Genomic DNA, 113556 nt, shown 5'->3' on the forward strand with positions numbered 1-113556 from the left:
ATGATTTCCTTCCAGTCAGGGACAAGGAAGGAGACAGGCAATTCCTCATGACAGAGATTTCATGGGGGCAGGTCTGAATTCTTTTTATCTTAATTCTTCCGGCCAGAATGTGGTCAGGTGGCCATATCTGACCACAAGGGAGTCCCATTCCCTGAGAAGAACCGGAAATACGTTTTGGTGAACACATAGACATGTCTGCCACCTCGTATCCAAACGCACGGCTAAGCATGGGTCATCTTATTGAAGCCTCGTGATAGAAGCAGGTACCATTACAATCCCATTTTACAGATAAGGAAACTGAGGCTCAGCGAGGCGAAGTCACTGGCTCAGGTCACACAGCAGGCGGGGAAGCATCGCCAAGATTGGAGTCGGGTGCTGAAGCTATAACACCCAGACTTTTCCTATGAGGGATTCAATCATTGTTTTGAGACTTGATTGGGAGTTGCAGACATTGGAGAACCGCACGTACCCACCGGGTTTAGATGTGATTTCTTGGGATCTAGAGAGCCCAGTCAGGCTCTAGGAGGGGAACTTTGGGCAGAGGCAAAGGCTAGTATCACCCAGTGCCCAGGGCCCTGGCATCCTGCTCCCTTCCTCTGATCCTTTAGGGCACCAGCTAGGGGAAGGTGCAGAATTCCATTCAGTCCGTCAAGCACGTATGGGGTCCCCTCTCTGCCAGGCCTGACAAGCCGGGGTGGAGATCTTGGCCTAGGGGTGTTTGTCACCTCCCCCTGCTCTGGTACCGGGTATGCAGCCTCTGGAGAGGATTCCTGGAGGGTGTCTAGCGGTGAGAAGATGGGAGTCCCAGAGTTTCTCAGGACAGCTCTCAGCCCCTGGCCATGTTCACTTTTGCCTAAATTTGGCCTTGGTTGCCACGGCAACTCGGCACTTACGTTTTTGGCCCGGTGCACCGTGTTTCCTGGTTTTCCATTTGCAGAACAGATTTCCTTGTTGAGGGTGAGAGGTCCAGCCTGACGGATGTGCATTTATGCAGTACCTGCTGCATTCCTCTGTTTGACCTAGACACAGGGGTAGAGTCCTAAAGGGAAAATGCCTGGCCTTGGGGTGCCCATCGGGAGGCTGTCTGGCCCAAGGGGAATGAGCTTGGGGCTTCCCACTTCCCTGTGGTGGACCACTTTGAATAAGTAAGAGCCCTAAGCTCTCTAAGCCTTGGTTTTCTCATCCAGAAATGGGTTGAAGTGAAAATTTAATGAGATAATGCAAATATGACTCCTATGAGACAATGGCGCCTAGAGCAGAGGGCACCCTGAGGCCGAGGAGCCACAGGTAGCAGGAGTGATGCTCATGAAAATAGGAACCATAGCTGCCACCTCTTTGCTCGCTACAGGCCAATGTGGTTCTAACCTCCTTACTTCTACTTTTCGACCCACCTGATCCTCAGTGACTCTGTGTGGAAGGTCCATCAGTCCCATTTTAGAGATGAGGAAACTGAGGTTCAGAGAGGTACCCTGTCCAAGGTCATACTGGCAACAAGGGTCAGAGCTGGGACTCCCATGTGACCTCAGACCTGCCGCTCAGTCCGGAGTTTCGGGCCTACCTGCAGCCGGCAGCTTCCTTGCCACAGGGCAGGAACAGGTGCGGGAGGTGGTGGGTGGGCCTCTGGCCGTGGGGTGCAGGGATGGTACATTTTGGATTTGCAAATGAATGAAATCAATATGTATCAAATACTCACTATGGGCCTGGCGCTGAGTCACACGCTGTTTGTGCACTCCGCAGTTTTTTGTTTAAATTTCCAGACCACTCCATGCATTGGGTGCCAATATTGACTGCGTCTTACAAGAAGACAGTGAGGCTCAGAGAGGCAAAGTTGCTTTCCCAGAGGCACACAGCCTGTGTATGTGTGTGTGTGTGTGTGGGGGGGAAGCGGGGGCGAAGGGTGAGGGGATTCAGATCGCTTGGGGTGGGCAATTCCACAGCCTGCGATCTTTGCCCTGAACTTGATGTTGGGAAAACATCATCCCAGCACCTTAGCAAGTCACGTGACCCCCATCTGGGTCAGCAAAGGAGGCCTCCGGGACTAGCCTTTCCCGCCTCCTGTTGCTGACCCCACCCCCTAGGCCTGGAGGGCTCTAGGACCCAGCAGCTGGGGAAGGTGGACTATGTGTGTGTGTGTGGGGGGGGTCCCCTCATCTCCAAGTCCCTCCTCCTCCCTCTCTGCAGCCTTTCCCTTTCTTCCCCACCTCCCCCCCTTTCTGCCCCTCCCCCCTCTTCACCCCTCCTCTTCCCTCCCCTCCTCTCCCAGCCCCTCCCCCTCCCTCACCCCTCCCACCTCGGTGGTCACAGGGGCACCGCCGGATTTAAGCCTAATCTGCCCTGTGCTCAGCACAGCGGTCTGGCTGTGGGATGGGAGAGCTGAGCTAGGCTCTGGGGCCCCGGAGAAGGGCCTGGAAGGGGGTACCCACAGCTTCCCCCTCCATGAGCTTGGGGCTGGAGGAGTCCGTGGAGGCCCAGCTGGCCCTGGAGACGGTTATCCAGGTGGGTGCTGAGGACTGAGCCCCCGTGCCCAGGTCAGGGGAGCATGGGTCTAGCAGGAATGCAGTTGTAGGTGCATCTTGGGGTCACGGGGCAGGAGGGGTGGGGGTGGGGTGCACAGGGGCCCCAGCTGGCAGCGTCCAGCCAGACTGGGGGTAGGGAGGGGCTTGGAACAAAACTGCCATGGCTCCCTTATCCCAGCGCCCTGTGGAAAAGGGGGTCCCTGCGCCCAGATTTAAGGGTTGAGGTGACGTCTGCTAGCACAGTGCTATCTTCATCCACTGTAGGGTTGGAGCCGGACTGGGGTCCCCAATGCTGTGCTGTCCCGATGGGTCTTGTGAGTGGGCCATGCGGTTTGGTTCGCTTCTCCGTGCCTCCACGGGGCCTCCTTCCCGGGGCAGGAGGCACTCAAGCGGGCCCTCGCCCTGGGCTTTTCTCCGCTGTAGCTCCCAGGCTTCCTTCCGTGTGGGGATTTCCTGAGGGTTTCATGGGCACCCACATCTTGGGTGGCAGGACTTTGTTCCTGTCCCATCCAGGCCAGGGAGACCAGGGTGCCTGGTCCCCTTCCGACCGTCTCTCTTCTCCCCTACAGACACTGGAGAGCAGCGTCCTGAGGGCAGGCCGGGAGAAGGGCCTGAGTGCACAGGACCTAGCCCAGGACTCTCAGCTCACCCGCCTGCCCGCCCGCATCAGGGAGATCATCACCAGCAACCTCTCCCAGCCTGAGAGCCAAGGTGCCCCTCTTCATTCGCCCCCACAGACACTGCCCGCATCTCGCCCCTTCTTACACCCCCCTCTTCCACGGCCGTAATGACAATAATGACTGTGGGTTCCATTTCTCGAATACTCACTGTGAGGCTGGCACAACCCTGTGATGGAGGGACCCATTTTACAGATGAGGAAATGGAGGCCCAGAGGTATAGTTTGCCCAGACTTGTTCTCCGTGTGATGCTGCTATACAGTGGGGATGAGCACCCCCACCCGCAGCCCACAGCAGAGACTTAGGCCCAAACACCACGTCCTCTCCCAGGGAAGGTGTGAGCTTGGTTGAACCTGAGATTACAGGGGGAGGGCAGCTCAGTTCAGCTCAGGGCTTTGCAGAAGTCCCAGGGAGGGTCCTGTCCATTTCCCACCGGGGCAGAGAGGCTGACGGGCCCCTGTTCCTCCTGCTGGGCGCCATCCACCACCTCCTGTGTGGTTTGGAGTCCGGGAAGGGCACAGTCAGTTACAGGTGGCGTGTTGGCAGCTCTCCTTGGTGGCGATTCTAGGGCTCTGCGACAGTCCTTGTCCAGCCTCGGCCTCCTTGGGAGGACCAGGGATGTTGGGGCCCCTGGGGGCCCCAGGCAGGGAGAGACTTAGAGAACCCTCACCTCCGGCTGGAAGAGCCTTGAGACCTGTGGTGTGTGTCCAATTCTCCTGAGATGGAAGGGGGAGCCCACAGGGCGGGGGACACTTCTACTTCTCCCTTTTCCCCCTCTTCCTCTACCTCCGAACATGACCTATATGATCTTAAGCCTTGGCTTCAGGAGTTACATGAAGCCCTTCCCCTAAGTGAGGTCTTCCTGGTCTCCTAGTTACTGTTCCACTCCGTTTACAGTTCAGCAAAGACTGAGGCCCAGAGAAGAGTAGTACTTGGAGAAGGAAGGAGCTAGAACTCCTGGACTGAGCCTCCCTCCTGCCTGTTATGAGCCGGCCGGGGCCACCCTCCAGCGGGGGTTGAGTCCAGCCCTAGGCCCGTCTCTTTGCCCCCGTTCCTGTTCTTCAGCTCCGTGTGCTCCGGGGCTAAGGGCCCAGTCCCACTTCCTGCCTCCGGGGATGTTCCTGGAGCACCTGTAGTGGGAGGGTGTCCCCCTGGACCGGGGAGGAAGGAGGCCGACCATGTGCCTGCTGTCCCCCTCCAGCCCCGCTGCCGGCCGCAGAGATGGCGTCGGTGCTGTCCCTGCAGGAGGAGAACCAGCTGCTGCAGCAGGAGCTGTCCCGCGTGGAGGACCTGCTGGCCCAGAGCCGCGCCGAGCGTGACGAGCTGGCCATCAAGTACAACGCGGTCAGCGAGAGGGTGGGTGCTGCCTGGGGGCCGGTGCTCCCCTGACGTGAGGGCGGGGAGACAGCCAGGCCCCGGGCCAAAGGTGGGCCTGGGTAGAGACTGGCCCTGCCCACGTGAGTGACCTCGAGCAAGTCGCTTGCGCTCCGAGTCTGCTTTCTGTCTCGAGGATGCTAGTGTGATGTGGGCTTGGGAGGGGTCAACGAGAGGATGGAATAAAGTACCTGTCACCAAGGGTGATGCTGGGGGTGGCAGCACAGAGAGGAAGACCCCTAGAGACCCCTGCCACACCCCCCAAGTGTCTGGACCTCTCTCCGTGCTCCCACGTACGTGGGTCTTGGGGTCCACCCGGCGGCAGCCGAACACTGAGGCAGGCAGGTGGAGCGGGCCCAGGCAGCAGCCCGCGGGCCTTCTGGGGCCACCACAGACCTGCTGCCACCCGCCATGGGACTGAGGACCAGCCCAGGAAGGAAGGAAAAGCCAGGCCTGCGTCCAAGTCCAGGCAGGATTTGCATTCCCGGGACATGTGCTGCGGGCTTGTGGGGCCCCCAGGGCCTGGGGCAGGAAGTTGCTGCGGGCCAGAAGCGCACATTGTTTTTGACACATTGTCACCTTTGGGCCCCCAAGCTTGTGAGAGGTGACACAGGGGAGTTGGTGGCTGCAAGTTGGTGAGAGAGTTGCACAAGGGAGGGTCTATATGGGAGATGTGGGGGTGGTAAGAACAGTCCTAAGAGTAGCAACCGTTTACTGAGTGCTTACTATGTGCCCGCCACTTCCTGGGTGCTTTACGTTTGATGCACCAAGGTGGGGCCACGATGATGCTCGTGTAACGGAAGAGGTAACAGGCACCGAGCGAGAGAGGGCACCGTGCTCGGGGTCACACAGCCAGTGAGGGCTAGGTCTTGTATCCCCGGCCCCAGCCCAGAGACTGAGGCTGGCCCAGAGCCCCCCTCCATTCCCCGCCCCCCGTGTGGGAGGCAGAGCCAGCTTCTCTGAGGACCCCCCGGCTGGGCTTGTCCCCGCATGTACTCCTGCTGGGGAGAGGGATACACATTCATGCCTGTGGCTGTGAGGTGCTCCAGTGTCCTGGTATCTGCTCGCTTGGACCAGCCCCCGACATGTTGAGACATGTTGAGACATGCAGAGGAACAGGGTGGGGGGCTCGTTGTGGCCATGTCGCCGGGGACAGCGCCTAGTTCCTTCTCCCAGGGTTTGAGGGAGGTGAGCTGGCCCGGGTCTCACATTATTGGTGGTGGCGGGGCCTTGAGCCAGCCTTCTTCCAGTGTAGCATTCTTGTCTTTTGGCCACTGGCACAATGCCAGGCCCCGGGGGCTGTCTCTTAAATGCCAGCTTCTGACTCCCAGTGAAGCCAGCATGGCCCCCCGAGCGGGCAGAGGCAGAAAAGGAGAGGGGGGAGGCGGCAGCCTTCTTTTCTGCTAAGCCACGCTGCTGAGGCTGGGGCCGTGGGGGTTGTAATCACCTAGAAGATTCCCTCATGTGGCTATTCCCTGAATAGCCTGTAGGGGGAGCCTGGTGTTTCGCTTTTGTGTGTCTGAGATGGGGTGAGTGGGGCCCCTGCCAGGCAGGGCTTGGAGGTGAATGACCCAATGACCGCAAAGCCTGCCCTGGGGAGTGGGCGCACAGCCCATCCGAGCCTGGAGATCACCTTATTACAGACCGGGAAAGAGGCCCAGAGCAGGGGCACACCAGGCCAAGGTCAGTCGTAGAGCTGGGTGAAGACCCCCGTCCAGGGCTCTGCGGTCCTGTGTCCCGGGCGTGGGACGCGGCCCTGACCCTGTGGCCATAACTGTTACCTGTGGGCTCGTATGGAAGCCGGTCAATGAGGTTGTTCTGACTCGTGTAAACCCCACAGAATCCCTGGGAAAAAGAAGTGGAGGCAAGCAAGGTCAAGATCTGTGTCCTGTTGATTCATGTAGGGAAACTGAGGCAGAGGCTCCCGGGGCCACTTCCCAGGTCACAAGGAGGATCTCTGGTCCCTGTGGAGCAGGTGTTGGGTGAGGCAGCTGGGAACGGGAAGGAAGCCATGGCCCCATCCCCTGGGCTCCACAGGACAGACCCCCTGGACTCCGTGTCCATGGCAACCTGGACAGAGTGAATGAATGGCGGGTAGCAGGGCAGGGGTTGCCAAGGGAGACGGTAAACTCCTTTCATTCTCAGCTTGGTGACCGCCTCTTTCCCTTTTGAATTACAAGTAAAACTGAAAGGATGTTTTGTGGGGGGTAAAGTTTCTGGAAAGGGGTAAGGTGTGGTGGGAGTGGCCCTGGCCTGTCTGTGAGCAGGGGCAGGGGGAGGGGGAGTGGGCAGAGCACCCAACGGCTGCCTGAACCCCTCCACATCACAGCAGCAAAAAGCACCTGTGTGCAAAACACACAGCACAGGCCATGATCGGACCCCACACAAGACACGTCACACGGAAGGAGACGCAAGTCCACCTGTAGTGACATGCTCAGATTCGTGGACTGGACACAGCATAAGCCACACCCATGGCCAGACACCACACAATCCCCGCCCCCCCATTCACAGCCGGTAGCGCCCAGAAGCACAGCCACACGAGTGAGATACACCATCCTGCGGACAACATGGTACGCGGTCTCACACCCCACGGACACACATAGCCACACAGAGGTGTGTGTGCCTGCACACTGCGTAGAGTTGCTGCCCCACAGGCCCCAGCCCCACCCACTTACAGGCCTGCGTGCAGACATAAACACGTATGAACATGTGGGCACCCCATGCTTGCACCACGACATAGACCTGGGACCACAGAGGCCGCCTCATAGGCCCCCATGAAGGCCTAGACACAGAGGCACACAGGGTCCCACGTGGAGACACATGACAGAACACACTGAGCCGCAGCCAGATACCCAGAGTATCTCAGTGCTGCCATCACTACGCCCAGATGTAGGTGCCCTGCTCGTCACCTGCCCTAAGTAGGCTCCATGCAGACACTGGTCACACTGGTCACGGCCTGCAGCCCTCCTTCCTGGCAGAAACCCCCAAGCAGTCCCCACCAGCCCCTCTTTATGGGTGGCACCCCAGGGGGCACTGTCACCCTGCCCCAGCACTGACCTCAGCACGTGGGCTGGAGTGGGTGGCGCTGGCGGTGGCTCATTCAGTGGCTCCTGGGCATACTGGGTGAACGTAGGCGCGGAGGGCTAGCCGGGTCTGGCTATTAGCCAGGGTTATTTAGCCAGAGGAAGAGCAGAGGCCCTTGCCGTTGGCTTCCCTGGGGCCTCAAGTGGGAGGGCATGCCTGGGCTAGCAGGCCGGGCAGTGGGGAGGTGGATGGTGAGCGCGGGCTGGGGTTGGGGTCAGCTGGGCTCCTCTGTCTTCGCCTTCCTTCTCCCTGAGCAGTGTCACTCTTCTGTCAGTCCAGCTCACCCTCGGCAGCCTGTTCCCTCTCCCTTCCCCCACAGCTTGAGGAGGCCCATGGACCTTCCCCTCCTCCCCGCCCCCCCCAGGGGGCCAGCAGGTGCCTAAGGGGTTAGGAGGCTCTGCCCGAGTGGGTGCTGACAGCAGCTTCCTGTAAGGTGGGCGGGGGTGGGGAGGCAACCTAGGGCTGGGAGGAGAGGGTATTAATAAGCCGGCCTTATGTTAGAGACTTTGTGTCTTTTACAGAGCACTGTGTGTGTGAGTAGGAGTTGGGGTGGGGAACTTCATTTGTACCACCCTGGGGGTGTTTAAGACCGCCCGTGTGCCCTATGCGTGTGCATGCCTCTAAGCTCAGATACGCATGTGTATATTTTTGCTTCTGTTTGAATGCATTCACATTTGCTCATGCGACTAATGCATGATCTAAACAAACGCGCCACTGCCACTCTTCTGGGTCTAAGATACAATGGGGAGCAGAAATCTAGGTTTTCCTGAGCACACTTTGGGCGGTTGGGGGTGGGGTGCATAGGCATGGAGCTAATAACCGCAGCCGGGTTAGGTGTTTGGAGCAGAGGCTCACTGTGCTCCGTGTGCTCCGTGCGTGGAGGATGCAGTGTTCACCTCCAGGTGCAACTTTGTGTTTTGCTTGCACCTGTTCCCGAGCCCACCTGCATGCGTCCATCCATGCCTTGTATGCGTGTCAATGCATGCTCAGTCTGTGCCCGTGCACAGCTGCATTACCCCGTGCACTCGTGCATCACATCCTGGGCTTGCACATCTATGCCTGCAAGCTATTGCGGGTCTGGGCCCAGCCTGGCACCCTCTGCAGAGCTCTGCGCCTGCTTTCCCGAGAGGCCTGCGCCTCTCACCCAGGCACCTTCCCTGCAGCTGGAGCAGGCTGTGCGGCTGGAGTCTGGGGAGCCAGAAACGCAGGAGCCCACAGGGCTGGTACGGCAGAGCGTGGAGCTGCGGAGGCAGTTGCAGGAGGAGCAGGCCTCCTATCGGCGCAAGCTGCAGGCCTACCAGGAAGGCCAGCAGCGGCAGGCCCAGCTTGTGCAGCGGCTGCAGGCCAAGGTCAGGGCTACCCACTCCTGCCCCTGTCCCCCATGTGCTCGCTTTGCCCTGCCCCCAGCCCCTGGGGCTAACCTTCCACCGCTCCCCACCCATCCGCAGACCCTCCAGTACAAGAAGAAGTGCTCGGAGCTGGAGCAACAGCTGCTAGAGAGATCCACAGAGCTGGAGCGGCAGCGGCTGAGGGTGGGTGCCGGGGTGGTGGCGGGGAGGGGGAAGGTGGAGGATCAGTGCGGGGGGGGGAGGCAAGGCAGGCCCTTCCCTCTACTTGCCCAGGCTGATGCCCCACTTCTCCCACCCAGGACACGGAGCACAGCCATGACCTGGAGAGCGCCCTCGTCCGCCTGGAGGAGGAGCAGCAGAGGTGGGGGGTGGCAGGGAGGGGGCCTAGCTGGCGGGGCTGGCCTCTCCTGCCCTGTGCCCACCGGTCCCTTTCATGTCCCCCCATCTCCTCCAGGAGTGCCAGTCTGGTCCAGGTGAACTCCATGCTCCGAGAGCAGCTGGACCAGGCCAGCTCGGCCAACCAGGCCCTGAGTGAGGACATGCGCAAGGTGACTACGGACTGGACACGCAGCCGGAAGGAGCTGGAGCAGCGGGAGGCGGCGTGGAGGCGTGAAGAGGAGGTGGGCACGGGGGTGCCGGGAGGCCACCGAAGCCTCGGGATCCCAGCCTGGCTGGAGGGGAAGGGCCACGGTAGAGTGGTGAGGACTAAGGGGTCACGTGGAGAGGGAGAGGGATGACCGACTGGCCCACGAGCCCTTTAGGAGAGGTAAATAGTGTGTCATCGTAGCAGCTGGCGTTGCTTAGCGCACACTACATGCCTGGCATGCATTTTCTCTTCTGTTCAGCATAATAACTGTGTGGTAAGTGCTGTCATCCTCATTTTATTTTATTTTATTTTATTATCATTTTTTTTTACAAATAGTTTATTGTCAAATTAGTTTCCTCATAACACTCAGTGCTCATCCCCACAAGTGTCCTCCTCCATGCCCATCCCCCCCCCCCCCCCCCCCCCATCAGTCCTCAGTTTTTGTCAGCATTCAAGAGTCTCTCATGGTTTGCTTCTCTCCCTTTCCCCCACCATTTCCGCCCTTCTTCTCCCCCTTGTTCCTCCATCAAGTTCCTCCTAATCCTCCTATACGTGCAAACATATGATATTTGTCCTTCTCTGCCTGACTTATTTCGCTCAGCATAACACCCTCAAGGTCCATCCATGTTGCTACACGTGGCCAGATTTCATTGTTTCTCATTGCCATGTAGTATTCCATGGTATAGATAAACCACATCTTCTTGATCCATTCATCTGTTGATGGACACTCAGGCTCTTTCCATGTTTTAGCTATTGTGGAGAGTGCTGCTATGAACATTGGGGTACATGTGCTCCTATGGCTCAGCATTTCTGTATCCCTTGGGTAAATTCCTAGCAGTGCTATTGCTGGGTCATAGGGGAGTTCTAGTGTTAGTTTCCTGAGGAACCTCCACACTGTTTTCCAGAGGGGCTGTACCAGTTTACATTCCCACCAACAGTGGAGGAGGGTGCCCGTTTCTCCACATCCTCGCCAGCATCTAGAGTTCTCTGATTTGCTCATTTTAGCCACTCTGACTGGCGTGAGGTGGTATCTCAGTGTGGTTTTGATTTGTATTTCCCTGATGAGGAGGGATGCTGAGCATCGTTTCATGTGTCTGTTGGCCATCTGGATGTCATCCTCATTTTAAAGAGAAGTTAAGTAACCTGCCCACGGTCGTGCATCTGGCTGCTGGGACGCAAACCTAGGTCTAGGGGAAGCACCTTCTGCCCTTTGCGCTGCCTGTTGCAGCCACAGCCCTTGGAGGCATTGCAACCCAGGTCCCCGGGCGAGAGGGAGGCTCTCAAGCCCGAGCTGGGGTTGGGGTGGGGACAGCTCCACTCCTAGCCCAGTGCGCACCCACTTCCCGGACAACCTAGTCTTCTGGGTGGTCGGAGTTGGCGAAGGGGGCGGAGCTGTGGGGGCGGGGCCGGGAGGAGGGGGCGGAGCTGTGGGGGCGGGGCCGGGAGGAGGCGGGGCCGGCCCTCACTCCGCCCGCCTTCCCTGCAGTCCTTCAACACCTACATCAGCAACGAGCACAGCCGCCTTCTCCTCCTCTGGAGGCAGGTGGTGGGGGTCCGTCGGCTGGTCAGCGAGGTGAAGATGTCCACGGAGAGGTGAGGCCCGGCTGGCGGAGGGGCGGCCCGGGGAGAGCTGCAGCCGCAGGAGACAGCCCCGCTTTTTACACTGAATTCAGCCTCGCGCAGTTGAACTTTAATCCAACCTAACACACCTACTGTGTGCTCGGCCCTGTGGCGATGCAAAAGCAACTAGTAATAGTTAATTCCTACCACCATCATGGCGGTCAGCATTTACTAGGTGTTGACTCTGAGCTAGGCTCTTTGGCCGTTTCATTTCTTCCGATATGGACAGGGTCCCTGTGAGGTAGGAACTGTGATAATCCTCACCTCAGTGAGGGCACTGAGGCTCAGAGAGGCAGAGTGACCTTCCCAAGGTCACACAGCAGTAAGTAGTGGACTAGTCAGGAGTTACAGCTCCTGCTTTTAATCCACTGGAATATTCAGCTTCTGCTATGGGACCTCGCAAGCTCTAGTGATGAAATGAGTGGAGAGTAACCCCTAGAACAGAGAGAATATCCCAGATGCTCAGAAGGATGGGAGGGGTGGGGCGGTCAGAGAAACACTTTATAGAGGAGGTGGAATTTGCACTGGCCTCAAGAGCTGGGTAGGATTTTAACCAGCAGAGACAGGGGCACTCCAAGCAGAAGGAAGAGCGTGAGCAAAGGCTCGGAGGTAGGAGGAATGGCAGCCAGTGGGGTTGGAAAAAGACAGGTGAAGAGAGGTCAGGTTGGGAGAGCCTCAGAGGCCCCTGTCAGCAGAGGAGCTCGGTCCTGCTTCATCTTTGAGCAAGTGAGGCGGTGGGAGAGCTGAGGCGGCCAGGGCAATTCCTTCCTTTTGCATTAACATTTTATTTAATAATTTATTTAATGATCTTTTGTTAAAGCTTCTTTTTTGAAAAAAATGTTTAATATTTATTCATTTTTGAGAGAGAGAGAAAGAGAGTGTGGGGGAGGGGCAGAGAGAGAGGGAGACGCAGAATCTGAAGCAGCTCCAGGATCTGAGCCGTCAGCACAGAGCCCCACGGGGGCTGGAACCCACGAACTGCGAGATCATGACCTGAGCAGAAGTCGTCCGCTTAACCGACTGAACCACCCAGGTGCCTCAGATGATCTTTTTAAAAAGTCATCAGATATTTTTGTGTTTTATAATTTGTTTGAATCGGGACCCATCCTAGATGCCCACCAAACGTGATTGGCTGACTTGCCTCTTAAGTCTTTTCATTAAAAAAAAAAAAAATTGGGGGGGGCGCCTAGGTGGCTTAGTCGGTTAAGCGTCGGACTTTCGCTTAGGTCATGATCTCGCGGTTCGTGGGTTCGAGCCCCGCGTCGGGCTCTGTGCTGACTGCCAGCTCAGAGCCTGGAGCCTGTTTCGGTCTGTGATTCCCTCTCTCTCTGACCCTCCCCTGCTCACGCTGTCTCTCTCTCTCTCTCCTAGAAATAAATTAAAAAAAATATTTTAAAAAATATTAAAATATTTGGCTATTGTTGATAGTGCTGCTATAAACATTGGGGTGCATGTGCCCTTCAAATCAACAGGGTAGTTCTATTTTTAAGTTAGGTTTTTACTTCACACAAAGCAATATATATTTTTTAGATTTATTTTTGAGAGAGAGAGAGAGAGAGAAAGTATGAGCGGAGGAGGAGCAGAGAGAGAGGGAGACACAGAATCCGAGGCAGGCTCCAGGCTCTGAGCTGTCAGCACAGAGCCCGACGCGGGGCTCGAACCCATGAGCTATGAGATTATGACTTGAGCCAAAGTCAGACGCTTCACTGACTGAGCCACCCAGGTGCCCCACAATCTGTTTTTAAGTTATTTATTTTGAGAGGGAGAGAGCACAAGTGGTGGATGGGGTGGACAGAGAGAGGGAGGGAGAGAGAATCCAAGCACTGTCCGTGCAGAGCCCGATGTGGATCTCGAACCCACAAACCATGAGATCATGACCTGAGCTGGTCAGATGCTTAACTGACTGAGCAACCCAATAGTGGCCCTCTTTTGATGCACGTTTAGATTGTCACCAGTATTTCTTTTCCTTTTTTTTTTTTAGTGTTTTATTTATTTTTGAGAGAGAGAGAGAGAGAGACAGCGTGAGCAGGGGAGGGTTAGAGAGAGAGGGTGATACAGAATCTGAAGCAGTCTCCAGGCTCTGAGCTAGCTGTCAGCATAGAACCTGACACGGGGCTCAAACCCATGAACCATGAGATCATGACCTGAACCGAAGTCGGACGCTTAACCGACTGAGCCACCCAGGTGCCCCATAGTATTTCTTACATGAGCAGTACTGCAGTGAATCGCTTTATACATAGGTCACTTCCCTTGCACTGGGCCATGTCTACAGGATACATTCTAAGGGGTGTCATCAGTGGGTCAAAGAACCTACCCATTTATACTTCTCATTTAAAAAAAATTTTTTTTAATGTTTTATTTATTTTTGAGAGAGAGAGAGAGAGACAGCGTGAGCAGGGGAGAGTCAGAGAGAGGGAGTCACAGAATCCAAAGACAGGCTCCAGGCTCTGAGCTAGCGGTCAGCACAGAGCCCGACTGTGAGATCATGACTTGAGCCGAAGTCGGATGCTCAACCGACTGAGCCACCCAGGCGCCCCCCATTTATACTTTTCAGAGCACTTCCTAATTGCCCCGCATTGTGGTTACACCCATTTACCCTCCCGCCAGCAGTGTAGGAACAGCCAGTTAGTTTCTCCATAGTCTCACCTACACTGTGTGTTATGTGACTTTTTTTTTTTTTTTTTTTTTGCCATCCGATAGTGGCATCCCACTATTAGCATCCTGGGATAGTTTTAATTTGCTTTATACTTGGGAGCCTCCCCCGCTTCCCCAATCCCATCCCCCTCCATTGCTCTCCCCACCAGGGACCTGCTGCAGCTGGGAGGGGAGCTGGCCCGGACCTCAAGGGCCATCCAGGAGGCGGACGTGGGGCTGAGCGCGGGCCTGCGGCTGGCTGAGAGCCGGGCAGAGGCGGCCCTGGAGAAGCAGGCGCTGCTGCAGGTGCAGCTGGAGGAGCAGCTGCGGGACAAGGTGCTCCAGGAGAAGGACCTGGCCCAGCTGCAGGTGCAGAGCAACCTGGACAAAGCCCACCTCAGTGCCAGGTGAGGCAGGCACCACGTGGGGCAGGCTTCCCTGCGGACTGTGCGTCTGGGGCCGCGGGGAAGTGCGCGTGTCTGTTCACCGGGGATGGGTCCTTCCCCTGTGTGAGCTCAGCCGGTCTTCCCAGGCACCCCGTTTGGCAGAGGGGGAGACTGAGGTTCAGGGGGCTCTTGTCCAGGGCACATTATGAACAATTTAATCCCTGAGGCTAGAACTTACGCTCCCAGCTCCTGCGCCCTGGGTGAGTCCCAGAGGTAGAGTGAGTGGCAACCTCACTCTCCTTTTATTTATTTAAAAATTTTTTTTTAACATTTATTCATTTTTGAGAGAGAGAGAGAAAGAGAGGGGAAGGAGCAGAGAGAGAGGGAGACGGAATCTGAAGCAGGCTCCAGGCTCCGAGCTGTCGGCACAGAACCGGATGCAGGGCTCGAACTCACGGACTGTGAGATCATGACCTGAGCCGAAGTCGGACTCGAGCCACCCAGGCGCTCCTCTTCTTTTATTTATTTATTTATTTGTTTATTTTTGAGAGAGAAGTGGAGCTCACCTGAAGTGGGGTTCAAGCTTACCCGGTGTGGGACTCGAACTCATGAACCCGAGATCATGACCTGAGCCAAAGTCAGATGCTTAAAGACCGAGCCCCCCAGGTGCCCTCATTCTCCTTATACAGATGAGCAGTCTGAAGTCCAGAGAGAAGTGACTTGCTCAAGTCACTTAATCCTAGGGTCCCCACCCCCACCCCTGCACCAAGGTTTGGGAAAGCATGAAGGACACATTGCTGGTGGGTTTGGAGGACAGGCCGGGTGGGTCTCGCCTTCAACTCTGTCACTGCCCTTCTTCCAGAGTGACAGAGCTGGCCCTGACAGTGGAGCGCCTTCAGAACCAGAATCTGGAGAAGGATCGAGTCAACAAGGCCCTTACCGAGAAGCTTGAGGCCCTGGTGAGCTGCAGGTGCCCCCGAGATGAGGCAGGGCGGGATCGGGAGGGCCGTGTTTACTAGGGCCGCCCCTAGCATCCCATTCAGATTCGGTTTCACCCCTTGTTAATTGAGCACCTAGTATGTGCCAGGATGGGTGTGAGCACCTACTGTGTGCCAGGCTGAGTGGTAAGTACATTCACCTCCTTTATCCCATTTCATTCTTTCATTCTCTATGGTATGAACCCATTACACAGATGAGGAAACTGTCTAGAATCTCAGAGCCAATAAGCTGGGGCTTGAAAAGAAGCCTGTGCCGCTAGCACGGGGTCCTTCCCTAGGAACCGAGCTGCCTCCCCACCAGAGGGACACCCCCTCCAGGGTACTGCCTGGGTTGGTCATCCTTCTGTGTGGGGCCTGGCCTAGGTTCTATGTCAGGCTCTCCTCCAGTAGGCTGTGTGACCTATACAGTGACACTGCACTTCTCTGGGCCTGGTCGGTTCAGTGAGGACACTGGGAATGCCATGGGGTTTACCAAGAGGCTGGCCTCTGGGCAGGGCCTCAGAGGCCACCTGATGGGTGGGGGGGTGGGTAGGGAGGGAGATGAAGGTGGGGTTTCAGACTAGGGCAGAGACCCTGACCATCCCTTCTTTGTCTCCTCCTCACCACCCCCAGGAATCCCTGCGGCTCCAGGAGCAGGCGGCCCTGGAGGCAGAGGACGGAGAGGGGCTGCAGCAGACCCTGAGAGACCTGGCACAGGTGGGAGGTGGGAGGGAGCCCTGGGCAGGGAGGGGCCGGGCAGGGAGGGGCCGCCACGCCCCCTGGTGGCCTTGAGCTGAATTGCAAGCGGTTGGGGGCCCGGGGGACCCATGCTGCTGTTGGACGCCCTGCTAGCTGTTGGACGCGCGGCCCCTGCCACCCCACTGCCTCGCCTGGGGCTTCTTGGCCCAACTGGCCCGCGGCCCCCTTCTCACTGGCCTGGCCACCCCACCTCAGGCCGTCCTGTCGGACATGGAGAGCGGTGTCCAGCTCAGCGGCTCGGAGCGCACGGGGGACGCGTCGGACGGCAGCCTGCGGGGGCTCTCGGGCCCCCGGACCCCCTCCCCGCCGCGGCGCTCCTCGCCGGGCCGCGGCCGATCCCCGCGCCGAGGCCCATCCCCGGCCTGCTCCGACTCCACGCTCGCCCTCATCCACTCGGCCCTGCACAAGCGCCAGCTTCAGGTCCAGGTAGGAGGGGCACCAGCGCCCTGGGCGGAGCCGGAGTCCCTGGGGGAAGGGCTTGGGCCATCAGGGGCGGGGCCAGTGCTGTGGGGGTGGGGCCAGGGAGGGGGCGGAGCCTGGGCCTGAGCATTTTGGGTGGCGCCAAAACCCAGAGTTAGAGCTACTGAATCGGGTCCCATGGAGGTGGCGGAGAGCTCTGGGGCCGAGCTGAGCCCGGAGTGGGAGGAGCTTGGGCAGCTGGGGGCGGAGCCTGGGACGGGGCTAGAGTCCTGGTGTAGAAAGAAGAGGTTCCGGGACAGACGGAGCCAGGACCCTGGGAAAAGGCCTGCGGGGAGGAATCAGCCTAGGATGAGAGGAGCTGGGGGAGCTAGGGGCAAGGAGGGGTCTGGGGGAGAGTCAGAACCGGGATGCAGAGGGGAGGAGCCTGGGAGCCCTGGGGTCGTCAGAATCCGGAAGAGGCGCGAGTGTGCTCGGTGGTTTGGCGGGGGCTTAGGTCAGTGTGTCCGAGGAAATGGAGGTCGCAGCCCTGGCAGGGCGCTCAGAAGGCGGGTGGGGGCGCAGTGGACGGGAGTGGAAACCCGGTCTGCAGGGCTTAGCCCCACTCTCCTGCCTCAGGCTTAGGCCACAGAGGAGGCCGCGTGCGTTCCTGGAATGAGCAGAGAGTAGGGGACGCTCCGGGAGCTTCCCAGACTCAGGGGGTCGCACGCCACAGGACATGCGTGGGCGCTATGAGGCCAGCCAGGACCTCCTGGGCACCCTGCGGAAGCAGCTTAGTGACAGCGAGGGGGAGCGCCGCAGCCTAGAGGAACAGCTGCAGCGTCTTCGGGACAAGACCAGCGGGGCCACCCAGGCTCATGAGGATGCCCAGCGCGAGGCCCAGCGGCTGCGGGGCGCCATCGACCTTCTGAACAGGTGCCTGAGAGGGTCAGAGGCGGGGGCCTGGATCGAATGCCCCCCCGAGCCTGTAAGCGCCGGGATTGCGCTGACATGGTCATTCAGAACTGGCCTTGTGTGTCTGTTAAAATTCAAATGAATTAGGGGCGCCTGGGCGGCTCAGTCCATTAAGTGTCCGCCCCTGATTTCTGCTCAGGTCATGATCTCACAGGTCATGAGTTCGAGACCTGTGTCAGACTGCGCTGACAGCACAGAACCTGCTTGAGATTCTCTGTCTCTCTCTCCGCCTCTCCCCTGCTCCCTCTCTTATCTCTTTCTCTCTCTCAAAAATAAACTATTTTAAAAAATTAAATTAATCAAACATTTTAAAAAATAAAAGTTCAGTCCCTCAGTTGTCCTTGACACATTTTAAAAGCTCAGTAGCCACAAAAGGCAGTAGGATGTTTCTGTCATCTCAGAGAGTTCTGATGACAGTGTCATTTCGACGCTGTCATTGGAGATCTTTGAGACAAGAAACGATCCACTCTTATTTTTGTTGTTGTTGTTTGCTGTTGCTCTTCAGAAATGTAACTGCAAAACTGAAAGTTTGAAAAAGGAAGGGGAGGGGCGCCTGGGTGGCTCAGTCAGTTAAGCATCCGACTTTGGCTCAAGGCATGATCTCACCAGGGCATGATCTCACGGTATGAGAGTTCAAGCCCCATGTCGGGCTATGTGCTGACGGCTCAGAGCCTGGGGCCTGCTTGGGATTCAGTGTGTCCCTCTCTCTCTGCCCCTTCCCAGCTCACGTTCTGTCTGTCTGTCTCTCTCTCAAAAATAAACATTAAAAAAATTAATAAAAAAAGAAAAAAGAAGGGGAAATAAAAAGGCAGCCTCACCTGCCTGTCCTAACCCCTGTTAGGGAGCACTGTTAGGAAGCACTGGATCTGCTCACTGTTGTGTTTGTGTTGGCAGTGAGGTAGAAAAGGCTTCTAGTACACCTGCCACGTGCAAGGCTCATTGCCAAGCGCTTTAGGCAGATTGCTTAAATGAGTCACCTGCGGATCAGAGCTGTGACTATCCCGAGGTTGAGAGACTTGTGCAAGCTGACACAGCCGTGTGGCTGGGGTAGGCATTGGAATTCAGGTCCATCTGATAGCAAACCCCATGCTCCCCATGCCTTGGAAGGAGAGCGTTTACATAGCTGTGTTCACGGCAAACTCCTCATTTCGCAGTCTGCTGTTTTTACTTCATGTCATGCTATATGGTTTTCCCGCCCACTGCGGCCTTAGTGTCTGGTATGCGTACCGGTTGCCACTTCGAGTGAAGAGGCGGGGCAGTGGGGGCTGTGTCAGTGCTCAGCCCTAAGCTGATCCCCGAGCTAAGAACCCCCGGAGGGCTTGGAAGGAGGGGTTACAGACACACATCCCCCGCTCCGTTGCTGTGACTGCTGGTATCGGGGCAAGAGGCATCACTCTACACATCCGGAGTCCCCAGTTGCTGTCCCCCTCCACCCCCCACTGACTACTATGTCCAGCGGCCTGTGCAGCTGGGCACACCCAGCTCTGTGGGGCCTTCCAGAACTGAGGGGCCTTTCCTGGTCATACGGACTAGCCCGTGCGTCCCGAGAGCCCAGCATGGCCTTTTCAACCTGGTGGGGGTGGTTGGAGATCATGCCGGGGCCTCCATCCGTTCCCCTGGGTGGGCTGGGGGAGAAGTAGAGCCGGGTGTCCTGTGCCGGGAAGAGTCAGCTCCAGGGAGGCGCGGATGAAGTGAGTGGTGCTTGGACGGGGTCAGGGAAGGCTTCCTGGAGGCAGGTGCCTTAGAGGTCAGAGGACAGCAGCACCGGCACCCGCTTCAGCTCCCCATCCTCCCGTCCCGCAGGGAGAAGGACAGCCTGGCCTGCAGCCTGCAGGCGGCCCAGCAGCAGGCCGAGGAGCTGCTGCAGGAGCGAGAGAAGCTGCAGGCGGCTCAGGAGGATCTGCGGCGCCAGCGGGAGCGGCTGGAGGAGGAGCGGGAGGACTCGGCGCGGGACGGCGAGCGGACCCGCAGGGAGCTGGAGCGCACGTGAGTGGCTTCTGGCCTCCCCTGCCTGAAAGGGACCTTGGGGGTCCCGATGGTCCCCCTGGGCGCCAGGGAGGCCCTGCGGTGTCCCAGACGTCCTGCTGTCTTTTTTTCTGTTTTGCTTTTTGTTTTTTTTAATTTCTAGGAGAGAGAGAGAGAGACAGCGTGAGCAGGGGAGGGTCAGAGAGAGAGGGAGACACAGAATCCGAAGCAGGCTCCAGGCTCTGAGCTGTCAGCACAGAGCCTGACGCGGGGCTCGAACCCACAAACTGTGAGATCATGACCTGAGCTGAAGTCGGACGCCCAACTGACTGAACCACCCAGGCGCCCCTACATTTATTTATTTTTGAGAGACAGTGAGACAGAGTGTGAGTGGGGGAGGAGCAGAGAGCAAAGGAGACACAGAATCCAAAGCAGACTCCAGGCTCTGAGCCGTCAGCACTGAGCCCGACACAGGGCTCGAACCCACAAACTGTGAGCTCATGCCCTGAGCCGATGTCCGATGCTTAACCAACTGAGCCACCCAGGCGCCCCTCTCTCTTTCTCTCTCTCTCTTTTTTAATGTTTATTTCTTTTTCAGAGAAAGAGGAAGAGCAGGGGAAAGAGAGAGAGAGAGAGAGAGAGAGAGGATCCCAAGCAGGCTCTGCACTGTTAGCACAGGACCCAATGCAGGGCTCGAACTCTGGAACTATGAGTCATGACCTGAATCCAAGTCGGCCCCTCACCTGACTGAGCCACACCCGGGCGCCCCTTCACTGAGGTTCTCGTGTTCAGCCTTCATGGCAACCCTGTGCTGTAGGAGCTCCCATTCCGTTTTGTGGGTGGTGAAACTGAGGCATAGAAGGGCCGTGTAATTTGATCAAGGTCACACAGCTAGTTACTAGAAGAGCGAAGATTTGAACCCAAGCATTCTGCCTTCAGACTTAACCTCTTGACCGCTGCACTATTTACTCCTCGGAGGCATATGTAACAGTGGCGATTACGCTGCTTTGAGGTAGCGGACAGTGTCCTTGCTTCTGCAGGCTGCTGGGGAGATACGTCAGGCACTATCTTGAGCACTTCATGTTCAGTAGGTCGCGTATCCTTATAACAGCTTCATGAGGCAGCTGTTACCCCATTTTGCAGATGTGCAAACTGAGGCCCAGAGCCAAAAGTGGTGGGCTTGGCTGTCCTTATGAGTGAGGCTCTGGCCTCCAGGCCTCCCGTCTCAGGCCTGGCCCCTGGCCTGTGCCAGCGAGAGACAATGAGCAGGGAAGTGACGCGGGGCCCCCGCCCACCCGGTGTCCCACAGCCACCGACAGCTGGAGCAGCTGGAAGGCAAGCGCTCGGGGCTGGCGAAGGAGCTGCTGGAGGTGCGGGAGGCGCTGAGCTGTGCCACGCTGCAGCGGGACGTGCTGCAGGCGGAGAAGGCCGAGGTGGCCGAGGCGCTGACCAAGGTGGGTCCCTGAGGCCCCTGGGCCTTCTCACTCCGGCCACACGCTGGCCCCGGTTTCCGGCTGGCCTCTGCCCCTGTGCACAGGCCGGTCCCGTCCACCCGGACCGCAGGCTGCCCTCGGGCCCCAGTCATAAGCCAACTGACCTCTCTTAGTGGCTGCTTTTCCAGAGGCGTCTGGAGCGGTGCGTGGTGTTCAGGTCATCCCGTCCCACCTGGGGACACAGGTCCCGCGGTCCACGAGCGCTGGGGACACAGTCCTTGGCGGGTGCCTGCCCCACCCCTGTAGTCTGGGTCCTGAGCAGTGTCCCCTTAGTACCCGCTCTGCAGGGTCCTCTGAGCCCAGCCCTGCCCGCCGTGAGCTGGGGTTCGCCTCCTTCCAAGAGCTCTGCCGGGTGCGACTTCTTTTGAGTAGCTTCATAGGCAGCAGGCCTGTAGCGATTGTTTTCTGTGTCACGTTGTGTCTTCCCTCCCCCCACCCCCTCTCTGAGGGTCCCGTCCCTCTGCTTCTTGTTTCTCCGCACCCTCCTGCCTCCATCCCCCGCCCTCTCCTCTCTCTCCCATCCGACTGTGACTGTGTCGTCTCTGGCTCCCCCGCCCCACCCCTGCAGGCCGAGGCTGGCCGCGTGGAGCTGGAGCTCTCGATGACCAAGCTGAGGGTGGAGGACGCCTCTCTGCGGGACTCCTTGTCCAAGCTGAGCGCCCTCAACGAGAGCCTCGCCCAGGACAAGCTGGGTCTGAACCGCCTCGTCGCCCAGGTATGCCATGCGTCCGCGGGGCCCACCTGTCGGCCCGCTCAGAAACCTGCCCTCACCCCTGCCTCCGGGCGTATCTCCCTGTACATCTCTGGCCCCGTACCTGTCCTGGTCGGTCACTGTTGTTCTCTTCTGACTCTGTGTCTTCTCTCTCATGGTCTGCGAAAGAAGCAGCTCCACGGGGCGTCCTCTCTGCTGCCCCCACTCAGGGTCCCCACACCCTTCCCCCCAGGGAGCCTCCCCTGGGCTGGCTGTGATGGCTGGGTGGGTGGGCGGAGTGCAGGGGCCCTCGGTGCTCCTGGGCCGGACCCCGTTCCACTGGTGGTGGGGCTCAGCTGACCTGCTCATCCGCTTGCACCCGCTGCCGCTGCAGCTGGAGGAGGAGAAGGCGGCCCTAGTGGACCGGCAGCGGCAGGCAGAACAGGAGGCCTGCTTGGCACGGGGGGAGCAGGAGCGGCTGGAGCAGCTGCGGCGGGAGCAGGAGGTGGAGCAGCAGGGCCTGGAGGGCTCCCTGCGGGTGGCGGAGCAGGCCCGCGACACCCTGGAGTACCAGCTTCCTACGCTGCACGAGGAGCGCTGCCGGCTGCAGGAGCAGCTGGCCCAGGTGGGTGGGGGAGGGGGGTGGCGGTGGGAGCGAGGAGGGAAGGGGTTTCAGGCTCCCGGCCTCCCTCATCCTGTCCTGGGGTAGCTCCCGGGGCCCAGGAGCCTGATTCTGGGTTTAAACCCAGCCCTCCCTTTGCTAGCCGGCTACCCAGATGGCCGATGCCTCAGTTGACCCATCTGTAATATGGGTCGTGATACGATAGCAGGTGGAGAAAGTTTGAACTGGAATCTTAGACTTTTTGGGACCGAGCTGGGAGGCACCCTAGGATTTCAGGGATCCAGGGACCTAGATATAGGGCCTGTCCTGGAGGGCCCAGGTTCCTGGGAGGGGCCCCTAGGGCATGGGGCTCCGGGCATAGGACGCACGGCTCTAGGTCTCCACCCTGAGTCGGGTTTTGTGTATTCAGCTCCTCTGGAAATTTTCGGGCACAGAAAGCAATCTGTTACTCCCCAAACTAAGTGAGGACACTTATTTTTTTATTTGAGAAAGAGATAAGGGAGGGGCAGAGAGAGAGGGAGAGGGAGAGAATCTCAAAGACGCTCCATGCTCAGCGCAGAACCTGACGCAGGGCTCTGTCCCACGAACATGAGATCATGACCTGAGCCAAAGTCAGGACGCTCAACTGACTGAGCCACCCAGGCGCCCCTATTTATTTGTTTTGAGAGAGGGGTGGGGGGAAAGAACGAGTGGGGAGGGGCAGAGAGAGAGGGAGACAGAATCCCACGCAGGGATTCTCTGTGAGCTCAGAGTCCACTGCGGGGCTCGATCTCACAAACTGAGATCATGACCTGAGCCGACATTAAGAGTCAGACGCTCAACCCACTGAGCCACCCAGGTGCCCCCAGACACTTCTTTTGTGTGCGTGCCCATTGCAGGTCCAGAGAAGGCTGTGATTTGTCCAAGGACACACAGCACAAAGAGTGGAGCCTAAGCCCGAAGCCAGGTCTCCCGCCTGCCAGGCTGGGGGCTGGGTCAGGCTCAGGATCGGGCTCGGGGTGCTGCACGCCCAGCAGCCGAGGCATCTGGGGAGTGGTACTCATGGTGCCCGGCGGGGGGGGGGGAGGGCAGCTCTCCCGGCAGCTGAGCGGGCGGGAGCAGGAGCTGGAGCAGGCGCGGAGGGAGACGCAGCGGCAGGTGGAGGCCCTCGAGCGGGCAGCCCGGGAGAAGGAGGCTCTGGCCAAAGAGCGGGCCGGCCTGGCGGTGCAGCTGGCCGTGGCCGAGCGGGAAGGCCGGACCCTGTCGGAGGAGGCCACACGCTTGCGGTAAGGCCTCGGGCTCTGCCCACCCTGGGCGGGGGGAGCAGGGGGGGACGGGCGGGTGCCCTGACATTGGCCCTTAGGGGCAGTCACTTAGGAGCCAGGCTTGCCAACACATTCTAGCTAGGGCCCAGCCTTCCCCAGGGAGCGTGGGCCTGGCTGGGCAGGTAGCCTGGCACCTGGCCCGCGGCTGGCCACGCCCTGGGAGCCACCGTTTCCTGGGGCCCAGGGAGCTGAGTCCCGAGGCCTCGGGGATTATATGTGCCGCAGCCTGGAGAAGGAAGCCCTGGAGAGCAGCCTGTTTGAGGTGCAGCAGCAGCTGACGCAGCTCGAGGCCCGCCGGGAGCAGCTGGAAACCAACGGGCAGACCCTGCTGCTGGCCAAGGAGACCCTGGCGGGTATGGGGACCCGAACCTGGGGTAGGGAACTCAAGGCTCCAGCCTGCTCTGTAACCAGTTGGGGTCTGGGGGCTCTGGAAGAGCAGGGAGGACACTGGCTTTGGAGTCTGGCCAACCTGGGTTCTAATTCTGCTTTTGGTACTTAGATCTGAGCTCTCTCGAGCAAGCCTCTTCCCTCTCTGGGCCGAAGGTTCCTCACTGACAGTTGGAGGTGATAATGCTCATCCTCTAAGGGTGTAGCCAGGATGAGGCGAGAAAAGCATGTGAAGGCCTTGGCACTGGGCCTGGTCAGCCAACGGGGGCTGTTTGTCGTCATCAGGGCACTTCAGTCCGAGTTCTCTGCAGAGCCGTGGACTCTCTCGGCCCCACGCCCGCAGCCCCTCTTCCCTCCACTTTCCCCACCTACTGTCTCAACTCAGGGGTTCCTCTTACACAACAAGCATTCACCAGGCATCTACTTGGGCCCTAAAACTTACTTTTGCCGTCCACATCTACCTGAGCCAGACAGAGCCAGGAAGGCAAATGCCGACAGAGACTCTGGCGGGTTTCCCACCCAGGAGATGGTTTTGAGATTGTTCACGGCAGGGCGTGACTTCCCCATGGTCACCTCCATGAGTGCTGACAGTCAAGTGCATTTTTGGCAATCATTCTTTAAAGGAGATGCCTTATGGAAAGCTGTGCAGCTTTAGAAAATTACCTGTCTTCTCTGAGCCTCCATTTCCTCATGTGTAGATTGGGCGTGAGAGAAGCTACCTAGATGTGTTATGAAGGTGCAGTGAGAATAGGTCTCTCACGTGCTCAGCCAGGAGTCTGGCCCCTTGTAAGCACTTAAGGAATAATGGCAGTTGTTATATTTTTGCTAACCCCTCCATTTGGGCAGGGGGGGGGTCTTCCTCATGTCATTTCATTTCTTTGATGCCATTCCCAGTCGACAGGGAGTGGGGGATAGGGCCCACGTACCCATGTGGCAGATGGGGAAACTGAGGCCCAGAGAGAGCAGGAAGCTTCTCCAAGGGAACTCAGCCTAGATCCCAGCTGGGCCCTCTGTTTTCGGGATTTTGCCCACGCGGCCCAGGGGGAGGGTCGGACCCTAGCCTGTCCCTTCCTGTGCAGGAGAGCTGGCGGGCCTACGGCAGCAGATGACAACCACAGAGGAGAAGGTGGCCCTGGACAAGGAGCTGATGGCCCAGAAGCTGGTGCAGGCCGAGCGGGAGGCCCAGGCCTCTCTGCGGGAGCAGCGGGCTGCCCACGAGGAGGACTTGCAACGACTCCAGCGAGAGAAGGTTCGAGAGAAGGTTCCAGCAGCTGGTGGGGACAGGCAGGGCTCTGAGGCAGCAGCTCCTCTGTTCCCTCAGGCAACTCACCCTTCTCACTCTGCATCAGTCTCCAAATCTGGAACTCGGTTCCAGGGCCCCGGAGGGCAGCTGTGAGGATCCCGTGGGGAGGCCTCATCAAGCATGCAGATTCCCAGGCCCCACATCTGGTTCAACCCTGGCGATCCTGATGCAGGGGGTCCACAGCCACATTTGGGAAATGCTGACCAAATGTATAGTAGGAAAGCACTTTTTTTTTAAGTTTATTTATTTGTTTTGAGAGAATGTGCATGAGCGCAAGTGGGGGAGGGGCAGAGAGAAAGGAAGAGAGCTCTCAAGCAGGCTCTGCACCATCAGCCCCTGATGTGGAGCTCCGACTCACAAACCATGAGGTCATGACCTGAGCCCAAGTCAGCCTCAGCGCTTAATGGACTGAGCCACCTAAGCACCCCAGGAAAACACTTTAATTTGCTAAGAAGTGCTGTTTACATATGAAAGACCACTCTGGGACCTGAGCAGTTAGAAAGGGGAAGAGCCAGGTTACCTCAAGGCAGAACAGAGCTAAGAACACTGGTTCTAGAATTTCTTTGCCTGGCTTTGGACCTGATCTTGGTCCCATGGTGGTTAGGTTGCCTAAGGCCTCTGTGCCGTCATTTCCCCGCCTGTAACACTGGGGACGCTGACAGATGCCGATAGAGTATTGTGAGGGTGAGCTGAAACCATCCATATAAAGGGTTTAGCATAATGACTGGCACTTCATAACTGCTCTGTAATTGCTGACTTATTACCGTGGCACTAAGATACTGGCCAGAGCCCATGTTGGACCAGGCTGCCTCTGAAAGAGCTTCAGGCTCTTGCTTTAGGACGCCAGGGGGCACCACATCCCCCCCATAGTCGTCTTAGACTTGCGTGGATAGTATCTTCCGTCTCCAGCAGGTGGCAGCAAAGCGTTTGAAGAAGGGGCACCTCAGAAGGTTGCTCGGGCCTAGTGCTGAGGCCCGAGTGCCTGCCTGGGACCCCGAGGGGGCTGTTCTTTCTTTGCCTGTGGGTTCTGCCTGCCCACCCATCCAGCTAGTCACCAGGGAGCCAAGCTCCTGTGTCATCTCTGACCCCTCCTGTGCCTTCTGACTTGGCCTCTTAATATCACCAAATCTGTTCCCTTCGGTCCAGCCCCAGACCCCCTCTGCCCCTCGCAGCCCACCCAGCTCCTTGCTACGCCAGCCCCGATCCCAGTCCCTCTTCCACAGCTTCTGAACCCCTTGGTCCAGAATTCAGATTGCTCCTTGTCACCCTGGCTTGAGGCTCTCTGTTGCCCCGACTCTTCTCGGAATCGGCCTACCCCTCTCTACAGCCCACAGGGCCTGGTCTGGCCCGGCCGTGGCCCGTGGCTTCTGGTTCATGTCCTCCCTCATAGTCCAGGCTCCAGTGACCTTAAACACAGTGTGTCAGGTTTTCTCTTTTTCTCCTGGCCCCGGGGCTAGACTCTGGGCCTGGGGTTCTGTTTCTTTTCTCTCTTGACCTGACCGACTGCCGCTCATCTCTCCTTTGGGACATGTTCTCGGACCCCCAGGCCAGGCTTCCGCCGCTCCCTGGGGCACCCACAGCCCTGGCGTGACCCCGTCGCAGCCCTTATCACTCCCCCCACCTTGTAGTTACCTGGTGGCCTGCCCTGCCTCTCAGGGTCTGGGCTGCAAGCGGCTCTTGCTGGCCTGAGGTTGGTGACGGGCTGCCCGGGTCCAGCCTCGCGGGTCACCCGTGCCCGGGGCCTGGCCCGCAGGAGGCAGCGTGGCGGGAGCTGGAGGTCGAGCGGGCCCAGCTGCAGAGTCAGCTGCAGCGGGAACGGGAGGAGCTGCTGGCACGGCTGGAGGCGGAGAAGGAAGAGCTGAGTGAGGAGATCGCAGCGCTGCAGCAGGAGCGGGATGAGGGCCTCCTCCTGGCCGAGAGCGAGAAGCAGCAGGTCCGTGAGCCCCGGTGTGGCCTCCGCTGCTGCCCGAGGGGCCCCTGTCCCGGGGCTGGGCCCGGCTCGGCCCGGCTCGGCCACCCGGCCACTGGGAGCTAGGAGTCCCTCTCTGGGTCTCAGTTTCCTCATCTGCAGGATGGGGGGGACTGAAAGGGTGTGCGTGAAGCGTTGCTGAGACCTTGTTCGGTGAACCGTGTCTGGTGCGCGGTGGAAGTGCCCCGAGTGGCTGTCACTGTGTGACACTGGGCCCAAGAAAGCTGACCTACAGTCTGCCATCCCTTCTGCCACCCCGGGGTGGGCCATGGGGCCCCTGCTGCTTTCTGAGCAGCCCCTGTGAGGCCCACATGTATCAGCTGAACCCTCCTCAAAAGAGCTAACTCCTGACTTTCCTATAATGTAAAGGAGACAGGCCAGGCTGTGTCCATCTCCTGCCCTTACTGGCTGGGTCGCTCTGAGCAAGCCACTCTCCCTCTCTGGGTCCATTTGCTCATCTGCAAAAGGGGGATAATGAGGGGCAAGGATTATCGTGGCAAGTCAGCAGGATTTCTAAGTTGAGTCCATGTCCAGACTTGCTGTTAACAGTGGTTGTGCCCTTTCCTGGGGCTACGGAGGGGGTGAGTCTGCACCGCCACCCTGGGCCCACCTGTGGTGACCCAGACAAGGCACCAAGCCCCCAGTGGGCACGTCTCCCAGGGCAGGGTAGGGGAAGGGCCCCAGCCTGCCCCCAAGCCCTTTGCTCCCTGCCTTCACCCAGGCCCTGTCCCTGAAGGAGTCCGAGAAGACGGCGCTGTCCGAGAAATTGATGGGTGCGCAGCACAGCCTGGCCACCATCTCCCTGGAGGTGGAACGGCAGAAGAGAGACGCTCAGAGCCGGCAGGAACAGGACCGGGTAAGGCAGGCCAGGCAGGTGGGCCTCTGTCTGAGCCAGGAGGCAGACCCTGCACGGAGGGGCCCCTGTCTGCAGGAGAGGCCCCTGGGGAAGCCCCCAGGCTATGGGGAGGGAAGCTTCTGCCCTTCCGCTGGGTCCCCCGTCAGAGGGGGGTGGCAGAACCATGCCTGGTGAATTCTAGTCTGAGGGGGGAGAGCAGCTGCGGGGACGGTGCTCCCTGGGCATCGAGGGATCAGCAGATGGCGAGGCAGACCAACGGGAAGGGCCGTGTTTGGAGCTGCAGGTGGCCAGTAGAGCTGGCCCTGCTGGGAACAGCGCGGGGAGGGGGACGGAGGCACCAAGTCAGGGGAGTCTGTCTGTCCTAGAGCACCGTGAACGCCCTGACGTCCGAGCTGCGGGACCTCCGGGCCCAACTCGAGGAGGCCGCCGCAGCCCACGCCCAGGAGGCCAAGAGGCTGCAGGAACAGGCCCGAAACCTGGACAGGCAGCGGGAATCCTCTGCGCGTGAGGTGAGCCGCCCACCCTCCCTCCCTCTTCCGGGCAGTACACCCTCAGCACCGCGGGGGGGCCTGGCCTGCTAGGGCCCGAAAGAGCGTGTAAGGTTGGTCCCTGCATTTGAGATCGAGCGAACAGCCAATGTGGAGAGGAGGCGGTGAGCCTTCATTAAGTACGCGTATCCGTGTGGGACCCGGCCCTGGCGCGGTCCCTGCCCTCTCTATGTCCCTCCGTAGGAAGATCCTGGTGGGTGATTGATTCAGGCCCAAACGCCACTAACTCCCGCACGCTTCGCCCCAGATCAGAACTCACACCTGTGGTCTGAGTCGCTGCAGAGCCATGGGAGAGGGGGGTGCCTGTGGCCAGGGACGTAGGCATGGGTGGCTCGGGGAGGGCCTGCACGCTGTCCCCTGACACCCACCCCCGTCACAGGCGGAAGAGCTTCGGAAGCAGCTGCGCCTGCTGGAGGACGCCCGTGATGGGCTGCGGCGAGAGCTGCTGGAGGCCCAGCGCAAGGTGCGCGACAGTCAGGACGGCCGGGAGGCCCAGCGCCAGGAGGCGGGCGAGCTGCGGCGCAGCCTGGGCGAGGGGGCCAAGGAGCGCGAGGCCCTGCGGCGTTCCAACGAGGAGCTGCGGGTGGCCGTGAAGAAGGCTGAGAGCGAGCGGATCAGGTGGGGCGCCGCGGGGGCAGGGGGCAGCCCGGGGTCCTTCTCCAAGCCCGTCCTTCACATGGGATCACGTCCCTGGAAGCTAACTTCCCCCCCAAGGTTTTGGGGGAAAATCACAGTCAGGGAGTCTCTGCCCTTGAACCACAGCTGGACGCGCGGGTGGTTTTAGGTGACTTTCCTTCTGAAGGAACGGGAGAGGTAGCGGCCGCCCCCAGCTGCTGGTGTCACCCTGGAGACTAGCCCCGACCCTGGAGTCAGCAGGCGGCCTCTTGTGGCCTCGGGCCTGGCCGCTGGCCCTACAGGGCTTAGCCCAGGAGGGGCCACGTGGGCAAGTAACACTTGGGGCACCTCTAGGCCAAGAGCCAGTCAGACTGACTCCAGGGATTAGGGAAACAGACTTTTTTTTAAGTTTGTTTATTTTGAGAGAGCGAGCGAGCAAGGAAGGGGCAGAGAGAGAATCCCAAGCAGGCTCCTCACTGTCAGCACAGAGCCCGATGTGGGGCTTGAACTCACGGACCATGAGATCATGACCTGAGCCGAAACTGAGTCGGACCGACTGAGCCCCCCAGGCGCCCCGAGGGGAACAGACGTCTGTGTAGATCCACGCACTCTTCCCAGGACCGGTGGCTGCCGCCGACCTTTGCCCTCTGCCCCTTCCCCACTCCAGCCTGAAGCTTGCCAACGAGGACAAGGAGCAGAAGCTGGTGCTCCTCACGGAGGCGCGGGTGGCCGCGGGCAGGGAGGCCGAGGAGCTGCGGGCCGGGCTGCAGGAGGTGGAGCGCTCCCGGCTGGAGGCCCGCAGGGAGCTTCAGGAGCTCCGGCGGCAGGTACCACCCCCCCTCCCCCACTCTACCTGCCCTGCCCCGGGCCCTTGCCGTGGGCTGCTGGGCCGGTAGCACCCCCTCTCTGGAGGCTGGGTGGCCCTGGATGTGAAACTGGGGCCTTGAACTATAACAAGGCTTTGCGACCAATGAACCCCCGAAACTGTGTGCAAAAGTGTGTGTCTGTGCGTGCGTGCGCGTGTGTGTACATATACATCTGTATACATAGTTGTCACATTTCTCCAAGGAGACGGTCTGGAGCTCCTGTCCAAATCTCAGAGGAATCCATGCACAACAAAAGGTGTAGACCCCGTGAGATGGCTCAGGAGCAGGCGGACACTTGTCTAAATATTTCCGGCTCTACAGGCAGTACAGTCTCTGTCGCGATTACTCAGCTCCACCGGCAGAGGGAGAAAGCAGCCGCCCCACACACTGCATCCGGCGGGTGTCCGTTCAAACTTTGTTGATGGGCGCTGACATTTGATTTTATATCATTTTTCATGTGCAAGGCATATTGTTTTGGATTTCCTTTCCATCATTTCAAAATGAATCATGTCCAACGATTCACAAATGTGGGAAAACCGTCCTTGGGTCAGGCTTTCCCAGAAAGCGTATGAACAGGCAGTAGCCCCGTTTGGCTCTTTGGCCCTGCCTTGTCCAGAGAGGTCACAGCCTGACTGCCAGATCCTCTTCATCTGTCACCAGTGCCCCCCTTTACCCCTTTGGGCCCCTTCCTGTTGGGTTGAAGTCCTGGGAAGCCACAGGAGTCCCCGAAAGGAAGTCACATGTATGTGCCAGGCTCTGGTCAGGTGTTTCGCATGCACCCTCACTCAAGCGCTGTGGGGTAGGTGGGCCTTACCCCCGACCTGCTCCCGCGGGGAAACAGGGGTTTAGAACATACCTTTGTGTTCCGCCCATCTGAGATTAAATCCCAGTCTGCTGCTGGTGGGCTGTGTGGCTTGGAGCAAGTCCCTTCTCTCTGAGCTCCACTGTCGGTTCAATAAGGATACTATCAGTACCTGCCCCATAGACCGTTGTGTGAGATTGAATGAGTTCATACAGTTGAAGTGCTTAGAACAGCTGTGGACACACTCGGTGAAGTTTTCTGGGGCAGGTTCCCAGTGGCTTTGGGGTGATGTTCAACGTCTCTGTGTCCCTCCCTAGAGCAGTGGGTGCTGAGTGCTCCCTGTGCCTGGACAAGACCAGGTGTAGAGGCAGAGTGGAACGCGCCCTCCCCACCCTGGGCTACAAGGGGCTGTGGATGCCAGGCCCTACCTGGTCTGCTCTCTCTCTCGCAGATGAAGATGCTGGACAGTGAGAACACCAGGCTGGGCCGGGAGCTGGTGGAGCTGCAGGGCCGCCTGGCACTGGGCGAGCGGGCGGAAAAGGAGGGCCGGCGGGAGGCCCTGGGCCTGCGACAGAAGCTGCTGAAGGGCGAGGCCAGCCTGGACGCCATTCGGCAGGAGGTAACTCGGGTGTGGATGGGGAAGGTCTTAGGAGGCAGTTGGGGGGTGCCCTGTGTTTCCGCCCCCCAGCAAGAAGCAGATGGGGACTCCAGTGCTGGACCTCCCTAGGACCGGTTCCTGTCCTCCATTCTTTGAGATTCTTCCCCAAGTTTAATAGTAATAACAGCTGTAAGAACTGTGTGTGTGGTGGGGGGGGGGGGTTGGGGGGGGGGAAGCTCTGTAGACATAACCTTGTTTGATTCTCCCAGCAGCCTAATGAGGCAGGTAGTCTTACCCAGTTTTTCACAGAGAACCAGACACTTAGGCTCAGAGAGGTCAAGGGATCTACTCAAGGTCACACAGCCACCCAGGTCTGTCTGACTCCCAAGCCTATACTCTTTCCATTCTGCTTTTCTTGCTGTTTCACTTTAGTGACTCTACTGTGTGACCTTGACTAAGTCACTTAACCTCTCTGTGGTTCAGAGCACTGATGGGATGGGGGCCCTAGCATAAGTCCTGACATCCAGGTGCTCAGTGAATGGTGGTTTCTAGTGAAACTGATGACTACCAGGGCTTGATTTATCCTCTAAACCAGAGGGGTGTGTGTGGGATCATGCACTCCGTCAGAAAATAGTTTTTTAGTACATGCCCCATTGTGTGATTTGTTGATAAGTTACGTGCACTGAGAGGCAGTACAGCCTGATGGTTGAAAGAACAGCCACTGGAGAGGCTGTGCGTGGCTTTGAATCCTGGCTCTCAGCATACTAGCAGTGTGGCCTTGGCTAAGTTATACAACTGCTCTGTGCCTCAGTTTCCTCCTTTGTAAAACGGAGATGAGTCGTGGTGGTAGAGTTGAGGTTTTTCTGGAAAGTACTTAGTGCCTGGCACTGAGGAGTCCTGTCCACGGAAGTGTTGGCTGTTAGTTTATTACTAATAAATTGTGTATATTACAAGGCATATACACAGAAAGAAGAGAAAACAGATTCTAGTAGTTAATTCCCACACTCCCGCGGATGTTCCGGCCCATCCTGCCTGGGTGGAGATCATTAAAGAAGCAGGTGTTGTGCGAGCCACTTTTGGGTGGCTGGGCTCCAGACTGAGCCTGGGGGGCAGGGCGTCGGATTGGGGGCGGCCTTGCTGACCTTCACCTCCCCGGGCGATGCCCGCCCCAGCTCCAGGGAGCCCAGAGGAAGCTGCAGGAGCGAGAGGGCGAGTTCCGGGCCCGCGAGCGAGACCTGCTGGGCTCCCTGGAGGAGGCGCGGGGCGCCGAGAAGCTGCAGCTGGACCACGCCCGCAGCCTGGAGCTGAAGCTGGAGGCGGTGCGGGCCGAAGCCGCGGAGCTGGGGTTGCGGCTGAGCGCGGCGGAGGGCCGAGCACAAGGCCTGGAGGCCGAGCTGGCCCGCGTGGAGGCGCAGCGGCGCGCAGCCGAGACCCAGCTGGGCGGCCTGCGCTCAGCCCTGCGCCGCGGCCTGGGCCTCGGGCGCACCCCCAGCCCGGCCCCGCTGCGCTCGCCTGGCTCCCCGGCCCGGAGCGCGCCGGCTGGAGGTGAGTGGAGCGCCGCGGGAAAGGGTGGGGCGATGGGCGGGTCTTGGTGAGGCCACGCCCCCGATTAGGTCCGCCCAGCTTGAGAGCCCGCTGCAGGTTTGGGCCACGCCTCTGCTTTAACGACCAGTCTCAATCCGGCCCTCCTAGCTCTTTCCATTGGGGAGTCTGCTCAGGCTCCCCAGGCTCTTCCCCTTCGCTGATTCGTGCTCCTTTGGTTGCTTCATTTTAAAGGGGGTGATGGCGATTTTTCTTCTTTTTAATATTTTAGTGTTTATTTTTGAGAGAGAGAGAGAGAGACAGAGTGCGAGTGGAGGGGCAGAGAGAGAGGGAGACAGAATCCGAAGCTGGCTCCAGGCTTTGAACTGTCAGCACAGAGCCTGACACAGGGCTTGAACTCACGAACCGTGAGATCATGAGTTGAAGTCCAATGGCTCAACCGACTGAGCTATCCAGGCATCCCTGATGGTGCTTGTTCTTAATGCCCCTGACTCCTCTGAGACTTTGAGGCTCCGTCCTCTATAATTGATCCTCCCTCCCTCTCTCCATCAGTCTCCCACCCCTAGCCTGATACCCCTCCATACTAGGCTTCTGACCCCAGCATCACAGCCAGACAGATACATACCCAGCCTAAAACCCCTTCCAGGAACTCCTTCAGAAATCCTTCCAGTCCCATTTCCTCCCAGGGCCGCATGGATAACTCTGGGGAAGTCAGCGCTGTGCTACAGGGGGTGTGAGCGCACCTTTGAGAGCATCCTTGTCTCAGCCCGACATAATCCTATCTTGATTCCTAGGGCCTAGAATAGAACCTCTGGAATCTTAGCACTGTGGGCAGTTCACTATGGGATACTGAGTTGTTGCTTCTTCAAAACCATAGATTTAGCCTCTGGATCATGTTCGATCAGTTACACAATATTTATTAAGCACTGGCTATGTGCTGAATACAGTTTAAATATGGGATGGAGCGGTAAACTGACTAGCATTTATGCTCTTAGGAAGCTTATAGTCTTAGGGATAGGATCAGACAATAAATGTGATACAGAAATGAAATAGAGAATGTTCTGGGTGGTAGTAAGGGCTGGAAAATAGGTAAGGACAAACACATTAAAGGACATCACGAGTGAGAATGTAAAACAGCACAGCTGCTGTGGAAAATAGTTCGGCAGCTCCTCAAAACACTTAGAATTACCCGCTGCCTGGGTGGCTCAGTCGGTTAAGCGCCTTTGGCTTAGGTCATGATCTCGTGGTTTGTGGGTTCGAGCCCCGTGTCAGGCTCCATGCCCGTGCTGACAACTCAGAGCCTGGAGACTGCTGCAGAGTCCATGTCTCCCTCTCTCTCTGCCCCTCCCCCGCTCACACTCTGTCTCTCTCTCTCTCAAAAATAAACAGTAAGAAAAGAAAAAAGGGGCGCCTGGGTGGCTTAGTCGGTTAAGCGTCCAACTTTCGCTTAGGTCATGATCTCGCGGTTCGTGGGTTCGAGCCCCGCGTCGGGCTCTGTGCTGACTGCCAGCTCAGAGCCTGGAGCCTGTTTCAGTCTGTGACTCCCTCTCTCTCTGACCCTCCCCTGCTCACGCTGTCTCTCTCTCTCTCTCCTAGAAATAAATAAAAAACATTAAAAAATAAAAAAAAAAAAAAAAAAAAAAACCCAACAACTTAAAAAAACTTAAAATTACCATGTGACTCAACAATTCCACCCCTAGGTATCTAACCAAAAGAACTGAAAACGGGGACTCAAACAGATATGTGTACACCAACCATTCATAATATCATTATTCTCAGTAGCCAAAAGGTGAAAGCAGCCAGTGTCCATCGACAGATGAATAGATGAATAAAACGTGGTGTGTCCATACAAAGGAATAGTATTCAGCCTTAAAAAGCAATGCTAGTCTGATACATGTTACAACATGGATGAGTCTTGGCAGTATTATCAGAAGTGAAAGAAGCCAGTCCCCAAAGGACCCTTGCGTGAGACACCTAGAAAAGACAAATTTATAGAGACCGAGAGGAGCTTAGAGGTTACTAGGGACTGGGGGGAGGGGAGATTTGGGAGTTGCTGCTGAGTGGGCACAGAGTTTCTGTTTGAGGCTGTACCTGTCAGTTTGCTGGGGCTCCCCACACACAGTACCATAAACTGCAGTTTGTGTCTCATCGTTCTTTTTTTTTAATTTTTTTTTTTAATGTTTTATTTATTTCTAGGAGAGAGAGAGACAGTGTGAGCAGGGGAGGATCAGAGAGAGAGGGAGTCACAGACTGAAACAGGCTCCAGGCTCTGAGCTGGCAGTCAGCACAGAGCCTGACGCGGGGCCCGAACCCACGAACCGCGAGATCATGACCTAAGCGAAAGTCGGACGCTTAACCGACTAAGCCACCCAGGCGCCCCAATGTGTCTCATCGTTCTGAAGGCCAGAGTCCAAGCTGAAGGTGTCAACAGGGCCACGCTCCTTCTGAAGTCGCTGGGGAAGGATCTGTTCCAGGCCTCTCTCTCAGCTGCTTGTAGTTCCCAGGCTTGTGGCGGCAGGACCCCAGCCTCTCATGGCCTTCTTGTGTGTGTATCCAAATGTTGTGGTGTCCTTGGTGTCCTTTGTGTTAGGACACCACTAATACTGGATTAGGGGCTCGCCCTACTCGACTATGACCTTGTCATAGAGAGCAGGGGAGGGGCAGAGAGAGAGAGAGGGAAAGGGATAATTCCAGGCAGGCTCCACACTGGCAGTGCAGAGCCCAGTATGGGGCTAAAACCCACGAACTGTGAGATCGTGACCTGAGCTGAAACCAAGAGTCAGATGCTTAACCAGCTGAGCCACCCAGGTGCCCCCATTATGACCTCATCTTAACTAATTACATCCTCCAGAAGCTGACTCCCAAATAAATTCACATTCTGAGGTGCCAGGGGTTAGAGCTTCAACTTAGGAATTTTGGGGGGACATAGTTTAACCCCAAACAGGTATGATGGAAGATTTGGAAACAAATAGCGATGCTGATCACACAACAGTGTGAGTATAATTGGTTAGAAAGGCCACCACGATGGATGTAGAAAAAGCATTTGATAAAATTCAACATACAGTTATGATCCAAACTCTTGGAAAACTAGAAAAAGAAGGTTTCCTTAACTGATAAACTAGCTCTCCAAAACCCTATACCAAATGTTACATTTGACCCCTGTATTTAATATTTTACTGGAAGTTTCAGAGGTCCTAGCCAGTACACTGTGGTGAGAAATATAGAATTGGGGCGCCTGGGTGGCTCAGTCAGTTAAGCGTCCTACTTCGGCTCAGGTCGTGATCTCACAGTTCGTGGGTTCGAGCCCGTCAGGCTCTATGCTAACAGCTCAGAGCCTGGAGCCTGCTTCGGATTCTGTGTCTCCCTCTCTGTCAGCCCCTCCCACACCTGTGTTCTGTTTCTCTTTTAAAAATAAGCAAACATTTAACAAAATTTAAAAAAGAAACATAGACCAATGGAAAAAAGCCTTTTTAACAGATGGTGTTGGGAGAACTGGACAGCAACATGCAGAAGAATGAAACTAGATCAATTTCTCACACCATGCACAAAAATGAACTCAAAATGGATAAAGGACCTGAATGTGAGACTGGAAACTAACAACACCCTAGAGGAGAAAGCAGGAAACAACCTCCTTGACCTCCACCACAGCAACTTCTTGCTTGACACATCCCCAAAAGCAAGGGAATCAAGAGCAAAAATAAATGATTCGGACCTCATCAAGATTAAAAAAGAAACATAGAATTAACATTTTAAGATTCAGCAAGGGGAAACAAAACTACCACTATTTACAGATCATGTGATTTTTCTATGTAGAAAATATAGGAGAAGCTACAATAACTTATTAGAACAAATAAGAAGCTTTAGTAAGTTTGTTGGAAATAAATCAACATACAAAAATTAATTATATTTTGTTATACCAACAGAAACAGAACATGTTTGAGGCACCGGGTGGCTCAGTCGGTTAAGTGTCCAACTTTGGCTCAGGTTATGATCTCACGGTTTATGGGTTCAAGCCCTGCGTCAGGCTCTGTGCTGACAGCTAGCTCAGAGCTTGGAGCCTGCTTCTGATTCTGTATCTCACTCTCCCTCTGACCCTCCATGCTCACGCTGTCTCTCTCTCTCTCTCAGAAATGAATTTTTAAAAAAAATTTTTTTTAAATAGAAACAGAACATGTTTGTTGTTTGTAGATTGCCAAGAGCAGAATTGACAAAATATCATTTGTACTAGTACTAAGAAATCTCTCCCGCAAAGAAAACACCAGATCCAGACAACTTTACAGATGAGTTCTTCTGTCCAAGGAAAAAAAATAATTTTAATCTAATTTGTACAAGACTTTTATGGAGACAACCATAAATTTTGTTGAGAGACATTAAAAGAAACCTAAATAGGAGAAATGCTTTTATGTATCAGCAAATTCACTATTACAAAGTTGCCAATTCTTCCAGATTCATCTATAGATTGATTCAGTAATGTTCTGGCAAAATCTTTTGTGTGTGTGTCAGACTTGACAAGCCAGTTCTAAAACTAATATGGAAAAACAAAGACCAAGAAAGCCAACACACTCTTGAAGAAAAAGAACTAGATGGGTAGGGGTGGGGGCTTGCCTTACCAAAGACAAAAGTTAATAGAAAGTTTTAGTAATTCAGGTGCTATCACTGAGACTCATACTGTTGAGTGGTCAAGGACCAGGTCCATACGTCTAAAGAAACCTGATCTGTGTTGGAAGTTTGATCCATGATGGGCTTTCCAAAAAACAGTATTTGTTTAATGAGAATCCATACAGAAAAAAAAAAAAAAAAAAAGACCCTTACATCACCTTTTAGATAAACATCAATTTCAGATAGTCGCCCTAAAAATTTTACTTATTTATTTAGATAATCTCTACACCCAATGTGGGACTTGAACTCACAACCCCAAATTCAATAATCCCATGCTCTTCTGACTGAGCCAGCCAGGCACCCCTAAGTAGATTTAAAGATTAAATGCAAAAGGTGAAACTGTAGCTTTTAAAAAGCAATATAGGAAAATATCCTTACGACTTTAGGGCAGGAAAGGATTTAAGACACCCCCATATATCCTGCTAACGATAATGTTAATAAATGTTACTTGATTAAAATTAAGAACCTGAAACAAGATCGCTAGGAAGGCATATTGTATGTCATATATTTTTATCACAGCAAAGAAATTTTTAAAAAACTTTTAAGAGAGAGAGACAGCATGAGCAGGGGAGGGTCAGAGAGAGAGGGAGACACAGAATCTGAAGCAGGCTCCAGGCTCTGAGCTGGCTGTCAGCACAGAGCCCGACGCGGGGCTGGAACCCATGAGCCGCGAGATCATGACCTGCGCCGAAGTCAGATTCTCAACTGACTAAGCCACCCAGGTGCCCTAGAAATTTTTTAAAGATGTAGCAAGGGCAGGGGTAGGGTGGTTTGTGTGGGAAATGGAGAGCCCAGGTGAGGAGGTGTTAGGTGGGGGAAGGATGGGGGACAAGGGACAAGTGGAAGGTCCTGAGTGGCCGTTCTCCTGTGAACAGCGAGGGGGACCGAGCAGGCACAGGGCAGCGTGCAGGGTGCAGAGGAGTGGGAGGGGAGGACGTGGGGACAAAGACACGCTCGAGTAATCCTTGTAGCCACTCTGTGGTGGGGGCCCTTGGGGGCAGTGGGTAGACGTCCTGCCCTGGGTCCTGAGCTCTGTCACCGGAGCTGTGGGGCAGCTTAGGTGTGTCACTAGGCAAAGGCAGGCGGATGCTATGGGCAGGCCGACCCCCTGCCTTGTGGTTCTGATGCTGACCTCCAGGTGGCGCTCTGCCTCTGTGCGCACTGCCCCTCCCACCTCTTGAAGCCAAGTTTATTTCTCTGCCTGGACAAGGGCTACCTGGTTCCAAATCCCATGGCGGGATCTTCCCAGCTTTGAGGCCAAGCAGATCCCTTAACTGCTTTGAGCCCGCCCAGCCTGTGAAGCGGGGACATTGGTTCTTAGTTTACAGAGAATTATCATGAAGGTGGGATGGGCGGTCAGGAAAGCCCAGTGCCTGGCACAGAGGAAGAAGGGAAATGTTGAGGTGGTGGAATGAGCGTCCATCCTTGGACTGGGCCCCGGGAGTGCAGCCCTCATAGTGCCCCCGGTCTGGGCGGGGAGGCAGACCTCACAGCCTCATGAGGGTGGGGTGAGCTCACCCCCATCCTCCCCCAGCCTGGGGTCAGGGACACCTCTGGCGAGCAGATCTAATGGAATGGGCCAGGCAGACAGAGGCCATGGGGAGAGAAGGGAATAGCGTGCACGAGGGCCCTGGTGCTGGAAGAGGGAATGTTCTAGAACTTGCGAGAGCTGAGGGTCATGTGGAATGGGCTGCTTGTAAAAGGTGAGAGGGCTGTGTTAGGGTGAACAACAGGGCCTCTGCACGCTGGTTGGGGAGGTGGGCTTATTCCAAGGGAGCTGGGACCTTGGAAGGGTGAGGCGAGAAGGTGGGGGCCAGCGTGGGTTGGGAAGCTCCTGCAAACTGCCGGGTGCGGCTGGGAGGGTGAGGTACGTGAGGAGCCCGCAGGCATCGCCCAGGCAGGAGGGGCCCGGGTTCCTGCACCCCTGAGCATGCCGCCTCCCCCAGGAAGCGGCGAAGGGCTCGGCAGCCCCAGCCCCTTGGAACGCAGCCCTGGGTCCGAGCCACCATCCCCAGGACCTGCCACCTCCCCGGCATCTCCCGACCTGGAGCCGGAGGCGGTGCGGGGTGCCCTCCGGGAATTCCTGCAGGAGCTGCGGAGTGCCCAGAGGCAGCGGGTGAGGCTGGGTGCGAGCGGCTGGGTAGGGAATTGGGTGGCCGAGGGCCCTGCGAGGGGCTGCGAGTCGTTGGAACAGAGGCCTTCCCTTTCCCCCTTCCCCGATGCAGGATGAGCTTCGGGCCCAGACCGGCGCCCTGAGTCGACAGCTGGCTGAGATGGAGGCTGAGAGGGACAGCGCCACCTCGCGGGCGAGGCAGCTGCAGAAGGCTGTGGCCGAGGGTGAAGAAGGTGAGTTTGACACCCCGCGCCGCACCCCCTCCCCCCTCCTTGCTCTCTGTGCTCTTAGCAGCTGAGTAAGACAGGTGGGATTGGCCTTGAGCAGCTCCTCCGCCCCTGCCCGGCCGCCACGACCTGGGTTGGGGGCTGTCTCCTCTGGGGGCCCTCTCTGGTCAGCTCCACTCCAGGTGTGCAGACCGGCAGACCCTCAAGGACTCAGAGAGGCAGGCCCTGTGGCGGGCAGAGGGCAGGCGGGGCACCTTGTGGCCAGGGTCGGGTCTCGGGGCTGTGCCGGGCCAGGCCTGACGGGGCTGGGGTGCTGCAGCCCGGCGCCGTGTGGACGGGCGGCTGAGCGGGGCCCAGGCAGAGCTGGCGCTGCAGGAGGACAGCGTGCGGCGCAGCGAGCGTGAGCGCCGGGCCGCCCTGGACCAGGTGGCCGCCCTGGAGAGGAGCCTGCAGGCCACCGAGAGCGAGCTCCGGGCCAGCCAGGTAGGCGGGCAGCTGAGGGCCGGTGGGGGCGGGGGGGGTTCCCCATGTGCCCAAACGGCTGTCTGGGAGTCCTACTGTGTGCCTCTCTGTTGCTGTCTGCCTGGGTTGTGGCCCCCACTAACGTGAGCCGCTTGGGACTCTGTCCGGAAGCACATTCAGGTTGCCTGGCCCTGCTGCTCATTGGCTGCCTGATCCCATTTTCCTCCAGCATAAAAGGGAGGCCAGCAATGGTCTCCCAGAGACGATGCACAAATGCTTTTTTTTTTTTTTTTTTTTAAGTTTATTTGGTTTTGAGACAGAGCATGAGCAGGGGAGGGGCAAAGAAAGAGGGAGAAAGAGAATCACAAGCAGGCTCCTCACTGTCAGCGCAGAGCCCAGGGCGGGGCCTGATCCCTTGAACCGTGAGATCATGGCCAGAGCTGAAATCAAGAGTCAGATGCTCAACTGATGGAGCCACCAGGCGCCCCACGAATGCTCTTAACATATGGTGTTCAGGGGACCTCGGTTTCCTTTGTTTAGCCACATGAGTGGTGGTCTGGGGTTTTTGTGTGTGTTTGGGGGACATCTGTGTACGTGTGTGTGTGCGTGTGTGTGTGTGTGTGTGCATGCATGTGTGTGTGTATCTGGGGCAGGACACCCTGGCCCTGGGGGTGACAGTCCGGGCCACAGAAGCCTGGAGCCCTTCTCATACCAAAAATCCCTTTGCTCCCTCCCCCTTCCTCCCCAGCCCTCCGTCGTTGCCCCCACAGCCCACCCCCTGTCTCTGGCTCCAGGTCAAGTTTGAGCTGGATTGTTATGTCTGTGGTTCCAGCTCTGGCCTCGGGCCCAGCCGCAGGGGCCGCGGGAGGAGGCCAGGAACAAAGCTGGGCAGGGGCCAGAGCGGGGCTGCCAGGCCCGGGGATGGCAGAAGTGGGGCTCTGGGCACGGCCGCAGGGGGCCAGGCCCGGGGGGGATGGTAGTGGAGGTAATAGGATTGTAGCGGGCATGGAAGGACTCCAGTCTGCCTTCCTGCCCTCTCCCTACTCCTCAGGCCTCTCTTACTGTCTGATCTTACTGTCTGACCCCATGTGGGGGAGGGAGGAACATCGTGTCCTAAACCCAGGGGGCGCCCAGGGCTCCTACCTGACTCAGCTCAGATCACACAGTGCAGCTTTGGGGCCTCTGGAGATCAGGGAAGCCCTGGAATCTGCATTCCGACCCATCCTTCCTACCCCAGGGCTCCGTGAACACCTGGCTGTGCCCCTGGGCCCGCGCCGCCTCCCCGCTGCACGGATGTGCAGTAGGGCCACGGAGCAGGAAGGGAGCCTGTTAGAACGGCCAGAGCAGCCAAGTCCGGAAAGTGCTCTGGGCTCAAGTCAACCCACCCTGTGAACACACGGGGGAGACGGAGGCCCCGAGAGGGTCCCAGGCTGGCCCCAGGTCTCACAGGGAGGGGTTGGACCAGCCGCTCCAAGGCTGCTCCCCACTTTCTCCTGAGGGTCCCCAGGGGAGTGGGAGGTGGGGGGGGATGGCTGGGCTGGGCGGCTGGGGCCTGACCCCTCCCCCAACCGCAGGAGAAAATCAGCAAGATGAAGGCCAACGAGGTGAAGCTGGAGAGCGACAAGCGGCGTCTGAAGGAGGTACTAGACGCCTCGGAGAGCCGCACCATCAAGCTCGAGCTGCAGCGGCGCTCACTCGAGGGGGAGCTACAGCGCAGCCGCCTGGGCCTGAGTGACCGTGAGGCCCAGGCCCAGGCCCTCCAGGATCGGGTGGACTCCCTGCAGAGACAGGTGGGTCCCCACGACCCCTGGCGGGTTTCTCATCTGCACACCCAGTGCCAGGTGCTTTATGGGGACTACGTAATACTCCCAACAACCCTGCGGCAAGCATCATCCCCATTTCGTGGACGGACAGCCGCTCAGAGAGGTGATACCATCAGCCAAGATTCCATTGCTAAGAGACACAGCCAGAATTAGAATTTGGGACTCTTTGACAACAGAACCTGCATTCCTAGGAAACAAGTTAGAGATGTTGGTTTCACGCATGTCCCTTTTTGCCTTGGCTCCCAGGCAGCTCAGCTCTAACTAGGATGTTCAGTAACTCTGCTAGTCCTACACGGTCACCCACCAAAGTCAAGAACACAGACCCGGCAGGAAGGATAGGGGTCTGGGACATCTGGGTTCGTGGCACTCTGAGTGAGGGTAGTTACCCAGCAGCGGGTCGGGAGTCTGGGCTGCAATGGGCTGAGCCGGTGAGAGCCATTGGGAACAGTGAGCATCAGTGATGGAAGGAAGGCCTAGGCGGGGGTGGGAGGAGCTTGGCTTGGGTTCCGCCTTCCTGCTGGAGGCCATGGCTGGCGAGAGCAGAGCCACTTCACTGTCTTCTCTCCCCTCCTGCCAGGTGGCAGACAGTGAGGTGAAGGCGGGGACTCTACAGCTGACAGTGGAGAGACTGAACGGGGCCCTGGCCAAGATGGGAGAGAGCGAGGGGGCCTTGCGGGACAAGGCGCAGGGCCTGTCAGAAGCACTGGCCCAGAATAGCGCCAACCTTACCAGCACCCAGGACAAGAATCTGCACCTGCAGAAGGCCCTGACCGCCTGTGAACATGACCGCCAAGTCCTCCAAGTATGGGGGTGCCGGGGCCTGGCTGGGGGGGGCACAGTGAGAGTTAGCCAACAAGGGCAGGCTTGGAGGGGCCCTTGGAGGGCGGTCAGTCGGGAACCCGAGGGACCCAACCTGTGAGAGCTTTGAGGTGGGCGGGCCCAATGAGAGCATTGGCCAATGAGCGGAGGCTTGGGGTGGGGGGCAGTAAGAGAGTCCGCCTACTTGTAGAGGCTCGAGGGACCCAGATAGGGGTTGATGGGGTCCCCACCTCATGCAGGTCCGTGGGCTGGCTGCTGTCTGCCTTGTCCTCCAGATAAGATTTTGGGGCTCTTTGAGGGGCTATAACCTTGGCCCGGAGGTGCAGAGCAGAGGGAAGCCTTTGCTGCATCCTCGCACCATCAGCCCCTGTCCCCCAGGAACGGCTGGAGGCCGCTCGGCAGGCGTTATCCGAGGCCCGGAAGCAGAGCAGCTCCCTGAGTGAGCAGGTGCAGACGATGCGAGGCGAGCTGGCCGACCTGGAGGGGCAGCGGGCCGAGGCAGAGGGCCAGCTGCAGCAGCTTCAGGAGGTGAGGGCCACGGAGGGCCCCTTCTGTCCCTAGGCCGTGCCCTCAGGATGGAGCGGGACCTTCCTCATCCCAGCCTCATCCCACACGCAGGCCCAGCCTCCCGTGAGGAAGCGTGGGTCCTTCAACCCGCACCCCCATTACACAGATGGAGAAGCTGAGGCCCAGAGAACAGTGTGGCCTCCGGTGATAGTTCTCTGATGGGGGCCTCACTCCCCACCCCTGCGGAGCCAAGGCTGGCCTCACCGTCCCGCAGCTTCAGACGCAAGCCCCGAGGCATCAGGGGCCCTCTGGCTTTCTGCAGGTGCTGCGGCAGCGGCAGGAGGGGGAGGCAGCGGCCCTGCACGCGGTCCAGAAGCTGCAGGACGAGCGGCGGCTGCTGCAGGAGCGCCTGGACGGCCTGCAGCGAGCCCTCGCTCAGCTGGAGGCCGAGAAGCGGGAGGTGGAGCGGTCGGCGCTGCGGCTGGAGAAGGACCGGGCGGCCCTCAAGAGGATGCTGGACAAGGTGGGCTGGGCCGCCAGGCTCTCCCCTCACTTCCTCGGGGCCTCGGCCTTGTGTCCCCAGGGCTGGGGGGCCTCCAGTGCCCTTAGGTCCCTGCTCTTGCTGCCTCTGACCTGACACCCCTCCCTCCTTCCCCGGGTGCCCTGATGCCCCCCTCTCCCGGCCCAGGTGGAGCGGGAGAAGCTTCGCAGCCATGAGGACACGGTGCGGCTGAGCGCCGAGAAGGGCCGCCTGGACCGCACGCTCTCGGGGGCCGAGCTGGAGCTGGTCGAGGCCCAGAGGCAGATCCAGCTGCTGGAGGTCTGGCCCCTCGCCGCGCCCCGCCCCAGCCCTGGACCCAGGCCCCAGCCCCCCCCCCCTCCCCCGCCCCTGGCCTGAGTACCGGACCCCCCTCCCAGGAGCTGCTGATGGCTCCGCCAGCCCACGTCCTCAACCTCCATAGTCCATGAGCCCAGACTCTTGGAGGGGGCAGCTCAGAGCCAGGCCCCAGAGGGAGGGGTCCTCCCCAGAGTGGAGAGAAGAGAAGCCGTTAGCGTGTAAGCCTGTGTGTTTGCACGTTGTGGCCACGTGGAGGTGTGAGTGTGCATGGGAGTACTCTGCTTGTAGCGTGAATCTGGTGCACAGATGTGACAAGTCTGCATATTAGGAATATGTTATATGCGTGTGTCTTCCTGTACACGTGTCTTCCTGTGTGTAGATGTATGTAGGGGTATTGCACCTTTGCACATACGCATGCATCCGTGTGAACGTGTGAACAAGGGCTATTTACATGCTTGCTTTTGTGTCCGTCTGAACGTGGGCCCACCTCTCCGACTACATGTGCACATGTGTGTGTGCCTGGCGCGTGCGCGTGCCTGTCGATGGGGTCACTGGGAACCCTGGCCCAGGATTCACAGACCAGGGGGGCCAGGAACATGGGAACAAACAGGGTCTCTTCTGCTCCCCCTGCCTGCACAGTCCAGAGGGCCCCTCTAGGCTCCCACTCCTGGATGTGCCTGACCCCCCCCCCATGCACAGGGCCACCCCCCTGACTTGCTGCTCCCTCCACAGGCCCAGGTGGCGGCACTGGAGCAGGACCAGAGCCCGGCCCGGCTGGAGGCCGAGGAGCAGCAGCAGCTGGAGCTGCAGCGGGAGGTGGAGCGCCTGCGCAGTGCCCAGGTGCAGACGGAGCGCACCCTGGAGGCGCGGGAGCGGGCCCACCGGCAGCGCGTGCGCGGCCTGGAGGAGCAGGTACTCGCCCCAGGATGTTGCAGAAGCATGAAGGGGGTGGGGGGGGAGGGCTGTGACCTCTGGTGTGAGCAGCCAGCGGCCCCTATGACCCAAGTGGCCCGGTGGATCCATGCTGGTGTCCGTCATCGCTGGACACGGGCTCAAGTGATGTCACTGGAACCCCGTCCCCGTGCTGTGGCTCTGCTGTCCTTATGGCTGTCTCCTGGGTGGCCCGGGTGGCTTCAGCAGCCCCAGCCTAGGTCATCCTGACAAGCCACCATCCCAGAGGGAAGAGGGGGCCTTTTTCCTTAGAGCAACCGCAGAAGCTCCAGGGATGACCCCTTCTAGCCTCTGCTTCGGTCCCTGACCCCTTCCCAGCCATCCCTGATGTGACACATGTGCAGGATAAGGCTGCTTGGGTAGGGCCAGGCCGGGGTCACAGGCACCCCCGGTCAGGCTAGTGCCAGGAGAGAGTGGGGACGGGTGGCTCCTGACGAGAGATGCCGGGGAGCAGTCAGAAGCCAACCAGCTGCCACGTGGGTCGGGACTGGAGGGGCAGGAAGCACCCTGCTGTTTAATGAGGCCCATTTTCCCCTGAAACAGGCGGAGTTGGGTCCCTTCTGGGGTCTCAGCTGCAGCCACACGCCCCTTTCCCTGGCATCAGGCTGGGGTCCAGGCTGGCCCTACCTTCTCTTTCTTCCCCAGGTGTCCACCCTGAAGGGCCAGTTGCAACAGGAGCTCCGGAGGAGCTCAGCACCCTTCGCCCCCAGCTCGGGCCCCCCAGGGGAATGAGCCCCTTCCTGGCCCAGAGCTCGGCTGGGGGTAGGGAGAAGCAGGTGGCAGTGCTGAGCGCCTGGGACTCCAGTAGCAGCTTCTTAGTGGCGTCCGGCGGGGGCCGCGGGGGGGGCACCTCACTCCAGTCCCCGCCCCTGGGATGAGCCTCCAGGTTGCCCAAGAGTGTCAGAGCCAAAGCCAAGGGGTCGGGGAGACCCCCCTGCCTCTGGCTGGCCCTAGAGCATGGGCTCGTGGGAAAGGGGAGGGGTGCCCGGGAGTCAGAGACCCAGGCCCTCCCCTGGCTTCCCAGAGATCTCTCCGCCTTAGTTCAGAGTGTTTGTCAGGAAATTCCTCAGAGTCCCTGTATTTTTATACCTTTTTACGATGTTAACTGTTCAGAACTGTTTTTTTTTTTTTGTAACAAGAAGACCCCGTTTTCTAAAAACGGTTGGTATAGATGTGTCCCCTTACTTCGGTGTGCCTCCTCCGCTTGAGAGCTGGACGGGGAGACGCATGGGGCCTGGGGCAGGGGTGCAGGGGGAGATGGGGAGGCCCATGGAACTTCCCAGCCTCACAGGATGCTGGCGTGGGGAGGTCGCTCCAGGGTCCCGCGCCACCCGCCCCGTGCAACAGACACGGCTGCCCGGCTCTGCCCAGCCTGGGCTCTTGCCCCCTTTCTCCGGCCCCTCGTTAGGATGGGGCCCACCCTCTGCCCCGCGGCAGGCCCTCCCCAGTGTGTGGGCCTGGGAGCGAACGTGGGTCTGGCCCTGGCTCCGCTGAGTGAGCCTAGCAAAGCTGGTGACCTCTCAGAGCCTTGGTTTGCTCATCTGTGAACTGGGAACCTGCCTCACAGGGCGGGTATGAGGAAGGACACACGGAGAGCGTCCGAGAAGGAAGTATGCTTCCCCGTGGGGTCCCACGGAGTCAGACTCTGCCCCAGCTCTGCCGCTTCTAGCTGTGGATCCAGGGGGAGTTACTTCATGCCTCTGGGCTTCCTGTTGGTAAGGTGGTCATATTACTCGTGCCCGCCACACAGGCCTGTTTGGAGGGTAAATGGGACCGTGTGCCGATCGATCCCGGTCCTCACATGTTTGCTCTGCCCTCTGAACTGGCAGCCCTGCCCCCAAGGCGGATCTCAGAGGCCACCTACTGTGACCTGCTTTATAGCCTAGAACCACCCCTACGCCTCCACGTGGGCGCCTCCCGTCCTGGCCCGCACGCCTCTGATGACAGAGGGCTCACAGCCTTCCCCGGACCATGCGGAAGCTGTATCCCTGAACCTTCTGTTTCCGAGGCAGCCCCCTGCGGTGTCCCCGCAGACCCTGGAGGGGGCAGTTGTCGTGATCCGTGGGGGGAAGGTGGTCAGCTGAAGCCGGTGGGTGAGGAGGCAGGACTGGGACCGCAGAGGCAAGGCCACAGGTCACCTGAACGGTCCCTTCTCCCCAAGGGGCCGGGCATCCTCTTCATGAGGACAGGCAGCGTCAGAGACACCTGGCCACCCGCTTTGTGCTCCCAACAGAGAAATGACTAAATCTTTTGTAAAAACAATTTTAATTTTGTATAAAACAAAGGTGGTCTATGCCCGGGCGCTGTAGGAAGTCCAGGCAGACCAGCTGGGGTGAGGGGCATAGCCTACCTCGAGGGGCGGGCGGAGGGGGGGCAGGGGGACTGTCCTCGAGGGACTGAGAAGGCACATCGGAGGCCCAGGCCCCACCGAGAGGCCTGAGATGCCCCTCATCCGGGGGCAACAACTGGGCAGTGGGGAGCCCCCACTGGGCCCCAGGGGTGGCCACGGGCTGGGGGAGGGGCCTGAGATAAGCCCCCCAGGGCCACAGTCCACTAACTTTACAGAATAAAAGGAATGTCGGGCTGGGGGAGAAAAGCACCAGGTCAGGCAGGGCCCGAGGGCCCCAGATCCAAGGAAGGCCCAGGGCTTGGGGTGCTGGCTCCCCGCTAGCAGCCCCCGCAGCTCCTCGCACAGGAAGCCGCCACAGATTGACACAGGCCACTGCTGGCCATCACGCCACATTTAGAGAACTTGTCCCGACATAGGTCAGCTGTTGTGGGGGGAGGGGGGGCGGCAAAGAGATGGGGTCAGGGTGGGGCTTAGTCATAGGAAGAACCACTGCCCCCTCCCATTCCTGTGACAGGGAATGTTCTGAGGATAAGCAGCTAGGAGGGAGCCCAGGAGTCCTCTGGAAGTGGCCTTGGGGGGGAGGGGCAGGCAGAACACGGACACGGGTTTTTTATAAGCACAACGTGGGTGGACAGGCTGAAGGAAGGTGAGTGGGGGTGGGGAGGGGGAGGGTCTGGGGGTGCAGGGCTCCCTACCTCGGAGGAGCTCCTCGTGGGCACAGACTGTGCGAACACAGATCTCCTTGTTGACCACATACACGCGGCGGAGACTGGGGAGATGGGGCCGGGACACTGGGGTCACCCCACCGGCCCCCCGCCCCACCAGGGGGCCCCCACGCATCCCTGGCACTAGGCCTGGGCTCAACCGGAGTCGAGTTCATGCTTCCCTAAAGTCCCACCTCGGCGCAGGGGGAGGCTGTGCCTGCCTGCCCCTCCCCTCCCCGCCCAGGCCCCACCTGTGCTCACCTACCTGTAGAAGCAGACCTCGTTGAGACACTGTTTGCAAGGCTTGTGGATTGAGTAGAGGCGGGTGCACGGGTACTGTTCCTCGCGGCAATCTGGGTGAAGGGCACGATCAGACTAGGGACTGCAGCTTGGGGCCCCGAGCTTGGGAGCAGCATAGCCCTCAATGATGCCCACCGAGGCTGGCTCTCATCGCAGGGTCTAGGTCTACCCCGCACCCTCTGGCGCAGCGCAGACACACACACACACACGGCATTGCTGGGGCTCCCGGGACTGCCCGATGTTATACACGATATTTACACATGCACACATTCGCAACCACACTTGGAAGCACCTATTCGGACAGGTATAAGTTCAAACACAACCACACACAATGGTCACAGAGGTCCACACCAACCAACGGGGCAGGGCTGTGCCCACTCAGAGAAGCACATGCTAGCACTGGGCTCACGGGAGTGAGAGCAGCCCGCACGGTCTGGCTGTCTCCAGCTCTTGGCGGGGGCGGCACGGGAGCTGGCTCAGCCGGCCTGGGCTTCTGGTCCCCTCTCTGCATCACTGGCCACAGGCACCACCCAGTTGTGCTGGCTTAGGAGGCAGGAAGCCGCCCTCTCCCCCCACCCCCCCCACTCCCTTCCTCTTCCCAGTGTCTGGGGGTGGAGGGCCCTTCCAGAGGCTGCCGCCTCATCTCGGAGGGTAAGGGGGTCTCCCAGAGCAGCCTGAGGGGCCCAGCAAAAGCAAAAGGCTTATCTGTCTCCCTCCCACCAGCGCTGCACCCAGCTCTGCCCCCACTTCTGAGGCCCTGCCTCTGTTTCTTCAGCTGTCAGGGAAGCTCTTACCCAGAGGCCCAGGCTCCGTGGGCTCTGTCTCCACGTTTCCTGGTGCTGGTGTCAGGAGAGGGGCAAGCAGACGTCACTGAGGGGTCCGTTCAGGGCACCAGCCCCGCCCTGGCACAGACCCGCCGCTGCCTACCTGGGGTGGGGGCTGGGATGACTTCCTGCTGGACTTGCTGCTGGGACTGGAACTGCTCCGCAGGGGGCCGAGGAGTCACCTCTGAGTCAGGGGGCGAAAAGGGGGTCCGCTCCGTCTCTCCACCCCAGCACCCAGCTGCCGGCCCACCCACCCCACCCCGGCCCTTTACCTTGATAATCATAGTAGTCCGGGTTGTCTGAGAACAGAGATGAATGCGAGGTTGTGGGGGGTCAGGCGGGCTCCCGGTCCACCAGGAGCACAGGAGGGCACGGCCACACCCAGGACCACCCCCTCTGACACCCACCACCCCTCCCCACCTGGTCCCCAGCTGTGTCGTGCACACCTGGGAGCCAGGCCTTGATGATGGACGTGGGGAGAGCCGGGCGGGGGTGGCGCGAGGCCCTTACCTATCTGGTCACTGTAATGGGTGTACTGGACATGGTCCGGGAATGGAGGCAGAGGGTCTAGGTCGTATTGGCCCTGAGCCAGCAGGCCTGCTGTGAGGAAGCAAAGCATGAGGGGTGCCCTGCAGGGAAGGACATCAACGCCCCGAGGCACTTCTGGGAAGGGCAGGTAGAGGTCCCAAGGGCAGGCTAGTAAGACCCTAAGGTCCTACAACCCAAGGGATGCAAACTCCCTCCTCGACCTGCTCCCATGTCACCTCGCAGCCCTTTCCTGGCCTGTCTTCCCCTGCTAGCCTCCTGCCTGTTCCTAGAACAGCGCACTGCTGTCTGCCCCAGGGCCTTTGCACTCAACTTGCCCTAGGCCTGTGATCCCGGTTAACTTCCCCTCCTACAGGTCTCAGCCAAAACTTCAGTTCTGCCAAGAGGCCCTCACCGGCCTGCCCACCCTCTCCATCCAGGTCGTCTGCTCGTTTCCACCCTAGTGCTCTACACGCTGGCATTTATCACACCTACTTGATACACCAGCCTCCCTTCCCTAGATGGGCAGCACCATGAAGGCAGGGGTGTGTCTGCCTGGGTCATCACTGTACCCCAGGGTCTAGCCCGGTGCCTGGCACATAGTAGGTGCTCAACAAATATCTGTTACATTAATAAATGTTAGATTGGGCTTTGATCCCCATGGATAACTCCTCATTTCGCCAATAGGGATCACTCCAAGGTCAAGATTGCATAGGGAGATTGGGTCCCAAATGAGTCTAGAATCCAGACCTACAGACTCCCTGCCCTGGATGCCCCCCCCCCGCCCCCACCTCCTGCACATTGGCTCCCTCCTGGGAGGGCGGGAGAGCACGGCCTCCTGGTGCCTGGGTGTGTGCCCACCCTCCAGGGCCTTGCCAGGCTGCTGCTGGGGAGGGGTGGGGGGAGGGCTTGGGAGGCGCCTCAAACTTTGGGAGGGGCTGGCCTGTCCGGTCTGTGGCCCAGGAGGCAGGAGGTCCCAGGACAGGGGAGCTGAGTACTGGCCACAGGACACAATAAAGGCTCACTGCCAGTTCCCAGCCCCCACCCCCCCAACAAGGGGAGCCCCCCAACCCCAGGAGCCACTCACCAGGCAGGAAGAGCAGGAAGAGGCAGGCAGCTCTCATGGCTTGGCAGTGAGGCAGTCTGGGCTGGTGTCAGGACAGCTGGAGGGGGGAGGTGAGCTGTAGCTTGGACCCACTCACCCGGGACTGCGGAGCCCACCTCTGCTCCCCTGCATCTAGCCCGGTGAAGGAGGAGGCGCTGGGGACAGAAGCCAGGCATACAGAGGGCCGGGAGTCTGGCAGGGCGGGGTGGGGGCTGCCTCTGCTGTCCCCGATGGCCCCCTGGGTGCTCAGGTCCCAAGGCACAAGGCCTCCAACCTTGCTCCAGAGTTGATCTTGTGAATGAACAGAACCCACTAAGGGCACGTTTCTAGCCCTCTACTAGACTTGACCCTGCTCTCTCCCCGCCCACAGTCGTGCCTGCTTCTGATTGAGAGCCTCCTGGTGTCTTGTGCACCGATCATGTGAACCCCTGACCCCAGGCCCATCCTCAGGACCCCAGCCCCGCTCAGCCACCATCCCAGCCTGGACTCCACAGCGTCCGCCAATCCGCCACCTGTTCCCAATTAGCCCCTGGGCCCTGAGTGTCTTGCTCTGCAGGAAACTGCATGCATGCATGGGCCCAAGGGGCCGAAGGGCAGCCAGGCCTGGGCAGGGCTCCCACCCCCAGAAGATTCCTCTCCTGCCAGGCCTCCAGGCCTCCTAAGACCTGGCTGCCTTCATCACAGACTCACGAGACTAAGGTCTATTTGTCTGCAGCAACAGGAAGCACTTAGGGTGGAGTCTGAGGAGACATTCTCTGGATCCTAGAAGGGCAGATCTGGAGGGGACAGTGACGTCACCCAGCCCAGAGGTTCAGAACCCCTTAACACTGTATGGCAAGTATTGTGTGTGTCATTTTGGAGGGAGAGGCCCGTGGTCCACAGCCTTGATCACGCTCTTGAAGTTCAAGAACTCCAGTCTCTGGCCACACAGTGGGCTTGGCAGGGTCTCGGTCCCCGAGTGCAGTCCCAGCTCAGTGGGGGGCAGGCATCAGCCTTCTGCCTGGAGCGCTGGGAGACAGCCCACGGGCTCACCCAGCCAGGAAGGCCCCTCCCACCACACAAAGGGACTTCTTCCAGACAGCTAACTGGAGACCTAATGGTCACAGGGCATCTAAGGAGAGAGGAAGGACACTTGGGCATCTGTCCCTCTTCCCTCCCAATCTGGAGCCTTCCGGGACCCCCAGCCCCGCTCCTACATTTACCATCTCCCTTCCTTACTGAGGTGGGGGTGGGGTGGGTGGGGTGGAGGAAATGAGACCTTCAAGGGTCTCAGGCTGCCCCAGGGGCAGGGGACCTCGGGCCCCCCGTGTTCCTATCCTGGAATCCCTTGGCCCTCTCTCAGTAGGAGGGACCCAAAGACCTGGAGCTCCTTCCTTGGAGCCCCTCACAAGGCCTCCTCATCCCCTCCTCGTCCCCATGGGCTGGTGGCAGCCAGGCAGGGTCGGCGCTATCACCACTCAGGAGGAGGCCCTGAGTTGGGGCCTAAGAGGCCTTAAGAGGTGGGGTGGGGGCTCTCTGTCCCCAAAGCCCCTCCTAGGCCTCACAGCCTCCTGCATGGAGTCTCCTCCTCCCCTGGAAGGGCTGTCACCCAGACCCAGGCTTACTGGGGGAAGGGGCCCCCAGGGCAAGGGGCGTGGGAGTCCCGGATCCTCCCCCCCCCCCCGGGGGGCCACATCTCCAAGCACTTCTGTCTAGACTATGGATTTTGGGGTGTGCCTAGAAGGCGGCCCCCCTCTGGTCCCTTCCGCAGCTGGGGACCCCGCCCCAATGCGTTCGTGGGCAGGAGGGAATGAGCCGGGCCTTCTCAGAGCCTGGCCCCCACCCCCCACCCGCCGGGGGGAGGCCAGCGCGGTGGCGCGGCCCGAGGAGACCAGATGTGGCCGCCGCCGCCGCACAGCTGGGAACAATCAGCCACGGAACTTGCTCGGCGGCGGCTCCCCACGCTCTCCCGGTCTCGGGTCTCCCTTTGTCTCTCCGCCGCTGTGGCCCGGCTGCGGCTCCGGCCGACGCCCCCACCCCACTCGCCACAGTCCAGCCTCCCGGGGGAACAGAAGGCCCCCCCCGGCCCCGACGCCCCCAAACTCGGGCCCCCCTCCAAGCGACCCCAAACCCCCCAAGTGTCCTCGTAGCATCTGCTCAGACGGCCCCGAGTTCGGGAACTCCGGCAGCCGCCCCCAGGCCTGGGGGCTCGCAGACCCCCCTCCCTACACTCCTGGCCCACCCCCAGGAACCCCCCCGAGGGCTTCCCGGCCGCTCCCGCCATCAGGCCTGCGCCTACCTGGTCGGGTCACTCCGCCGCCAGCTCCGAGTCCGCCCGCGGAGCCGCCCCTCCGCCCGCTCTGAGCCCCCCTCCGGGCCCCCGACGGGCCGGCGCCCGCCCTCCAGCCCCGGAGCCGCTGGGTCCTAACGCGAGCCCCGCCCGCCCGCCGAGCCCGCAGGTCTCCAACCCCTGGGGGAGGCACCCCAGGGGCCGCCCTCACGTCTGCGCAGACCTCTGGCGGGGGCAGGGCGCCTCTCCGGGCTCCTCGCCCCGTCTGGGCTGCAGGCTAGTTGTGAGGTGGGTTTTGGAGGACGTGTTACCCCATTTCACAGAGGAGGAAACTGAGGCTCCTCAAGGAGATTGACGCGCTGCAACTCAGCTCTCCCCTCTGGCTTCTCCTACCGTCCAGGACAGCCTTGCTGGCCTGCTTTCCCTCCTGTCTCTCTGGCTGTGCCTTCCGGGCAATCTTAGCCAGCTCCAGGCTGGGGATTGGCCTCCATCGCCTGCATTGCAGACCGTGGACCACAGTCTACCAGGCCTGGCGCCATGAATGTCCCCAAGGATCCAAGTCCAAATTCATGACCCCTGACCCTCCCCCAGACCTGGCTGTCCTAGAGGTTCCCATCTAGGGAGCAGTACCACCGCCCTTCCATTCCTCAGGCTTCCTCTCTTGCTATCAGCCCCTGCATCCAATCCAGCACCCAGCTTCCTGCTTCACAAGTGTTTTTCACGTGTGTCCACTCTTCCCACTGTGCTGTAAGCCACCGTTAGCTCTTGCCCGGACTCTGTAATAAGCTCGAATCTAGGCTTTCCCAAGTGGGCCCTGCCCTTCCAGACCCACCTCTGACACTGGCCGCCTTCTCCTTAAAGCTTCTGCTAGTTTCCATGGTGTCTGGGATCAAGGCTAAATTCCCCAAGGACCCTACCCTTCCATCTTGGTCTGGCTCTGCCTGGTCCCCCAGCAGTCACGATGGCCTTTTGGCGATCTCTCCCTAAACCCCTTCCCCTGCTGGCTACCGCACTTCTGCTCAAACCCTTTCTTTCTCCTGGGACACGGGTTAAGCTGGCCTCCTTCGGGGTATAGAGCAAACCCTCCGTTCCTCAGGGGAGCCTGCCCTTTCTCCCCGAGCCTCCAAGCCCTTTCTGCTCTACTGCTCACAGCTGTCCTGTTGCCCTCTGTCTGTGACCATGTGAATCCTGCTCCTCTCCCAGATGAGCTCATGAGCTTGTGAGCCCCACGAAGACGGCAAGACAGCGACAAAGTCTGTTTTCACTCATCCCCGTTTAGGCTCATTAGGCCCGGCGCCAGGCTCAGAGCAGCTGTTCAGTAAACATCAACGGACTGAATGAATACGTGCTCAGCTCTCCTGGGAGAGCTGGGGTGGGGGGTAGGGGGTGCAGGTCCCTGCCTCTGGGGCAGCCTCAGCTGTGCCTGGGAGGACATGGGGGTCTCCTTGCCCCCCGCGAGGCACCCCATGACGACCACCTATCCTTTAGACTCTGAATCCGATTAGGCGGGACTTCAGTATGTCCCACGTGTCGTTTGCTCCCTGGTGCTGGTTTGGCAAATGAATGAATATCTGTCACCCACTCTCCAGGGTCTATCACAGAAGAGCAGGGGCTCGGGCCCTGGCGGCCAGCACAGCCGTCTGCCCTCCCTCAGGGTGCCATCCCACTAGGGTAGGAGAGGAAACCACCCGGCTGCAATGCTGTTCCCTACACTTGACAAAAAAGGGAAACAGAGGCCCCAAAGCTTCCTGCTCTGTGTCCTGGCCCCCGATCCTCTGTGCTGCTTCTACCCCCTCCCCGGCCCGAAGGACCCAAGCAGAGGTGGGGAGTAGTTGGTAGCGGGTGTGAGTACTCATCTCACGACCTTGGAGATCTGCTCCTTCCCTGCTCGCCTCACACCAGGCTACAAGCTGTACCCGCGCAGAGGCCAAGTTCTTCTGTACACCGTGGTCACACCTGTGCCTGGTTCACGACTCTCCCTCCAATAGACGCGTGAACAAAGCGGCTAAGGGACTCAAACCCAGCCTCTCCCGGTGTCCACCTGACCAGAATCCTCCATCCTGATCTGTAGCTGGTTGGGGACTCCATGCCCGGTGCGGGGGGTCTGCAGATGTGCCTCATGTTGGAAATTGCCTTTTCACACCCTACATCCCTTCTGCTCAGTCTGATTCAACATTTACTGAGTTCCTGATAGGCCAGGCCCCGGGCGGCGCCAGGGCTCCCAGTCGGCAGGGGCTTCCGGAGGGCAGGAAGCGGTCTTTCCCGCTCTCTTCTGCCCGGCACCGATGGGCCAGATGACCGAGTAGCATCTCCAGAGTAGGACTTGGCCAGTGTCCCACTGGTGGGATGAGGTCAGAGGCACCCACCCTTCCCGGTGGGACAGTGCACGTGGTTCGGGGTGGGAGATGTGGGCTCAGAGCCTGGGCCACAAACGTGTCCCAGGATGCGGTGGGGGGGGGGGATGGGAGGGGACTGCCCGTTAGATGCCTCCTAGGCGCTGGCACTCGTGGGGGCCATGTCCATTCTCTTCCTGCCCCAGCCCCACCTCCGGAGGCCAGGGAGTTAAGGGCGTGGGTGCTGGAGTCAACACGTGATCTGGCCCCACCTCTGACAACTCGTGTGAGCTCTAAACCTTAGTCTGTGTATCTGCAAAATGGGAAAAAGATGCCGCAGTCGTGAGGATTAAGTGATGACGCACATGAAATGCTTCACAGGGGCGTCTGGGTGGCTCAGTCGGTGAAGCCTCCAAGCGTCCGATTCTGGATTTCGGCTCAGGTCATGGTCTCACGGTTCCCGAGTTCGAGCCCTACCTCAGGCTCTGCATTGATGGTGCAAGTCCGCTTGGGATTCTGTCTCCCCTTCTCTCTGCCCCTCCCCCACTTATTATTATAAATAAAGAAAAGCAAACAAAACCCAAAATGTTTAACGGAGTGCCAGGCACGTGCTCAACCCGAAAATATCCTTACTGTCAGATGGGGAAATGGAGGCCCAGAGAGGGGAGCTGTCTGATGTGGCCTGCGGTGCGAGGAGCGGACACAGGCCAGGGGCTAGCGGCCGGGCCCCCGGTCAGCGCTACCACGCAGGAGACAGCCCTGGCTGTATCAGGAAAATATCATGACTTTATTTGTTCCACGGACAGAGGCTCTGGGGGAAGAGGGAGCCTTGGTGGCTGTCATGTCTACACAGGAGGTCTGGAGGGGGGGACAACAGCATTTCCCCAGTCGAGGGCAGGGAAGGCTGGGCCGGGCAGACCTGGGGCAGGGGCAGGTCACCTGCCGGGCTCCGGGCTGCCGGGAGTGACAGTGGCGGTGGTGTCTCTGGAGACGGGTCCCAGTCGGTGGCTCAGAGGCAGGGAGATCCAGCGTCCAGTGTGTGGACAGGCCCGCGCTACCTCACGGGCCCGGCAGGCGGCGGCCAGGGCTGCTCGGCCAGCTCCCGCTCCAGCTGCTTGAAACGCTTCTTTGAGGCCTTTTTGGGCCGGAGCCGCCGCAGGCAGGCAGGGAGGCACTGGTCCAGCACGCTCTGCGGGGGGGACAGGGGACAGGGAGGCGCGGCTGCGGCTGAGGCCCACCCCGAAGGCCCCGCCTCCACCCCACCCCGGAGGGGGGCGCCCACCTCTAGCATGAAGGCCCCCACGAAGTTGCAGGCCACCAGGCCCAGCAGCAGCAGCTTGAAGCAGGTGTCGGCGATGTTCCTCAGCGCCAGCGGGCCTTGCAGGAGCCCGGGGACCAGGAGCAGGCCCACCAGGACGGAGCCCAGGAGCGCCAGGGCCACCAGGAAGGGCACTGGGGGCGAAGGAGGGGCCATGAGGCCGTGGCGCCGCTGCGCTCACGCACGTGCCCGGTGGCTTCCCCCCAACCCCCGCACGCACCAGCCCCCCACGGCCCCTCCCGGCCCCAGCCCCCCCAGCCCCCCCAGCCCCGCCACGTGGCCGCACCGTTGGTGTAGAGCGGCCTGCGGAAGGGCGCCCCCTTGGACACGGCGGCGGCCAGGATGAGGTACTGGAAGCTGGACAGTGAGAAGACCACCGTGTTCTCGTAGTTGGGCAGGTTGTCTGGCGCGGGCACGGTCTTGTTCAGAGGCACGAACCTGGGGGGTGGGGGGGGGCGCAAAGACCAGGGGTCAGGGAGAGAGTGCGGAGGGCGGGATGGGGGGCAGGGCTGGGATCTGAGGGCGGGGCTCCCTACTCACCAGGGTTGGGCCACAGTCAGGAAGTAGCCCCCCAGCTGCACGCCGGCCACCAGGGCCACCTGCAGCAGCAGGCTGCTGAGCACGGGGGCACTGAGCAGGGCCCCCGGCGGCCGCGCCCGCCCCAGCGCCAGCGCCGGCCCCGTGCGGCTCATGAGCACTGCCACCGTGGTGGTGATGACCAGGTCGATGGCCAGGAACTGCACGTCGCCCAGGTTGGTGTTGATCTGCCGGCAGGGGAGGGAGGGAGCAAGTAGCAGCAGGGGTACCGGCCCTTCCTCGGGGAAGGAATCGCTCCAGCCCCGCAACCTGACGGGGAGGTGGCACCTTCCTGGCTCGGGGAAGCACCTAGTCTGATGGAGGAGACGCTGCACCGCCTTCGGGGAGCCCTCTCCCAGTCTGAGGGAGAAGGCAGGGGGGCCTAAATCTGATAGGGGAGCTTCCTCCTACCCACAGGGAGCTTCCAGCCCAAGAGGGTGCATAGGCTCTGCCTGTGGAGGTCACAGTTCCTGGGGGACACAGGGACAGAGGCTCGTACGGGATCTGCGTTGCCCCATGGGGTCACCTCCTTTCCAAGGGGTGAGCTGCGTGTGCTCAGGGCAGAGCGGGGAGATACCCTCTGGGCGGGGTGTGACAGGTGTGGCCAAGGTCTCGGCCAGGACGAGCAGGGAAACAGGTGCATCCGTGGGAACGGCGCAGCGACCCTGACTCCGTCCCACATCTGCCTTCGTCCCTGCCAGGGCTCTGCCTCAATCTCCCTTGCGCTCCCACAGGGCAGGCACGAAATGTCAGCACAGGACAGCCGCCCTTGTTTTGTGGACCCTACTGTGTGCCAGGTGCTGAGCTTGGCGCCTTGCGACCTGAGGCCTAGGACCCATCCAAGCCACACAGCTAGAAGGCAGCAGGGCAGGATTTGAGGCCACACTGTCCAGTGCAGGCCCGGCTGGGCTCCCAGCCACACTGCTGAGTCCTGGCCGTGGGCCCGCTCTGGGCAGCAAGGCCACTGCTCACCGTGTACAGGATCAGGACCGAGATGAACTGGGTCAGGCTGTACAGAGCCATGTACTTGAAGACGCTGAACGACGTGTCGAGGGAACACCGGCCTTCCCTGGGTAGCAGGGTGTGGGCATTAGGGGGCCTGCGCTGGGCTCACAGGCCCCGATGAACCCTGGCCTACCGGCCCCCGCCAGCCTCACCTGATGACCATGGGCACACACTCAATGCTGGCCATGCTCGAGGTGAAGGGCGAGACCACGGAGGCCTCGGCCTGGGAGAGCGAGATGCCCACGTCAGCCGCCTTCAGGGCCCCGCAGTCATTGGCGCCATCCCCACACATGCCCACGCAGTACCTGACGCAGAGGGGTGTGCAGGCATGGCTGGAGCCCTTGAGGCGCCTCCATGTCTGGGAGATGACCCCTCTCCCCTCCCACGGGCTTGCTGGCAGAAGGCGGGGATGGCTGGGGCACACAGCAGGGGCTCAGCACATAGGGGCAATTCCTACTGTGGCACGACGGGCCCAGGAGAGCCTGCTTGGGTTCTCCCTGAGGGCGAGGGTAACTCCTAATGCCTGAGGTGGGAGGCAGGGGCTCATGTCCCCCATCACCACCTCCACTAGCACCTCCACCACCTCCACCTCCACGGACCAGCTGCCCCCTGCAGGCCCCACACGCACTCACTGAAGCTTCTGGAGCTCACACACCAGCTCCGTCTTCTGCTCGGGAGCCATGCGGGCAAAGACGGTGCCCTGGACCAGGACCTGAGAGCGCACGGAGACGGGGGAGGCTGAGGCGGCTGCAGGGTGGGGGTAGAAGAGCCCCGAGGAGGGAGGAGAGCATGGGGAGGCTTACAGCGACCAGGGTGTGGGGCTTGGGGGGGCAGCCCTACCTTGGGCAGCAGCTTGGGGAAGTGCTTCATAAGGACACCAAAGGTGGACCCGTTGAGGGCCAGGTGGCTGGACCGGGGGTCTGGCTCCACGCTGTAGCTCGCGGCCTGGTTGGGATCCTGGGGGGCCCAGGAAGCTCCGCTCAGCTCCCCCTGCCCGCCCCGGAGAGCTGGGGCCCGGGTCAGGGGGCGCAGGGCCAGGGGTCACTGGTGGGGGTGCATGGCCGCAGCCCCGGCTCAGCCTCACCTCAGCCCAGTTTGCGGCCGTGGAGGAGTCCTGTGGCAGGAGCTCGAGGGAGGCGGGTCGGCCTCGCTCAGGGGGTGTGGCGTGGATGATGACCAGACGCTCCCGGGGGCCCACCATGCCGCAGCCCTGGGCCACGGTGACGGCTGTCTGCAGGTTGTCCCCTGGGAGTGTGGGGGCGAAGTGAGGGTTCAGGGGCTCGCTGGGGGGCCATCCTCACCCTGATGCTTACAGATGCGAAAACAGAGGCCAGATACAGTGTGTCTATCGTGACTGGCTGGGTGAGCTCGGGCAGGTACATCAACGTCTCTGAACCCCACTTTCCTCGTCCACAAAACCAGACATCGAAGGTCTTAGAGGAAGTTCCACATATACTACTTGGTGCTGCAGGACTCTGCCGGTAAGTGTGTGTGTGTGTGTGTGTGTGTGTGTCACACACACACACACACACGCACACACCCATGCGAGGGAGGGGAGGACAAGGACATGGACACAGACCTGTTGGGCTCCTCCGTGTTGCCCTGGCTAGGACCTTTCTTTCCTTGCTCCGTGAAATCGTCACCACTTTCAAGGCTGACATAATTTTCCCCCTTTCCTACAGGTGGAGCTAGAACTTGAACTTGGGGCTGGGCTGGAGCCCAGGCTGATCCGGCATCACCCTGGGACTCTCTGGAGGTCATGCTAACTCCCCTGACTTTCACCTGCCTCATCCATCATCCAACAGAGGGTCAGTTACCCCTTGGGAGAGATACGGTGACGATCCATGAAGCCTCTGAAAAGGCCGGGGCCTGAAGCAGGGGGAAGGGGGGACGGCGTGCCCTGCCCTCGGCCCGCGCCGCCCTCCTGACCCAGGCCCCGCTGCCCATGGTACCTGTCACCATGACGGTGCGGATGCGCGTCCTCCGCAGAGCCTGGATGACCGGCGTGGTCTGCGGCTTCAACAGGTTCCTCATGACCAGCAGCCCGAGGAGGCTCAGCTCCTGCTCCACGGTGTCCCTGGAAGGGGCCGGAGCTGGGTCAGAGGTCGCGCCGCGACCAAGGCCCCTCAGCCAGCCACTGGGCAAGGGCGTCTTCCCAGGGCTCTGCCCACTCCTGGGACTGAGGCACGGTCCCCACGGGCTGGGACAGGGGGCGGCCCACCTTGTTAGTTGCCGAGCGGCCTCCAGGCTGGGCGCCACGGGTAGCGGCTTGCTGGCGAGGGCCACAACGCGGTAGCCGGCGGCCGTGTAGCTTTGCAGCATCTGGGCGAAGTCCATGGGCACTGTCAGGGACAGGCATGTGTGACGGGGCCGGGGCCTGAGGCTGGCTGCCCACCCCACGCCAGTCGGTGGCCCGCCCCCTGCACCTGTGTCGGGGTTGCAGAGGCCCGCCACCAGCTCAGGCGAGCCCTTGACGTAGGCCTCCGGCTGCACGGCCCCCGGCCACGCCACTACCACGTCCATGCGCTGCAGGGCCGACGAGAAGGGGAAGCGCCTGAGGATGCTGACGGGCACCAGGGGCTCCTCCTGCAGAGTTGGAGGGGCGGCTGAAGGGCCAGCCCACGGGGCCCACCCCTGCTACCCGCATGCCCCGCAAGCACACCCAAGACTCACCGGGCCCTGCAGCTGGGGCTCCCGAAGCGGGGGTTTCATCACCGCCAGGACTTGGGCCCCGAATGCCGAGTCTGTGGCCGGCCCCTCCTCCAGGACCTGCGGGGCGGGCACAGAAGGTTGGCCTCCGACGGGCTGGGCACCGGCTTGGCCCCAGGGTGGCCAATCCCTGGCCCACGGAGGGAGGCAGTGGCAGATTCAAACTAGACTCAAGGAAGATTCAAACTAGATTCCCATCTAGCCTTCCATGGGAGGCTGGATGGAGCGGAGGTCAAGAACATGGACTAGAGTCAGATGGACCCCAGTTCAAACCCTGGCTTTACCACTTACAAGCCGCAGGGTGACCTTGGCAAGTTATTCCACATCTCCCTCAGCCTGATCCTTCCTCTCTGTGAGGCAGGTCTGAAGCTTCCTTCCTGGGCTATAGGAGGAGCATGACCCAAGGCCTGTGCGGCAGAGTGCTGGCACCCAGTAGATGCTCGTACGTGGCCCTGGCCACGCGGTTACTTATGATGGTGGCACCCTGGACCCCACCCAAAGCCCTGGAATGAAAATCAGGAGGGGTCGGTTAGAGCCCGGCTGCCCAGAGGCAGGGGCTGACCTGTTCCTCACCCAGCCAGTAGATTCCACCATCTTGAGGTCCATGGGGTCACCCACGGTGGTGTCCCGGAGCCGGGTGAGGGCATGGCAGGTGGCCAGCGCTCGGAGCAGGGGCCCCGCGGGCAGGCGCCGGGGCTCTGGGACCAGCGGCAGGAAAGCCTGCCCTTTTAGGGGCACCACACCCATCACATCCAAGCCGTCCTCCGTGAGGGTGCCCGTCTGCGGGGGCAAGGGGTGGGCTGGTGGTGAGTCCTTGGGTGAGCCGTGTGCTGGGCGTCCGCACCCCAGGGCTGCCCTCCCCAGCCCCCACTTCCTCTGTCTGGCACCACTGCCTCCAGGAAGTCTTCTTTCACCCTCCAGCTGGGTCAGGTGGGCCCTGCTTCGGGTTCCCACCCCAGGCCCCTTGGCTACCCTATCGCCCAGCTGATGCGGTAACAGGAAGGGGCACGGGGGGGCGGGGCACACGGGGAGTGGCTCAAGGTCACTGCTGAGCGGCTGAGTGAGGCAGTGCAAGGCTGCGTGTCCAAGCCTGCTGTGGGCTCGGTCTGGGGGCTCTGTGAACAGGGTCACGCGCCACACTTTCAGTTTAAAACCTCTCTGTGGCGCCCGGGGGCCTTCAGAATAATTAATGTCGGAACTCCTCCCTGGGGCTCACCGGGCTGTGCCCAGCAGGGCCCCGCCCCCTTCCCCCGCTGCTACAAGAGGCCTCTCGGAGGGGCTGCTCCCCACCGGGTGCCGGCCCTGCCCCGCGTTTCCCACGTCTCAGGTGGCCCACCCTCTCTGAGACCGCAGAGAAGATTTCCTCACTGCCCACTCCCTAAGGGAGTGACCCCAAGTAGCACCCGTCACGTTACCCCCTTCACTTCCTTCCCCAAGCCCATCACGTCATCTGCAGCTTTCTGGGCTTCCAGTTCACTCACTGGGTGGGGGGACAGCACTGTGGGGCCTCTGCTGGATCTGGGCACTGAGCGCAACACGGGGAAAAGACTGGTTTCAGACAGCTCATCTGCCAGACCGTGAGCCTGACGTGGGTAGGACCCGGGTAGGGGGGCGGGTAGCTCTAACGTTTCCACCCTGGGACAGGATCTGGCGCCAAGCAGGCCCTTGGTCAGTGTTGCTGAATGAAGAACAGGTGTGGGGGCCCGGCCGTGGTGCCCGGACCCCCTGCCCGGCGGCCCCCACCTTGTCGAAACACACCAGCTGGAGCTTGCCCCCCAGGTTGATGCGCAGCGGGTGGATGCAGAAGATACCCTGACTCCGGAGCCGGCTCTGGGCGTACAGTGTGCACACGGTCATGGCGGCCGGCAGGGCGGGGGGCACCACGACCGTCACCAGGTCCAGGGCACGGATCACGATCTCACTCAGGGGCACCTGGCAGGAGGCACCGTGAGCGCCAAGGGCCAGGCCAGCCCCGGGTGCCCGGTGGCAGCCCCCGCCTGGCCCCCCCCCCGAGGCTCACCCGGTTGCGGTGGAGGATGAAGATGCTGTAGATGGTGCCGAGGAGAGCTGGGGAGACAGCGAGGGGCTCAGCGGGACTGGGGGACGGGGTTTGGGGCGTCCCACCAGCAGAGGGGAATGCAGAGGGCGCTCACCCAGGACAGAGAGGGCGGCCACGAACTTCATGCTGTGCTTGTAGAACTTGAAGTTGATGGGCCGGGGATGCAAGATGGAGCTCACCAGGCCCCCTTTGGCGGTGCAGAACCCTGCGGGGAGCCGGGGAGGCCGAGGGTCAGGACGGGTCCTCTCGGCCCCTCCCCGCCCCCACCACGTGAGACGTGAGGCTCCCGGGATTAGAATTCATCCAGTTTGGGGTTCCTTGTGATGGCCCCGAGCTCACAGGGCTCAGTGAAACCAGAATGAAGGGACAGTATCTATAAAGTGGGTGGATTCCACTTAAAATCCAGATACGTGTCTCTTGCTGCAAAACTTGGATCTGGTGACGCCGGGGCCCATTCCCACACGGGAAGAACCTGCTGGCGCCGCATGGGGCGGCTCCCTTCTGAGGGGTGGGCTCCTCCCTGCCGGCCGCACCCCTGCCCACTTCAGCCAACCCCAAGTCGGGAGTGGGACTTGTCCAAGGGCCCCCAGTAGGACAGTGGCAGAGATGGCCCCACCCTGCCCTGCGTCACGATCCCAGCATCTGTCCCCGAGTCCCGGACTCCCACCTGTTCGAGTCACCACTGCCAGGACGTGGGGTCCCACGAAGGCCCGGGCCTGCAGGACGAGGGTCCCACAGAAGAGCGTGTGCCGCCGGTGGGTCTCGGGGCAGTAGGGCTCCGGCCCCTCCGGCAGGGCTGTCTTTAGCACTGGAACGCTCTCCCCTGAGGGGGACGCGGGACGCAGCCCGTGAGGGGCCTCCGTGCCACTCCTTCCCACCGGCCCGCGCGAAGCACAGAACTGGTTCCTGAAGCCCTAGGTCTCATCTAACTCCTGTACCACGTGTGCAGAAGCCCTTGCCCCCATTTTACAGAGAGGGACACTGAGGTTGAGAGAGGGCAAAAGACATAAAAGACACAGCCGGGAAATCCTGAGAGGACATGTGCCAGCCAGGTCCCAGGACCCCTCCCTCAGGGAAGATGGAAAGCGTGTGTGCACACGGGTACACGTAGTTGGGGGCAGGGGTGAGGACGACGTTCGCGTTCTGTTGGAATTATTTCACAACAAGCTGTATTCCTTTATAACTCAAACCAATAAGCCACAGGGTGGGGGTGGGGCCTTAGCCTCTCCAAAGCCCTAGCCATGCTGTCCAGCAGAGTAGCAATCTTTTTTTTTTTATGTTCATTTATTTATTTTTCAGAGAGAGAGCATGAGCAGAGGAGGGGGAGAGAGGGAGAGAGGGAGAGAGAGAGAAAGAGAGAAAGAGAGACACACACACACTCACACACAGAATCCAAAGCAGGCTCCAGGCTCTGAGCTGCCAGCACAGAGCCCGATGCGGGGCTCGAACCCACCAACTGTGAGATCATGACCTGAGCCGAAGCCGGACTGAGCTTAACCGACGGAGCCACCCAGGCGCCCTGAGTGGCAATCTCTTACTGAGGGTGTAGGACTAGCAAGTGCTGCCTCCCCAGGAGCAAAAGGGAAAGAAGACCCTCAAAGTCCAGACGCAGGCGAGGGGCCTGCTGGCATGGGAGGAAGCGCGGAGGCCGCGGGCCGGGGGCTGACCTGTCAGGGAGCTCTCGTTGACCATGCACTCCCCAGCCACCAGGGCAGCGTCGCAGGGCACCAGGCCGCCTTCCTGGGGCAGCACCAGGCAGTCTCCTGGCACCAGCTCGCTGGAGTCCACCCATTCCTCCTCTGTGGGCAAGTTGAGGGCCTCAGCATGGCCCAGGGCGCCACCCACCCGCCACCACCTCCTCGGCCTCCCCCGCCTTCCCCAGCGCTCACCTCCCCCGGGCCGGCACACACACACCCGTGCGGACAGCTGCACCATGTCCCTCAGAGTCTGGCTTTGCTGTGGGCAGGGGGACACGTAGGGAGTGGGTGGGTGGTGGCCCCCCTGGGGACCTGCCTGCCCCCGCCCCAGCCACCTCACACCACCCACCTTTCTGGTCTTGTAGAGCGACAGGCAGATGGAGGCGGTGGAGATGAACAAAATGCACAGGGCGTACGAGTAGTAGCGGTCGGCCAGCCACAGCCCAATGCTGAAGGCCTGGAACCCATAGTAGGGGTTCAGTGCCTGGGGGAGGGGCGGGAAGGCAGCATCAGGGCCTGCGGCCCCCAGGGCAGCCCAGCCCCGGGACGGGCCATTTCCCTGCTCAGCCCCATCCAGACGTCTCCTGAGCTGCCGCGTCCCCCGACCCAGGGGTCTCTGCTCTAAGGAGGACAAAGGCCTTTACATGCCAGGCCCCTGCTAAGCACGTCATCTGAGTATCATCCAGTGGTGACAACAATCCCACAGGGCGGATGCCACCATCACTCCATTTTGCGGATGGGGAAACTGAGGCACAGTAGGGTCAAGTCACTTGCCCCAAACCACACAGCTCCCAAGTGGCTGCCTGGGGGTTACATGAGGCCAGACGTCAGTAGACTGTCCCCCTTTTATGGGCATCTGGCTCAGACGACCATGATGCTCAGTGACCTTGAGGACGTCTGGGTCCCTTTGTCCCCTAGGCCATGTCACCCCTCCAAAGCCTGGGTTCTCTGCATGGGAAGTGAGTGTCCCTGCACCATGGTTGCCAGACGGTTCCAGTGTCTAAAGCACAGAAAGGTACGGCTCTCACTCGCAGGGGAAGCCCAGCCTGCGTGGCGTGGCCTCCGGGCCTCTACTGCCAGCCTCAGCCCGCATCAGAGCCTCCAACTGCTTGCCCTGAGCTGACGGGGTCTGAGAGGACTCTCCCCTAGGGGGAAGGACTCTGCCACTGGAGACCGGCCCAGCGACAGCCCTACCTCGTCCACCAGCAGCTGCGGATAGGACTTGACCGGCACACCGATCACGTTGGGGCCATAGATGGTCTTCCTGCAAGAGAAGAGGTGGGGCCGAAAGATGGAGGGGCAGTGGCGGTGGACCCTCCAGGGTCCTCATCTTACAGCCACAGAAGGGCACATTCTGGGGAGCAAGACGGGGTCCCCAGAGCGCTGGAACCTCTGGTCCAGGGCAGCACCCACCTCACGGCTTGGTCCTGGAGGCTGAGGCCGGAGCAGGAGCGGTGGACGTCCTCACAGGTGCGGCCGTGGTCCAGCAGGCTGCGGAGGGCGGGAAGGGGGACTCGGATGGGCGACGGGGCCCAGACGCCATCGCAGGCCAGGGACTCGGGGCTCTAGGCCCCTTCTGGCCCACTGAGCTCCTGGGAGGAGGCAGGACCCTCATGGACTCTGGGCTTAACTTTGTCCTTCTGTCCCTCTGGCCCCAAATCACCTCTTCAAGGATGAGCAATGAGAGATGATGATATTTAACAGCGACAAAAGCCACTCTTAATTAGTGATGGGGGTATATCATTTGCATTGATGACGCCTTCTGTAGGCGACTCCACCTCCCTGTGACTCAGTTTCTTCCTCTGCGGAACAGGGATGGAGACAGCACCTGCCTCAGGGCTGCGGGTGGAATCAACAAGGCGCCGTGCAAAGCGCATGACTAGGATCTGGCACCTACCGCGTGCAAACACATCAGCCATTTGCGCTATTCTCGTCCCGCGGCAGAGGCTGGCGCTGTCCCCTCGTCTGCAGGGCACTCGCCTCCGCAGGCGCGGCCGGCACCGCAAACACCTGTCTTAACAGGCGGGCTGCTCCCGGCTGCGTGAGCTGCTCTGCCGAGAGCCGGGAAGCGCCGAGGCGTTCACGTCCGCGGCTAGGAGCCCACCGCCACCATGGGCGGGGGTGCAGGGGACGATGGGTAAGTACCCCCAGCTTCCTCACTCCTCGGGTGAGGGCACCCAGAGCCCGACACGGGCTCAAGAAGATCCCCTAGGGGACCGAGCTCCCTGTGATACCTCCTGGTCCCCCCTCACCTCGCCAGTGTTCCCTGGGAGCACGTTCCATGCAAGCTCCTTGCACCTGAAGGCGTGTCCTGAGCTCACATTTCTCAGGGAGGTGGCAGAGCAGGGACGAGACCCCAGATGGAGGGTCCCAGTCCAGAGCCTAAGTTTGGCTCGAGGCGGAGCCAAACTTTATGTGAAGCTTCTGCATTTCCCCCTCGAGATAAGCCTAGAGGGCACGGATTCTCTTTAGGTCCCAGTTACAGGGACTCTGCGGCCTGGAGAGGCTCAGTGACTTGCTCACGCCGCAGGGGACCAAGGCACAGAGCTGTGGGGGACCCATGCAGGGCCACCTCATGCCACGTCTCCTGCCCGGCCCAGCACCGGTGTGCGTGCGCGGGCCCTGACCCCTACCTGACTTGGCAGAAGGCTTGCTGGCTCTCGATCCAGACGTAGCGCTGGCCCCGGAAGAGGTAATATCGCAGCATCCGCTGCTGGGTAGGAGACAGAAGAGGCTGGAGGAGCCCCAGGAGGAGCTGGTGGGGGGGGGGGGCAGGGAGGGCAGGGGTAGAGGCCGGAGTCACAGGAAAGAGGCAGGGAGGCCTGGATGTGTTAAGGTGCTCAGGCGGCACCGTGGACATTTGGGACAGCGGGACCAGGGGAGCCTGGGGAGTGTGGAGTCCAACCCAGCATCGTATAGGGCGTGAAAGTGAGGCCCAGGGAGGGTTGAGGACTTGCCCGGGCCCAGCGGTCCACTCACCGCCTCGTCGTTCCTGCAGAACTGGGTGGTGTCCTTCCACGCACCCTCCGGTATGGCCCCCACAGCCGCCTGGCTCCGGCCGTCCTCTGCCTGGACCTGGGCGGGCAGCTCCAGGCTGGGAGGGGAGTGGGGGTTACTGTGGCACTCTGGAACATTCCAGCACATCCCCCATCCCCACGGAGCCACGGTCCCTCGCTGGGGCGCAAGGCACCAGGGTCGGAGCCTCTGTGGGAGGGGGCCGGTGGGGAACAGGGGCTTCTGGGAAGGGTGATGCGGCTGCCTCACCTGCCCTCACTGATGGCCTCAGTCTGCACCTGCACAGTGTACAGCTGCCACGAATTATCCTGGAACACAGAGGTGGGGGCTTGGTCCCAGAAGAGACTCCTCCCTTCCCAGGCCCCACTCTGCCGCCCCGTGGCCCCTGCTGGAGAAGGCAGGGATCAAGGACATAGCTGACCCCCGTCAGGAGCCACCTAACCTGCCCCTTCTACCCACTGCTCAGATGGGAAAGCCGAGGTCCAGAAAGGACAACCCTTGTTGTAAGGTCCCACAGAAGAGACTCAGGGGCCAGACCGGGCTGAGAACCCAAGCAGGACCCACCGCCCTCCCGCCCCCACCACGGACCCTGACCCACCGCCAGCCTCCCCAGCGCCAGGCTTCCCCTGCCGGCCTGACTCACCTCTTTGTCTCTTATTTCGATGACGAGTGTTTCGGCGTGGGCCAGGTTGCAGGGCCGCAGCCGCAGCCGCACCCCCCACACCGGCTTCCAGCGGAACAGGAGCAAGGGGATCCCCGCCATCATCCAGACCACCAGGTGATAGCCTAGGACCCTCCATGGACTGCCACAGTAGCCGCTGAGCCTCTGCGGGGAGGCCAACACAGAGGGCCGAGGTGGGGGCGGGGCAGGCTGGAGGAGGAGCCGGGGGTCTGGGTGGCCCACCCGCCCACACCTGTGCACGTACCACGGATGAAACTGAGGAGCTGAGGGGATCTACAGATGTCTCTATCGTCAGGGTCCCATAGCCGGCGGGCGTGCTGCCCACGAGAGGGCTGCTGTCTGTGGGCACAAAGGAGAGAGGCCGTGGCGGGGGAGTGCTGCTCCTTCTATTTCTTTACCCCTAATAAGCACTGTCATTTTGTGGCCCTGACCGAAGCTGCAGCCATTTCCACGCTGCTGCCGTGATCCGAAAGGAGCCGGCGTGACTTTTCCTTGACGGTCCCTGTTCTGTTTGCTGTAACCGATCTGTAGCATCTTGGGAAAAGACAGTCCCCACTGTCCCTGCCATCTCTCAGGTACAGACGGAGCCCGTGTTAACACTGACATGTGTCCAGAGGCCGGCAGAAACGTCCCATTAACGGGGTCCCACATATGGTTACCGGAATAAGGCTTTCGAGAACTTGCCTACTGAGACCAAGCACGAGCCTGGATATGGAAGTGGGCTGGAAACGTACTGGACAAAAGGCAGAGTGGCAAGTGGCACAGACCTGTGTGGTGCTTTGGGCCCCCACGGGGAGAAGCTGAAGGTGTCGGCACCGGCACCAAAGGCAGTCACACCTTCAATTCTGAAGGGCACAAGAAGGGACCCTAAGGTTGTTCAAGATAACTGCATCCACAGCTGTGAGAGACAAAGGTTCTCGCCTGAGTGAAGGGGCGCTTTCCGGGAGTGGGGGTCTGGGCGCCAGGACCGTGACGCAGCACAGCCCCCTCGGGACCCGGGCACCCCCCCCTCCCCCAGGTTTGCAGGCAGCGCCTGATTCTGAAGACGCTGAAGACACCTGCTTGTTGCCGATGCTGTGGTTAAAGTGAGGTCTGCCGGGGGGCGCCTGGCGGCTCGGTTGGTGAAGCGTCCGACTTCGGCTCAGGTCACGATCCCATGGTTTGTGGGTTCAAGCCCCATGTTGGGCTCTGTGCTGACAGCTCAGAGCCTGGAGCCTACTTCAGATTCTGTGTCTCCCTCTCTCTCTGCCCCTCCCCCCGCTTTCTCTCTCTCTCTCAAAAATAAGCATTAAAAGAGCCTGGAAAACTGCCTCTGTGATTAGGGGTTCACAGCTGGGAGGGAGACAGGAGGCGAGCTGGAAGACAACAGGCGATTTTAGGTGCAAAACTATGACCTTGCTACTCATGCTGGTACCTGGCCTGACCAATAAAAGACTTAAGTGAAAAGAAAAAAACCGCGTCGCTGTTTTATAAGCTGGTCTGACGGATCTAACAGCTGTTATCTGGCCGTTCTACTGGTTCTCGCTCATGGTGTCCTGGTCCCTTGTGTGTTTGGTTCTCTCTGGCTGAGCGGCGGCCCAGGATGGGGTGGGGGACAGGGACTGGTGGGCACCACGAGCTTCCGAAGCCCTCACACATCCAGCTGGTGGATTCCTGGGCACCCTGTGCCCCCCTTTTCCATGTGGTTCCCATCCTGAGAGCAGGGGCTCCTCCTCAGTCAACTCCCATGCCCAGCAGAGGTGCTGAGAAGGCCAGATGTCAGGCCGCCTCTGACAGCAGCCAGCAGAGGGGCCTCCGCTCCAAAGGGGAACTGGGGAGGGGGGAGGAGCCTAGCCAGTGTGGGAGGTGGGCAGAGAGGAGGGCTCAGCTGGGAAGAGGAGCCGCTGTGTCCCAGCTGAGGAGTTACCAGGATTCCTTACTTAACCCTCTGCAAAGGGAGGGCTATCACCCCCATTTTACAGATGGGAGAACTGAGGCTCAGAGATTAGCATTAGGTGGCTCTGTTGCAGAAATTCTGTTTCCTCCTGTCTCCCCGACTGCAGAGCTGTGGTGCTTACATGCAGGGGAGTTCAGACATGCAGGGGCCTGGGCAGCAATGCCGGGCTGCCTGCACGGTTCCCAGGAACCTCTGGAAAAGTTCGCTTAGAGGGATGGGAGGGCTGGGCAGGGGTGGGGGTGGAGAGCAGACTGCGGGTTTTCCCAGCTCCCGTCCATCCCTTCCCTTCCCCAGAGGACAGCCCTGCAGAGCCCTGGCCTAGAAGTTTCCACCAACGAGCCCAGGGTATCCCAGGCCGCTGCTGCCGTCACAATATCCCCAGCCCCTCAGCTGCTCTGTCCCCAAACACTTGGGCTTTTGAAGCTTTCAAAACAGCAGCCGCTTCTGAAAGCCTACTGTGCACACGCAGCCTCTGCTTCTGGCCCTTTTTACACGGTTGTCACAATAACCCTGCCATGTGAGCTCAACTACTGGCCCCTTTCTATAGAAGAAAAGGAGGCTCAGAGAGGTTCAGTACCTTGGCCAAAACCACACAGCAAGTACATGGTCATGTGAGGCTGCAAGTCCAGGCAGGCAGACTCCAGGGTTTTCTCCCTCTGCTGTGCCACCCGAGACCACTCAGGATTGGGGGCCATGGGTCCCCATCGGGCCTGGCAGTCTGTGCTCTCCTCCCCCAGCCCCCGGATCTCCCAGAAATGACGGTGACAATAATTACTATGGTAGTGACCATAAAAAGAACAGCCAACGGCTGCTAGGCACTTCCTGGGCGACAAGACCCACTCCAAGCATCCCCATGAATTCACACATTTACCCTCCAGCAATGCGAGGAGGCGGACAAGGGAACTGAGGCTCAGAGGGACAAAGACCGCAGGTAAAGGATGGAGCCAGGAAGCTGGAGCCACACCGTGTGCTTCTGGGGCCTTCTGGGGCCATGTGGGCACTTTCAGAGACCAGGGCTCTGGGCCTGCACCCCCCTAGGCCTTCCTGAACTTGATGAGTCAACAACCCAATTAAGGCAAGCCCCACCTCCGGCCAGTCCCGCCCCTGTCCACTCGGCTGACTCAGAACACAAACAGAGCTGTCAGCTCCAGGCGACATGGGGGGACGGACGGACACACACACACACACACACACACACACACGGTCCCACCTCCGGCCAGTCCTGCCCCTGTCCACTCGGCTGACTCAGAACACAAACAGAGCTGTCAGCTTCAGGGGACACAGGGACACACACACGCACGCGCGTGCACACACACACACACACACACACACACACACACACACCCCGGGCCTCAGTCTCCAGCAGCAGAATCTCAAAGCCGGAGGGGCAGGAGACCAGGTCAGCCTTCTTCCCTGGGGCTCACACTGGCCCCAGGCCGGGTCTCCCGAGATGGTCCCTTTCACTCTCTGGTCCCGCCCAGTCCGGCTTGTGAGCGAGGCCTGTCAGGGGATCACCTCCTTCCCTTTCTGACAGCAGCCCGCAGACTGAGCACAGTGGAGGGCCCTGGCTATCTGGTGTGGCCTGGGGGTGGGGATCACTTGGGCTCCAGGCCTGGGGGGGGCGGGGCAGAGGGGCAGGCATTCGGGGCAGGTGTCACAGCCTGGCAAGCTGGGTTCTCAGGTCCTTGGCTACCAAAAAGCCAGCCCTCTCCACTTCAAAAGGCGACAGTCCCGGTTGCTACTGGAATCCCAGCTGTCTCTTCTGCCAGAGAACAGCTCCCTGAGCGGGGCAGGGTGGGGAGTTTTCACCTTTAAGGTTGATCTTGGCTGTTCTGAGGCATAAGGGGAAGAGCATCTCGGGGTGATAAGGGGTTGACATGGGCCGGGCATTGTTCCGTGGGCTTTATACACGTGAACCCACTCATTCCTCACCGCAATGCTATGAAGAGGGTACTCCTTTTATCCCTATTTTACAGATTAGGAAACTGAGGCCGGGAAACTGAGGCTGAAAGGCGAAGTAAGTCGCCCAGAGGCCACAGAGCCAGTGAGTGGTGGGACCTGGACCCTGGTGGTCTCGCACAGGGGTCCATGCTTCTTCTTTTTAAATTTTTAAGCTTATTTATTTTGGGAGAGACAGAGATAGTGTGAGTAGGGGAGGGACAGAGAAAGAGAGAATCCCAAGCAGCCTCCGCACTGTCAGCGCAGAGCCTGATGCTGGGCTCGAATGCACGAAACCGTGAGATTGTGGACTTGCGCCGAAACGGAGTGTCAGACGCTTAACCGACTGAGCCCCCCGGGCGCCCCTAGGGTCCATGCTCTTAACCACGGTACTTCCGTCCTCATGGCTGTCTTCCTGTCTTCGGCAGAGCCCCTGGCTCTCCTACAGGCTGTGTTCTGGGAGGCAAGTACCTTAACCTCTCTGGGCTTCCATTTCCCCTCTCTGGGAGCATAACCCTAAGCAGCTGGCACATGAGGAAGTGTGAGCAGCCGCCGCCCAGGGTGTCTAGAGTCCCTGAAGCGTGGGCCAGTACACGTGGCAGCTGCTGGCTTCCCTGCCTCGGAAATGTGGCTCTGCCTTATTTCCCAGGCTCTCCCTTACGTTCCCATCACCCAGGCTGAACCCCACAGCGTGCCCCTCCTCCTTTCCCCTGTACACACTCCACAGCCTCTCGGGGCTAAGTGCTCGGCTGGGGACGGGGAAGAAGCCTGCAGCCTGCTGGGCCGCCCGGAGCGGGTCACTTCGCTCATCTGTATCTGTGCTGCTGAAGCGAGCACATCACTTCGCTCCTCTGATCTCATTCTGCAACAATCCAGCCATTTATCCCACTTAACAGGTGAGAAGGCTGAGTCTCAGAGAGGAAGTGTCACCAACTTGTCGCAGCTGGAAAGGATCTGCCTTGCCCCAAAGGCCTCTCTGTCCCCCTCAGCCACAGCCACCGGCAGCCATCACACCATCGGGCCCGCACGGGCGTCCCCCCGTCCTGCTCACCACGCCCTGGCGCGAGGCGGGGACTCCGGAACCATTTACTGAACGGAGGAAAGAACAGGCGCATGGCCGCACATGTGGCTGATGTGACAGCAGCAACCCCGGCCTCGGGGCCCGTCAGCCACCAGAGGCAGAAGTGTGAATTTGGCCTTGAAGGGCCCTGCCAGAGGTCATCTTGGGCCACCCTCGTTCGCCCGCTTCCCCCAGGCTCTACACACGGTTCCCTCCGGGAAGCCCCTCCTGGTGCCACCACACAGCCCTTTCAAGAGGATGGTCTCCCAGTCGACCTCCGGGAGGAAGGAAGAAAAAAGAAAGAGGGGCTTGAAGGAGGAAGTCACATCGGTGGAAAACGCTAGTCTAGTTCACAGCAGCACTCTCAACAGTAGCCAAAACATGGAAAGAGCCTAAGTGTCCATCAACGGACGAATGGATCTAGAAGATGTGGTTTATCTATACCATGGAATACTACATGGCAATGAGAAAAATGAAGTCTGGCCATGTGTAGCAACATGGATGGACCTTGAGGGTGTTATGCTGAGCGAAATAAGTCAGGCAGAGAAGGACAGCTACCATATGTTTGCACGTATAGGAGGATTAGGAGGAACTTAACTGAGGACCATGGGGGAGAAGAAGAGGGGAAATGGTGGGGGAAAGGGGGAGAGGCAAACCATGAGAGACTCTTGAATGATGAGAACAAACTAAGGACTGATGGGTGGGGGGAGGGGGTGATGGGCACGGAGGAGGGCACTTGTGGGGATGAGCACTGGGTGTTATATGGAAACCAACTTGACAATAAACTATTTATTGTAAAAAAAAAAAAAAAAAAGAAAAGTAAAGAAAAGAAAACGCTAGTCTAGAAAACATCTAGAAAACTCTAGTTTCCAGGCAAGATCCAGCCTGGGGCTTGCTCTCTCTGTCTAAACACTGGCAAGTACCTCTTTATCTCCCATCACATCTCAGCTCCCCAGGGAAGGGGTCACATCTCAGCACCAGCTTGGGCTGGCCCAGAGCCAATACTTTTCAGGATGATTGTATTGAATAACAGTGACTGATCTTCAGGCCTCACTGAGGGAGGGGCGATTCTGATCTCATTTTACAGTCAGGGAAACGGAGGCAACAAAGCTTAAAAGTACCTCGCCCAGAATCCTACAGCTTGGAAGGGCAGCAGCGGGAAATGAGTGGGTCTGAAGGAACACATTCCTCTTAGTTTCTATCCTCACAGCCGCACCATAAAAAAGAATGGATTCGGATCCCATGTCAAATGAGGCACTGAGAGGTTGATTAATATGTCCGCAGTCACACAGATACGGGCTGTCAAGACTAGACTTGAACCTGGCCTGACTCTGCAGCCCTGGGGCGATGCCGCCAGCACTCCAGAGCGGAGGGGCTGTAGTGGAAGCCATCTGAGAACCTCTTGTTTCCTGCGGAAGCCCCGGCTTCCTGCTGGTGACCTGGCAGTCGCCCAGGGCAGCGTACTGCCTCCTCCCGTACAGTGCTTCCCCTGTGGACAGAAGCTCTCTCCTCTGCCAGGCTAGGGGGGTGAGGGGCAGCCTGCTAGTAGTAACCTGATCTCTGGGTCTGGTGTTCAGAGGGCATCTTTCTTCAGCTTTCCTCCTTCCTCACCCCAGTGGGATGGGGTGGGATGGGGCAGGGAGGCATAGGGAGAGGGGAGAGAGGAGAGGGGAGAGAGGTGGGAGGTGGGAGGGAGAGACCAGAACAGAGCGCTCTGCAGCTACAGAGGACGCTCAACCTTTGGTGGGTCCTCTGCTGAGGCCCGAGTGACTGACAGAGATGAGACCCTCCCGGGGAAGAGCCGTCTACTGGGCCCCTTCTCAGCTGGTGCGACTTCACTTAGACTCTGAAAAGGGTGGGCTTGAGACACGGTGGTCCGGGATGGGTAACATGCAGGGTGTGGTCTTTGGACCGGGGTGTTGACAAGCTTCCTCTGGAGGCCTGAGGCAGGAGTGGTATTTGCGTCCCTCTCACTCAGACCCAGGGACTCGGCGGCCTGGGATCTCCAACCCCATTCATTCATTCATTCATTCATTCATTCTGCATTCACCCAAGAGGAGTAAAGTATCCAGAGGTCCCGGAGGCGGTGGCGTCCACCCATCTACTCCATAAATTCGGCCTTCCCCCCGCCCTGGACATCCGTCACTGAGGGAGGGAGCCCAGGGGGCGTGGGGCATCTCCCCGCGCCCCTTCCCCGCGGGCCGCCAATCACCCCCATGCACAGTGCTCCGCGCTGCCGGAAGGCAGGGAGGCGACGGCTCCGCGCGGCGCCATCCCCGGCCTCCTGGCCGCTTTGGGAAGGGGCCCCCGCCGACTCTCCCAGGAGGGGGCCGGGCACGGGGATGCCCCCGGAGGTCGTTCCCCTGGTCTGCGAGCCTGCGGTGGCGGTGTCGCGTCACGGCAGGCACGACGACCGGAGCCCCGAGGACCGCGCCCCGTTCCGGGGAGGCCCCAGCTGCGCACTCACCTGCGCTCATGCCGGCTCCTCGCGCTCATCGCCGGCCCCGGCGCTGCGGCCCGTGGCCCGGGCCCGGGCGTCGCGATGCCCCGCGGCAGGGGCGCGAGGCGGGAGGCTGGGGAGGGGGACGGGGGGCTGGGGGCAGAAGGCCGGTGGCGCGCGGTGGCCCGGGGGACCTGCACAGGAGCCGGCTGCTGGCGCGGCTGGGAAGGTGCCGCAGTCGGGGTGTGCGCGCAGCCAAGCCCCGCCCAGCCCACTGCGGCCCCACGTCCGCCCCGCGCGCGGGCTGCCGGGACTTGTAGTCCCAGCCGCCTCCGCCGCCCGCGCAGAGGCGGACCCACCGCTCTAGACAGAGAGACCTGGAGCAGGGCGGGGAGGGGTACTCCGACAGGGACTGTCAGGGACTCCGACGGCCAGTCCTCAGACACGTGAACACACAGACCCACACACAGAGGCAGGGCTCTGTTTCAGGGAAACAGGACAGTTCTACAACTCACAGGTACACAACAACCTCAGACACACACATACAGAGTCACACACAGAGACAACACACGCATACACAGCAGTGGTGTGATGTTCAGAAACACAGATATAACAACCCGTATCCACGCACTGCACACACAGAGTCAGCCCCAGCTGCAGGCTGTAGTGGTTAGGGGCTACGCATGCTGGCTCAAGCTGGTCTCCACCTTTTCCAGGCTGAGTGACCTTGGGCAAGTCACTTAACTCTCTGGGCCTCCTTTTTTTTTTTTTTTTTTTAAATATTTTTATTTATTTCTAGGAGACAGAGAGACAGCGTGAGCAGGGGAGGGTCAGAGAGAGAGGGAGACATAGACTCTGAAATAGTCTCCAGGCTCTGGGCTGGCAGTCAGCACAGAGCCCGACACGGGGCTCAAACCCATGAACCGCGAGATCATGACCTAAGCGAAAGTCGGACGCTTAACCGACTAAGCCACCCAGGTGCCCCTCTGGGCCTCCTTTTTTAACCCACAGAATGGCAATGACATTAGCAATGCCCGCTTTCACAGAGTTGTGAGGCTCACATGAGGAAGAACAGAAAACACTTGGGACAGTACCTGGCACGGCTCAGTAAATGTCAGAGAAGGAAGACACACCTGCCCAGAGACTCACACGGTCAGATATGCCCCTCAGAGATATGCGTGGACACAACGAGACTGCAGTGGTGCACGGGAGGCCCCTAAAATGCCAGAGAAATAGTGGAGGTATAACTCAGACCCCAGAAGCCTCACCTCGTGACTGCAGTGAGCCCTGCACAGGTGGGATGCCTGGAGGCCTCATACCTGTATGCAGCATTATCCCACTGCCCCACTGTGACAGGTGCAGACACAGTGTCCCCTGACCCTGAGGTCGGTGGCCTCTGGACTAAGGATCTCCAAAGGCGAGGGTGAATCAGAGACTCCAAGGTCTGGGACAAATCAGGGAAGGACTGGACCCGCCCAATCCATCGTCATTGCTCCAATATGATCTAGGGCATGCCAGGCCCTGTTCTAGGAGCTGGGACCGTGACGGCGAATAAAACAGACGCGGGAGGGGAGCAGCCAAAGTCAGGCAGAGGAAAACTCCAACAATAACCTGTCATGGAAAGGGCTGGAAGAAGCCAGAGCTTTGATGGGGGTTTATGGGGTAGGGTGGACTCCAGACGGGAAAGAAGGGAAGGCCTTGACAGTGCCCGATACATAGCAAGAAATCAATCCATACATTTGCCAAAGGGGCAAACGTTGGCAGGACCTGCTGATGGGTGGGAAGTGGAGGGGCAGGAGTGTGGAATCAAAGATGCTTCCGAGTTCAGTTCTGAGCAGGGGGTGCGGGGACAGTGGAGCCACTTACTGAGCTGGTGGGCTACTGGCTGAGCAGCTGGACCACCTGAGGGGTGTGGCTGCCTTCACTTAGTTCAGGTGAGAAGACCTGTGTCATCTGCTGCTGACATTTCCAGTGCGGGCAGGCTAACTTCTCGCAGTCCCCATGTCCTCCCCCAGAGCTTAGCTCAGTGTGCCCGATGGACCTCCTCCCCAGGGAGCCGAGACCCCAACAGCAGGCACAGTGGCTGGGTTTGGAGAAGTGGCCTGCCAGGGCAGCCTTGCCAAGAGGCAGTGTGTGGCGCCTCTCCTGGGTTGGGATGTACATCAGGCACTTTCTAGCTGTATGAGCTTTAAAAAGTCACTTTCCCTCTCTGAGGCTCTTTCGTAGCTCAGAGGGTGAAGTAAGATAGCAGGTGCTTGGTAGAAGAAGCCAGTTCCTTCCTTTAGCTCCTGGTGCTGGGCTAGAAGTTTCATCAAGGCAGGGGGCTCAGGGATCGTATTGCAAGATTGGTTCCCCAACTCCCATTGCTCCGGCTGCTTGGCTTTGAAGAGGCTCCACCCTCTGAGCCCATCTGGGGAGGAGCCACACCTGCCGCCTTGGCCTTGATGGGGCAGGAAGCCAGAGGAAGCTTCCTCCCAAACCACAGAGGATGTGGAACGCTCTGCTGTCCGCCTGCGTCCGCCTGCCGGGGTTACCTCTGGGGAAGTGGCTCTCACTGTGTGGTCCTCTCAGTGGTTTTGTGGGTTGGACTCCAGACACCTGTGGGTCAGGAGCCATCAAGGAACTTTCCTTGCAGGAAAGTTTCCTTGCCGCTCCCCTTCGGGACACACGAGAAAGACATGAAATATGTGTGGTCCAAGTGGCCAAAGGATTGAGAAGCCACTAGTTCAGACCGGTTTATTCTAGAGCGTTGCCTTATTTCTCAATTTCTCCAGTTTCACTAGATTTTTGCAGTGAAAGCAGATTTTCTCACTTAGTGACAAACCCCATGACAAGATGATGGCTGTCTAGACACATGAAGTGGGGTTTCAGCAATTTATCTCAGTCTCCTGGGCAAGGAGGAGAAGGGCCAGAGAGCATTTGGGTGTTGGGGTTGGTTGGTGGCCCTCTGTCCCTCCACCGCGTGGTCGGTGTGACATGCGTAGAGAGCATTGTTGGTTCTGCCCAAAAAAAAACCCATCCTCGGAACGGGAGGGAGGTCCCTCACTCTGGCGAGGCATGTCAGAAATGTTCCTGGGTGTCAAATCCAAGGGCCAGGAACGGAAGCCTGTGTGTCCCCTGCGGCACTGAGCCGGCCTTCCACGTTGTGTGTATTTGAGACCAATTAGCTGAATTGTGTTTCTGGAGCATTTGCCCTACTGCAGGCTAGATGCTTTCCCATTTATCTTAAAAATGTTTTTATTTTTATTTTTTTTTATGTTTTTTTTTTTTTTTTTTTTATAGGAGAGAGAGAGAGAGAGACAGCGTGAGCAGGGGAGAGTCAGAGAGAGAGGGAGTCACAGACTGAAACAGGCTCCAGGCTCTGAGCTGGCAGTCAGCACAGAGCCCGACGCGGGGCCCGAACCCACGAACCGCGAGATCATGACCTAAGCGAAAAGTCGGACGCTTAACCGACTAAGCCACCCAGGCGCCCCACTTAAAAATGTTTTTAAACGTTTTATTTATTTTTGAGAGAGAGAGAGAGAGAGCAAGCAGGGGAGGGGTAGAGGTAGGAGGGGACAGCGGATCTGAAGCAGGCTCTGCACTGACAGCAGCAAGCTGTGTAGCTTGAACTCACGAACCAAGAGATCATGACCTGAGCTGAAGTCACTCAACCGACTGAGCCACCCAGGCACCCCATCGTTTTGAAAACTAATATGTTAAGTATTTATTTAAAAAAAACCCTTTCAGCTTTTTTGAGGTACAAAGGATTCCCTTCCTTAACACATCTATCGCCTCACGTATTTACTTTTTTTGAGTGAGAACTTACCCTCATTCTCATGAGACTTGAACCACAATTCTGGTAGGTGAATGCTGTTTATGCTCATTTTATAGATAGGAAAACAGAGGCATGGAAGTTGCCCAATGACCAGCTAAGAAGAGATGGCTGGGTTCAGTCTTAGAGAAACTGGACGAATTCCACAGTACTGTTTTTGCAAAAGAAGGCACGTCGTCTGCACACAATCGGGGCACCGAGGTACCATAAAGGACAGAGAACCGTCTTTCCTCTCAGGACTGCAGTTTTTGTTAGAACAGTCTTTGTGACTTAAAATAGAACCAGTTACTTGCAATCCAATGAAAGACTGAATAAGCAGCAAATACAACTATCGGTTGATAACGTGTTGCCATTGGCTCCGGTGGAGGGAGGGAAAAGGGGGGAGGGGTGGCCTGCAGCAATCCGACACGCCCCGAGGCAGATGTGCAGTGACCCCAGGACACTGCCTCACACCAGCGGCTGGGGGTGCAGAGGTCGTTTTCTCTTTGAAAAACAGATCTTTCTCTGCAGATCTAAGTATTAGAAGCAACGTCAAATTATCCATGAATCCAAGGAAAGTGACTTTTCCGAGACAGACAGAAGAGAATCGGGTGTCAACGGGATAAAAGGTATGGGGGCTGCCTGGGGTTTCTCAGTTCCCACTTCCGGGTTTGGGCTCCCACACCTGAGGACGGGGGACCTGTGTGTTCTCACTGGGGTCGTCAAGTGTCAGATGCTGTACTTTAGGGCAAGGACCCTGTTCTGAATTTCTAGTAATACAATGGTTTTTTCTTTTTTTTAAATTAAATTTTATTTGGTGACCTTGGCTCCTAGATGGCAGGGAACAAATCTTGCTCATCTTTACCCTCCAGCGCCTCGCCTCTCATAATGAGTAACGCTTGGAGACTAGACCAGTGCCTTTGAACTGTCCCTTTTCAAAGCCACCAATGCTCATTAAAGGTTCGTCCTGGGTGAGTCAGACATTCTTCTTTGCATGGCCCGCCTCCTGATGCAAGAAGCCTTTGTTTCCTGGATGAGCTCACTGCTGGGAGGTTAAAAAGGAGGGAGAGGAGGCCCTCATGGGCAGCAGCGGAGAATCTCTGTGCACCTGCCCCTCGGAGCACTTAACCAGCGGTTCCAGAGGCTAAGGTGGACGATAAATCACACACACACACACACACACAGGCAGATCTTTATTAGCATCAAAGAGGCCCTTATATATTGTGGGGTGAGAATAGAGAGCTGCTATTATTCACGACAGCTAAAACATGGAAGCAGACAGGTGTCATCCACTGAGGGATGGATGGATGCAGCAAAACGTGGCGTCTGCACACAATGTAGTATTATTCAGCCTTAAAAAGAAAGGTGATTCTTGGGGCGCCTGGCTGGCTCCAGTCCGTGGGACATGCGACTCTTGATCTTGGGGTTGTGGGTTGGAGCCCCATAATGGGTGAAGAGATTACTTAAAAATAGATAAAATCTTAAAAAAATACTTTTTGAAAAATGCTTATTTCTTTTGGAGAGAGAGCACATGCGAGTGGGGGAGGGGCAGAGAGAGAGAGAGACAAAGAATCGGAAGCAGGCTCCAGGCTCCCAGCTGTCAGCAGAGCCCGACGTGGGACCCCACCAGCCGTGAGATCATGATCTGAGCCAAAGTCGGACGCTCAACAACTGAGCCACCTGGGGGCTCTATATGGCACTTTTTGAAGGGAAAGCTTTCCTGTCTGCCCATCTGTCATGACAGAAAGGTCTGGAAGGAAGTACCTCTCAGCTGTCAGCGGGGGAGGTGGCATGGGACTTGGGGAGTTGGAAGGCTTTCTGTTTCCGACCTGATGCACTTTGCACCGTCTTTTCAGTGAGTGTTGCCGCCTCCGTGGTAAAGCGTTACAGCCAAGGAAGCAGTGATGGGAATTCATGCTTGCCAGGAGAGGTCCCGAGGTCAGCTGTGGAACTCAAGATCACAGCCAATCCGGGCCATTGCTCTGTGTTGGAAGGGTCTAACAGGTTTAGCAAGATGTGGTTTGTAGTAATCCTAATCCTGAAAGCTGCAGGACCCGGAGGGCTCTAGAACGAGAGCTCCAGGGAGCTCCCTTCAGTGAGCGGCACATTCCCGCAGCACAGGATGGGCAAGATGGGCGTGGCCATGGCCTTCCCTGGACAGATGGGCGGAGAGGCTGGGAGGGGGAGGAGGAAGTTGCCCAAGGGCATCCCGCTGGGGAAGGGCAAAGGGAAAAAGCCCCGGGGCCAGCAGGCCTGTCCTCCCCGCCCCCCCCCCCGCCCCGCCCCAGGGGCTAGGTTCCAGAACCAGGCAGCCCTTTTCCTCCTGGGACCTGTGCATTCCTTCTCAGAAAGTACAAGGGACAAGCGTGTTTTGTTAATAAAGTAGAATAAAATTTATTTCTTAAAATCTTTATTACACATGCTGTATTCATGGAAAATCAAGACCTCTGCAGGGACTCAGATTGGATATAAAGGATGTCCAGCGGGCTGCTTAAGCCATGGCTAGCGTGGGAACAGTTAGGCTGACGCTGTCTTCCCCTTATAGGTGGCCATCATTTTCTTGATTTCAGCAATAGCTTTGCCCGGATTCAGCCCCTTGAGAAAAGAAAAGAGAATCAACACCGGAGGGTGAGACTGAAGGAAGAACCCAGGGGCCTGGGCCGAACCACCCTCATCAGGATGGAGTCAAAGCAGGGCGGATGTTGAGTCTCGTCCTTCCCGTCCTTCCCAAGCCGGGGCCGGGGCTCTGGGCTCTCCCGGCCCACCTGCAGACACCTCGCGTCACCGCGGCCGGCTCGCTCCAGGGAGCCCCCGCCCCTGGGCAGGCCCGGGGAGGCCCAGGCGGGCCGTGTGCTCTAGATGCTCGCACGTCTGGGGAGAGGGCAGCTCTCCCACGGCCAGTGTCCCCACCAGCCAGCAGCCCTCAGTCTCTTACACATTCCCGTGGACACATACAGCCCTCGCTGGAACCCTCCCTGAGCCCCGGGGGCGGCCTGACTGGCCAGTAACCCTGCTTGGGCAGGAGGCGCCGTGATCAAACCCGGCGAGCGCCTCAGCAGGGAGACCCAGACTCCGCTGGGGTCAGAAGAGAGGCCTGTCGTTCTAGAAGGACAACTCTACCCCTGTACTGAAAGGGTGAGGAAAGAGGCCCAGGGGATAGGTCACCCAGGCCCTGAGGAAGTGGAAGTTTACCACCTTGAACACCCAGGACCTGGGCAGGGAGACGTGGCTCTGCGCTCTCGGGGGCCTGAATCTGTCCACGAAGGCATCTCCAACAAGTGTGCAGAGGAAACCGAGGGAGTGAGGAAGGAAGTGGCATTTTCAAAAAGTTTACTTATTTTGACAGGGAGAGAGGGGCAGAGAGAGAGAGTGAAGGAGAGAGAACCTCATTCAGTCTCTGTGACACGGGGCTCGAACTTACGAACCGTGAGATTGTAGCCTGAGCCTGTATTAAGAGGTGGACGCTGAACGGACTAAGCCACCCAGGCGCCCCATGAGGGTACTTTTAAACAACTTTCTCATGATGCCGAGCGCCCTGCCAGATCCACCCCAGCCCCGGCCCTCCCCTGGCCATTCTGGACTCCAAGGGGCCTGATGCCCTGTGCTCAGGCCCGGCCCCCAGTCCCCCAGCTCTGGTGGGGCTGAGTAACTATGACGCCTTCCGAGGCCAAGGAGGCTGGGAAGCGCTGGAACAGGAGAGTCCAGGGAGAGCCACGGGCCGCTGTGGACGCGCCAGGTGATGGGCTCTCCTTTAAGCCATCCACCTCTCCCTACTCATGGTGTCGTCGGTCCTTGTGACTGCCTGGTCCCATCCAGCTGAGGATTTTTTGTACGTTCAACCCTACTGCCAATAAAGCACTTCTGTGGGAGTGGGCGAGGGAGGAGTGTGTGTAAAGAAAGAAAAAAGAAAAAGAAAAAGGATCTTCAGAGAGAAAGAAAAGAGTGAGGACACTCCTCCAAGGCTGCTATGGAATGATCTCCAAAATAAATTAAGGGGAAAAGGCAATGACTGTGACTGAACAGGACCCGTCCGTTTGCACTCGTACAGGGTGATATCTCTGGAAAGGCACACAAGAGGTGGGGCACACGGGCTGGCGGGTAGGTGGCTGGAGACGGGGTGCGGGATGAGCGTCCGCGGCACCCCTGCCCATCCCCGTTTACCACAGGGGTGGTGGGTCCGCACACAGGAGCCCACCTCATCTGGGCGCGGCCCCGACAGTGACCTTGGCAAGTCACTGACATTGACTTGGCAAGACAGTGACATTGGAAAGTTGCTGCCCTCCCTACTCCTGCCCGGGGCTCAGCTTTGCCATCTGCCAAGGGGTCGCTTCCAGCTCAAACAATCTGGGCCTGTGTCTACTCCCACAGGGTCCCTGACGGCCTCATTCCTGTCGGCTCCCATCTGCGACGCAAAGGCGCTTGCAAGGGAACGCACCCAGAAGCCCCCGCGCTCGGAGTTTACTGAGAAACACAGGAGCCAGGCCGCCCTGCGTCTCCAACAGGCTTGGCGCCCGTCTGTGGGGACTTCCTGGGTGCTCGCTGTGCCCATCAGTGGTCTAACCTGCCCCGAGAGTCAGAGGTCCCAGGGGCAGAGGCCCTCCCCCACCAGGCCCCGCTGCCGACAGACCACGAGAAGTGTGGCAGAGACGGGGGTGCCTGGGAACACGGTGTCAGGCAAAAAAGGAAGGGATGCCTGGCTGTCCTGTTTAAGACAGGCTGTCTCCCCAGCCCGTTTCCAAACCGCTGACCATTTATCCTGGTTTCTCATCCCTGCTCACTGCCGGCACCTTCAGCGGAAACGCTCTGCCCGTGGCCTCTGCTCAGGGGGCAGCCACGCTCTCGGAGCCACGTGGCCCGGGCTGCTCTGTGCCCACCGCCTGGACCGAAGGGCAGCCAGTGCTCGGTGGGCCGTGCGCCTCGGATGTGGCACTGACACGCCGGGGAGGCGGGTGGGTGGCAGAAGCTGAAGAGGGGGGCAAGTGCAGGGAGCAGGACGAGCAGGAGGGAGGGAAAGCCAGGTGCGCTTGCGCTCCGAGACCGAGAAAAGACCCCGTGAACAAAGGGCTGGCTGCGAGCGCACAGCAGACTGGCAGCAAAGCCGCGATGCGGCGGCACGGAGAGGGAATCCGTCCCCACGGCTGTGTTCTGACGCCTTTCTTCTCGTGGCCCCTACCAAGTCGGGGGGCACGGGAGCTTGTTTGGGGGTTCCTGCGGCGTCCCTGACTGTCACGCCCCTGCACGGTCTACAGCAGGCCTCTCCCCCGAGGGGGCCTGAGCCAGGCTGATCCCTGCACCTAAGTGTCAGCTAGCCCCCAGGTGACTCCGGTCCCTCTCCCACCTCGAGAGACCAGTTCTGTTCTGTGCCACCGCACAGGCCGCTTCGGACAGGTCGGCTCGGAGGCGGGGATGGGCCGCCGGCGCCACGTACCTTGGGGCAGGTGCGCGTGCAGTTCATGATGGTGTGGCAGCGGTACAGGGAGAAGGGGTCCTGCAGCTTGGCCAGGCGCTCCTCAGTGAAGTCGTCTCTGGAGTCGATCATCCAGCGATAGGCCTGGGGGGGCAGGGGCTGAGGAGCTGGGCCGGCAGCTTAATGGGTCACAGCTCAAAGCCCCAGGTGCAGAGGGAAGGGAGTCTCTCAGCTTAGGGGCCTTGTCTCTGCCATTTAAATCCTGCCATCTTTCAAGGAACAGTCCCTGCTCTTTTGTAACTCCTGATTAACGGGCCCCCCCACCCCCCTCTGAAGCACACCACACCTGCTACCCTGGTGTTAATCACACGTGACCAAGTGTCACCTTCTTGTTATTTCAAGGTGCTCATTAGCTTCCTGCCCAGATTAGGACTCCGGGAAGGCAGGGACAGTGTCACAGCACTCTCTGCCTTCACAACACACACCCACGGTCTCCCAGCAGACTGACGGCTTAAGGTATCTGTCCGGAGATCATGTGTCCCACTGGTACTCTTGTGATTGGCTGCCCCACCTCGGAGCCTGGCACGAGCCAGCTGAAGGCGGCCACCCGCCTGAGTGCGGGCTGCTGGGCAGTGAGGCGGAGGGGATTCTGTTCCCCAGCACCTCGCAGTGAAGGCGCAGATGCCAGCCGTGAATGGGCCTCGTCATTCGTCTTCATGTGGATGGGAATCAATACTGCTAAGTGGTCACAGAGCACATAGCTTCCCTTTTTGTGGGAAGATGAGAAATGAGAACTGGCGTTTTCTGAGCTGCCTGAGCATCTGAGAAAAGCACTGACCACAAACTTTAAAAAGCACAGCTTTAAAGGAACAAGGCGGTTTCCCTGCAGTGAGTACACATATGGTGATGTCCCCAGAAAGGCCGTGCTGCCTCTGGCCAAGCAACCCCTAAACCCAGGACTCCAGGTTTTCATTAGCCTGCAGACAAGTTCCAAACTTACAGCTGGGAGGCTACCCCTTGATGCTCTCTCTCTTCCCTGCTTGCTCCAACTCCCCGGACAGGGAGACAGGGGGGCCGCCTGACAGATGTGGTCTGGGAAGGCAGCTATGCTCACCACTATACCACCACCAATGCTGGCAGATGTGGTCTGGGGAAGGCGGGCAAGTGGGCAAGCAAGGGCCAGCCGCACAGGGAGTACGTGTTAACGTGTGCAAGGCGTACTCTGCCTCGGGGAGACCCTCCGCACCCGGAAGCAGTGGGTGAAGACGTAGTGAAACCAGGCAAAGGCCAGGCCACCACGGCCCTGCCTGTGACAGGTGCCGCCGGCGCCCTGGTTTCCAACAAGATGCCGGCCTCCTGGACTTCGGGACGCCTCAGCCTGAGCTTCTCTGAGAGCAACAGAGCACCTTACCTGCATCAGGACCGCAGGGCCGAGGTATTTGTCTCCGTTCCACCAGTAGCTGGGGCAGCTGGTGCTGCAGCAGGCGCAGAGGATGCACTCGTACAGCCCGTCCTGCGTGGAGGGAAAGGGCAGTCAGGAGCCCGCGGCTGTAGACACTCAGGTTTCTGGCCGACCGGATATGATGTCGGTGGTCAGCGCGTGAACAAAGCGCCTACTTGCATGTGAGTTTTCTCCGCAAAATGTGTACAGATGTATCAGATTCATTAAAAAGATCTTGGAACTGGAATGTACATGTTTGCTGAATTAGAACCCAGACTTCTGAAGTCCAAGTGCAATGTACTTATCCTTAAATAAACAACCTGTTATCTAAAAACAAAACAAGCAAACAAAGCCCTCCAGAAAGCAAAACAAAACAAAAAAAAACAAGCAAACAAAGCCCCCCAGAAAGCAAAAAACAAAAAAGCCAACCAGGGGAGCCTGGGTGGCTCGGTTGGTTAAGTGCCCGACTTCGGTTCAGGTCATGATCTATCTCAAGGTTCATGAGATCGAGCCCCGTGTCGGGCTCTGTGCTGACTGCTCTGAGCCTGCCTGGGATTCTGTTTCCCTCCCTCTCTGCCCCTCCCCTGCTTGTGCTTTCTCTCTCAAAAATAAAGAAATAAACATTAAAAAAAAAAAAAAAAAGACCTCACTGCCTGGATACTGGAACCCTAAGAGTGACAGGGCTGTCCCTTACCCCGCCCGCAATCCCCGGACCCGCAGTGTCAGCAAAAAATGGCAAGGTTCTAGTCCCAGTTTTGCCACCGACGCCTTTGCTCCCGCCTGCAGAACAGGTGGTAGAAGCGGGACCACAAGGGCCCGTGTGTTTGCTCTGCCTCCCAGGGGAAGGGCCACCCACGGGGCCACCTTGGAAAGACCTGGTAACCTGCTTGCAGGTTTCTTCTGAGAAAGACAAACATCCTGCAACATGGTGCTGGGCAGTGAGGGCGCGCTGAAGACCCTGGGGCCACTGTGGGCCTGCCTGCCCGCCTGGCCCCGAGAGGATGGGTATCCGGCCCCTGGACACATGCTCTGGCAGTTCCTTCCCAGAACACCTTAAATAAATGGCCTGCACGATCCCAAGCTGCCCCTCTCTGCCACTTCCTCGCACGCAACTTGGCGACACAACACCTCCAAGCAAGACAATAATTGTGGACAATGACCAGTTTCTCGCGATCTTCTATGGACTGCAGGTACTGCTGTTTGCCTTCCTGGGACTCATCCTTCTTCTTCAAGTAGGGCTCGATGGACTTGTACTGAGCATAGAAGTTGCTCAAGTCCTGAGGTTAAGAGGAAGAAGGAAAAAAGGGTCAGGTTTCACTACCACTCACTGGCGTTCTGATTCACCCCGTGTCTTGGACACGCCCTGCTTCCCCCCAGACTACAACACAAGTGTGAGTCACTTCGGCACAGGGACGTGCAAAGATTACATTAGGAGGAACGGTCAAAGTGTTATTGTGGCTAGGAAATCTCTCCTTCGCCCACTCGGGAAGCCTGCCAACCCCACAGCCCTGGCAGTGAAGGCGATCAAACACCGAGAGGCTGATAGTCAAGTACAATGCGTAACATGTGCTGCCTTCCCCACTGGGATTTTCCACATGAATTCTTTGTAGTTATGGCCAAATTCTTGATTCTGGGACTGTTCCAAGTCTACAATCCTGTGCCCAGTTATTCCCAAACAATCCTCACCAAACGGGCTGCTGGAGAATCTTCTATGTGCTTATCTTCCACCATTCAAATTCCTTAAACTCAGGGAGAAATCCTGCCCTGAAGAACTGATAACATCTCTCTCTCTCTCTCTCTCTCTCACTCACACCTCTTCCCCCTCCCCCGAAGATAAAAAAAAAAGGTGGAGGGAGGGGGACGGGGGGGGGGATAGGAGACAGAAGAGGGGATAGGAGACAAGGGGAGAGGCAGAAACTCACGGGAACAAGATCCTTTATCACATACATATGCGGAAGAGGGTAGATTTTTGAGACTTTGCTGAGGTTGGTGTCAATCCTGCGGGTGCAAGCCAGAGTGTTGCCTCCGTTGATGTTCATCGCACAAGAGCCACAGATGCCTGTGGAGAGAACGCACTTAGCACTTCCTTCCCCGTGCTCAGCCGGTCCAGCTCCAAACTCTGTTTTCTGGAACGCCATTCCTCTACTATCAGGGGCGGTGCCGACAAACACACCTGTGGCAGAGGGGCCCTGCTGCTATTTCCCGTTCCTCCATCTCACTGCCTGGAATGTAGATCTGACGGCTGTAGTTCCAAAAGCCATTTTGGGACCATGAGGCACCCTTGAGGCTGGAATCTACAAGCTACAGATGGCGCTGGAAGACACAAGGGGCCCGGGGCACTGCTGATATTGCAGGGTGCCCACATCAGTCCTGGCTCCGGGGAGGGGAGGGGAGGGGAGGGCTGGTTTTGTTAAGTCTCTGTTATTTGAACTCAAACTCTTAACAGGCAGAAACCAAAAGCAAATCAGCACTGTGTTGGTCGCCTTCTGTTTTAGGCCTGGGTGTGCATCACCCACACAGAACTCTTACTCGACTGTCTTCACCAAAACCAGCAGCGTAGCAGCTCTGGGGGTATGAAAACCACATACACGGCCTGAGCACTGACCTTCCAACGAGAAGAATGAACTAACTGAAACCAAAGCACAGCAAAATAAGGTGCTGACAAAGGACCCTGAAAATGAGACTTTTCTTTGCCTGGACTCGTGTCCTGTGTATGGAAATTTCCGAGATATCTCGGAGCTTAAAGATGACTATGCAAAATGAATCCGCTTCTCTGAAGCTGTTTCTTTGAAGATCATCAGGCCAGAGGAATGTGATTCCTTGTGAGACGTGCACTGGGTCATTACTTGAGTAAGACCACTCTCTTCTGTGGATCTTGGTAGGCGTGTACAAGAACACAAAGCCCTGTCTTAAGCAAATACTCCTGTAGCTCCCTGGAAGACTGAGTGTCGTCAATATATTTATGTAAGCCTGGCATCCAACCAGAGAAGTATGCTTTAATATGAGATGGCACACAATTTTTAAAAAAAACTTTTTTTTTTAAAAAATATTTTAATTTATTTCTGAGAGAGAGAGAGAGACAGTGTGAGCAGGGGAGGGTCAGAGAGAGAGGGAGACACAGACTCTGAAACAGGCTCCAGGCTCTGAGCTGGCAGTCAGCACAGAGCCCGACACGGGGCTCGAACCCACGAACCACGAGATCATGACCTAAGTGAAAGTCGGACGCTCAACCGACTACGCCACCCAGGTGCCCCTAAAAAAAACTTTTAATGCTTATATTTGAGAGAGAGAGACAGAGCGCAAGCAAGGGAAGAGCAGAGAGAGAGGGAGACACAGATCTGAAGCAGGCTCCAGGCTCTGAGCAAGCTGTCCGCACAGAGTCTGACACGGGGCTCGAACCCACAAACTGTGAGATCATGACCTGAGCCAAAGTCAGACGCTCAACTGACTGAGCCACCCAGGTACCCCAAGAGATGGCACACATTTAAAAAAGTATATCTGGGGTGCCTGGGTAGCTCAAGACAGTTAGGTGTCCAACTTCAGCTCAGGTCATGATCTCAGCTTATGAGTTCAGGCCCCGTACTGGGTTCTGTGCTGACAGCTCAGAGCCTTGAGCCACTCTGGATTCATGTCTCCCTCTCTCTCTGCCCTTTCCCCACTTGTGCTCTCAAAAATAAACATTAAAAAATAATAATAAATCCAATGAATCTTCTCTGATAAAAGATCCCCCAGAAATTCTCTTACCAATAAGGGAAGAGAAAGGAGCGGCAAATAACATCAACCTGCTTCATAGTGTTTAGTCCAGATGGGCCACAGCTTATATTCTTGGCTCGGAAAAAGTCTTACGGGGAAAGGTTACTGAAAAGCATCGACAGTCCCTGTGTTGCCAGGACTTACACGGGGAAGGCTGGTGTTTACTTACAGCAGAATGTCCCCTGAGCAGCAGGACTCAGCCAAGCTATCGCAGCATCTGTCAGCATCTGGTACACTAAACCCCACCCTGAGACCAGCTGAATCAAAGCAGAGGTCTTACAAGCAGGACTGAATGACCTGAAACGCACAGCGGGATGCAGACTAAGAAGTGATAGGCCAATACCTTTGGTGACCTTTCCTTTTACGAGGTTATTTTAGGGAGAAGGTTCGATCCCTTGCTTTGGCCCATACTACCCTCTGTTTTGGTTTTAGCTCAGCTTTTCCAAGCCTGACCGGCAGAGTGCACCGCCTGAGCGTAGTTCTGGAATCTGACGACTCGGTGGACTCCTGGCTCCCCAAACCCCAGCGTCACCACTGACTGGGCTGCTGATCCGTGTAAGGTGCGCAGAACAGGCGGCCACACAGACTGCTCCACGCCGTCAGGACCACTCAGCCCTGGTGGCATCTGTGATTCTTGCCACGTCTGAGTACTGCTGAAAGATTATTTAGGGGTTTTCTTAAAACCAACCCATTTTTACTTAGATTTGTATTAAAAAACTCTATCACTGTCACCAGTAATTATATTCTTCTAACGTATGGCATAGATACATGGCTATTAAAGTAAAACCCGCAGGTCTGAACACTGAAATCAGCTCTGCGGCCCCAGCAGCACACTGTGGAAAACTATTCCCGCCCAGAATGTTCCTGGTAGCAGCTACTCTGTCCACAGGTAATGCTGGGAGCTGGGAGCTGGGGGTGAGGGGTGGGGTGGCACACCCGTAGCCCGTGCAGCAGCACCAATCAGACACTCCCACTGGCCCCCCGCCCCCCCAGGCAGCCTGGCACGGGTGTGGAGGTAGCCAGCTGGCAGACCCGAGCTGGTCCCTGAGGGTGTGACAGCTCACAGGGACCACCGGATGCAGTGACCACACGGCATACAGCTCCTGGGATGGGAGGAAAATTCAGAAACCAGAACTTGTACTACAGTTTGAATTTTTGACATTTACCTAAGAAAAGGAAGTGTGACGCACAGCAAGGTCACCTGGCAGGCGGCCAGCTGTTCGGGGCGCCCCCTCAGTGTGGCAGGCCCTGGGCCCAGAGCCAAACAGGGAAGGAAATGCTTACCTTCTCTGCATGATCTTCGGAAGGTCAAGGTGGAATCGATTTCATTCTTAATCTTGATTAAAGCATCCAACACCATCGGACCACATCTGACCAAAAACAAGACCCCAGTCGTATTGATGAAAGTTCAACCCACCTACACTTCATTCTCACATGATCTGACACGTCTGCGTATATTAGCTGCTCTTCTTACCCACTTGGCTTTCTCAGGTCACACTTAGGACTCAGTGTGACTCAGGTCCCACACATTTCCATAGTTTTATGTTTGTGTATTCTTACACATTGTGAGTACCGCACAGTCACACCGCGTATACATTTCTAGGAAAAGGAGAGCTGAAGGAGGAGAGAGACAGCCCCCTTACTCCAAAGCACTGTGAGTGCCCATGTGTGTGGGGGCAGCGGGGTGAGAGGAAGGGCAGCGGCACGGGGCTTGGGACTTGGGGCGCAGGCCTGGCTTGGCCCCTCACTAGGTTTCCCTATCTGTAAAATGGAACTAAAGTTCGTATCACAAGATCATTACAAAGATGAAAGAAAACCATGCAATGTTCACAGTATCTGGCACATAGTCAAGCACTCAGCAAAAGTGTCACCTACCTGGTAGCCACCCCCATGCCTCCCGATACTGTTCTGTGCATGGGATTTAAAAATCTGCCTCCTCCCCAATATCCTCTAGCATTATCCAGATTATTTCTCCCGAGCTTTACTGAGATGTAGTTGCCATACTAATGTGCAAATTTAAGGTGCGCAGCATGACACTACAGCACATAATTTAATATAGGTATATACTGGGGCATCCAGGTGGCTCAGCCGGTTAAGCGTTGGACTCTTGATTTCAGCTCAGGTCATGATCTCGTGGTTGGCGTGTTGGAGCCCTGAGTGGGGCTCTGTGCTGACAGCGCAGAGCCTAATTGAGATTTCTCTCTCTCTACCCGCCCCCCTCAAAATAAATAAACTTAAAAAAAAAAAAACAACCCAAAAAACCCGTATGTACATACTGTGAAATGATCGCCACGCAAGATGCAGTAACGGGGCCTCGCTGTCTGTATTTCTGTCAGCCATATGAAAATACCCTTTTCACCCCATCTTCCCAAACACTGGGAACTGACCTTTAAAACCCTCTGCTATTTTGAGAATGGAGAAGTATTGTTGTTTTAACCCGAGATCTTTCAATATTACAGTGGTTGAGTATTTATCATAAAGCCATTGATTTCTCCTTATGCCCCAGCTGTTTATTAGAAGCGTGCTGTGTAAGGTTCCATTCCGGGTGCTGGACGGACACCAGAGAACAGATGAAAATTCCTGCCTGCATGGCACCTCCATTCCGGCTAATGCTACAGACTTGATCCATCTGTGTTCTTCGCCTCTTTGTTTAGGAGATCTTGGGAAGTTTTTTTTAAAGGAAAAATTGTTTTTAAAGCTCTGAACCTTTCACCTCAGTATTCCTGATACTTCACTTCTGACCCTCCTGGCCACCAGACGTGCCGTTTCCGGAACCGAGCAATACTGCAACACCAGCTGGGTGTCCCCACAGTGTAACTCAATCTGACGCCAACACCACTGGCCGGAGACACCGTCAGATCCCCCAGGTGAAGGGCTCAGTCCCAGCCGGCCCCACCCCCCTAGGACGGCAGCAGCAAGTCCAGGCTGTCCCCTGTGTGCTGGACAAGTGGCCATGTGACCAGAGATTCTCATCATCACCTCCCCTTGGGTCTGAATATTGCTAGGGAAGCTCACAGGACTTAGACAGTTAATTTACTAGATTCTGATTTAGTAGAACGGCCAAGCGGAAGAGGTACACAGGGCAAGGTGCGTGGGAAGGGGAGGGGAGACCCCGCCCTCCACGAGTTCATGGTCTCTGAACCTGAGTCTGCGCACTTTCATGGAGGCTTCAGTGCGTAGGCACGATTGGAGGTTCGACCTCTAATCTCTCTTCCCTCTCAGGTCAAGGGTAGGGCAGAGGAACGGTTCCAACGGGTCTAAATGCAGGGTTGGTTCCCCTAGTAATTAGCCCCTACCCCAACCTGTGGTTATTTAGACTTCTAGAAATCACCTCACCAGAGTAAACTCAGGTGACCAAAAGGGGCTTGTCATGAATAAAAAATACAAGCCCGTTACACCCTCAGTATTTATCTGGAGCTATTTAAGGAACTGAGAACAAAACCAAAACTACTGGAACAGAAGACAACCTGATAGCTCTTATCACTCAGGATCACAAGGGTTTTAGGAGCCAGAAACCTCTGAAAAGACCAATTAAATACCTCCCATCTATTCTGTCTGTGGCTAATTAAGCCCCTCCCTCAGCTCCAGCCCTCACCCAGCAATTGGCTATTTGACTTCTAATTCTGGTAATGGGACTTTTAAACCACACGGATTTAAATGCTTCCATGTTAAAGTTGACCACCCTTTCCCCTTATGCTACTCTCAGTATTTTTAATTCATGTACGTATTTATAACATTTTATTTTTTAGTAATCTCTACACTCAATGTGGGGCTCAAACTCATAACCCCAAGATCAAGAGTCACACGCTCCTCTGCCTGAGCCAGATAGGCGCTCCAGTACTATCAATTTTAAATGTAAAAAGACCACACCCCTTCCTGAGGTTTCATGAAAAGAATTTTCTTCTAGATTTTATATATTAAAAAAAGTATATTTATTTTTGAGAGACAGACAGACAGACACAGTCTGGGGAGAGGGCTGAGAGAGAAGGAGACACAAAATCCGAAGTAGGTTCCAGGCTCTGAGCTGTCAGCACAGACCCCAGTGTGGGCTCGAACTTACAAACCGTTGAGATCATGACCTGAGCTGAGGTCAGAAACTTAACTAACTGAGGTGCCCCATACATTTTAAAATTATTCCCCTCAAATTACAAAAACTGCTAACCAACTGACCCAAATCACTGACTGACTAAACCTTCTCTTACTTCTGATTCGTGATACTTCCTTCTGGTATTCCATAGGAGAATTTCACTGAAGTGGAGTTTATTTTGCAATTTAAAAAAATTCAAATCATCTATTCTTGTCCTGGAATGTTTTATATGGCAATAATCCTCTTTATTCTTACAAAACTTTCACGTTTTAAAGTTAAAAAGCCAAAGCCCTCCCTTTAAGTGATCTCCTGCTAAATTTCATAATAGCTAGGCACTTTTAAAGAGTTTGGTGGGGCGCCTGGGTGGCTTAGTCGGTTAAGTGTCCGACTTTCGCTTAGGTCATGATCTCGCGGTTCGTGGGTTCGAGCCCCGCGTCGGGCTCTGCTGACTGCCAGCTCAGAGCCTGGAGCCTGTTTTGGTCTGTGACTCCCTCTCTGACCCTCCCCTGCTCACACTGTCTCTCTCTCTCTCTCCTAGAAATAAATAAAACATTAAAAAAAAAAAGAGTTTGGTATATTTTTCTCACACTTAAAAAGCAATAATATATAATAACACCTTGCTTTTTTTCATTCACCATCTCCATTAAAGGACAGTAATTATCTAACGGTTTTCCTACGGAAGGGCACTTTAAACCCTTTCCATTATATATAATGCTGCAAATCACATTTTTGTACACAGAAATTGATTGTTTTGGCTATTCTGTGTCCCTAACATTTCCATATACATTTTAGGATCTTCTTGTCAATTTCTGCAAAAATGACTGCCAGGCTTTTGACAGTGATTGTGTTGAATCTGTAAATCAATGAAGGGTACCGTGCCACCTTCAAAAGATTGTCTTCCAGGGGCGCCTGGATAGCTCAGTTGGAGGTGTGTATGACTTGGTTTTTTGAGTTTATTTTAAATGTAAGAAGACTACACCCCTTCCTGCATAGAGACTACTTAAAAATTTTTTTGTTTTCCAACCCACAAACATGGGACGTCTTTCCATTTAAGTCTTTAATTTCTTTCCTTTTATTTTTCTATTTGAGAGAGGTGAGTGGGGCAGAGGGAGAGAGAGAATCTTAAGCAGGCTCCACACTCAGTGCATAGCTTGATGCGGGGCTTGATCCCTTGACCCTGGGATCATGACTGGAGCCATAATCAAGAGTTGGACACTTGGGACCCCTTGGATGGCCCAGTCCGTTAAGCATCTGACTCTTGATTTTAGTTCAGTTCATGATCTCGCAGCTCAAGTTTGAGCCCTGCATTGGGCTCTGCACTGACACTGAGGAGCCTGCTTGGGATTCTTTCTTTTCCTGCCCCTCCCCTACTTGCATTCTCTCTCTCTCTCTCAATAAATAAATGTTAAAAAAAAAAAAAAAAAAGGACTATATAAAATACCATCTTAAAAAAAGTCGATGCTCAACAGACTGAGCCAGCCAGGTGCCTCCAGATCTTTAATTTCTTTTCAATGATGCTTTATAGTTCTCAGTGTATAAGCCTTGCATTTCCTTTGCTAAGCTGGATCCTAAGTATTTTATTCTTTTTAATGTTACCGTAAATAGAATCATCTTATTTAAGGACTGTTCATTGCTAGTGTACAGAAACACAACTGATTTTACATACTGATCTTAGATCCTATGTCCTCACTGAACTCATTTATTAGTTCTGATGGTTTTTTGCTGTGGATTTAAGATTTTCATGTCATCTATAAAGAGAGGTTATTTTCTCTTGCCTAATTTCTTTCCTTGGTTAGGACCTCCAAAAAAATTTAGTAATGGTTGATGCAAGTAAAAAAACAAACAAAAAACCCTTTTTGCATGACCTTGTATCATGCAACCTTGCTAAATTTACTTTTATGTTCTTGTAGTTTTGTAGATTCCCTGGAATTTTCTATATAAGGAATGATATTATTTGTGAGTGGAGACGGTCTTATTTCCTTTCCAAATTTCATGCCTTTTATTTTTTACTTGCCTTTAATTCACTTGTTCAAATGTCTCATAGAACACTGAACAGAGGCGGAGTGGACATCCTTGCTCTGCTCCTTATGGGTCGAGCATGGACTACTTCACAGTAAGTGTGTGTGAGCTGTAGCTTTATCCATAGATGCTCTTTATTCTAGTTGAGGAAGTTCCCCCTCTTCTTCTATCCTGCAGAGTTCCTGTTTTTCTCCTTTATCTTTTTACTATGGTTAATGACACTGATTGACTTTCCGATTTTTTAAATGTTTATTTTGATTTTTTAAAAAATGTTTTGTTTTATTTATTTCTAGGAGAGAGAGAGAGAGGCAGCGTGAGCAGGGGAGGGTCAGAGAGAGAAGGAGTCACAGACCGATACAGGTTCCAGGCTCTGAGCTGGCAGTCAGCAGAGCCCGACGCGGGGCTCGAACCCACGAACCGTGAGATCATGACCTAAGCGAAAGTCGGACACTTAACCGACTAAGCCACCCAGGCACCCCTAAATGTTTATTTTGATAGAGAGATGAGGGTTGGAGGGGTGGGAATGTGAGCAGGGAGGGTCAGAGAGGAAGGGAATCTCAAGTGGGACCAGGCCCAGCGCGGACCCTGATGGCTGGTGCGAGGCTCCATCTCACAAACGGTGAGATCAGTACCTGAGCTGAAATCAAGAATCGGATACTTACTGACTGAACCACCTAGGTGTTCTCTGTTACTACTTTCTATTTGAATTCCATTGTGGTCTGAGAATACACTCTGGAATATCCCAATTTTTTGGAATTTATTGAGATTTGTTTTATGACCCAGTGCCACAGTGAACTTCAGTTCCGTGCACACTTGAAAAGAGCATGTATTTTGCAACTGTTTGGTGTGGTGTCTCAAAAATATCAATTAGATCAAGATGATAATGTTCAGATGATCTGTCTTTACTTCTTAAAAATTCATTTTTAAGTTTTTATTATTTTTTATTTGAAAAAATTTAAGGTTTATCTTGAGAGAGAGAGAGCGGGGGCAAAGAAACAGGGAGAGAGAATCCAAAGCAGTCTCTGCACCATCAGCACAGAGCCTAATGCAGGGCTTGAATTCACAAACCGTGAAATCTTAACCTGAGCCGAAACCAAAAGTTGTGTGCTTAACCGACTGAGCCACCCACCCAGACACCCCTCTCCTTTTTTTTTTTTCTCTTTTCCTTCGGAGACAGCGTGTGTGTGAGAGCAGGGGAGGGGCAGAGGGAGAGGGAGAGAGAATCTTAAGGAGGCTCCATGTTCGGTGTGGAGCCTGACTCAGGGCTTGATCCCAGGACCCTGGGATCACGACCTGGGCCAAAAATCAAGAGTTGGATGCTTAACTGAAATCAGCCACCCAGGTGCCCCACGCCAGTAAGATCTTTAAAATTCACGTAGTTTTGTTCTTAACAATATTTAAAGTGTATTTCTTAGAAGTAGCATGAAATTGGGTTTTATTTTTTATCTATGGACAATCTTTGCCTTTTAACTGGTGTGTTTAATGCCTTTAATAGTGTAATTATTGATGTGGTTGGATTTTGGTCTCTCATTTACTATTTGTCCCAACATTTCCCCCCCTGTTCTTTCTTTCCTGCTTTAAGCAATATTTTTAGGTAGATTAAGTAGTTTTGGAATTCCATCTAATTTATATATTGGTTTTTTAGCTATCTCACTCTGCATTATAATAAATGGTGACTCTAGAATTGTAATGTGCGTCTCTGACTTTTCAACCTGTCGAGTCAATCTTGTACCATTTCATGTACTGTAAGAACCCTGCAGTCTTACAGTCAGCCTGCCCCCAGCCCTTATGCTGGTTATCATGCGCATCAATCTGTACGAGCCATGGTACACAATACGTACAGCATTAGATTTTTGCTTTAAACAGTCATACGTATACTTTAATGAAATTAAGAGGAAAAATGGTTTTCTATTTACCACAGCTAGTGCTTTTCACTCCTTTCTCAAGAGGTAAGTTCCGTCAGCCTAGATAACTTCTCACACTACACTTAGTACAGGCCTTCTAGCTATGAATTCTTGGATTTTTTATTATCTGAAATGGTTTTCATTCCACCCTCACCATTTTGCTAAGTACAGGATTGTGACTGATAGTGTTATTCTTTTAGTAATGAAGCAATGGCATTTCATAGTCTTCTGGCGTTTACAATTATTGACTGAGTAGTAAACAGTCATTTGTGTTGTTGCCCAGGGTGTAATGTGTATGGCCGGTCCTGCTTTCGAGGTTTCCTCTTTCCTTCTGATTCGTAGCAATTTGAGTGTAATGTTCCTGGGTGTCTTTTTCTTTGTGTTCACCGTCTACAGTTCATGATGCGTCCTGAGTGTGTCAATTACGTCTTTCACCAGCGTGGGGGTTCTTGGTCAGTAGCTCTTCAAGTATTTTTTTTGCCCTTTCTCCACGCCTTCTGGGGTTCCAAAGACCTATGTTAAACCTTCTGATATCATTCCACATCAATCAGGTTTGTTTCTTTTTTAAAAGTCTTTTTTATTCTTAGGGACACATAATTCCTGTTAATGTATTTTCAGGGTCACAGAATCCCCCTGCTTTCACATTGGTCCAGTGAATTTTCTGTTTCAGATATTGCTGTTTTTCAGTTCCAGATTTTCCATTTGGTTCTTTTTACAAGTTTCTATTTCCCTGCTGAGATTTCCTGGCTCATGAGCAGCTTTTCCTTCATCTACAAGCACAGGTGTAACAACGCCTTAAAATCCCCGTCTGCTAATTCCAACACCTGGGTTGCTTCGGGCTGGCCGACCTCCATCGCTGGTCTTCCCGTTGAGTATGGGCTGTGTGTCTGTTTCTTCGTGTGATTAGTAATTCTGGACTGTGTGCTGGACTGTGTGAATAACACGATGTAGCAACTCTGGATTTTATTGTACTTCTCTACAGAGTATTGATTTAAAAAAATTCTTTTAAAATACTTTTTATTTATTTTAAGTAGACTCCATGCCCAATGTGGGGCTTAAACTCATGACCCTCAGATCAGGAGTCACATGCTCTACCAACTGAGCCAGCAGGTGCCCCTGACTTTTTTTTTTTTTAAAGCAATAATTAATATGGGCTGAACTCCAGACTCGGGCAGTTCAGAGAATTCAGGGCTCCCCCTCTGCATTTCTTTCCTGGACTGCCCCCTCATTTTCTGGTTCCTCTGGTAGCCATACAAGGTATCCTCTGGTTGTTCAAGCTAGTAAGACTGTGGTTCTATCGCATTTCTGGCCTTGTACCTCCACTTCGACAGGGGCTTGCCCTCAGGTCAAAGCTTGTAAGTAAAACCCAGTTCATTCACCCAGTAACATTCTGTTCTTCCAAGTGTCAACTCACTCCCAGTGTCTGCCTGCTCTGGTCACTGCCCTATGCCTGCAGGTCATTACTGCTTATATCTTGTCCAGAGTTTATAGTTGTTACTTGAGGGCTAGTATGATGAAGGCTACTCTGGTATAACTGGAGAAGAATGTAATTACTCTTTACATTTTTTATCATCAAAAAATAGTTATGCGGGTGCCTGACTGGCTCAGTCAGTTAAGTGTCCAACTCATGATTTCAGCCCAGGTTATGATCACAGGGTTCATGGGATTGAGCCCTGTGTCGGGCTCTGCACTGTCAGCGTGCCCGATCCCATGCTTGGGATTCTCTCTCTCTGCCCCTTCCTGGCTTGTTCTCTCTCTCAAAATAAAATAAATGAACATTTAAAAAATAGTTATGAGTTTCACTCTTCTGAAGTTTTAGTCACATTCTGTAGGTTTTGGTTCAAAATGCTTTTCTTCTCCAAGCATCTAACAATATTTGAAATGATTCCTTAATAAAGTAGTTGTTTAAAGACTGCTTTTTAATTTCCAAGTAGTAAGAGTTTTTTTTGTTCTTAACACACATTTTACTAATGATTTTTGGTTGCTAAGTATTTGGTAACTCTGTGTCTGACAAGGTTATAGATCAACTAACTCTACTGCTTAACAGAACTTATGTGTTGGTGCAGAGTCAAAGAAAGCACTTTGAATAGTTTTCAAATCTTTTTTTGGTGCCATGGCGGCTTTTGTTCAAAAGACATTAAATGGTTTTTTTTTTTTTTGTTAATATTTTTATTTATTTCTAGAAGAGAGAGAGATAGCGTGAGCAGGGGAGGGTCAGAGAGAGAGGGAGACACAGACTCAGACACAGGCTCCAGGCTCTGAGCTGGCAGTCAGCACAGAGCCCGACGTGGGGCTCGAACCCACGAACCGCGAGATCATGACCTAAGCGAAAGTCGGACACTTAACCGACTAAGCCAGCCAGGCGCCCCTCAAAAGACATTAAATACTTACTCATTTGCAAATAAAACAGACTGTAAAGGAGGACGGATCTGGTCATACTGGGGAGCGGAGGGGGGCGCAGTGGGAACCGGGGTGCCCCTCCAGGGTGAAGATGACGAAAGAAGAGTGGTTCAGAGAGAGGAGGACTCACCCCGCTGTTGCTGGCTTTGAAGACGGGGGAGCTTGAGTCGCGGAGCGCACGGCCCCGAAAAGCTGCAAGCAGCCCTTAGCTTACAGCCAACAAGAAACCAGGGACCTCAGTGTCACGACCATAAGGAACTGAATTCTGCCAACAGCCCAGGGGAACAGAAAGTGGATTTCCCTGGTCTCCAGAAAGAAACATGCCCGTTGACACCCCGACTGTGGTCTGATGACACCTTCGCCAGACCTCTAGCCTGCAGAACCGAGAGGTGATAAATCCAGGCTGTTTTAAGCCGCTCGGTCTGTGGCACTTTGATATGACAGAAATAGAAGAATAATACAGAGGCACGGATCTTTGTTCGTATTTTAACTGCATCCCTCTCTTCTCCCATCACCATTCCAGCCACATTTATGGTGTCCCTCCAGCTCTACCAGTGCTCCTAGACATCTGTCATCCTCTGGGGGTCCCAGAGGGGCTTGGTCAGTTAAGTGTCCGCCCCTTGATTTTGGCTCAGGTCATGATCTCACAGCTTGTGAGTTCGAACCCCGCATCGGACTCTGCGCTGACTGCGTGGGGCCTGTTTCTCTTTCCGTCTCTCTCTGCCCCTCCCCCGCTCGTGCGTGCATGCTTTCTCTCTCAAAAATAAACAAAAAACCTTTAATAACAAAGAAATCTGTCATCCTCTGATTTGGAGAAAGGAATTTTACAAAACTTATTCTTTCTGGTATTAATTATCTTTACAAAGCAGGTGCCTACCTCATTCTTGTTTCTAAAAGAGATGATAAATTCCAGACCTACTGGATGATCTGTTCGTAAACCTTCCACGGACGTGAAACGCATGTCCCTGAACCAGATCGAGGGCTCACCTTCACTTAGCAAACATCTAGCTCTCACAGAGATACTCACTTATTCAAATCAATTTCGTAAGTTTGCATATGAGGTTTATCTCCCGTCTTGTCTGGATCCCATCGATAGATGGCGAATTTCTTGATTCGGGGAGCTGTGGCTGCTGCTGTCTGTGCCCCCCGGCAGGCCTGAAATTCAAAAGGTTCACAAGAAGAGGGGAAAAAAACTATTAAACATGCAAGACAAATCCTCCCATGTAGCTGGTGCTATAAACTACAACACTGGCTACAGACCCACATGTTACTGTCTTCTCGCAAAAGGCCGTCATTCAATATCCAGCAAACACTAAGCACCTAGCATGTACCAGACAGGGTGCTGGGGGCTAGGGAAATCGCACTTAATGAAACACAGTCTTTGCCCTCGTGGAATCCACTTTAAGCAAGAGAGAAATTAAATATTTATAATAAAGTATACAGAGGGAAGAATACAGCAGACTTACACTAGTACAAGAGATGAGGGAAGGCCCCATAAATGATATTCAAGCTGGGACTTGATGATTAGGGCTTAGAGAGTGCTATAAACTGAGGGAACAGCACATGTAAAGGCCTGGATGGGGGAGAGCACAGCACATCTGGGAGAAAGTCCAGTATGAGCCAGGGGGGGTTGGGTAAGGATGAAGGAGTGGCAGATGAGAGGAAGTCAAGATTTTGATTTTACCCTGAGAGCAATGAGAAGCCAGCACAAGTGATCAGGTGGGTGACATAATCATTTTTACTTCTGAGAAGGACATCACTGGCTATGAAGGAAGAACTGTCAGACAACGTGCGGAGAAACCAGCAGAAAGCTACACGGTTGTCAAAATGGGACGCTGTTGTTTTTAGATGATGTGCCTCCATCAGTCTGGGCTGTTGTAACAGGACATCAAAGACTGGGTGGCTTCAACACGACGTATCAGTTCTGGAGGCTGAGAAGTCAAAAGATCAAGGTCTCAGGCAGACTGGGGGTCTGGGGAGGACCCTCTTCCTGACTGACAGATGGCCACTTTCTTGCTGTCCCCTCACATGGCGGATAGAAATCTCCTGTCTTTCCCTCTTTCCGTAAGGGCACTAATCCCATCGTAAGAGCCCTACCCTCAGGACCTCATCTAACCCTGACTCCCTCTCACAAGTTTCCTCTTTAAATACCATCACAACAGGGATTACAGTGTCCACATTTGAATCTGGGGCGGGGGGGGGGGACGCAAACATTCAGCTCAGAGCACTGTAAGACAGAAGATGAAGGGCACTGTGAGACAGAATATGTGTAGGGAACAGACAACCAGCTGAGTCCTGTTCTCCACGATGATTCTATCCCATCTCCTGGACACCTGGTCTCTGCCAGAGGGTGGCACACGGTGAGCCCAGCGACTCCGGAGTGTCACCACCTTCGAGGCTGCTAGGAGAGGGCCGGGTTAAGAGGGCCAGCCTCTGGTTAATTCTGTCCTTCACCAGAACAGCTTTCCTGTAAGAACATATTTACAGAATGGGTGCAGTTGCTCAAAAGTTTTATATTGGAAACTCATTTTTAAGGCCACGGTTTATTATTGCCAGGAGCTGCAGTAAATGCTTTATGCTAATTACTCCACTGAGTCTTCGTAGGAGTGAAATGAGGCTCAGACACCGAGGGGTGGGCCCATGATAACAGAGCTGACGGGAGGAGCCACGATGGGAACCCAAGTCCGTCTGACTCCAGAGCCGATGCTCCTCAACACTGTACTACTCCATTTATTTGCAAGTATTTGGAGGTGTCTTCTTGCTTCTGTCTTCTTTTTATGTCTTAATTCCTGGAGGCCATGTGTATTAGAGTTCTCCGGAGAAACAGAGCCAATAGTGGCGTATACATATAAATACATGATACATGTGAAAGGCACACATACACACATACATACACGTAAAAAGAGATTTTTTATGAGAAATTGGCTCACATGACTATGGAGGACAGCAAGTGCCAAGAACTGCACTTGGCAAGCGGACAGTCAGGAGAGCCAACGATACAAATCTAGTCAAAGCCTGAAGGTCCGGGAATCAGGAGAGCTGATGATGTGGCTCCAGGCAAAAGGCCAGCAGGCTTAAGACCCAAGAAGAGTCAACGTTTCAGTTCGAAAGCAGTCAGGCAGGAGGAATTCCTTCTTATTTGGAGGAAGAGGAGGCTTTTGGTCTACTTGCTCTATTCATGCCTTCAACTGATTTGATAAGGCCCACTTGCATTAGGAAGGCCAATCTGCATTACGTAGTCTACTGATGTAAATGTTAACCTCCTCTAAAAATACCCTCACAGAAAGACTCAAAATGTGTGACCAGCTATCCAGGCACCCTGTGGCCCAGCTGACACATAAAACTGACCATTCACAGCATGGAGCAGGTTCTATTCTGCACCTTCCACTACCTGGTCCAGGCCTTTGTGTACAGCAGTTCCATTCATGGTAAGGAAAACTGAAGGCAAACGCAAGAAATCATACTGGAATTTAAAACAATATTAAATTAAAAAAAAAAAGTAAACAGCGAAAATGGAGCATGAGGCAAACAGAAACGCGCCGTCCCCATTCCACAGCCCTTGAAGCCCTTTCCATCGAGGTGGAAGACATGAGGCGGAGACCGCACCAAGTCCCGCTGGCTCTGCCGTGGGAGGCAGGCTAAGGATCCTGCCAGTCCCAACAGCAATCAGAAGTGGAGCCCCTGGTCTGTACGCAGAAACACACAGACTACAGGCCAGGCCAGCTAGCTGTCTCATAAACTGGTAAAAACAGACAAAACCGGGGAGGTTAACAGCGTAACACAAGAGAGGCGATGGCGTTTCTTACTTGCTGGCAAAAAGCGTCCCAAATTAAGTGAGGCTGAAAACATAAACACCAGCTACCCGTAGGAGAAAAGGAAATATAGGAAGATGAAAGTGAAGGTGAAGACAAAAGCGGATTTTTCCTTTACCGCCGAGCTGGTTAACATCAGTAATAAAAGGAAAGTCATTTCTACAAAAGAACATCTTCCATTAGGGACCCTCCTCTCCCCGTTTTTAGCATCGAAGGCAAGATTCTATTCCATGCTACTGTATTTTATTTATTTTTAAGGAAGCTCTAGGCAGGGCCTGAACTCATGATCCCAAGATTAGGAGTCGTCTCTTTACCAGCTGAGCCAGCCAGGTGTCCACAGGGAGTCCATTTTGTAAAGCAGAAACATTTGGCTGACGCCACCTTGTGGCATTTACGACAAAGTGGAGGCAGTGAAAAGAAAAGCTCCCTGAAGATACTCGTTCCAGCAGCCTTCCGATTGCTCTGTGCTCCTACCTTGTTTTGGTTAGATTTAATGAAGTCAACTTCATTACAATACAATTCACCAATTTTAAGGGTACAGTTTGAGGAGTTTTAATAAGGTGGTATAACTACTACCATACTTATGACGGAACACTTCCACCTAGAAAGTTCTCTACTGTTCCTCTACAATCAGTGCCCACTCCCTCCCTCTTGCAACTGATCTGCTTTCTGTCACTACAGATTTGCTTTTTACAGAATTTCATTATTTTATTTTATTTTTTAAAATAGAATTTATTGTCAAATTGGTTTCCATACAACACCCAGTGCTCATCCCAACTAGTGCCCTCCTCAATGGGAATTTCATTTTTTAAAATGTTTATTCAGGGGCGCCTGGGTGGCTTAGTCGGTTAAGCGTCCGACTTTTGCTTAGGTCATGATCTCGCGGTTCGTGGGTTCGAGTCCCGCGTCGGGCTCTGTGCTGACTGCCAGCTCAGAGCCTGGAGCCTATTTCAGAGTCTGTATCTCCCTCTCTCTCTGACCCTCCCCTGCTCACGCTGTCTCTCTCTCTCTCTCTCCTAGAAATAAATAAAAATATTTTTAAAAAATGTTTATTCATTTTTGAGAGAGAAGAATGAGCGGAGGAGGAGCAACGAGAGGGGGATAGAAGATCCAAAGCAGGCTTTGCGCTGACAGCAGAGAGTCCGATGCGGGGCCTGAACCCACGAACCGCGAGATCATGATCTGAGCTGAATTCAGACACTTAACCCAGTGAGGCACCCAGGCGCCCCTCCTTTTACAGAATTTCACATAAATGTAATCAGGCAGGGCGTCCTGGGTCTACCCGCTTCCGGCTTTCCTTCATGCTGTGCGTATGTCCACTTTGTGGCTTTTTAAAACAAAACAAAACAAAACAAAACCCTAAACTTTCCATTTTGAGATAACTGTAGAATCACATGCATTTTTAAGAATAATGAGATCCCTCACTGAGTACACTCAATTTCCCCTATGAAAACAGTCCAGATCTATAGCACAGTCTCACAACATCAGCACTGATCTGGTCAAGACAGAGTGCTCCCAGCCCCAGGAAGACCACCGGTATTGCCCTACTGAAGCCACACCCCTCACGCCTTCCCCCCTCACTCCTGCACTCCTACAATTCCATCCTTTCAACCATGTTATATAAATGGAATCATCTAGCATGGAACCTTTTGACTGGTTTTTCTCCATTCAGCAGAATTCTCTGGAGATGCACCCAAGTGTGTGCACTTGACAGTTGTGCTGCATGGTACGCCGGGCCCCAGTGTGCTCGGCCGGTCTCCCACTGGCTGGTCTCCCACTGGAGGGCCTCAAGGCTGCGGCCAGGTTTTGGCAATTACAAATGAAGTTATAATGAACATATGTGAACATGTCTCCACTTCTCTGGGATAAATGCCCAGGAAGGTAAATGCCCAGGAAGGTACCTACTGGTGGATTCTAGGACAGTTGCAGATTTCGTTGTTTTTTTTTTTTTTTTGTTTTTGTTTTTTTAACAAAATTACCAAATTATTTCCCAGAGTGGGAGGCTGCCTTGCCTGTGGTAGGTGCAAGACCGAGACGAGAGAGAAACAAAATGCATTAAAAAAACCTAACTGCTTAAAATGAATTTTTTTTTTACATTAAAATATTAGTAAAGCTTGGCTTTCCAAAGAACTTGGGACTCTGGGTTGTCAGTTACAGCTTCTGGGCTGTGAAGCCTGATTTAGAAGTGCTGTCAGAGGGCAACATGCATCCTTACCAAGCTTGGTCTCATTGCCACAAAGTCCTCTTAAAGCTGACTGTGGCTCCCTGCGATGGTGGGTCCTCCCCTTAACACCGCCCTCTAATACTTCGCTCAGTTTCATACCCACCCTGCAAAAACACAAGGTCTAGGCTTGATTATGCAGATCTTCCCCAAGGTGATTAGGTTTTTTAGAAATCATTTAACAAATCTTATCCCATGCACGATGTGAGACAAAAACCACAAGGGCGCATCACAGGAGAGGACCCTGAGGAACCCCAACGTAAGTTTTGGGATGCCTCGAAGCATTACTCATTTTTCTTTTAAACTGCCTAATTTAAATCCATGTTTTACACAAGACTTGGAGGGATAGAGGGTAACAGGAATGAGAAGAGAAGATGAGAAAATCAGAATCCCCAGAGGAGGTCGTGGTTCTGAATGGAAGGCGTTCACTCACTGCACTAAGTAAGTTAATCCACAGGATTAAGGCAGCTGTGATAGGAAGCAGTACATTCACGGAGCAGAGAAAAGTGAAAATGTGTTATGTTGGTGTCCCAGTAGAAGTAAAATAAAAAGATAACAGCTCTCATTCACTGAGCCCTTACCGTGTGTGGAGTATTATACTAAATGGTCTCTAAGCTTTACAACATCTCTACAAAGTGAAGTTTTATTATTCTCACTAAAAAATGAAAATCGGAGCGCCTGGGTCGCTCAGTGGGTTAAGTGTCCAACTCTTGATTTTGGCTCAGGTCATGATCTCAGGGTTGTGGGACTGACTCCCACATCTGGCTCCATGCTGAGCGTGGAGCCTGCTTGGGATTTTCTCTCTCCCTCTGCCCCCTTCCCCTGCTCACATTCTCCCTCTCCCTCTCTCTAAAGTAAAAAGAAAAAATAAATTAAAAAAAAAAAAAAGAAAAAAAGAAAAAGCATAGATCAAAAGAGCCAGGATTCAAATACAGATTCAATGGCTTTTATCTCCAAAGGCCAACCTTTTACCCATTATATCTGTGGCGAAAATGCAAATCCAGGGGCACCTGGGTAGCTCAGTCGGGTAAGCGTCCGACTTTGGCTCAGGCCGTGATCTCATGGTTCGTGGGTTCGAGCCCCGCATCGGGCTCTGTGCTGACAGCCAGATCAGAGCCTGGAGCCTGTTTCAGATTCTGTGTCTCCCTCTCTCTCTGACCCTCCCCTGCTCAAGCTGTCTCTCTCAGAAATAAATAAAACATTAAAAAAGAAAGAAAGAAAGAAAGAAAATGCAAATCCAAAGCTGACCAGCACAAAAAGCGAATTACTTTTCTGAAACAAATCCAAGGAACACTGAATTCATACAATTAGTAAGATCTTATGCAGTAGTTGGCCCACACATACTCATTTGTTTATTTGTTCAATAAATAATTACAGAGTGGCTAATATGTTCCAGGGACTGTTCTAGGCCCTGGGGATCAAGGGCAAAACAGACACACATGCTCTGATCCTTCTGGAGGTACAGCGACCAGAGACACACACAAATCACATCACACAAATCACATCGATAGTATGTCAGGTGGTGATAAATGCAATGGAGAGGGGGTGGGGTCCTGACTATAATTCTGTAGTTCTAAATGGTGTGGCCAGGGAAGTCTTCACTGAAAAGATGACAGCTACGCAAAGACCTGAAGAAGGTAAGCAAACCATTACCTGTACCCAGGGGAAGAGCAAATTGGGCAGCGGGGGCACTGAGCCCAAATCTAGAGGTGGAAATGGGTTTGAGGAGCAAAAGCCAGTCAGTGTAGTTGAGAAAGGAGTGAGCTAGAGACGCAGGAATGGGGGAGGAGATCAGGAAGTTAATGGGACAGTCAGAGCACACAGGATCCTGGAAGCTGCTGCTGCTTTTTTTTTTTTTTTTTAAACTAATCTCTACGCCCAACCTGTGGCTTGAACTCGTGACCTGGAGGTCAAGAGTTGCACGCTCTACTGACTGAGCCAGCCAGGTGCCCCCTAGCAAATTTCCAATGCATCCAATGAATTGTATATTTGAGATTCAAACTTTAGAGAACATTCTCTTCCTCTCTCTCTTTTTAAATTAAGTATACTCTATGCCCAACATGGGCCTTGAACTCATGACCATGAGATCAAGAGTCACATGCGGTACTGAATGAGCCAGCCAGGTGGCCCGACCTTGTAACGGTTTTTGCTTTTTACCATAAGATGAGAAACTTCTGGTTTTGAGCAGAGGAGTGACAAAGTCAGACTCAAGCTTTGAAAGGATAATTTTGGTTTGTTTTGAGAATCAAAGATGAAAGCGAGAAAACCATGTAAGAATTACAGTACTCAGTAATTCAGTAATCAGAAGGGATGATGGGAGCTTCACCCAGGCTGCTGGCTGTGCATGGTAAGAAGTGGTAAGTTCTGTTTGGTTTTTGTTTTTTTAGAAGCGGTCCGTTCTGGAATGCATTTTAAGAAGAAACTGACAAGATTTCCACACAGACTGGACATGAGAGCGGGGCACAGAGCAAGGATGACCGCGGTGTTTGGCCCAAGCCCCATGGAGGCCGCCAGTGCCATCGCCTGCGCTGTGTGTGGCGAGGGGCACTAGGAGTTTGGTCTGGGGCCGGCAAAGTTTGTGATGTATTTTGAGATATCCATGTGGAGACTAAAAAAAAAAGTTTTTACTTATTTTGAGAGAGAGAGCAAGTGGGGGTGGGACACAGAGAGAGAGACAGAGAATCCCAAGCAGGTTCCAATGCAGTCAGCACAGAGCCCTCTTTTGTATAGGGGTGGGGGTATATTAGTATCCACCTCTTATCTTTTTTTAATGTTTATTTATTTTTGAAGGAGAGCGAGATAGAATGCGGGGTGGGGGGCAGAGAGAGAGAGGAAGACACAGAAGCTGAAGCAGGCTCCAGGCTCTGAGCTGTCAGCACAGCACCTGACGCGGGGCTTGCACCCATGAGCCGTGAGATCATGACCTGAGCTGAAGTCGGAGGCTCAACTGACTGAGCCACCCAGACGCCCCAATATCTATCTCTTAAGATTAAACCGGAGGGTCAAACTTCTAGCATAGCCCAGAGAAATAATTTCTGCTTTTCAGCAGTGGCAAGATCATCAGTTTGATTGGCAGTCAGGCACCCTAAGATGTGCCAGTGCTAAGAACAATGAGACACAAATGAAAGCAGGCGGTACCTGCCCTAATGCGATTCACAATCTCGATGAAGAAATAAAGAACTACAATCACAGTTAACAGATTACTGAACACTTATCGGCAGGACTGCGGTTCAGTGCAGACTAATGCAGAAAAGGAATTCAGAAGAGAAATCCTACCGTGTCTTAGAGCCCCAGGACCCTGACTATCACTCAGATAATACACCAGGCTCATTTCGGGATTCTTCTGAGGTGGCTTTTGTGGGTATGAATGCACATTCCTACGTGGGGGAGTGGAGAGGAGGGACCTCCTCTATTTCTCTACCCTCAGGAGGCCCTGCAACAGCTTCACCTGAATTATGAAACTGACCTATGAAACCAACCTTCTGCTCAGCTCATTCATGGAAGAGGGACCTGAGCTTTGGAACTCATGCTCATTGGTGGGGCGCTCACAGCTTAATTGCTTGTTCAGAAACTATGAAAGGAACTGGTAAACAAGGTCATTACTAGTCATTAACAACGCTCAGAGGACACGAACTTGAAGCTCTGATAGTCAGTCCTCCCTCCCTATCTCCCCCTTTTTAGAAAGACTATAAAATGACTTATTCAAGTTCATGTACCACACACTGGAAAGAACTAGCATTTGAAGGCAGGCAGTAGGTACTGTGTTATGCAGCGGGGCTGTATTTACAACTGGAGAGATTCTCATGTAAGTTCAAGAGGAGAGGAACTAGTATTTCTGGTTCACCAGTTTCCAGATCAGTGCTAAGAGTTTTTCACATATTATGTAAACAAACAAACAAAAACCCCAAACCAAAAAAAAACCAAGAAAACAAACTGGATCTTGGTCTTAGATCTACCAGTTCTTAGCTGTGATATTTTGAGCAAGTAAAAAATTTTCTCTTTGGGGGCCTCAGTTTTGAAACTTAAAAAAAAAAAAAAAAAGAGGTAAGAACTACTATTTGCTCATCTTGCAGAGGTTGCTGGAGAGCCCAGAGGAGGAAACAGACTTCAATGGGATTTGTAAATTCTTAGTATCTTATGTGTGCAATGACCATTTCCCCTCCCCGTCCAAATAAATATTCCATCTGGAATGCAGATTAGTGTGTAGAGTCCTAATACAAAGGGGTGGGGGAAACTTATCACTGCACATTGAGTCATATAAGTAAGGGCAGCACCAAGCTCTGTACCTATGAGATCCATGCCCAGACTCTGCGGTTGATATTGCTGTCAAGCCCTTTACAGACAGGGGACACTGAGTCGGCGTCATCCGACACTGCTTTAAGGCACCCAGTTTTCCCTGCAGCAACGCCCCCCCTCCCCCCTCCACCGGGGGAAGGGCCCAGATCCTTCAGGGATACGATTTGCCTCCATTTTCCCCTTCCTCTGCCCTTTCCTTACCAATTCCGGTCCAGTCTCTGTTTACCGAGCCCCCAGCCCTGGAGGAGAGACCTCGATTCCCAGGTCCATTCCTCCCACGCCCGCGGGTCCGTGTCTTCCACAGAGACTAGTTTGAGGACAGAGAACGGGCTTGGAGCCCAAACCTTTGGATTCGAATATGGCTCAACAGGCACTCTCTTGTCACGTGACCTTGGGCAACTCAAGGCCCCTCTATGAATTTTTCCCCCTTATTTAAAAAAAAAAAAAATCGTCTCCGCCCTGATAACCTCTCAGGCTGCGGCGAGGCGCAAGAGGTTAACGGACAGGGATGCTCCAGGACCAAACGCCCGCACGACGCAGTAGGAGCGAGTCCTTCCACTCCCTGGGGCTTTGTCCTGGGCTCCCTCGCCCTCCTCCACGGACCCCTCAGCGCCAGGCTGCCTCCGTGACTCTCATGCCTGCCCTCTTCCCCCGACCCCGCAGCTTACCTGCAGGCAGGCTCCGCCAAGGGCTGTGGCCGGGAACCAGCGCTTCAAGGAGACTCCGACCACCGCCGCCGCCATCTTGGGTCCTGACGTCAAGCCCCACCCCTTAACCCTGAGGTCGCTTTCCGCCGTCGTCCCGTCGAGCACCGCGGCGCAGAGCCGGCGTTCACCGAGGACCCGCTAGCCGGGCGGGAGCCGCCGAGTGGGAGGCGGATCCAGTTTCCCCGATGGGCGGAGGGAAGGCGGAGAAAGCCAATGCCAACGTGCGCAGTTGCGGTGTGCGCGGCGCATGCCCAATTGGCCTCCCGCCTTCCTAAGGTGACCTTCCCAGAAGGGGGCGGAGTCTGAGAGGGAGAGAGTGGGGAGGGCTGGGAGTGAGATCCCGGCAAGGAGGAGCTGTTCCATGAGTTCGGTCCGTATTTAGCTCCCGTTCTTCCCAGAAACTTTGTCAGTAGTCACTCATCTCTTAGTGACGAGCTTAGTGGCTTTGATGTTTTGTTTTTTTTTAAATTTATTTCTAGGAGAGAGAGAGAGAGACAGCGTGAGCAGGGGAGGGTCAGAGAGAGAGGGAGTCACAGACTAAAACAGGCTCCAGGCTCTGAGCTGGCAGTCAGCACAGAGCCCGATGCGGGACTCGAACCCACGAACCGCGAGATCATGACCTAAGCGAAAGTCGGACGCTTAACCGACTGAGCCACCCAGGCGCCCCATTAGTGGCTTTGGTCAGACATTTGTCAGGCACGGTGCGGTTTGCTCGAGACTGTCCTGGTTTAGCACAGGGAGTCCGGCGTCCCTGGGCAAACCGGGAGGGTTGGTGAGGGCACTGAGGGGATGTCAGAGATGACGGGCAAAGGTGGATGACACCTACCATCCATCTACCCGCCCACCTACCCACCCATCTATCCATCCAGCCTTTCGTCTATCCACCCACCCATCCATCCATCTATCCATCCATCCATCTATCCATCCATCCATCTATCCATCCATCTATCCACACTTCCATCCATCCATCTATCCATCCATCTATCCATCCATCCATCCATCCATCCATCCATCCATCCATCTATCCATCTACCCACCTGTCCACATGCCTTTCCACACATCCACCCAAAGATATGCCACCAGCACTACTGTGTGCTAGATGCTGGGCAACTGCCTTGAGTGAGCGAGCAAGGCAGGTGAAGTTCCTGCCCTCACTGGGTTTACTGTCCTGTAGGCGCCCAACCAGGCCCTCACACAACACTAAGCTCTGCTCCATAGAGTCAGGAGGTGGAGGGGACCCAGCCCTTGGCGGCTTACTTAGCCATTTAGCACTAGAAGCCATTGGTTGCACACCTGCTATGTGCCTAGCGTTAGGATCCTTCATCTCACTTAAAGCTCCAAAACAGTCTTGTGGGAGAGATCTCTCTTGTAGGAGAGGTCTGTGCATGTAAGTCTCCAGTTTAGTCATCTCAGGTGCTTTCCCCAATGTCTCCGTGGCTCATCCCAGGCCCTTCCTTCTTCTGGGGGCTTGATTTCCTCAGTCCTCCAGGTCACCTGGTCTCGTGGGTCACCTCAGGCATTTATGTGGGTAGTTAGCTTGGCAGGTACTCATGTTTCTCAGGAATGATATTTTCCCTT

General features: G+C 56.3%; 4 protein-coding genes and 1 non-coding gene across 7 annotated transcripts; 2 read left to right on the forward strand and 3 right to left on the reverse strand.

Annotated features, from left to right (window-relative positions):
- Positions 1-2821: 2821 nt before the first annotated feature.
- CROCC (ciliary rootlet coiled-coil, rootletin) lies at positions 2822-46418 on the forward strand. Its single transcript, XM_039228963.1, has 36 exons — positions 2822-3227; positions 4395-4549; positions 8815-9000; positions 9100-9183; positions 9300-9361; positions 9455-9620; positions 11073-11179; positions 14011-14247; positions 15089-15185; positions 15837-15920; positions 16158-16388; positions 17095-17294; positions 19137-19319; positions 20608-20752; positions 21360-21506; positions 21877-22107; positions 23176-23369; positions 23634-23761; positions 24875-25044; positions 26852-27031; positions 27789-27923; positions 28289-28432; positions 28851-29089; positions 29754-29913; positions 31206-31373; positions 32525-32897; positions 39500-39669; positions 39779-39899; positions 40213-40376; positions 41930-42145; positions 42756-42980; positions 43376-43525; positions 43827-44027; positions 44193-44324; positions 45075-45254; positions 45939-46418. Exons 1-36 carry the CDS (start codon positions 2822-2824, stop codon positions 46023-46025), a joined length of 6258 nt encoding a protein of 2085 aa, XP_039084894.1. The 3' UTR covers positions 46026-46418.
- Positions 46419-47539: 1121 nt separating this feature from the next.
- Positions 47540-53450, reverse strand: MFAP2 (microfibril associated protein 2). Of its 2 annotated transcripts, none has more exons than XM_039229032.1 (9): positions 53380-53450; positions 51084-51159; positions 49982-50068; positions 49744-49770; positions 49575-49655; positions 49442-49486; positions 48613-48700; positions 48339-48412; positions 47540-48064 (listed from the first exon to the last, which is right to left on the reverse strand). In XM_039229032.1, the coding sequence occupies exons 2-9, from the start codon at positions 51118-51120 to the stop codon at positions 47961-47963; spliced, it is 543 nt and encodes a 180-aa protein (XP_039084963.1). In that variant the 5' UTR covers positions 51121-51159; positions 53380-53450; the 3' UTR covers positions 47540-47960. The 2 variants fall into 2 exon arrangements, with proteins under 2 accessions (XP_039084963.1, XP_039084961.1); XM_039229030.1 differs by having other exon boundaries at positions 49982-50071.
- A 3152-nt stretch (positions 53451-56602) lies between these two features.
- ATP13A2 (ATPase cation transporting 13A2) lies at positions 56603-76366 on the reverse strand. 2 transcript variants are annotated; one of them, XM_039229038.1, is made up of 29 exons: positions 76166-76366; positions 69009-69103; positions 68726-68908; positions 68332-68390; positions 68047-68161; positions 67701-67777; positions 66481-66558; positions 66262-66331; positions 65417-65551; positions 65260-65326; positions 65038-65169; positions 64038-64193; positions 63465-63575; positions 63332-63378; positions 63055-63243; positions 61885-62091; positions 61276-61371; positions 61029-61188; positions 60824-60944; positions 60555-60679; positions 59687-59847; positions 59443-59559; positions 59235-59314; positions 58755-58907; positions 58570-58666; positions 57562-57785; positions 57308-57459; positions 56986-57155; positions 56603-56892 (listed from the first exon to the last, which is right to left on the reverse strand). In XM_039229038.1, exons 1-29 carry the CDS (start codon positions 76173-76175, stop codon positions 56758-56760), a joined length of 3522 nt encoding a protein of 1173 aa, XP_039084969.1. In that variant the 5' UTR covers positions 76176-76366; the 3' UTR covers positions 56603-56757. The 2 variants fall into 2 exon arrangements, with proteins under 2 accessions (XP_039084969.1, XP_039084968.1); XM_039229037.1 differs by having other exon boundaries at positions 67701-67780.
- LOC120229843 lies at positions 69184-69315 on the forward strand. The gene has a single exon (XR_005527854.1). It is a non-coding gene; the product is annotated as a small nucleolar RNA SNORA16B/SNORA16A family (small nucleolar RNA).
- A 5934-nt stretch (positions 76367-82300) lies between the features above and the next one.
- SDHB (succinate dehydrogenase complex iron sulfur subunit B) lies at positions 82301-112046 on the reverse strand. The gene is made up of 8 exons (XM_039229001.1): positions 111940-112046; positions 101970-102097; positions 91817-91902; positions 88702-88838; positions 87940-88056; positions 86750-86851; positions 85360-85482; positions 82301-82526 (listed from the first exon to the last, which is right to left on the reverse strand). The coding sequence occupies exons 1-8, from the start codon at positions 112012-112014 to the stop codon at positions 82449-82451; spliced, it is 846 nt and encodes a 281-aa protein (XP_039084932.1). The 5' UTR covers positions 112015-112046; the 3' UTR covers positions 82301-82448.
- Positions 112047-113556: the final 1510 nt, after the last annotated feature.

Source organism: Hyaena hyaena, unplaced genomic scaffold (genome assembly GCF_003009895.1).
Source record: "Hyaena hyaena isolate Hyena2069 unplaced genomic scaffold, ASM300989v1 scaffold_35, whole genome shotgun sequence".
NCBI classification, from domain to species: Eukaryota; Metazoa; Chordata; class Mammalia; order Carnivora; family Hyaenidae; genus Hyaena; species Hyaena hyaena.

Excerpts from the sequence above, each read along its gene's own strand:
- CROCC (XM_039228963.1), top strand. The coding sequence starts at position 2,822 with ATGGGTCTTGTGAGTGGGCCATGCGGTTTGGTTCGCTTCTCCGTGCCT. Across the intron at positions 9,001-9,099 it reads TGCAGCGGCTGCAGGCCAAG|ACCCTCCAGTACAAGAAGAA; the intron begins GTCAGGGCTACC and ends ACCCATCCGCAG. Across the intron at positions 43,526-43,826 it reads AGCTGCAGCAGCTTCAGGAG|GTGCTGCGGCAGCGGCAGGA; the intron begins GTGAGGGCCACG and ends GGCTTTCTGCAG.
- MFAP2 (XM_039229030.1), bottom strand. The coding sequence starts at position 51,120 with ATGAGAGCTGCCTGCCTCTTCCTGCTCTTCCTGCCTG. Across the intron at positions 49,656-49,743 it reads GGACTACTATGATTATCAAG|AGGTGACTCCTCGGCCCCCT; the intron begins GTAAAGGGCCGG and ends CCCCTGACTCAG. Across the intron at positions 48,065-48,338 it reads CCACGAGGAGCTCCTCCGAG|CTGACCTATGTCGGGACAAG; the intron begins GTAGGGAGCCCT and ends CCCCCACAACAG.
- ATP13A2 (XM_039229037.1), bottom strand. Across the intron at positions 65,327-65,416 it reads CGCTCTACAAGACCAGAAAG|CAAAGCCAGACTCTGAGGGA; the intron begins GTGGGTGGTGTG and ends CCCTGCCCACAG. Across the intron at positions 59,848-60,554 it reads CCGCACCGTCATGGTGACAG|GGGACAACCTGCAGACAGCC; the intron begins GTACCATGGGCA and ends CCACACTCCCAG.
- SDHB (XM_039229001.1), bottom strand. The coding sequence starts at position 112,014 with ATGGCGGCGGCGGTGGTCGGAGTCTCCTTGAAGCGCTGGTTCCCGGCC. Across the intron at positions 88,839-91,816 it reads CCGAAGATCATGCAGAGAAG|GCATCTGTGGCTCTTGTGCG; the intron begins GTAAGCATTTCC and ends TTCTCTCCACAG. Across the intron at positions 82,527-85,359 it reads GCACGCGCACCTGCCCCAAG|GGGCTGAATCCGGGCAAAGC; the intron begins GTACGTGGCGCC and ends TCTTTTCTCAAG.